The sequence below is a fragment of the Tachypleus tridentatus genome, chromosome 2, assembly GCF_004210375.1.
Source record: "Tachypleus tridentatus isolate NWPU-2018 chromosome 2, ASM421037v1, whole genome shotgun sequence".
Taxonomy (NCBI): domain Eukaryota; kingdom Metazoa; phylum Arthropoda; class Merostomata; order Xiphosura; family Limulidae; genus Tachypleus; species Tachypleus tridentatus.
In genome coordinates, this window is record NC_134826.1 from 42,080,929 (window position 1) to 42,225,107 (window position 144,179).

General features: G+C 34.9%; 3 long non-coding RNA genes across 5 annotated transcripts; 1 reads left to right on the plus strand and 2 right to left on the minus strand.

Annotated features, from left to right (window-relative positions):
* Positions 1–3,943: 3,943 nt before the first annotated feature.
* LOC143235474 (uncharacterized) lies at positions 3,944–25,352 on the minus strand. Its single transcript, XR_013019211.1, has 3 exons — positions 25,065–25,352; positions 9,503–9,680; positions 3,944–4,251 (listed from the first exon to the last, which is right to left on the minus strand). It is a non-coding gene; the product is annotated as an uncharacterized LOC143235474 (long non-coding RNA).
* Positions 25,353–49,035: 23,683 nt separating this feature from the next.
* Positions 49,036–90,041, minus strand: LOC143241902 (uncharacterized). Of its 2 annotated transcripts, XR_013022339.1 has the most exons (4): positions 89,862–90,041; positions 89,388–89,493; positions 58,321–58,579; positions 49,036–49,371 (listed from the first exon to the last, which is right to left on the minus strand). It is a non-coding gene; the product is annotated as an uncharacterized LOC143241902 (long non-coding RNA). The 2 variants fall into 2 exon arrangements; XR_013022337.1 differs by lacking the exons at positions 49,036–49,371; positions 58,321–58,579 and adding an exon at positions 84,826–85,328.
* Positions 90,042–96,433: 6,392 nt separating this feature from the next.
* Positions 96,434–99,013, plus strand: LOC143241912 (uncharacterized). Of its 2 annotated transcripts, none has more exons than XR_013022344.1 (2): positions 96,434–96,744; positions 98,449–99,013. It is a non-coding gene; the product is annotated as an uncharacterized LOC143241912 (long non-coding RNA). The 2 variants fall into 2 exon arrangements; XR_013022345.1 differs by having other exon boundaries at positions 98,452–99,013.
* The last annotated feature ends 45,166 nt before the right edge of the window (positions 99,014–144,179 follow it).

Below are 144,179 nucleotides of genomic sequence, written 5' to 3' on the forward strand. Positions count from 1 at the left end.
GAAACTACAGTATGAGAAACAACAACAATTTAAATACTTTTTTTAAAATTTATTATCTTCCTATAGTGGATCATTAAAAACTTCTACTAGAATATATTTTACTGTTGTGAGGTTCATTTATAAAAATACGCGTTAGGTGTTTTTTTATTATCTTACAAATACAATCTTTCATTCAAATACAAGTGTAATCTCTTAAATTATTATAAGACTGTTTTCACCGTTTAAAAATGTGTTTATTTAAGTATTTTTAGCATCAAGTGTTTTGGATTAAAATACAAAATTTAACTAGTAATAACAAAGCCTAACACTGATTAGATGTGTGATATATTTACACACACATGCAATTTATAGCAATTTAAACATCAGTTTATTAGTTGTTTTTTTTTAAGTTAAGCACGAAGCTGTACAATGAGCTGGCTATCAGTACTCTGCTCAGCACGAGCATCGAAACCCGAATTATAGCACTGTAATTCCGCAAATTTACCACTGTACCACTGAGATCCAGTATATTGATTATTGTCTGTTTTCTTTTATTAGATAATAAATTACTAGGTACGGTACAGTGTTTATAAAAATGCTTTGTTTTGGAACAAATTAAAAACAAACTCTTTATAAAATAAATGTCCATGTATTTTAATCGATAACACTACTTGCTATTGTTCTTGCTTATGCTTTTATTAATATTTTCTTGAATATATTTTAGAATCCTTATTAGGAGTAGTATTGTTATAGAATTTTTATATTCACTGATCTTGTTTCCAATATAGAAAAAGCGACATTTTGTATTCTGTGTGGTTCTTCCTTCTTCTATCTTCTTTCCAACAATTACAAATTTACACCCCTCCCTCTACCGTTGGGACATCGGTAAGTCTGCCGATTTACAACGCTAAAATCAGGGGTTCGATTTCCCTCGATGGACAAAGCAAATAGCTCAATGTATCTTTACTATAAGAAAGATACACAGACATACACTCCTCCATTATTTTTCGACCCCTCGTCTTCAAATTTGGAAGGGGTATATCTTGTTTTAATATGCAGTTCCCGCATGACAAGGTGGGTTAAGGCGTTCGACTCCTAATTTGAGGGTCGCGGGTTCAAATCCCCGTCGCACCAAACATACTCGCCCTTCCAGCCGTAGTACCCCAAGAGGTGGCGGAGGGTGGTGATGACTAACTGCCTTCCCTCTAGTCTTACACTGCTAAATTAGGGACGGCTAGCGCAGATAGCCCTCGTGTAGGTTTGCGCGAAATTATAAAAAAAAACAACACCAATATACAGATAAATGACTTTTAACTTTTTATATGTAAGTCCTGTTAGATTTTAAGGGTTAGAGGTAAAACATTACAAAAACACGTATTTTGAGCTGAAATTTCCTTATATTTTTGACAATTCAAGTTTTGGTGTAAAAACAACAACAACAAAACAAAAATACGAAACCTTGTGAAATTGTTTAATTGAACAAATTTTATGAAAAAAATCTTAACTACAAGTTCCTCGTTGGATTAGTCTTAAGTTTACGAACCTACAACGTTGTGAAAGTTTGGAAAAAAATATCAGAGTGGTAAAACCTATAAGGCTCTTTTGCATAAGTTATAAACTCAATTAAAAAAATAATGGTACAATATTATTCGAAGTCTGGACAATTCATACTTATTATTGTTTTCACAGGTGAAATTCATGCAGTGTGTGTCTTTCATGAATGACTAAAATGTTTAAAACATTACATTAATAATTAGAATGTGACAATAATTAGGATATTATATTAATAATTCGATATACTGATTTTGGTGTTTTTTGTTTTTAATGAAGAATGATTTCTTTCTTACCTGGAGTAAAATTATGTGTGTGTTTTTTTTCTTATAGCAAAGCCACATTGGGCGATCTGCAGAGTCCATCGGGGGAATCGAACCTCCGAGGGTAAACTTGAAGGAATATATTTACGATAAATTTGATGTGAATATGAACGTGAGTGTTCGTTTTAATAATTTGAAGTGAAAATTAGGTGGGGGTACTACAGGGGGTCATACGAAATAAAACTGGGGTTGTCTTTCCTCATCAGGTACTACTGTGGGTCATACGAAATAAAACTGGGGTTGTCTTTCCTCATCAGGTACTACTGTGAGTCATACGAAATAAAACTGGGGTTGTCTTTCCTCATCAGGTACTACTGTGAGTCATACGAAAAAAAACTGGGGTTGTCTTTCCTCATCAGGTACTACTGTGGGTCATACGAAATAAAACTGGGGTTGTCTTTCCTTGTCATTTGCTGCAAAAAATGGGATGCGATCATAGTGACATTTCTTTTTACTGTCTTATAAAATTGTATGTTATTTCTAAATATTAGTTAACACCTAATTCAAAATATATTTAATTAACCAGAAAACAAATGAATTGTAGCAAAGTTTAATGACTGTCAGCGTCGTGTGCACGTGCGACTAAAACTACGTGTGTGTTCAAGTCCTGTTATTAATGTCAGTAGTTCGCTATCGATTAAAACACCTTACGCACGACGTTGTAAACAAGGTTCCGGTTGCATTAGCCCCGCTCAGGTTAGAGACTAACACATGGACGTTACGCAAGTAAACTTCTAGAGGTTTGCATTGTGCTAACCTTAAGAAAAGTAATCACCGTGAGTTTTGATTATTAGCACACGAGCGTCACGTGAATTTTTCTCATAAAACAAGTGCAGAACATTAGGCACGTGTGAGTTCAGCAGTTATAAAAACGAACAATGTATTACATTAACGTTAATGAAACACAAACCGATAATTTCCGTAAATTAACACAAATATTTCGTCCGACTTCATTAGGAAGTGGTTTGCGCCATAGATGGATCGTTAAGTTACTGTTACCTAAAGACCAGTGTAATTACCTTTAAAAGCATTACATTACAATAAAGAAAGTTAGATAATCAGCTTTTGACATGCGATTATTGATGTTTTGGTCATAACACGCTGTTCCTTGTGGAATCTGCATCTTTGATCTTTACAGAGCACGCTTATTACCATACACCATTAAGTTATAGACGAAGTTTTCCGTTATTGCGGCATAGCCCCAGGTGGGACAAAATTCTGTCTTTATCCAGTTTATTTTTTGTCCATTGATCATTGGACGAACGTGTCGATTGTTAGTTGTGGCAGGAGCAAGATGTAATTATATCGAATTATCATAAAAACAACACAAGATTACTACAATTAAACTGCTGGTCCAGATAACTAATGTTGTCCTTCCAAGCCAGCTTGTCTATGACTCTGCTTTGTTCGGTTATTATGGTGAGTTTCTTAGAAATGGATTGTTTGTTCAATTGCGCGCAAAGCAACTGCAAGGTTACCTGCCGTAGGCGTTTCTAATTTAGAAGTGATAAGGGAAAGCAGCTAGTCAACACCACCCGCCCCAAACTGTTGGGATACTCATTAACAACGAATAGTAGATTTGTTTGTAAGAAGATTCGAACTCACGATCCACAGATTGTCTTAACCACATGGCTATGATAATCCTTACATTAATTTGGTGGGTAGGTGGGTGGGTGGGTGTGTAAACTATGCGTTTAGGATTGATATATGTGAATTGTGTTGGATTATGATAGATTTGCCAATTATATATTTGTCTTTGGGCTAAGTTCTGTGCCGATAAGCTTGTTTGAATACTTATCAAAATAGGCAGTTATAGGTGTTTAACGAGGATACTTGACCTGAAAGTTTCGCCCAGACAGCGAACAGGATTTTGAGTAAACGTAACGTAACGTATTAGAATTAACTTGTTGAACTTTTGTAACAATCGTATAAGATGGCTTCATAGATAGTCTCCTCAAATCATTATACTGAAGCTTTTAATTTTCATCTATTTGAGGTTAATGTACATGCATATGTGAACAGGACATAAGCGAGTCTTGGAAAGTGGTATGATCGATCCCTAGATGGCGCTTCTCACCAATCACGACGATGCTACTAAGTGGTTATCCATCTTGGATGTTTCTTAGTGGTAAATTAGTTGAAGCATGGTTTCCTATAGAATTGGTAATGTAATCTATTTGGTCACCGCTGATGCATCAGACCTTGGCTTGATAATGACATTCACGTGAGTGTCGTATTTGATTCGTTGGGTTTTGGTGGACGAGAAATCAGAAAAGCGTCATCAAGGAGTATCGGATAGTATTAGATTAAATCAATACCATCATGTCTACTGTTGTCCTGAGATATGGTCATCCAGTTTTTTCTTTTTTTCATTTCTGATATGGATAGTTTCGGGTCCCTGTATAACATGGTAAATATATTAACAAAAAAAATTTAAACAATTTTTCATCATTACCCTCTAAAAAGTATCGAATTAGCAGGTGACAGTTCTCGGTCTGAGATCATGTAGGCCTGGCATGGCCTAGCGAGTTAAGGCGTGCGCTTCGTAATCTGAGGGTCACGGGTTCGCGCCCGAGTCGCGCCAAACATTCTCGCCCTCTCAGCCGTGGGGACGTTATAATGTGACGGTCAAAAGAGTAGCCCAAGAGTTGGCGGTGGGTGGTGATGACTAGCTGCCTTCCCTTTAGTGTTACACTGCTAAATTAGGGACGGCTAGCACAGATAGCCCTCGAGTAGCTTTGTGCGAAATTCCAAAAAACAAAGAAAAAAAAAACAAACTGAGATCATGCTTATAACAAATAAATAAATTAAAGGATGAAAAAGCGACATCTACTGGACTCTAATTCAGGATGTATCAGAAAGTCAGACACAACAAAACAGATTCTATATGTTCTACTTCTAGGTTCACAAATATTCTAACTTAGCAATACTCCGTGAATGAAGTGGATGAAAATGTCCCAAGTTAGGCTCATCACGATACTGTAACTTTAAACACAGAATACACTGATGACCACAGACGGGTGCGAACTTACGAAGGTGACTACACTGTATAATATGGGATAGGTGAGTAGTCACGACCTCTAAACTTATTGGCCCTTGTGGTATGTGTTCTTTTGTGATTAGTATTTATGTCTATTTTATTTTAAAGTAGAATAAGAGGGACAAATGCCCTGAAGTGTTTGAACTATTTTACCGAGAACGTTTTAGAGTTGTTTAGTAAAACAAAAGACTTAGGAGACTATTTGAATATGATACTAAAAATACACTAGTTTCATACAAAATATCTACTGGATCCACTTTAGCTCAAAAGTGACCCAATTAAGCCAACGAACTGGTTTGAGACGGAACATGGCTCAAATTAGAAATAGGAATTTTTTTATTAATTCTAAAAGGAATTTTTAACTCATAGAGTAAAAACGAATGCCTGGAAATAGACTCAGGACAGTTTAGATTCTTCTTTCGAGAACTGATGGTTTTCAGAAACTTGGAAGCTGTTGAGAAGACAGCTGATATGATAATAACAGCAGAGTTTAGAAATTACCAGTGAGCGCTTCCTGAATGAAACTCGGGGTTATTAGGAAAGTGATCTAAGTAAAAGACCCTATAATACAAACTCCTGATGGCATCTTAAAGGACTTAATGTTGCAGGATTTAGTTATTTTTAGGGTAACACGGTCGAAAGCCATGAACTGATTGACTATTATTTTACTTACACATAAAGCTGATTAATAGTCTCACCTCAGACCTTAGAACAGTTTAATTTCCCTGAAATACAAGACTATTTTTCTGACATGGTAAATGTAATCACACGTTCACGTCATTCAGAATCAATCACTCTTGACTAAGTAGATCCAATATACGAACAACTGTAACTCAGCATTACGAATGAACGTGTATAACTAGTTGACTGACAGCATCACGTGTCACACGTGTTACATTGTCCAGTGGAACAATACGAGTTTTTTTTAGCACTTTTCACTTAATCTAGGAACGTTTCAAAGTAAGCATGGTATGGGCTGGCGCAACCCATTAGACTAAATCATTTGTGTTCGTTCACATACACCTCTATTGGAAAAAGATAAAAAAGATATTATGCAGAAATATGGTGGAGAATTTATCTTTGTCGTCATGGAAACACTTTCTACTTGTTTCGTTTGTATTCTAGAATCTCGAACCAAGCCCGTTCCTAAGCTACTGATGGTGTCGTTTTTTCTAACCTCCGTTTTAGGTATTTATCATCCTAAATTCCAAACTTTTCCCAGTTTGCTTCAAGTTTAACTTTTAGTTTCCAGACTCTAAATCATGAGAAATAAGAAAACTTGTGACTAATGCTTTGCAATACCAGGCACTATTGACGTTACTAACTCACAACATCTCACTAGAAATGTTTTCTAAATACTGGATCGACATTTGAAAACTGAGAAATGTCGTAACTAAGCCACTTTTTTTTTTTTAATAAATTCTGGTTTTGCAGTTAAGTGTTCTTTATCCATATATATTGCTTAGTATCCCCGAAAATAGAAATGATCCTATGAAGCAAGTCTTGGCCACCTTCTACGTAGGTGACATCATTTGTGAAGTTTTGGTTTCTGAACGCGATCTCTTTGTCTGATCGGTGCAAAGATCCTGCAACCAGAGTAAATTCATCATCTTTGAACGTATGTTGTTAAAGGATATTCACAGAGATGTACTAAACTTAAGCTACCTTCTGGTCTCTTATTTCTAATCCTGGTAGTTATATCTTGCGGGCTCTGCATGCCCAGGTGATTAGGACTCTCGATTCGCAATCTATGGGTCGTGGGTTAGAATTTCCATCTCACCAAACATGCTCACCCTTTTAGCCGTAGGGGCGTTCATTATATGAGGGTCGATTGCACTGTTTGTTGCAAAAGAGTATTTCAAGAGTTGGCGATGGGTGGTGATGACTAGGTTTTCGTTTTAGTCTTTTACTGCTAAATTAGGAACGGTTAGCACAGATAGCCTTGTACGTAATTCAAAACAAGCTAATAAACAATCATATTATTTTGCTCTTGTGAAAGCTTTCTTTGCTTTAAAGCTTGTCAAGATCAAGTGTGGTGACGTCATTGATATTAATTTCTAATAAAAAAAAAAGCTATCTCCAATGATTCAAAGGAATATGCAGTAATATGCAATCTTAATTAAGTATACTGTCAAACTACCATACTTGCATTTTGTTTTCATCATTCGGGTACCCATGCTTTTAAGTCTCAGTAGCTCATTATGGTCTCGGTTGATGAGGATCGTCAAAAACCCAACGCGGTAAATGTAAAGCAGTTTTTTCCAAAAGCAACCAGGATCTCACTGTTCCTATCTAGTGAAGGATTAAACGACAATCCAGCAATAACGAAAAGAAGGATTCTGAAAATCTTCAAGGTTGCTCTGACATAAATGATTAGTAAAATAAATAGCAAGCTCTAAACAAATAAGTTAATCTATGCTGACTTACCCAGTGTGGCAGATGCAATAGGTTGTTGTGTTTGAAATTTGCGCAAAGCTACTCGAGGGCTATCTACGCTAGCCGTCTCTAATTTTGCAGTGTAAGACTAGAGAGAAGGCAGCTAGTCATCACCACCCACCGCCAACTCTTGGGCTACTCTTTTACCAACGAATGGTGGAATTGACCGAACATTATAACGCCCCCACGGCTGAAAGGGTGAACATGTTTGGCGCGACGGGAATGCAAACCCGCGACTCTCAGATTAAGAGTGCCACGCCTTAACCCACCTGTCCATATCGGGTCATGATGCAATACATAGTACGTTGGAGAAACTACACGAAAGAAGATGGAGTGAAGATGAAATGAGTCGAAGCCTTTCTATATACAGTCGCCATAGTTGGTAATAACTTATATATTACATTATGACTGGCTCACTAAACATGTCTGAACATGTTTGGGGACCATAACATCTGATGAATCAGAATCATACAAAAGTGTGCATCATATTTGTTAAAGAAATAATCATGTATTAATTTCTCTGTCACCAATAGCATAAAAGATGGCTTTACTAGCGTAGGAAGCAATTTTCCAATGTGACTGCACCTAGGAAACCGCGCCATTTTGAGGTTATTTGAAACTAGCTCATTCTAACGCTCTACCATTTTTTTCGTGCAACAGTTAAATGCGATTAACTAAGAAATATTTAAGTGTGAAGCAATTAACTTTTAAACCACTCTGTGTAATTATTTAGAGATATTAATTGTATGATATGAAACAGTGGAGAGGTTTAAATGTTTGAGAGAAAAGATGGATTTTACAGATACCGACAAAATGTTAGACTTTCAGTCGCATCAGGACTATTGCACTTTTTATATTAATTCGCACCACTGCAAGGAAAACAAAACGGATAAATGGAACATTAGAAAACACATTACGATTAAAAACAGAAATCGCTAGTGAAAAAAATATTTGTCAAAAATTATAAACTTTGAGAAAAATATCTCAATATATATTAAAACTTAATAAAGAGAAATTCCCCTCTACGAAAATGAAACTGTCTAAGACGGTTTGACTGAGTAATGAACGAAACTTTATTCCAAATGTACAATGTTTTGACAAGATTTTGTCACCATCAGATACATAGATAATAAAGATTTTTCGTTACTCAGTCAAGCCGTATCAAATATTTTATATCCCAAAAGATGCGCTTTACATATAATGCTTTCCGCCCCTTTTTTCGAAATCAACGTTTGGCTAATGTGCGATCAAACACATTTTACACTAGTCTACTTTGAGTTACAAAAAGTAACTTTTTTTAAAGATTTCTGTCATTTCAAGTCTTTCATGAATACCTTCCCCAATCATTTGTGTCAAAAATAATGCCTGTTTGTTTTTGAATTTCGCACAAAGCTACACGAGGGCTATCTGCGCTAGCCATCCCTAATTTAGCAGCGTAAGACTAGAGAGAAGGCAGCTAGTCATCACCATCCACCGCCAACTCTTGGGCTACTCTTTTACCAACGAATAGTGTGATTTACCGTCACTTTTAACGCTCCCACGGCTGAAAGGGCGAGCATGTTTGATGTAATGTGACAAAGAATCGAACCAGTTAAGCTCAGACTGCAAATTGAGCACCTTAATCACCTAGCCATGCCGGGCCCAAAAATATTGAATTCTAATGTTTTAGTAAGATATCGAAATAATGTTGCATTATAAAACATTTCTAAGACATTTCAAGTCTTAGTTGGTTTATCATTAAATACAAAGCTACATAACGGACTTTCTTTGCTATGATTACTGTGAGTATCGACAACTGAATTTTAATCTTAAATGTATCTTACATTTACTTCTGAGAAACAGGATAGCACATTTTCAGGCATGCATTATGATAAAGCTCTAGAAGACGTCATGTTAACCCCTTAATTCATCACATATAATCACTTTACAATCCTACTTACTTAATTAATGAAAGACAATTAAAAATGTTAATCCTATTTCGTTTATTTCGGTGGAATAAGAAGCCAGCAAACCAATTGTAAAGTCGTAATTAGAATTTAAGCTTGTGATAAGTCGGGTATAAAAACTTTTTTACAAATGATTTTCACACACATAGGAAAGTTGTTGTCAAGTTTGAAATGCAAAAGGCATCGGATGTTTAGTATGCTATTTTAAAATGATTTTGGAACCTCACCACGTCACTAAAGTCCATGTCGCCACGTCTGGCCTGACCCTGCTGATGACTGTGCATATTGACAATGACACTGCAGAGTAATTTCCATTGCAAAAGTCTCCGTCGTAAGTGTGACATGTTAGCAGTCCTTCCATAATTTACATAGTGTACAAGGATGACAGTTTCTCAGCGTCATTTTCTGTAATAATATTGAAATAATAATAATGAACGTATGCTAAAGTAACTAACATGGTTAAAACTGCCTACAAATGGTTCATGTTTCGATCCTTCTGTGTCTTATAAAATGTGAACCTTAACCTCTACGTACTTCTGTAAGCTATTAAAGCATATTTTGTCTTCTACAAGTTACACTTTTATCATTTGCTTGCTGCTTCGTTACGTGTGTACAAAGTACAAATGTTATATTATTATACTACACACACTTAATACAGATATCAGCAAACATGGTGTTCTTGAATTCGATTATTTAGTCACACTCGAAAGTGTCAACATGAGTGAAACTCTTGTGCGGGTGCAAATATCTACTGTTTTATAAAAAAGAAAATTGCCTATCCCTACTTTATCGTATTACAAGGTTAGAGAAGAAAAGGCTGGGAGTGGCCTAGTGGGTTGCATGCCCAGACTGTGAACGAGAGGATTCATGGTTCTTGGTCCATAGACGCAGAAACATTCTTCACAGTTTGGGCTACGATCAAAGTACATTATTAGCAGTGGGTGTTGTTGACTAGCTGTTTATCTCTTCTCTGTCGTTTCAAAATTAGGTGCGGATAGGCGCTGATAACGTTTGTGTAGCGACGTTCTGACACAAACAAACTGAAACTTAGTAGAAATTTTTTTCATTGATTTTGCTCAATTTCCAATTAAGTTTTGCTAACATATTGTTTCTCCAATTACAATGATATTTTCAAAGTATTCGCAAGTATATATTTGTTAAAATAAAATTGTAGAGAAATTTATATGAAAATATGTCATAAAATCCAATATAAATGGTACGAGTAACAAAAACTGTCTTGTAAGAAACTAGCTGTAACTGAAACAGCTCAAAAGTATCAGAAAAACACAAACTAGCTCTGACTGAAACAGCTTAGAAGTATCAGAAAAACACAAACTAGCTGTAACTGAAACAGCTCAGAAGTGTCAGAAAAGCTCAAACTAGCTGTGACTGAAACATCTCAGAAGTGTCAGAAAAACACAAACTAGCTCTGACTAAAACAGCTTAGAAGTATCAGAAAAACACAAACTAGCTGTAACTGAAACAGCTCAGAAGTGTCAGAAAAGCTCAAACTAGCTGTGACTGAAACATCTCAGAAGTTTCAGAAAAACACAAACTAGCTGTAACTAAAACAGATCAGAAGTGTCAGAAAAAAAAACTAGCTGTAATATAAACAAAACATTTTTTCAAGCAACGTGCCCTTAGTGCGTTTGAGGGCCTACACCATTTATAGTTATGTTGTTACTATGTTACTGTAACATCTGTGATTGAATTACACCAGTTAATACGCTGTAGTGTTGCATTATTACTATACTTTTGCAACAGTTGTGATTACGTTAAACCAGCCATAACATTGTAATCACATTACTACTATATATTTTCTAACATTTATATACATATTAATCGTGTATTACATTTTCATTATGCTATCCGATTCACTTTCATTGCTAATTACTGCAAGTTGTCAAACTTGTACGGTATGTAACGGACACTTAAGTATTTAACCGTCGAGCGTAAGACAAACTCAGAGATTTAGGTGAACAGTACTTTATCTATATAACAATACTTTGATGTATTCAACAATATTTTATGTATTTAACAATACTTCGATGTATTTGACACATTTTCACGTATTTAACAATATATTCACATACTTAACATTATTTCATGTATTTAACAGTACTTTGATGTATTTTGGGTAAGATCAGAATATTGTGATTCATACATTCAACAAAACGTAAACAAAAATAAATCTTAAAGAACCTTATATTTTACTGTATACCGTTGCGTTCCAGATCCACCTTGTTCGTCAGTGATGTTAGCAGTGAGACTTGATAAAGGACGGATATTCTTACACCTTACACAATGAAATTAAAACCTTCTTGTTGGCCCGCAACAGTGACTTCTATTTCAAATATAATATAAACATCAGTAATTTTATTTTGTGGAACATGATAGTTTACCTTCAAGTTTTAAGCTTCTAGAAGATACAAAAAAAAGGTTTTTATTAGCCTTAGCATAAAGGTTTATAGAATAGCCCTGAGCTATTTTTTTTATTTGAAGCACAGTCTTTTAGCTTATAGCTCCATCATCTCTTGACCGATTTGAAGTCTAATTATAGCCACGGCTATCGAGGATTCCCTCTTGTTTTATTTTTCTGTCTTTTTTTTTTAATTCTTCTATCTCGTAAGGTGTTTTAAAACTTTAGTTAAAATGTGTGATCGTTTAACGTCAATGAGTTTCAGCAATGATCTCTCTTTGTGACGGAGCAGTCTTCACCAGAACTGTCAACCGATTTGAAGTCTAATTATAGCCACGGCTATCGAGGATTCCCTCTTGTTTTATTTTTCTGTCTTTTTTTTTTAATTCTTCTATCTCGTAAGGTGTTTTAAAACTTTAGTTAAAATGTGTGATCGTTTAACGTCAATGAGTTTCAGCAATGATCTCTCTTTGTGACGGAGCAGTCTTCACCAGAACTGTCAACAAACGAAACTATACAAGGCTTCCAAGGTTTGGTAGAAGTGCTGTTCCATGTACATAGATTTAATGTGCTATTCTTTACTACCAATATAAAGTGGGCTTTGCCACAACCACCTTTCCTTCTCATATCAATGTACAGTGCATACTTAACATTGTTCATGGCAACATATGCATTTCGGAAACTCTTCATTATATGTATTGGTACTAGGAACTGGATTTTCATGAGTCATGAAATGGTGTTTATTAACATTGAGCGATTTGCAGCACATTAAAATGTTACTTTTTACATGATTTTACTTCCTTAAGCATCTTTTACCGAGAACGTCAAATACAGTTGTAGATGACCAGTTTCCTTGAGAAAGTAATAGATAAATATTTAATTGTGATCTTATGGTGTAGCGCGGCTCCATGTATCCTCCTCCACTGCTCGTACCGGAATAATTGAATTCCATGTAATTGGTTGCATAAATGGTTCTGCACCCGCTGACAGACATTAAAGGACATACTAGAAATTTAAATGAACAACAATTCTGGCTGGAACGCTGTTTAATTATCAGTTATCACTTCACAAACCAAAGGAATGGGTTACTGAAAAGCAACAACATCGTATTTGATAAAATAAAACGTGCAAAGTTTCAAGAATTCTCTCATTTCATTTAAAAACTTTTGTTACGCAAAGAATCGGTTTTTATAAACTGTCATACAACGGTTTGGGAATTTAATGAAATCAGAATTCGTTTACTTTCGTTAAAGTTAAAAGACAGAGATAGGCTTAACACGTCAGTTATACGTGCCAACGAATTAAGTATTTTCAAACATTAAATAAAATTGTAATTGACTGTTAGAAATATTATTTTGTTTAATATATTACTTTTAAAATTGTATTAATTAATTTGTCTTGTTTTCTATTGATATATTACTGTTTAAAGCGTCGTAAAGGGTGTGGCACTCAGTATAACAAATATCGTTTCTCTTCCATGAGACAGAGCTGATTATAAAATATAGAACAAGTAAAATTAAATATATGTAGGCATTATCTATATGAATCAAAATAAATCCAGAACTGTTTAATATTTTAAAGAACAATCCAATAAATTCGTGTGTGTGTTTAACTCCGTTATCAACAAGATAAATGATTGTACGGTTTGTACGAGGATTATGTAAAACCGAAACGTTGAGCAAATAAAAACTTCGAAAGAGTGAGGAATAGTGATCACCTAATTTCTTCATAATTATATATTTTTTCTTTGCTCTTTGACCTTAAGGTTCTGATTATTTACATTCGTGCAAGTAATGCAAATGCAAAACAAGCCTTAAACAAAAAACACTGTATAACAATACAGAACCACCAGAGCACAGGGTATAACGTGGGCTATGTGTCCTGGCGACTTTGTTTTATTCTATAGCTTTTTAGTTAAGGCTTGTTTTCCATCATAAATATGTTTCATGGATTGGTGTTAATGTTTGTAGCACAGTCTTTCCCTTCTTCTCGCAGCCCGGCATGGCCAAGCGTGTTAAGGCGTACGACTCGTAATTTGAGGGTCGCGGGTTTGTATCCCCTTCGCGCCAAACATGCTCGCCATTTCAGCCGAGGGGGCGTTATAATGTGACGGTCAATTCCACTATTCGTTGGTAAAAGAGTAGCCCAAGAGTTGGCGGTGGGTGGTGATGACTAGCTGCCTTCCCTCTAGTCTTACACTGCTAAATTAGGGACGGCTAGCGCAGATAGCCCTCGAGTAGCTTTGTGCGAAATTAAAAAAACAAACAAACAAACCCTTCTTATCGCAAGTTCTCAGCGGGATAACGGTAAATTTATGGGTTCAGAACGATAAAATACAGGTTCAATACGCGTGGTAGTCGCAGCAGAGAGTCTAAAGTGTTCTAAAACAAAATACACAAACACATTTTAATGTAAATATTAACCTAACTTTCTAGATAACGTTTATGGTTACATCAGATATATATATGTGACCTCTAGTTGCTTTTACTAAATATTTTGACATTGACATTATAATTATTTGAAAATCCACGTAACAGCAAACAATCTGTGAAAATTGTTATACAGAACAGAGATCGTATGGGTTTATCAATATTCTCAGTACGTCATAATCACGAATTCCTAAATGAGGGAATACATAGCGTTCAACCAGAGCTACAAATACTCAGTTAGTCAGTGCTTTTACAGATCATAAAGGCACAGTTTTCTAATGTATTTTAATTACACTGCATTAAATAAGGATTTGTGCGTTATTAAGCTAGCTTTCACATAAGTATACTTAGTGACCCCCTCCATACAATATCTAACTAATGACTAATAAACATTACAGTTCAAGTATTGCTATATAGGTTGGATGTTTTCCGTCAACCAACTCTTTCAGTCCGGCTATGAGTAATATTATATGTTAACGACTGGGGAACAAAGTTAATGACTCGTTTGCTGGGGAAACGGAACAAACGGTTATAATAACTTTAGTTACAGTATTATAAATAACTTATCTTTGGGATTGGAAACAAAAAAAACAGTAACAATTAAAATGCTTTATAACGTCCTTAATGAAATACTGAAATAACTCGTGAAGCACATTCAAATACGCATTCACTTTATCACGCACGCTTTCTCTCGAAAAACTGTGTAATGAGAAACTAATTCTCAATAATAAGGAACGCCAACTCGACTGCTTGACTCCGAATAAACAATTTTAGTGCATTTGTTAAGCTTTGCTAAACTCATGAAGATATGCTGTCTTTCAGAATTTAAGAAATTATAAATCTTATTTGAATATCAATCATATTTGTTTCCTACATTTGTTTGATTCGTAATTTCACCCAAAGCCACAACAGGGTTGTGATACAGATAAGATAATTCGTGATTCTCTTCGTAGATGGTAAAGTGTTAATTAATGGCTTTAATTAACGTGTTTGAAGAGTACTAAATTAGAATATGGAGGTTGTGTACGTTATAAAAAACAAACAAACAATATTCGATCCTCAGTTGTCATCGTTACAATTCATGTCGTTACGTTTGATTGTACTTTATTTGACGACAATGTATATTATCAATAGTCCTGCAATTCAGTTTCCATGGTAAAAAAGCTCTATGTTAGGGTTGTAATGTCAAAAACATACCACTATTCGTTTCTTCTTGCTTTATTGCAAGCTGTCTATTCTAAGAGTACAACGGCTTCTCATTGTTTTTTCAGCAGTTTGCACAGAAATCTATTTTGTTAAGTCCGGTTACTTTGTATGGAATAACATCAGTAGTCATTTAATTCTATAGCTACTTGAGGTACGTGACGATTGAAAGAATATGTCGTGAATGCAAGTCACGTACACGTAACCAGACGAACGTCTTTCTTGATTATTTTGCGTACTTTTGCTTGTGGCACATGAGAAACTTTCGCCACTGATATTTTGTTTTAGTGTATTCTCAGTCGTTACAGAAGACTACACTTTGTTTGTTGTGGCTGGAGTACAACTTATTGCAGGTCTCCTTTTGGGTGGTCCTGATGCTTCAAGTTGATTCATATTCCTTTGTTCTCCAATACTATTAAGTACAAGAGATATTCCGTTTTATAAATTCTAAGTTTATGATCTGAATAGATCTTTATGATTTGAGTGTATGCATATTTTGTGTGGTAAAGACTGTTGCATGCTCTGCCCAAAATCGACCAGTTTCAAGCTACATGACACTATCTAAACAACGACAAGCAAGGTTAAAATATATTATTCTTAACCATTTAACGCAAACTGGAGTTTGGTACGAGACATTTCTATTAGGGTAACTAAAATAACGTTCTATAAATTCAAAATGTATATTTACTGGCTCAATATTTTCCTTTCACAGTTACGTAAAAAGTTATCGATAACCTAGAAGTTCGCTAATTCACTGGCCTAGCATGGTCAGGTAGTTAGGGTACTTGTCTGGTCAGGTAGTTAGGATACTTGTCTGGTCAGGTAGTTAGGGTAATTGTCTGGTCAGGTAGTTAGGGTACTTGTCTGGTCAAGTAGTTAGTGTACATGTCTGGTCAGGTAGTTAGGGTACGTGTCTGATCAGGTAGTTAGGATACTTGTCTGGTCAGGTAGTTAGGGTGCTTGTCTGGTCTGGTAGTTAGGGTACTTGTTTCGCAATCTGCGGTTCGTTGGTTTGAATCTCTGTCCCGCCAAACACACTCGCCCTTTCAATTGTATGGGGAATATAATGTTACGGTCAATCCCACTATTCGTTAGTGAAAGAGTAGCCCAAAACTTGGTGGTGGGTTGTGATGACTAGCTTCCTTCCTTCTTGTCTTACACTGCTAAATTGGGAACCGCTAATAGCATTTAAAGAATTTCCTCCCAAGCTTTACTATTAAGAAACAAAATTTTGATAAACGCACTCGAGGCTATTTAACTTAATTTATCTTATATATTTCGCGAAAGATGAAGAATGTTTAGTTGTTAGATAATTATTTTGCTTTTACACAGATTTAGAAATTTTAATTTATCTCGATTTTCTTCATTGCCACTAGATGACACTACAAGTAAGAAACCGTGTTAAATTTGTTTGTGATCATACTCTATAATTTTGAGCAATAATAATACATTTTATAATAGCATTTTATTTAATAGACAAAACACAGTCCAGTAGTTTAAATATTCTTGATTTACAAAATGGTTAATCTAAATATATTTATTTTTTGAGTTTGAAATTATACATAGTATCCTACACATTGTGGCGATTATAGAAGAATTCGTCATTTTGTAAATATTTATCTCGTTGTCTGTTAAGCGTACTACTTAAGATGATTTTTTATAGCAATGTTCTCACTATAAACCAGTGTAATCATTTAGAATTAACACCAAACCCTTTGTTTGTTGTTAAGCACAAAGCTACACAATGGGCTATCGGTGCTCTGCCCACCATGACTACCGAAGCCCGATTTTTAGTATTGTAAGTCCTCAGACATACCGCTGGGGCACCGGGGAGAGGGTCAGGGAATTTTTTTTCTCAATTTTAATGGAAAATCTGTGGAGAAAATCCTTGAAATTCTACCTTATGAATAGGGATATATAATACGTTTGTTTCTATGTTTGAAGTTCACACGAAAGCTGTATAACAAGACATTTGTGCTCTGCCCACCATAGATGTCGAAATCCGGTTTCTAGGCTTTTAAATCCGCAGACATAATGCTGTGTCACTCTAGGATTGTTTGTTTGTTTTGAATTTCGCACAAAACTACTCGAGGGCTATTTGTGCTAGCTGTCCCTAATTCAGCAGTGTAAGACTAGAGGGAAGTCAGCTAGTCATCACCACCCACCGCCAACTCTTGGGCAACTCTTTTACCAACGAATAGTGGTATTGCCCGTAACATTATAACACCCCCACGGCTGAAAGGGCGAGCATGTTTGGCGCGATGGGAATGAGAACTTGTGATCCTCAGATTACGAGTCGCATGCCTTAACACGCTTGGCCATGCCGAGCCCCACGAGAGGATTACAAGACGTTTATAAATGGAAATAATATGAATTATTTCGCTAGTTCTAAATATCTACTTTCTTTGCGCAACTTCAAATTTACACTAGATTCACAATCTGAGAATTACGAGATAGAAACCTATCGCCGAACATTATCAACCCTTTTGGAGCTTTTTCCTGTTAACATTTCTTTTTTGTTACGTCATGTCTCGTTCTTTCAATTTTCCCTCACTTAATTCTGCTTTTATTTCAGAATATTTATGCTAAATTGATTCTTTTAATTAGGAAAAAATCATTATTCTAAAACCTGAGGTCTTACATAACCGATAATCCCACTGTTGACATCATATCATAATGAAAACGATTCTTTAGAAATCCAAAATGATTTACAAATTTAAATAAGGATAAAATGCAATTTATGATTTACTGTCGATGTAAAAATGTGAAAATTGAAACCAAACTTACTTGTTTCGTTGTTTTTTTTGTATAAATCTTTGTTTGTTTCAGAGTTATCGTTCGAAGTTACACTAAAAGCTACCTGTGCATAACTAACCCTAATTTTTAATTGATAGGTTACATATGGAAGGCAGGTAGTCAATAGCATCCATTGTCAACTCTTTTGTATGAACGAACAGAATAATTTGAATGCCACTCACACAGTACACACATGACTCCAAAGTGCGGACACAACGGAATGTGAGCCATGAATCCTTGGATTATAGTCATAGCACTTTAACCAATAGATGACGTCCAGATCTCTAAAAAAATAAACAGGTTATTTGTTTCCAAATTTCTTACTTTCATCTACATCTATGATATTTGCACAGCTTCATGTTTACAAGTGACTACCAATGTGAGAGTTACAGGATTAAAACTTTTCGCTGAACATTCTCGCTCTTTAAGCCGCGAACGAATCCTTCTATTCACTAGTAAAATAGTAGCGAAAGAAAGCGATGGCCGTAAATGGTATTAACTAACTGCATTCCTTCTAGTCTCGGTGGACTCAGCAGATAGCCCAATGTGACTTTGTTTGAGAAAACACACACACACACCCTTCTAGCCTGTCTCTTTAAAGTACAACACAGAGAGCCCTCGAGAAGCATTGCGCGAACATTTTACGACCAAAACCAGTGCCTAAAAGTTAAAACGGTACTTACTGACTAATTTGTTTGAAGTTGTAGAAACATTTCTGTCTTTAAGTGCTTTAAAACGTTCTTGAATTGTAATTCACTTATATTTTTAGTCATTTACGATACCAACTAGTTTATATAACTTATTACAATAAATTATTTAAATATTTAAGCGTCTCTATTTTTGTTGAACTAGTGACATCAAATCCATACTTCAAATGTAAATTATTTCCGTGTTGCTTTCTTACACATGAAAATGTGGATCAATGTGGTTTTAATCTCGTCTCTAACATGAAACGCTTTATACGAAATGAACATTTGTATCATTAGCTGAAAACTCTCTGATCTCGCATCTTATTTATTTGAAATTATATTCCCTAAGCAATACTTTTCTAGGCTTTTAATTAATTAGTAAACACTGAAGCCATATTAAATAATCAGTTTGATAATTAGTTATTGGAGGAGTAGAGGAGAGTGTGGCGACTCCTTACTTCTAAATTTAGTACTACATTATTGTGTTCTAAGGACGTAATTAGAACCAGAGGGCACTCAGTGGTGCACGTAACTCCACCACGCGGCGTTTATCATATTCGGATCACAAAAAATACGAAATTGTGTTTGTAGGTCCTTCGTTACCAACAGACACGAACCATTTTTAGCAGAACAAATGAGGTATAATATACATACGGCCATCAAGTTTAATAAAAACACGATCATTTTTGATTGAGATATAAAACTTTACAGCGTGAAAAATCTATTACGTTTAACCTTTCATACAATGCATAAAAAATTGTCAATATTAAAAAATATGCTTTTTATGAAACCGATAAATACTTACATCACCAAATCAAATAAATTTGATCGTCAATGATGCTAAGTTAAGTTATAGATAAAGAGAAGGCAGTTAATCAATACCCAGCGCCAACTCTTTGGATACACGTTTTAAACAACAAGTGGGACTGACCATAACATGATAATAAGCTCACGGATGAAAGAACGAGAATATTCTCTGACGAGATTCGAGCCAAACATCCGCAGACTGTAAGTCGAACATCCTAACCACCAGGCCAGGCCAGGGGCCACGTTAAAAACACTTTCTAATATGTATTGTTGGCTTATTCATTATGGTCGTATTTCAGAAGTTTTAATACGTGTGTGACTGTTCATTGTAAGGCACTTATAAGAAGTAGTATTTAAGTATCTATAATGATGTTGTAGTTGTCAAATTCCAAATTCGATGCGGCCCGGCATGACCAGGTGATTAAGGCACTCGACTCGTAATCTGAGGGTGGCGGGTGCGAATCCCGGTCACATCAAACATGCTCGTCCTTTCAACCGTCCGGGCATTATAATGCGACGGTCAATCACACTATTCGCTGGTAAAAGAGTAGCCCAACAGTTGGTGGTGGGTGGTGATGACTAGCTGCTTTCCCTCTCGTCTTACGCTGCTAAATTAAGGATGGCTAGTGCAGATAGCCCTTGTGTAGCTTTGCGTGAAATTCGAACCAAATCCAATGCGATGCAATAGCGATGAACGTTAATCACTTAAATAAATTCATAGAGTGAAAGTGGTCCACATATATTTAATATTTTCTATAATATAGGCAGCATATTTGAATGATTAAAATAAGGCGCTGTTATAACAGTGTCGTTACATTGACTTCAGTGATGTCGAGAAACCCACTAGTTGAGAAATTTATATGCAAAAAACGGCTCGTTTGGGTTGAGAAAATATTTTACATAGAAGAGCGAACAACGTTTCGACCTTCTTCGGTCATAGTCAGGTTCACAAAGAAAGAGGTAACTGACCGGAAGCTGACCACATGTTTGAAAGGGGTTGTGTAACTGTGTGTTGAAATGTAGAGGGCGGTATTAGATGTTTGAATATATAATTTTATTTATTTTATTATATTAATATAGGTATAAAGGCGTTCCTTTATATTGGTTTATTTTGGGTTTAAGTTGTTGTATAAGTAAGGCTTCTTTAATTTTGCGTTTGTTTATGTTTGTTTCTTTATTTAGTATTTGAGTGTTTTCTATGGTTATGTTGTGTTTATTTGACTTGCAGTGTTCGAAAACATGTGAAGGTGACTTTTTATGTTCTTTGAATCTGGTTTCCATTTTTCTACTTGTTTCTCCAATATAGAAGTCGTGGCAGTTATCACATTGTATTTTATAAATAATGTTGGTGTGGTGTTTGTCAGTGTAGTTTTTACATAGTATAGACCTCAGTTTTGTGCCTGGTTTTTGAATAAATTTGGTATTAACTGGAATGTCATATTTTGTTACTAGTTTTTGCCAAATGTTGGTTATTTGTCTGCTGGTGTCCGGGAGTATATGGTATGCAGCAGTATATGGTTTCGTGATTTTTTTATTCGTGAGATATATTTACTTTTGTTGGTTGATTTTGCTTTCTGTCTAGGTGTGTGCGTATAATGTTTTCTACGGTCTGTGGAGGAAACTTATTGACGTTGATGAAGTATTGTTTTATTTTGTCTAATTCATCATTAGTTTTATCTGGTGAGCATAGTTTTATGGCTGTGTCTATTTGGTTTCTTAGTATGTTGAGTTTTTGTTTTGTTTCATGTGCTGAGTCCCAAGGAATGTATAGTCCAGTATGGGTGATTTTTCGGTGGATTTCTGTTTTGAATTGTGTGTCAGTTCTTGTAATTTTGAGGTTAAGAAATGATATTTGATTGCTTTCTTCCTGTTCACATGTGAAGTTAATGTTGGGATGTATAGAGTTAATGTGATTGAAAAAATTAAGTATGTGTTCTGTAGATTTGAATCCCGCAACCGTGTCATCTACACATCTGTACCAGTATAGTGGTGGATGTAATGCTGTGTTAATTGCTTGTGTTTCAACTTGTGTCATAAAAATATTGGCTAGAACTGGTGATACTGGGTTGCCCATGCTTAGGCCATTTGTTTTTATATAGTTTTGGTTGTTGAACATGAAGTTTGTCTTTATCGTGGTGAATTCTATGAGGGTTGCTAACTGGTTACTGGGAATTTCTATAGTTGGGTTAGGGTCTCGGATATTGAGTTCTAAGGCTACCTTGCAGGCTTCAGTGGTTGGAACTTCTGTAAAGAGGGATATAACATCGAAACTGGCCATTAAGGCTTTATGATTAAGTTGATTTAGATTAGACTTGAAATTAAAAGAGTCTTTGATGAATGAGCTGGCTGATGTTACATATTTGGAGAATGCCCATGCTATGTATTTACCAAGATTGTAATTAAACGATTCATATGTGGACATTATTGGTCGTAATGGACAATCTGGTTTATGAGGTTTGGGGATGCCGTATATTTGTGGTGTGCGTGAGTCGGTTTTACGTAGGTAGGAATAAAGTGTTTGTGAAATTGTGTTGGCTTTTTCCATTTGTTGTAGTAATTTGTTCAGTTGCGTCTCGTGTGTCTTTGTTGGATTTGTGTGTATTGGTTTAAATTTGTTCGTGTCTGATAGGATGTTATTCATTTTTTGGATGTATTCATTCGTGTTCATTATGACTATAGCGTTACCTTTATCTGCTTTTAGAATTTTTATGTTTTTGTCTTGTTTTAGGTTTTTAATGGAATTAATGTCTCTTTTTGTAAGGTTGTTTTTTAGTTTTCTGTTTTGTGAAATTATGTTGACGGTTTTGTGAAAAAATTCTTTGAAAAAATCGTTTAAGATGTTGTTTTTAGGTGTTTTTTGGAAAATATAAATTTGTAATTTTACCTGGGAAGTTTGGCTGTTGGATGTCAATAAAATTATCTAAGTTGTCTTCTTTCTGTTGGTTGTGTTTGGTTGTTTCCTTGTTTTTCTTCTCTGTAGAAAGTATCACAAGTCTCCTGGCTAGGTCTTCTAAACATGTTTTGATTGCTATGGTTGGAATGTACATAGGTGCTATTGCGAAGTTGAGTCCTTTGTTAAGTAGATGTTTCTCGTCTGTGTTTAATTGACGGTCGGATCTGTTAATTATGAGGTTAGTCAACGGTTTGTCGTTTTGGTGTCTTTGGTTTAAATTTGTTCGTGTCTGATAGGATGTTATTCATTTTTTGGATGTATTCATTCGTGTTCATTATGACTATATGCAAACAACAGAAAAGACACCAAAACGACAAACCGTTGACTAACCTCATAATTAACAGATCCGACCGTCAATTAAACACAGACGAGAAACATCTACTTAACAAAGGACTCAACTTCGCAATAGCACCTAGGTACATTCCAACCATAGAAATCAAAATCACCCATACTGGACTATACATTCCTTGGGACTCAGCACATGAAACAAAACAAAAACTCAACATACTAAGAAACCAAATAAACACAACCATAAAACTATGCTCACCAGATAAAATTAACGATGAATTAGACAAAATAAAACAATACTTCATCAACATCAATGAGTTTCCTCCACAAACCGTAGAAAACATTATACGCACACACCTAGACAAAAAGCAAAATCAACCAACTAAAGTAAATACAGCTCACGAATCAAAAACCACGAAACCATATACTGCTGTATACCATATATTCCTGACATCAGCAAACAAATAACCAACATTTGGCAAAAATTAGTAACAAAATATGACATTCCAGTTAATACCAAATTTATTCAAAAACCAGGGACAAAACTGAGGTCTATACTATGTAAAAACTACACTGACAAACACCACACCAACATTATTTATAAAATACAATGTGATAACTGCCACGACTTCTATATTGAGAAACAAGTAGAAAAATGGAAACCAGATTCAAAGAACATAAAAAGTCACCTTCACATGTTTTCGAACACTGCAAGTCAAATAAACACAACATAACCATAGAAAACACTCAAATACTAAATAAAGAAACAAACATAAACAAACGCAAAATTAAAGAAGCCTTACTTATACAACAACTTAAACCCAAAATAAACCAATATAAAGGAACGCCTTTATACCTATATTAATATAATAAAATAAATAAAATTATATATTCAAACATCTAATACCGCCCTCTACATTTCAACACACAGTTACACAACTCCTTTCAAACATGTGGTCAGCTTCCGGTCAGTTACCTCTTTCTTTGTGAACCTGACTATGACCGAAGAAGGTCGAAACGTTGTTCGCTCTTCTATGTAAAATATTTTCTCAACCCAAACGAGCCGTTTTTGCATATAAAAGTTACATTGACTTGTTCTTTTTTAATCTTTTAACTGCAAATGGTCACATGATTATTTCATGGATTGCAAGGATTTAAATGTTATCACGTATACCGCCACGTAACTTTCCATCTCCGAATACAAATTTATTTGAAATAAGGACCGATTAAATGATGTGAAGGCTTGATAACGAAACAAATACAGGGGGAAATACGTTAGGATTGATTCACATTAAAAATAACGTCAGGACGATTGTAACAATCATGTTTACAGCCGATGGTATTGGTGGTGTTGGTAGTTTCAACCTGAAAACAATACTTTATGCGTGGATATAGACGTCTCTAGGTTTCATGTACAGACAGAAGGAACACAGTTTGTTTGTTTTTGGAATTTCGCGCAGAGCTACACAAGGAATATCTGTGTTAGCTGTCCCTAAGATAGCAGTGAAAGACTAGAAGAAGAGCAGCTAGTCATCACTGCCCACAGACAATTCTTGAGATACTTTTTCACCAACGAATAGTGAAATTGATCGTAAAAGTATGACGCCTCTACGGTTTAAAGGGAGAGCATGTTTGATAGGAGGGGGAGTTGAACCCGCGACCCTCACACTGGCAGTCCAGCACCCTAATCACTTGACCATGCCGGGCCAGGGAAGATATTCAGTCGAACTTCGAGTCTTAGAACACACAAACTTGAATGCTAATCACTTGTTCATGTCCGACCCACGAAGCTTGTGACAACTTTGCATATTAAAATTAAAATACAATTTAAAAAATATGTTTTTCTTAATCTATACCTTTACATATTTGTTATTTTGTGTTTATTTTATTATTCATTATATAAAATACCTGCTGACGTCAATGGTGCACGAGACAACATTCGATGAATTAACGTTTTCTTTGGTTCATTGTATCTGAAATTTATTGTAATATACTAGGTATAGCAGCAACATTTGCGTTCAAAAGAAAGATCCGTAAAGTTTCGAGTTTCATGCTCTTCTCGGTTTAACTGTTCAACTGGCATTAGAGCCTTAGAATACAGAATAGTTTTATGGTTTCACTTTTGCTTTTTATTACTGATAAAAAAACAACTTCTATAATCCTCTTTTCACATGTAAGCTGCAATAATAGAGGCTTAATACTCACGTGGTTGGTGGACAACATGGAAAACGTCCAGAGCTGTAGTCATTCTGTCACCAAGCGACATAGAATGTCATTAGTCATGGGTGATGTACTCCAGAAGTAACTGCTTAAGGCCGGAAAGTTGAGGTGATTGATTGAATTAACAAGCCCGGAGGACACAGATACTGGAGGTGTGTTTGGGTCCTTTGTTTTTCGAAACGACAGTTCCAGAAGTGGTCATATAAATCCGTTAAAATCTTTACAACAGCGCTATGAGAGATGAAGCGCAGTTGGTGGAATATAGAAAGCATGTCAAAAGATAAGTAAGGGGATTCATTCCATGGTTAATAAAGGTTTGTGTGACTGTTTGTGTTAATAAAGGTTTGTGTGTTTAAATATCTCATTATCTAATCTTTTTTCAAGCATCTTATCTGTAATGTTATTTCAAAGATAAGTTTCTAATGCTGATAAATCCACTCAAGGCAGGAGAGGCCTAACACGTATTCATATGTCTTGAATATATGATAGATTAGGAAAAATGTATGTAAAACATGTACATTGACGTTTCTTAAAATTATATTTGAAAAGTTGGAAATGTGTAACTATTATTGAATATAAAATATAATATAATATAATATAATATAATATAATATAATATAATATAATATAATATAATATAATATAATATAATATAATATAATATAATATAATATAATATAATATAATATAATATAATATAATGGATTCAGGATTTGGCGTAAGCTTTTAGCACGAAGAGTTAAAGATATGATTAATTCGCTGCGTCTTCTTAAGTCTATATAAGGCTATTATTGAATTTTTGATGATTGGAACTCTGAAGCGACCAAAAGTTAACCACTTCTAAATTTGTTTAGACACAGTGCTATAAACATGAAGACTATTACCTCATAGATCATAGACTGTTGAAAATCTTTCCTTAACAAAGCTGGTTTTACACGTGTGCTTAATGCGTTCGGAGAAACAATACCTGAACAGAAATTGATTGAGTTGTGCACTCACCTAACTGTTTATGTAGTGCTAAAAAACAATATAGTTGTATGTTTTGGTTTACAACTTAGAATATTACTAACTGTGACCATTCATTTAAAAAATCTATAAATCACTGTTGAAGATGCAGGTTTTTTTTGTATTTATTCACGTTTAGCTGAGGAGTTGCCGGATTTCACAAGTTAAGACAGTTTAGATAAATTGTAAACATAGAAATTGGTATTATCCTTGAAAAGATAATAGTTAGAGATTTCAGTAAAGAGTTTATATCCAGTTCAAGGCTAAATAAGTAAGTTTGGGGGATAACGTTTGGTTTGTTTTAAATTTCGCGCAAAGCTAAACAAAGACTATCTGCGCTAGTCGTCCCTAATTTAGCAGCGTAAACCCAGAGGGAAGGCAGCTAGTCGTCACTGCCAACCGTCAATTCTTGAGCTACTCTTTTACCAACGAATAGTGGGATTGACCGTCACATTGTAACGCCCCCACGACTGAAAGGGCGAGCATGTTTGGTGCGACTGGGATTTGAACCTGTGACACTCGGGGGAATTACGGGGAGTAACGTAATTTGTTGAAAGAGATAAACAAGATCTAAAATCTGACCTTATTAGTAAAATTTTATTGAGATTCCTAAATGATCACGTGTATTGTAAGATGACAGTTCATCTGTTAACGTGGTAACATTATAGTCATCACAATTTTATTTGTGGAAGTTTGTACTGTGATGTAATGACATATTTTAGTTGCAAAGAAAGTATTATATCTTCTATTAATTTGCTTAGTTTCTTTGGCATCATGAGACTTACAGAGCATTTGTAGACACTTGGAGGATTAGTTTTTCATTGACTTGAGAGTTGACAAACTGTGAGCCAGTTTTTGTAGTTCAGCATCCTTCTAGAACTAGCAAGATTTGTTTTGCTAATGTGTGGGATAAACTTATCAGAAGCTGTGAATAAGCTTGTAAATATATATTTGTTTATTCGCTAAGGTGGAATTGTGAACTGATTCTGGTAAGAATGTTAAGGAATGGTATTTTCTTTCTCATCTGTAAGCATTTATGTTAGGATGTCGATAACTTAAAAGGCTGTTAACATGTTCTTCAAAAAGGAAAACCAAAAGTCCCGTCAATACACCTGTTGTACAAAACAAGTCTGAACTGGACTGGGTAGTCTCTTTGCCACGTGCTCGTATGAGAAAAAAGGAAATGGGTTGGGAACGCGCATTGCCTTTGACGTGATAAGTAATGTTTTAGGTGTGTATTTGTGACTGGTTTAAACCAGTTATTAAATCATTGTTTCGTGGAAAGAGATAACAAAATTTCGGCTGTTTAATTGAGTGAAATGTCATTGACCAAGAGAGATCGGCCCGGCCTGGCAAAGTGTGTTAAGGCGTTCAACTAGTAATCCGAGAGTCGCGGGTTCGAATCCCAGTCGCACCAAACATGCTCGCCCTTTCAGCCGTGGGGGCGTTATAATGTTACAGACAATCCCATTATTCTTTGGTAAAAGAGTAGCCCTAGAGTTGGCGGTGGGTGGTGATGACTAGCTATCTTCCCTCTAGTCTTACACTGTTAAATTAGGGACGACTAACGCAGATAGCCCTCGTGTAGCTTTGCGCGAAATTCCAAAACAAACAAACAATGCATGAAGTTCTGTAAAAAAATATATGTACGTGATGGAGAAAAATATATATCATTATCGGATTCAACGTCTAGTAATTACTGTAGAATGTAAAACTTTCAAGACAGTAAAACCATCGCAGACCTGATAATCGAGACAATAGAGCGCATAGGAATCATAATGTTATGCTTTTTTTAATGTTTATGTTTGATAGGTCGGTCATCACATAGTTGTCAGTATGCCAAACTTTGGATCTGAGTTTATACAATTCGCGTTCCATTGTCACAAAATCGTTCCCTGGATTCTGGAACCATAGGTATGTTATGAGGTTGAGAGTTAAAACTCATTATTTGATTAGAGTAGATTATAGGGTGGTAGTGGGTCGTCTTGACTAGCTGCTCGCCTTTTTGTTTATCGTCCCAAAATTATCGACGTAAATAACCCTTTTGCAGATTTGCACTAAATTTAACAAATAAACAAAGTAATTCGAGACCCTGGGGAACACAGGTGGTGTTGTGAGTATTTGAAATTTCCTGAGCAAACATTTATTTTAGTTTTTTACACAATATAGCGGATTTTAAAGGTTCCAATTAAATTTTGTGGACTTATTTTTGTCTTCAGGTAGAAAGTTGTGTCTCTTTATAAATGTAATAAGATATATTTTTAAAGAAAAGCACCACTTCTCTTATCAGAACATATAACGATGATTTTTTTTTAAAGTTTAGACGTACAGAGTATTAAGCTTGCGTGAACATAGAATGAAGTCTATGTGAGAAGTAGTTATAATAGGAGCGTACAGTTTTATTTCTTCGATTAGAATTTTTTGCAATGTCTAATGTTGTTGTGGTTGTTCATGTGTGTAAACGGAATAATTCTTAATGTTACGGAAGATTTGTTCTAGGCATACCTAGAACTAGCGTAGTTAGTACAAAACTAGTTTTAAACTTTCAAACTGATCCTGTTCTTCTATTCTTGTAAACAAAGAAAAACTGAAAATCAAATTAGAAAAGAAAAAAATACTAACTCGGGAAAATCAGATACTGAACTACAAGAAAAATCAGATACTAACCTACAAGAAAAATCAGATACTAACCTACAAGAAAAATCAGATACTGAACTACAAGAAAAATCAGGTACTAAACTACAAGAAAAATGAAATATTGAACTACAAGAAAAATCAGATATTGAACTACAAGAAAAATTGAATTAAACAATAAACTTAAATTTTGTTTGGTTTGTTTGGAATTAAGCACAAAGCTTCACAAGGTGCTATTTGTGGTCTCCCCACCACTGGTATCGAAACACATGCTTTTGTGGTGTGAGTACACAGACATATCTTTGTGCCACTGGTGGAACATAAACGCAAAAACGGACAGTAAACAAATACACTTATTTTTAATTACGTCAGTTTTAAACAAATAATTGTACCTTCAAATATCTTCCATTACTATAGTAATTGGTATGCCTGTTCTGTTTCGATGTTAACACCGACATGGTTTATCTCTCAACGACACTCATCTGTATGGTTTATCTCTCAAAGACACTCATCTGTGTGGTTTATCTTTCAAAGACACTCATCTATATGGTTTATCTCTCAGAAACACTCATCTGTATGGTTTATCTCTTAAAGACACTCATCTGTATGACTTATCTCTCAGGGACACTCATCTGTACTGTTTAGTGTATTTCATTTTATCTAAAAGTTCACAAACTTTTGTGAGAACTCTAACATTACAAACTAAAAAAGTTACAGTGTTATTATAAAGTTCATTTACAGATGTTCTGTAAACAGTGTAGAGGTCTCAGGTGGTATGATAGCAAAACAAGGCGAAAGAAACTACTCGACAGGAGTTTTAATCAAATAGCTTCCACAAGAAGCTTGTGAACGACAATCTATTTGGAATACAGAGCTGGTCATCGAACTCAGCAATAACTTCTTACAGAGACTTGGAAACATCTTCTCTCATATCGTACATCATTAATACAATAACCGTAACTCAGACATTTCATTAATGGGTAACAGAAGGGGAAGAGACACTCTGAATAGAGTATATTTGTTTAGAGACTGCGTGTGATTAAGACGTTGGAAAGGGGATACATCGGTTGGTAATCACTAGTTTTGGTTGGAATTTCTTTCCGACGTCTTGTTGAGTTATTTCGTTATATTCTACGCTTCTACTGTGAATAGTTATCCTAACAATTTGGCGCTAAAAGAGGTGAAACTAATACATTACGAGAACGAACATCAAAAAGCCCAGGGACATTTATATAGGACCTAATGTAAATAATCTCATAATAATAGATTTGTGGTTGGTTGGTTGTTAAGCGCAAAGCTACATAAAGGAATCTCTGTACTCTGTCCGTTACGGGTATCGAAATCCAGTTTCTTGCAGTATAAGTCCACAGACATACTGCTTTGGGGGAGGGCGAATATTTGTAGATTAACGTTACCTCTTGTATTTTCCACTTTTTAAGGGTATTAGAAGCAAATTAGAAGTGTGATTGTTTGTTTGATTGCTTGTTTTTAATTAAACACAAAGTTACACAATGGGCTAACTGTGCTCTGCTCACCACGGGTATTTGAACCAGAATTCTGGCGTTGTAAGTACGCAGACATACTGCTATACCACTGGGGGTTGAAGTGTGATGGGAACAAGTTTTATTTGACCAAGCGAATCGGGGTAATAGGTGCCACAGGTGCAACTACTACAGATGAGATTCAGGGCTCCCTTTAGGGCTCTGGAGACTCCTGGGCTCTGGATTAAATTTTATGTACTCCCTTGTTTTTCCTAAGAGTAATTCTTCTTATTGTTGGTGAATGTTTTCTGAGAGATATTGGAAAGTATGGGGCACGTCTCTCCTCTTTTGCCTCCTATATTATTGTTATTATATAACATTTATTACATCATTCTATTTGTCGGTTTCGATTGCAACCAAATTTATACAATCTGCTCTTCTGCAATTTGTTTTAGGCTTCTGTTAAGTATGACTATTTTTATATTTTCTCCACCCCTTCATGGCCAGGTGGTTATAGGGCCCTCGACTCGTAATCTGAGGGAGGCAGCTTCGAATCCCGGTTACACCAAACATGCTTGCTATTTCAGCCGTGGGGGCGTTATAATGATACGATCAATCCCACTATTCGTTGGTAAAAGAATTAGCCTAAGTTGTTGGTGGGTGGTGATGACTAACTACCTTTCCTCTAGTCTTACAGTACTAAATTAGGGGACGGCTAGCATTGCATAAAGGTCAAAAAACAAAGACGGAAAATAGATTTTCCATATATTTTTTTCAAGATAGTCATAAATTAAAACTAAGGCCATCAAATGGACACTTTAATTTTCTGTATGTAAGCGAAGACAAATTTCTCTGTTTGCTCAGTACTGGTTTTTCAATCTGAACTTTTTCTTCATGCGCATGTTGTCTAAACCGGAAGATAAGAGGGGTTTACGGTACAGTTAAAACCGTCCCCAGTTTTAACTACTGAATAAAGACATACTGCTTTACTTATGGTTTAGAGGCGTTTAATTTAGCTAATTAAACAATTGTCATATTCTGCTTCTTATGACACACCTACACACACATGGCAGTAACACCCACGGCCATGATATCTATTTCTGATTTTAAATCGAAGAAAGTATTTAACTGTAGCTGTTTATAACTGATAATAGAAAGCGTCTTCAGCAGTTAAGTGGCGCTAACCCCTCGAGCCACAGTTCGGTACGATAACTACTGGGCAACGCCCGGCCCGCTTACAGATGAATCTTAATAGTTAAACAGAAAAGCACGAATAGCCCAAGATGTCAACACAGCTGTTTTATTAAGCTTTTGCGTGTAGCACCAACTACAGCCGTTTGAACATGGAAGATATGTACAACGTTGTCTGCAGAAGACGAGAGTAAGTCAGCTTTTAAAATATCACTCATCTTCATCTAGTGGACAAGATCCAATGCATAGGTTGTGGCTAATGAAATCTAAAGGTCTTAATATTGTATAAAATCCACTCCACTCATTATTATTGATTAAATACAAATATATTAATACTGTACAAAATCTGCTGCACTCGTTTTGCCTGATGAAATACAAAGGTCTTAACATTATACAAGATTGGTTATGGTTGATGAAATCCAAAAATAATTCATGGAAGAATCCCAGTCATTCTCGCAAGTAATTAAACTGCCCTAGACAGTGAAGTTATGTTTTTAACAAATGCAGTGTTAATTTAATATCTTATACTGATATGAAGGAATCTGTTGTTTTTATAACTTCCGTCGATAATCGACATTAAATCGAAAAATAGAGAAAACTTGGTGTTTTAATTTTTCTTCTATTTTCCTTCTTTTCCCTTATTTACGTAATCAGAAATTATAATAAAAAGAAATATATTTTTACGAAACGAAATCTTAATAGAAAGTGAGGAAATTTATGTTTTGGGTAAGTAAATTTCTAAGAATAAATTCGTTTTTGCTTAAAGGTAATAAATGTGGCCTTTTTTTTTTTTGAACAGCAGTAACATCTGGAAAATATTTCAGAAAGAACGCGCTTGTTAATCGTATGTTTTTTTTTTCAGGTTCTCTTTAAATACGAGTGCTTTTCGAGTTGATGACACAAAATAAAACGGGATATTTGACGATATGAAAACGTGGCATGCTTAGCGGATTGTAGAAAAACAAGAAAGTAAGGTATTTGTTCGCAAAACATTCCCCCAATTCTTGCAACGGAACGGAAATGAAATTTTGATGAAATGGGATACTGGTATTTTGCTTGGATTTTATAGTAGAAGAAATGTAATGCGGAAACAAGCACGTGTTTATATTTTTGCTCACAATTCTCAGAAATGAAAAGCTAATTTAAGGGAGATTATTGAACATATGCACTGATTGATCTAATACAATCTGGGTATGATATATATTTTATTTGTTTTTTAAAGGTAAAGACAGAATAAACCGAAAAACACACAAACAAGAAGTAGCTCCTTAGGATTGGGCGGTCAACTGGTTAAATGAAATGTCAAACTGAGCACAAAATTCGAGTTTAAAAAACGGTTTAGCCTACAAAGGTTTTAAGTATTTATCGTATCATGTTGTGTAATCTAAACATGCTAACACATGCACTTCATGTAATCAATGAAATACGTTTATGTACTAAATAAAGTAAACATAAAAAGTCTCATTTTCAATTGTTATTTGTATTGTAGGCCCTAATATCATCTCGTAGGTAATAATGACGTCAGAATTAACCCGATATCAGTATTTCTCTCTGTTGTCAAGTATAATAAGGGAAATTTTCTTTTTTCTCCTTGTTTTTCTTTCACTTGTGTGCAAAGCTACACGAAGGCTATCTGCACTAGCCATCCCTAATTTAGCAGTGTAAGACTAGAGGGAAAGCAGTTAGTCATCACCACCCACCGACAACTCTTGGGCTACTCTTTTATCAACAAATTATGGGATTGACTATCACATTATAACGCCCTCAAGGCCGAAAGGGCGAGCATGTTTGGTGTCATGAAGATTCGTACTCGCGACCCTCAGACTGCAAGTAGAGCTCCCTAACCATCTGGCCATTGATTTTTTTTTCACTATTATCGTCTGGTAGCTATTGTGCTCGATTTGCAATCTGGATATCTCGAGTTTCCGTCGCTCATTTGTACGGTTGCCAGCCGAAATATTTTATTGAAACAAGCATTTCTCAAGCGGTGTAAATATTCGTAGAATACAATTTTATTGACCGTGGAGTAAAACGCGGCCTCATGCCTAACAGCTCCAAGAAAATGAATTAAACATGGCTCTATGTTTTGGGTAAGTCTAGCCTTATAAATTTTGCTTTGTTTTTTTTTATGCCACACCTACTTTCATCTAGCATCATTTCTCTTGATATGCTACTTCTTATGCCACACCTACTTTCATCTAGCATCATTTCTCTTGATATGTTACTTCTTATGCTACACCTACTTTCATCTAGCATCATTTCTCTTGATATGTTATCTAGCATCATTTCTCTTGATATGTTACTTCTTATGCTACACCTACTTTCATCTAGCATCATTTCTCTTGATATGTTACTTCTTATGTTACACCTACTTTCATCTAGCATCATTTCTCTTGATATGTTACTTCTTATGCTACACCTACTTTCATCTAGCATCATTTCTCTTGATATGTTACTTCTTATGCCACACCTACTTTCATCTAGCATCATTTCTCTTGATATGTTACTTCTTATGCTACACCTACTTTCATCTAGCATCATTTCTCTTGATATGTTACTTCTTATGCTACACCTACTTTCATCTAGCATCATTTCTCTTGATATGCTACTTCTTATGCCACACCTACTTTCATCTAGCATCGTTTCTCTTGAGATGCTACTTATTATGCCACACCTACATTCATCTAGCATCATTTATCTTAATATATTACTTCTCATGCCACATCTACTTTATCGTAGCATTATAGCTCCTTATATGTTACTAAATTTTCCATCTTTTAGCAGAATATTCAACGATTTTTTACACAGATGCTATTACAATTCTTATTAAGCAGTAATGTTGTCATAAATCATTTGTTGAATTACGCGCAAATCTGTTCAAGGGCTATCTGGACTACCCGTAGGTAGTTTTGAGGAAGGCGTCTGGTCAACAGCATCCGTTCTAAACTCCCGTGTTCTTTTATAAAACTTAATCGTCTCTTCTATAACGCACCAACAGCTTTAATGTATGGATCTTACAGAAGAAGAAAGCAAAGCATGAACCTAGGGATTTACAGCAGGGCACGCTGTCCACTAAGCCATGAAGAGACAAAACTAATAACATAGAAGAACACTTGTATGTACAAGAGTGCAAGTGTGAGTGCTGTAAACTTTATCAGTAGTATCACAGTAAGTATTCAATGTTACTAAAGAATAAAGTAGAAAAAGATAATTCATTAAAACGAGGAACTCCTTCTTCTTTGTGGGTATTTGGGTATGTTGAATTTTAGATACCTAGGAGGATCAGATGCATAAGATCTCTTCCTCCAATTAGAATCTGATGTTATTAAGCCTAAAATTAGCTTCCTTTGACGTCGACATCAAGTAGCTCTGAATCTAGTAAAAGCTTGTAATTCAGTTATGTCACTATAAATTGCTCTCATTTGCTGTCTTTGGTCTCTTGAAGTAATTAACCTGTTATTAACGTGAATAATTCTTATAACATCTAAAGAACAAGATGAAACATTATATGGAGAAAAAAAGAAAGTGTCCTAATAATGGTTCATTATTAAAACTTGAATAGAGCTTTAAATGCATCATATTTCACTACAGCTTAATGACAGTAGCTCTTGGGCTACTCTTTTACCAACGAATAGTGGAATTGACCGTCACTTATAACGTTCCCACGGATGAAAGAGCGAGCATGTTTGGTGTGATAGGGATTCGAACCTGTGCCATTCATATTAGGAGTTGAGTACCACCTGACCATGGCGGGCGAATGAATTACGTGCATTATAAGAAACTTCTAAGATTTAATTTCAGGTTCCATTTACCTTTAGGTGCGAATACCGTAGATGTAATTTATCACATTGTTGTAACTTGTGTTATTGCAGTGGTGCTCTGCAGAATGTAAAGCAAACTACGTAAAATAAGGCTTATAAGACTTATACGAGGCCAAGGATAAACACTAACACTTTCTGTTTGAGACACCTATTTCGTTATTTAAAAAAAAAACACAATAAAAATAAAATCTGATTCTCTGTTTACTTAAGTCGAGACTTGTCAAACTCTCTGTTGAAAATTACTCTTGAGAAGATATATAAAATACTGGACACGGACCAGGTTTTTACTTTAACATTTTAGCAGTCCGAAAACCTCTCTCTTGGGGGAATTTTATTGTGTTTTATTGCACCGATTATATTCTTAAGTTAAAGAGAAAAAGAAAATAAAAACAGCTGACACAAAAAGTGAAGGTTATACTCCCAACATAGGAAAGCAATCGCGATTTTAAGGTTGGAAACGATGAGGTAGTTCTGGAAGTCGTGAATGCTCTGTTTCAGCAAGTGAGTCAATCCACTGGAGTATAGACTGGTAAATCTTGTAAGACACAATTCTTAAATATATTGAGCGTTCGGGTGAAAAACTACAAAAAGAAATAAGATATAGAAGCTCCAAGATTGACTGGTTGAAATAGGACTTATTGAAAAGTGTTACAGTGTAATAATTAATAACTTCAGAGCAACAGGGAAAGAAATATTTAATACAAATCATAGTTTTAAGACTATGAACAAGTCATGCTTATTTTTTATGAGCTACTTATTCCCCATATGTGTTTTTTTTTAATTTTCGTGACAGTAACGCCTAAATTTTCAGAAGTTAATTATTAATGACTTAAGTGTACTCGCTATAAAATAAAAACTTATTTGTTCTTAAAAAATAAAGCATACGTATGTAATTTGATGGGAACAATATGAATCAGTTTTTTTTTTTCTAACACAAAATATTCACACATTCAGATAAAGGATTTAAATTGTTAAAGATGGTGATAGTCCATGAACACAAAGGTATTGAAAACAGAGGAATATGGATCAACTTGGGTTACATGGATCATTTAGAAAGAGACCGACAACAAGTCATACTGCAATTTAGGTAGCAAGTGTGTCATCTTGTGACACGTGAGCATCCACGAACACAAGGAGCAATACCAGGAGCTGTTCATATAGTTCTAAGCGACATTACGCTATATAATAAGTAAATATCTTTTTTGGCAACGAGGCAAACATAATACAGACTCACGAAAATAAAGCTTCAGTCATATCTCTAATTTAACAGCTGTTTATCGCAAGCAGGTGGAAAATGAAATATGTATTTATATTATCCCATGGATTTCTGGTTAATGGACTGTTGAAACTTGCAGTATGAAATTGTTGTCCTCGTATAATAGATGGCTCATAGGAAGCATGAAGGGCCAGTGGTGCGTTTTTGATAAAAAAACCTTACGACAGATATCTTTGAATTGGGACGTCAAGGGATACTGTCAAAATGTAGGGCTATCAGATGCGTCAACAGTGTAATGAAATGATGTGGTGAGGTTCCATAATCGTTTTATTACAACGCATCCTGCCTCTGTAAATGTTTGCATGCTCGTGTATATTGTCAGCTTGAAATGCATGTATTTACAAAATATTACGCACAAATAAGTTTAAAATACATGTTTCACATCAAAGAAGAATGTTCATCAATAACCAGTTTAGCCAATTGTGGCCTAATGGTTAGCATGCCAGTCTGTAGGTCCAAGAGTTCATGTCTCGCGTCTCGTTACCGCAAAATCACTTTATGCACCTTGGGGTAGTGAGTAGCCTAAGAGTTGGCGGAGGTTGCTGTTGAGTAGCTCCTATCTGTCGTTTCATAATTAAAAACATCTATGTGCAAATAGCCCTTTTGTAGCTTTGGACGAAAATTCTAATAATTTTGTAATTTCATTTGCAGGCGTGTCACAACAGTTAGAATAAAACCCGTGGCTATCTAGCTTAAAGTCGAAAATAACCCGTGTGGCGGCTGGTGCTGGTGATGTGATTGGCTTCTTTCTGGTCAGTAGTTGTAAACTAGAAGCAGTTACACCTGAGTCGCTGGCATTTCTGACTTCAGGGCTTAGCCCCTTTGTGTATGAGATGCCGTTGAGGTAAAAAAATACATATTATAACATTTAGAGACTTAGGTTGTTGCTAAAATAGGCAGAATTAGTGTTTGGCTAGAGAACAACACTTGTAAGTTTAATTAAACTACAATAACTACGAAATCTATACATAATTAACTCAAAAATAAACTATTAACTGTCTTGCTTGATACTAATAAATACTTTACATCGATCTAAATACATAAATACATGTAATGCTTTGATATCTCAAGTTTTATCACTGTGATATCAGTGCATAAATCAGATTTGAAAATTTAATAAAATAATTTTAGTAAAAGGCTTGGCTTGGCCAGATGGTTAAGTACACTCGACTCGTAATCCGTGGCTCGCGGGTTCGAATCTCGGTCGCACCAAACATATTCGCCTTTTCAGCCGTGGGGGCGTTATAAAGTTCGGTAAATCCCACTATTCGTTGGTAAAAGGGTAGCCCAAGAGTTGGCGGTGGGTGGTGATGACTAGCTGTCTTCCCTCTAATCTTACACTGCAAAATTACGGACGGCTAGCGCAAATAGCCCTCGAGTAGCTTTGCGTGAAATTCAAATCAAACCAAATTTCATTAAAAACTAAATTACACTAATACTTTCACGGATATAAAATTTCCCGAACACAAAATTTCACAGTTTTGCTTCCTGTGATGATATAACTTTCGGAACTATAGAGGCAAATCTTTATACCAATTTTTTTGCTTGTTTGTTTTTGAGTTTTGCGCAAAGCTACACGAGGTTTGGTTTGGTTTTTTGAATTTCGCGCAGAGCTACATGAGAGCTAACTGCGCTAGCCATCCCTAATTTTGCAGTGTAAGACTAAAAGGAAGGCAGCTAGTCATCACCTCCCACCGCCAACTCTTGGGCTACTATTTTACCAATTAATAGTGGACTGACCCTTACCTTATAACGCCCTCTCATCTAAAAGGACGAATACTTTGATGTGACGGGTATTCGAATCTGCGCCTCTCAGTTTACAAGTCGAGTGCCCAAACCACCTGGTCATGCCGGGCATGGGGGGGGAAGGAAATAAGAAAAAAAACTGTTAGTATTTCAGAAGAGGAGATGAACGTTTAATGCGAGATCGTAATTATGTTATTTTGTGCTCGATAAACCATTGGAAGGCATTTATTTTAGTAGGCAAAATAAATAAAAGTGGGGTAATAAGCCCTGTTTTTAATAAGTAGTTCACAGTACTCGCTGTCTCGTGAGTTATTTCGTTCATCTGCCACAAATAGCTTCCAGTATGGAGATAAATTAGGTTCATTAGAATGAACGAGTGTAGTTTCGATTCTAAGAATGTTACTGAGTCTAAAGAATCTTTACATGAAGGAAGTGATGTAAGAAATGAAACTTTTTGAAAATATTATAGTATGCCATTATAAAGTTAATTTATTCACATCGTTTCGTGAGAGGAAAGAGGCTTCATGAACTTAAAAGTGAAGATTGAAAATTCACCGCTTCAAAAACATTCTGCTCCTTAATAAGAAACGAATTATCTAAAAAAAAAACCACGTGTCTAATTTTTAAGTTCGTCTATAATTTAGATGCAAACTGCTGGTAGAATTATTACTCTTATTTATTTATTCACATGTATATATGCTCGTATTAATGAAATGAAAATATAATAAGGTATAATTTGCTTTATCAAATAAAAAAATCGATTCTCTCTTTTGTGAATTTGTTGTCATTGTTGTTATCTCTAATACCGTAAGATGTTCGAATTCTGGGTTGTTGTTTTCGTTGTTAAACAGTTTCCGTAGCATTTGGTATTTTAAATCCGATGCGACATGTGGAATACATCACGTGGACAAAGTTTTGGTGGTTCATACATAGCTGTCCCTACAAAAGAGCTGCTCATCAAACGGTATGTAATTGGTTAGTAATATCAGCTACCTACACAGCTATTACTAGACGAAAAGCAGAATTGACTCTCAAACCCATACAACATTTACAAGCTCAAAGCGCGGAACAGGTTCACAGACATATCGCGAGCTTGAACGTTGGAAGTTATGATAAGCTGCCCAACATGTTAATCATCAGCATACATTCGGCACTCATCTCATACTGGGTCATCTTGAGTGAGAACGACGTTTCTCTTGAGAGTGTGAGATTTTCTTGTCGTCTGTAAGTAAAATTTAGGTATGTCTTGTTGAATACATCAGAGACCCATTCTGTGCAAAACAAAACAAAACGCGATCACCTGGATGTGATTCATTTAATATTTTTGCTTTTAAGAAACGTGATAGCCTTCTTAAAATCTGTTACTACACTAATAGCCATCAGCATGTTTGTGTCGTACCTAATGACATTTTCTGAAGAGCCCGGCATGGCCAGGTGGGTTAAGGCGTGCGACTCTTAATCCGAGTGTTCGCATCCCCGTCGCACCAAACATGCTCGCTTTTTCAGCTGTAGGGGCGTTATAAAGTAACGGTCAATCCCACTATTCGTTGTTAAAAGGGTAACCCAAGAGTTGGCGGTGGGTGGTGATGTGATGACTAGCTGCCTTCCCTCTAGTCTTACACTGTTAAATTAGGGACGGCTAGCGTAGATAGCCCTCGAGTAGCTTTGCGCGAAATTAAAAACAAAACAAAACATTTTCTAAAATTTTATAATTGGCCAGTGGTTAATCTACGAACTTACATCAGTAAAATTCGTAGTTCTATTTTCCGCAATGGACAGAGCAGATAGCCCAATATTACTTTGATCTGAAAAACAACATCAAACTTAGCCCTTGCGTTTTGAGCTAATGTGGAGTTTTTATGATACATGTTATTCTCCAGATGAAACACAAAACATCATCAATAACAGCAAAACACAAAGCGTTAAATTAAGGCTAATGTTATACCTATATATATATATATACATCATGTGTGACAAATGTGAAGATATCCTCTAACCATGCAAAAAATTTGATTGTCTAAAGGCTACCCAGCTGTGCCATATTAATGTGTTGAAGCCATATCACGTCCGCGATGCAACCGAAAATAATTTACTAATTGAATGTTTTTCTGATACAGTCGCTTTGACTCAAAAACCCGTAAATTTGAAAACAATATAAGAGATTAATGCAATAACCAACTGAGCAATTTTGACATTCAAGCCAATGTTAATTGTGTTGTGAATTATCCAACTTCTACCAACAAGAAAAGTTTAAGGACAATTTTGGTAATGGCTGTTTATTACAGGGAGTACTATAAAATTTTTAATTACATAAACAAACCTATTGAAGAATAGGTCAGATCTTTATTGTGCACTTACCCAGTATTGATGGCACCTGATTTTGATAAATCTTTTACATTAATTCTTGATGTTAGGGATTGTTGTACTGGTGCTATTCTATTATAATCAGATGACAAAGGTATTTAACATCCTGGTTGTTATTTTTTTAAAAGGTTTAATCTTTACCAAAAGATATATTCAACTGTGCAAAAGAAACATTAGTTTCAGTGTAAGTCTCAGAATATTTCGTACCCCACTGGGACAGCGGTAAGCCTACAGATTTACAACGCTAAAATAAGGGGTTCGATTCCCTTCGGTTGACACTGCAGAGAGCTTGATATGGCTTTGCTATAAAAAGAAACACCCACTTCCACACCCTTAGAACATTTCTATGTGTATGTACCTGCATCACAACAACCTAATGTCATTTGCACTAATCATAACCTGTTGACGTGTTTGAACCCAACGAGGAGCACGAAACATAAAACAAGACTGTAACCTTGGAGTTTATTATTACAATAATACGATTTGAAGATAATCCATGTCAAAGGAGTTGATAACATTTGTACTAAAATGCTTTCGCGTGGTATGTAATTTTACGATCATTACGTTATTTGTGTCGATGGTTTCATTTACTGTCATAGTTATTGAATTTTTATAATTCTTCAACAATACACTTAGTGCTTTATTTGTGTGTATGTATATTTTAGTGAAATTAAATACATTTTAATGAAGTTAAATAGTAAAATAAGCAAAATCACAAGGAAGGACTGCACAAAAAACAGCAAATCCAAACCTCTGACCTTGTTTCGTTGATGCAGCGTTTCGTCTTTAATTTGTTTTTGTTTCGGCTTGCTTTTGAGTTATGACAAACTAACATATATATAATACCTAAGTTAGTAATTGGCATCTGGTCAGTTGTGTCTTCTGAAGCGCAAATTATTGATCATTCATCCTATACTATATAGTGATATTACACTCTCACGTTTCATTGCATTTTGAAGTAAACCACATAAATGACAGAGTAAAACTAGACCTCGAAGAAGACGTTTAAATGTGGAAAGACTTTGAATAATAATACATCACTCGACGATATTAGAAAGCTGCGAAATGCTTACAAGTGCTTCAACAGCAGAATATGACACCAAACTGATACTCAGACATTATTCAAAAGTTACGAGACCACTCACTATCTGTCAAAGTCGGCTTAATGCGGTCATAAGCCTTCACAAGTTAAGAGACCACTCACTATCTGTCAAATATGGCTCAATGCAGTTATAAGGTCTTTACAAATTAAGAGGCCACTCACTATCTGTCAAATATGGCTCAATGCAGTCATAAGGTCTTCAAAAGTTAAGAGGCCAATCACTGTCTGTCAAATATGGCTCAATGCTGTCATGAGGTCTTCACAAGCTAAAAGACCACTCACTATCTGTCAAACATTGCCCAACGCAGTCATAAGGTTTTCACAAGTTAAGAGATCACTCACGATCTGTCAAATACGGCTCAATGCAATCATAATGTCTTCACAGCTTAAGAGATCACGATCTGTCAAATCTGTTTAGTGCAGTCATAAGGTCTGAGACTGAACTGGATGTTTGTCATCACAAGTGGATGTGTAAAGATGGTTGCAAATACACTGGACAAGACTGGCTTATGGCCAGATGCCCAGTAAGGCGGTAACATATATAACAGGGCATAAATATCCCATTTGCAATGATGACAATAAATAATCCAGCAGTCCGACTCATATACAGCAGTCATTATTGTTTTTGACAGAAAAGAAGCGCTTCATCCTATAATCAATCAACAGGCGTGTACTAATACTGAAACAACATATAAGTGGAGTCAATACATGATCATGTACAAACATGAAGAAATAAAGTGTGGAAAAGAATAAGCACTGGTGAATATATCGACCTCTACATCCCATGGAATGATACCTTTTACCATACATGATCCATTATTGTTAAAGTCCACTCCCACCGGGTTAAAGTTATTAACTTTTATTTTGGTAAAGAGGGGACTATGTGCAGTATTTTATTTGTACTTCAAGTTATATTGACCACGTGTGGAATGCTTTGAGGAGACTCGTCACACACACACTTTCAAGTAACTCCAGACACTAAAGGTACTCTTGAATCATCTCTGAAAAGGCATTAACACTGTTTTATACAGCTAGTTTCTTCCTCGCCAACTTAAACAAGTTACATGTTCCAAATACTCTTGCAATGTTTTTTTTTAATAGCGTGGATTATATAAAACGTACAAAATATTTATTTGGAGTAAATATAGCAACACTAATAAAGCCCTCATATATTGTTATACCTATATATTCATTACGGCAGTAACAGCAGAGAAAACGTTCTTTGGTTGAAATATGAGAAAGTAAAATTTCTTTAAATCATGCATCAAGCCAAACAAAGGTTATATGCGCTAGCGATGTCATCTTTAGTAGTGAAAGACTAGAGAGGAGGCACCTTGTCATCACCACTGAACGCCAAATATTTGAGTTAATCTTTTACAAACAGATACTGGAAATAATCGTGACGTAACAATGCCTGCATTGCAGAAAGGGCTCATGTGTTTGGAAGGACGAGGATTCGAACCCCACGACTCGCAAATTGCTAGTCAAGCGCTCTCATCACATGACCATGCCAATCCAAGAGAAATTAAAAACACTAAATAAAGTTAAAGGGTTTAAAAAGTTCACTCATTCTTTCTTCCTATGGAAAATGATAGTCAAGAGATGCTATCAAGTAATAAATAATTATGCAGCATAAAGCATTATTTATCTTACAGAAAGAACTGAGACAGTAATCCAAGAGAAAACGAAATCATATATCTAAATATAGGGAAGTGTCAGATAATTACAGAGAATTTTTTTTGTTTTTTTAATCTCGCGCAAAGCTACACGAAGGCTATCTGTGCTAGCCGTCCCTAATTCAGTAGTGTAAGACAAAAGAGAAGGAAGCTAGTCATCACCACCCAGCGCCAACTCTTGGACTACTCTTTTACCAACGAATAGTGGGATTAACCGTCACATTATAACGCTCCCACGGTTGAAAGGGCGAACGTGTTTGGTGTGATAGGGATTCGAACCTGCGACCCTCGAAATGCGGGTCGAGTACCTTAAGCACTTGGTCATGCCGGGCCTAAAATTTGGTCAGAGAAAAAGTTTAAAAATGAAAAATGTAATATAATAGATATTATAAGCATATAAAAGTAATATAATAGATATTATTGTATCAGCAGGACGTGAAGAACTCTAATAAAAAAGAAAAAATATTAAGATATTACGAAAAAAGAGAGGAATTAATAATACAGAAGCGGTAAACATTCTGGTTAAAATCCCGGGTTCGAATCCCCCATCACCCCAAAAATGCTCGCCCCTTCAGCCGTGGGGGTCAATGTAACGGTCAATCCCACTATTCGTTGGTAAAAGAGTAGCCCAAGAGTTGACGGTGGGTGGTGATGACTAGCTGCCTTCCCTCTAGCCTTACACTACTAAATTAGGGACGGCTAGCGCAGATAGGCCTTGAGTAGCTTTGAGCGAAATTAAAAACAAACAAACTTATAAAAATCTAATTTAAAACATGACGCGAAGAAAGAAAGATCGCTTTTTGGAAAAGGAGAGAAGAAAAAATGGAGTGTGTGTTTTCTTATAGCAAAGCCACATTGAGCTCACCGAGGGGAATCGAACCCTTGATTTTAGCATTGTAAATCCGTAGGCTTACGGCTGTGTTAGCGGGATACTGAAAAATGGAGAAAGTATGGACCACGAAATTTAGGAAAAGAAAACTATGCAAATTATAGAAAATAAAGACAAGGCAGAGAATGTGGTGGGTAAAAAGAAGGGTTTTCTTAACTACAGGGGCCCGGCATGGCCTAGCGCGTTAAGGCGTGCGTTTCGTAATCTGAGGGTCGCGGGTTCGCGCCCGAGTCGCGCCAAACATGCTCGCCCTCCCAGCTGTGGGGGCGTTATAATGTGACGGTCAATCCCACTATTCGTTGGTAAAAGAGTAGCCCAAGAGTTGGCGGTGGGTGGTGATGACTAGCTGCCTTCTCTCTAGTCTTACACTGCTAAATTAGGGACGGCTAGCACAGATAGCCCTCGAGTAGCTTTGTGCGAAATTCCAAAACAAACAAACAAACAAACTTAACTACAGATATATTACTTCTTCTTCCCTGGGAAGTCAATAGAAATAATCACTAACAGGTTTTAGTACCCTTGAAAAAGAATCAATCTTGGAGCTAAATTCTGTTTGATGATGCGCAGAAAAGCTGTCTGTAAACTCCATTTGTCATAAGATGACAGTAAAAACATAGTAACGCTGGAAGCTCTGGCCGGGCTGCTTGTATCTCTCTGGGTTTTGTTTTCTGTTGATAACCTTCAATGGTGTTATTGTAACAAATGTTGCCCAGAGACAGTGATACGAGGTAAAGTGTAGCACTTTACAATCCCAATATGTCTTGTGCAAACACTGGTAGTCTCGTTAAATTTGTTCATAAGTCTATACCTTTTAATTTAAATATGGTCTTATTTTTCCTTTAAGCGGGAAGGAGAGAAAGAGAACGAGTTATCTCTTTATCGTTCTTACAACTTAAAGTAGGCCTGTTATAACAGGCACGAAAAGAAAACACAGCATGTAAGTTTCGTGTATGGAGCTTTATGCTGTGACGTGGAACGGAGGAGAAAAATTCGAAAGGCTTTTAACTCGAAACTTCAACTAATGAGTATATTTTAATGAATGGCCTTCGCTAACTTTCCTACCTTCTACAGATACGGACCATCTTAATCGACTTCATTATTGACGGCTTATAGAAGCACCGTAATGGACTCATCCATCAACGTAAAGGTCCCTTTTGACGGCGTATACGTGAACCTCCTACGGTCTTTCCTTTTTTCTCTCTTCCCAATGCAGGCATTGGCTTTAGCTATACTACGGACGAGAAAATTCAAATTTATCTCCACTTTTAGGAGGAGATTTTTCACAGCCCTGCGAACTTATAAGCATCAAGATTAAATCAGAGATAAAAGAATGGGATGCGAGTAGACCAGAAAAGAACACTTTTTTATCATCCACATTACCATGGACCAGTACACCAAGAAGAATGTTTTTTAGACTGAAATAAAACCGGCTATAAAAGGCTTAAACATAAAAAATGTTTAAAATAGTTGTTTACACAAAATAAATCTTAAAGAATATTACACCAGTAAAAAAAGAATAAAACAGAAAGATAGACGTCGTGAACCTTATGAAGTGATGGCTTATTTCGATGAAACGACGTTGGTATATGATCAACGACATATACACCTTTCTGTTTTGGAATTGCCAGATAAGGATTTATTCAAAACCATCAAATGTTACTTCATCAAATCCCTAGAGTACAATTTTCTATGGGAAAAAAAGGAGGGCTGAACGCTCGACTTCTGAGAGATTTTTATCTCTTAAAATTCAACACGGTCCATTAACTTTTCTTCTTTCTCCAAATTTTTTTTCAGACCATGAAAGTATACAAAGATGCGGTAGGTTTTTGAACTAACAACAACGCGAACTATTTTTGTTTAAGAGGAAAATAACTTTTTTAAGGGTATTGACGCAGTTAATTTTCGTAGGATCGCAACACGAGTAGGCAGACTAATGTATTGATAAGCGAGTATTAAGCTAGGTTTTCAGAATTTCTATTCGCGAGTTTCGATTTACTGAGAAAATCGTTTCATTAAGTAAGATGGTTTTAGTTGTGTCAGTTTATTGGCGAATCCAGGAATTACCTGAGTACGGCACCGTTAGCGAATTCTTGTAGTACATTAGCTTTAGTTGATGGGTAATCTTGGAAAGTTGGTACTCCGGATTAGTCATAGCGGAACGAGGTGTGTATAGTTGATTAAAAGGCAAGACATGTTTGGATGTATTAATCAGAGCCTGATAATACACTTAAGAATTAAAAAGTTAGGGATAAGTAATAAAGCTATGCGTATTTGGAGACCAATTTAGAAATATGTAAAAGATAAGTAACTTTCGCTTTAGCCTAAAGCTTTTAAGATAATTGTTGAAATATAAAAAATAATATCGCCAAATACTTTGATGAAAGAATGGTAATAATGGGAAAAAGTACTTTTTGGAAGTTTGAGACATCTCACGAGGCTCGGGATTTGTTCTTAACTTCATAATACAAATATTCTAATAGCTTGCAGTTTTCTACTTTATCGAAAGCCTATTCCTTTTACCCCAGTGGCACAGCGGTATGTCTGCGGACTCACACCGCTATAAACCGGGTTTAGCTACCTGTGGTGGACAGAGCACAGATAGCCCCTTATATAGCTTTGTGCTTAATTCCAAAACCAAACAAACCGAACCTATTCCAAAGTATTGCATCCAGTAAATATGATTCGAGATTGGATTATAATACAATTTTTTTTCTAGTATTCTAAGGACTGTATTTTATTGACAGTGTAATGGTAGCAATAGAAAATACTGTGCCCCTGTCCTTTTGTCTGATAACTATAGGCACTGAAGATTCAGAAAAGTTTTATTAGTTTTGATTAAGTTTGTTTAACAACTCAGGAGTTATGTGCACTAGCAGTCCCTAATTTTGAAGTAATAGACTATAGGATGAGAAAAGTGGGATTGACCGTCACATTATAGTGCCTCTACAACTGAAAATGTGAGCGTGTGTGGTGAAGAAATTCAACCCAGCAACCTGAAGATTGCGAATCAAGTGTCCTAATAAGCCATACTATAACAAGCTAATTTTTAACCTGTTGACTGCCAAGTATTTCAGCTGCTACAATACAACTCTAATGCTTCTTCATTTTGTAACTTTTTCGTGACGCCATTTTGGATCGAAAGTGAAACAATTTGTAAGTAGGTCAAATGCATGTATGGTGCTGACATCTAGTGTTGAAGTTAGATATTATTGAGAACGAATTAACTCGTCCGTGCCACTGTGTTACCGATCGGCTTGGACGAGTTATCTCGTCTACGGCACTGAACAGGTTAAAACAAATGTTAAACTTAGTCTATCCAGAAAATAAAGGCTTATAATAAGATTTGTAAAATGATTCGTGCAGTTTTTGACTTATTTCTATAGAGGAAGAAATGTAATAATTTTGAGCCTAAATTTGCAAAGGTTTTGAATTTTGATTTTAATATTAATTTAGAATACAATATTTATTTAAAATATGCAATCAATTTTGTTAACCAAATATATTTTATTATAAAAACACATTATTACACTTTATGGTTTTTGTATCAAACTATTTAAAGCTACCTCACTATAATCAATATGTAGCGGTAAGCTATGGTAATGTGCAATTCATTTACTGGTTGAATTAAAATCTATTAAGTTACTCCACAAATCTATGGTAGACTCTAAACGAAGCATGTAAAGTATTTTCTTCCTGGCCTGGAAAATTATCCTAATACCTATGTGCCAAACACTCTCTTTGTGTTTGACAATACAGAACTCACTATATATGTATATATGTAATGTAAACATTACCTAAACAGTTAAGTTTATATTTATATCAAAAAGGAAAGACTGTGTTATAAACAGCAAGATCAAACCTACGATGAAATAATACATATTTGTAATACAAAACAAGCTTTAATCAAAACGTTGTTCTACCAAAATAAAGGCTTCTACGACACAAACTATAAATTAAGGTACGAGATTCGTCGTTGAATTGGAAGGTGACAGCAGAACTAGAACATACAGTAGTGAGGATAAATTATTTGCCACTCTGAACCTCTTCTCGCAAAGCCTCACGTGTAAAGAAACAACAAAGAATAATAGAGTACAGAATTAATAAGAGAACTACAGGTTAAGAGAAGACGTGGGTGCTCGAGCCCACAACGTCAGCTATCTGTATCTATTTTCGTTTCCTTCAGACAGTTGTGGGAAAGTAGCTGCTCATGTAAGTAAAAAGCTATAAAAAGAGTGAAAATTAAGAAAGAAAAGGCTACACTTTAGGGGTAATGGAAGTAAAAGATGAAATTAATAAGGGGATTAAAGTTTATTTGTTTGTTCGTTTTGGGAATTTCGCGCAAAGCTACACAAGAGCTATCTGCGCTAGCCGTCCATAATTTAGCAGTGTAAGACTAGAGGGAAGGCAGCTAGTCATCACCACCCACCGCCAAATCTCGAGCTACTCTTTTACCAACGAATAGTAGAATTGTCCATCACATTATAACGCCTTCACGGCTGAAAGAACAAACATGTTTGGTGTAATGGGGTATCGAACCCGCGACCCTCAGATTACGAGTCGAGCGCCTTAACCACCTGGTAATATTAGTACAACAGTGAACAAATTCTACTACAATAAATGATTCCTGTATGACCAATAAATACTTAATTGATTCAGAGGTAAATATGACAAACATAATATTTTGGCTTTTATTCTTATATTATTAATGTTTCCTTAACATTTAGATAAATGATTGCATTATTTAGAAAATAACACCTTTCTTTATCCTTCACAGTGTTTTAGTTATTATAGAATAATTCTGAGGTTGTAAACACGTCCGTCAAGTTAAAGGAAGATTCTGGAAAAAAACACAGACTGTAATTTTTATGTGAAGCTGTTATCATCCTCAGCTCTTGTTACCACTCCATCATTGTCTCCTGTTTGATAAAGTGAACTTGACGACCACGCAGAAGGTCATCTGTCTCCAATGTCATTTCGCAGCCCTTAAACTAAGATAATTGATTCTTCACACGTATTTCTTTCCTCTTCTTTCTCAGTCTTTCAGTTTTTTCTCTAGCCTTCAACAGTGGGGAACTTCATTCAGTCTGGTTTATTTTGTGAGGGCGTTCTTTCGAAAGAAAAACAATTAACATGGGCACGACACAAGCAGAACGTGCTTAGCACGTTTTTTGTTTTTCAAAAAACAACAAATAAATTTTCTTTCGGCAAATATAAATAAGTGTGCAGGGTAGTTGTTTAATAACAACATTTATTGATCTAGGACAGTGCATTAAACTTTGATAATAGAGGCTAGAAGTCTTCTGTTAATATTTGGCTACATTACACTATTGCAGACACGTGATGATCTATATTTTACCAATAATGGAATACATAAAAGATTTGAATAACTTTTCTGAGTTTGTTTATGTAAGCACTCCAGTATATATATATATATATATTATATATACGATAATTTTTCCTGATTAACTAATCTTTAGTTACAATAATAAGTTTATCCTTTTATATATATCGTTATTCAGATAAAATTACGTCTCGATTTATAGAGACAAAATTTCTACCAACGTCCAGTTACTCATTAGCTTATTTATCACACTTATTCAAGCTTATTTTAAAGATCGTAGCTTTGGAACGAATGATATTCTTATAAACCTGTTTCGTTCATTTTGTAATATTAAGTGAAACTCATTTTGTGGCTTATTTCCGAATGATTTATTACTCGTGGAATAGTGTAGTTACGTTTCCGGCAGTAGGAGGCGGATAAGAGGGGGGGACAGAATAGTATGAATACGTTATATAAGTAACGAAACGATTCATGAACTTTGAAGGAAATAAACATGTCTAAGTCCCTAGGGACAAGCTCTACATCTCCATTTCTAGTCGTAGAATCCCTATCTCTAAATTTGAAGAAGCCCATTGCATCGTGTTTGAATACAGTTTGGCCACGCGAGATCGTGGAGCTATTACAAAGCTTTATTACCCCCCTCCCAAATCCTCCCCTTTTCTACATTCCGTGAAAACAGACGCAAACACGCTTGTCGTCTCGGGGGAAATTTCTAAGATTGGATTTTCAAAGCAGGCAAGTTTATCAAGGAGTTCCGAAATGAGAAATGAACGGTGCACTAGAACAGGGAAAGTGGCACACCATAGCAGTGAAATGACTATGAAAAGTAAGTGAAACAAAGGAGGATACCGTACTCAACCATTAGATCTTCATTCTTATAAACATATTAAATTTAATTAAAACTCTTCGTATAGTTAAACTATTTGAATAGGCATTAAATTATGTTAAATTTGTGATGACGAGAAACCCATCTGAAGTAAAAATGTATCTCAGGACGGTTGGTATGGGTATTAAGTCACCTTCAGGTCGAAACGTTGTTCTCTGCTTTATTAGTAAAAGTGTTAATACCCATACCAGCCGTCTTGAGATACACAAATTTTGTTTAGTGCCACGATAAACACTTCTTCGTTGAAGGTAAAATGAACTTGCTTTCCTTGACGTATTCTTCACTGCCAAGCAGAAGAACCAACTATAAACATAAGAATTATCACAAGTATTTTAAAGTACAGAAAGTATTACATATTTTTTATATTTAATACGTTCAGGTACTTTGTGATTTCAGGCCTTGAAGTAATAGAAATAACGATCAATTTTATTGATTAATTACGTAGGTGCACAGAGAACTTGAAAAAAACAAAACCAAAACAAGAGTAGGAAACAGAGGCATTTATCACGAGGCCAAAATAATGAACTTAAGTAAAATAGAAATAAAAATAATATTTAGAGCTTCTAGAATATAGTTTAAATTTTATAAGGATCAGATGTGGTTTAGTGGTTAGCGTGTTGTGTTGAGGATCTAAAGGACCAAGGTTCGAACTTCCAATACGCTACTAAACATACTCCACACTTTTATGTGTGACAATCAGTTTCACTATTCTATTATCAATGGTTAGATAGGAAATAAATGTTTCAGGATGAATTATCGCAAGCGGGTTATTTATTTATTCTGTTTGTTAGCTTCTGTTTGACATACAGTACACAACCCTTGGTTAATAGTTTGACTACAGTACTGCTTCTGATATATTACTTAACAACTTCTATACTTACTTACGTACAAACTAACCATTTGTTTTGTGTATGTTAACACTGACACCTACATACTTTTTTGAATGCTAATTCTGAGAATGAGACACACTTTATTTTATTTTTTGTTGCAAATTTTCGTTGTTTACGAGTTTCTCCAAAACTCTAAAATATAGCTTCTGTAAGGTGTCACCCCTCTGCGTCAACATACAGCAGATGATGTCAATCATGCGTTTTTGAATGTTTGCTCTCAAATATGTGAGAAATGTATTTAACTTGTAAGATTGCAATGTTTATAAATAGTGCGTAGGTTCCAAAATACACTTTAAAATCAGTAGCAGTTTCTGAACAAAACTCCTCAAGATTTATATAAATTAAATTTGTCATTGATAAATTTTGAAACAAATTATTTTTAATAAAATATAAACAAACTTTGTTTATGATATCAAAAAACAACAACTGACAATTCAGATTGTCTGAAGATAAACACAAAGCTATACTATGGGCCATCTACGCTCTTCGCATTACGGGTATCAAAACTCGGTTTCTAGAGTTGTAAGTCCGCATCCACACCGTTGTACTATATAAGGTTATTCAGTAACTTTACTGTTTGATTATTTTTAAGCACAAAGCTACGCAATAGACTACCTTTACATTGCGAACTACAGACATCGAATCTTGATTTTTAGCGCTATAAGCCTATAGATTTCTCGCTGAGTCTCTGTGTGACAAATGTTCAGTGTCTCTCATAAATATACACTTCCTATGTGAAAAAAAAGAAAGCTATTGTATTTACCTCCTTAACTTGTTTTTGAAGAAAGAAGGCTACTTGTCCCTCTTCCTCTGCTTCCAATGTTGAGTATTTCGGCTACTGGTGCGTTCTTTAAGTCGAAATATTATGAGACTTTATTAATAACTGCTTTCTTTTGAGACTGATTGAAAACAAAATTTCTGAATGAACAGGAGGTTCGGTGAATGTGTAGAATCATTACTTGTTAGAATAAGATTTAATCACCGTGTTAAGAAGACGTGAATTTACTGTGGTGCTTATATGTAAATATAGTTTCGTAAGTTTTCTTAACTTCGGTCTCAATCAACGTTCTTGTTATCACAGATCTTTCTTTATGTTATTTCAACTAAACCTGCTTTTATGAATTTTATTTTTGGGGATGGTGTTATCTGTTTTATTTACGCAATAAGAAATTTATTATCTTAATTTTATGTAGAGAATATGAGAATAAAGATCAATATTTTCGTTCGATTACGCAGGCCATATATATATATATATATATATATATGACGTAATGGACCGGATTAAAGGCCTACATACATTAGAGGCAATGTCAATTACAGAACGTGATTTACACAGATTAGTTTCTAGTAAGAGCTCAGATAAAGCGGCATAGTGGCACGGACCTCCCGAGTGTATTAAGACCCAAAAACAGTTAAGAGACTAAGTTGCTGAAATAATGGTTTTACCATGTATTAAGAAGGCTCAGAAGACAACATGAGATTTGTGACTCAACCTACGTATGAAAGGTTATGCAGAAACGGCTTATAATGAGAAATGTTTAGAGGTGGACAGAAAGTCCCCTTGATAAGACCTAGTGTTGGAAAATAAAGGTATAGAATATACTGTAAGAGTGAGCGAGGAGCTGGTATAGAGCTAAGAGTTATATCGATTAGGCCTGATATGTCTACGTAATGGATGAGGGCCACACATAAAGAAAACAAATACAATCCTCACCAGCAGCACTGATCGCAGCTAATAGCTACAGCTAACAGGTCAGCATATAGTGAGAAACACTGAAAATTTACTGGCGAGCCATAACGATCGGATCTTTTTTTTTGCAAAAAAAAAAATCAAAAAAAAAATCGTAAAATGTACTTTATATATAGAAAGTACTTTCCTGACAGGGTTTATGAAACAAACATTTCACCTTTGATACCAACGTTTTTGGACACACTCGTACAGAAAATCATTGGTTAGTTCTAATTAGCATTCTGAATTATATTTGAATAAAAACAATTTTGCCTTTGGAATATTTAGCAGACTTTATATTTAAAAAAATAAGTTTCACGTGTATGTATAGACAGAGAGAAAATGGCAATGTCTTGCTTTGCTATATAACAAATATATGTGGTGCCCTAAAATAACTACGAATAAATAACAATGATAAAGTTCTGATCACTTACTCCCATTAAAAAAGGTGGTACTATAAAGTAACTGTTGAAGTTTATTAGGACAATAAATAGTGGTGGAGGTCTGGCTAGCTATATTTGTAGGATATAATGCTATAAGTTACTGGTTCTAAAACTTTTTCTTCTGTTGAACACTTGGGCGGAGCAAAAGATTTTGCGAATTACCTAACGCCCCCCCCACTTTGGCATGCTACCGCAAAAAATCTCATCAGCGATATGCATTTGGACCGGTTCTTTGTGGATCACCTCGATGACCACACTTTGAGAACCACTGCTAACTTTCTATTAGAGCAATGAAAACAAGTGATGCTATGGCTGGTTATATCGATAGTACATGATGTGAGATTCTTTGTTAAATCCTGAATTAATTGAATTGGCTAGGTGGCCAGGGCGTTCAACTCGTAATCTGAGGGTCACGGGTTCAAATCCCCATCACACGAAACATGCTCGCTCTTTCAGCCGTGGGAGCATTATAATTAAACAGTCAATTCCACTATTCCTTGGTAAAAGCGTAGCCCAAGAGTTGGCTGTGAGTTGTGATGACTAACAGCCTTCCCTCTAGTCTTACACTGCTAAATTAGGGACGGCTAGTGCAAATAGCCTTTGAGTAGCTTTACGTGAAATTCAAAAACAAAACACAATCTTTATTAAAACAGTAAACACTGCTGAGAATCAGCAAGTCTAGTGGTTTCCAATGCTGAAAGTATAAAATGTGGTGTGACTTCTCAGTAGCATGTCTAATAACTCGTAATGTATGAAAAATAAGTTTTGATAACCGCCGTGAAGAAACTCAGATAACCGCTCATTACTCTTAACGACAAGCAAACGTACAAACCTGTTTTAAAGTTAAGATCTGAGTACGAAAATCAATTAATATGAAGCAACGTTAAATAGTTTTAAAGAATTACAACGTTTTGACAGCGCTTATAGCATCCATTGACAGATAAAAAATTAAAAGATCAAACAATCACGTGAGTAGGGTAATACCATATCGTTTTTTCATATTTTCCTTTTGATGTTTGTATACTTAAAGGTGCTCTCATGTAGTGGAAAAGTTCTACTTTTGTTAATATATATATTACAATTTATAGTTATTAGGACATGCTAGGATACATTATATCAAACTGTTAATACCATTGATTAGATCGACGAACTTCAGCCGTGGGGGCGTTATAATGTGACGGTCAATCCCACTATTCGTTGGTAAAAGAGTTGTCGGTGGGTGGTGATGACTAGCTGCCTTCCCTCTGGTCTTACATTGCTAAATTAGGGACGGCTAGCACAGATAACCCTCGAGTAGCTTTGTGCGAAATTCAAAAACAAACAAAAACAAGATCAATGAACATTGGTCAGTTTCTGGCTAACTATACTAATTTAGGATGATACTTTGAAGCAACTGTCAACATCTATGCAGAATAACAAAAATGATGGAATTTTGGCTAGCTAAATCTAAAGGACACGTATTTTAAACTGATAGTCAAAGTGTTTATTAGAAAAATAGTGGTGGAACACGTGCTTTAAAACAATACTCAGTGTTTTTATTAGCAAAACAAACAACGTTGAAATTCTGACTAGCTAAATCTACAGGAGATGTGCTTCAAGGTAATAACCAAAGCATTTATTAGAACACTGAATACCAGCGGAGGTCTACACGGCTATATGAATTGAACATGATTCTTGAACGCAATTGTTGATTTATTAGAATAATTATTAGCTGTAATGATCAAATATGAAAATCTCTCTCTCTCTCTACATAAATGTGTATAGGAAAAATAGTTTCAGCCTTTTTCTGGCATCACAAGTTTTAATGAAGTTTGGAGACGAACTCAGTTTGATTCCCTCCCCCTAGAAAGAAAAAAAATCGAGATAAAGGTTCGAATTTGAAAGTTATTTAAATTTTATCATCTTGACGCTACGACTGAATGAAAATGTTAGTGAAGCCGACTTCAAATGAAAGTGATGTTTAGTGCCCCGCGTCGCACGGGTACCATGACTGGATTAAATTTCTAACTAATTAAATCAACTGTTGTACACTTTGATCGAAAATATTCATTGGTGGTGCACTAGTTTGATCCATTTCGATTAGTTCCTCTGTTTAATAGATACATGAGATTTACGTAAAAATATATAATCTCTATGGATTAGACATTTGACTTTGTTTCCCAAGAATTGTCGTAGGAAGAATAATCATTTTGTAAACGTGACATTTTCTACTGATTAGATTTAGTACTTTAAGATTTGTGGAATAGATCAAGATAGAATAAAAGTGGTACTGTTTGCGAAACTATATAACAAAAATAAATTGTCTTTTTGAATTTAACATTGTATGATATACTCAGCTACAGGAATAACGGTTTGATATTGAGCAGATTTCCTGGTATCTAATATATAAGCTTAGACAAAAGAAATTTTGTTCATTATATTGAATCAGATATAATACCCTAGAACAGCTTTCTTCAGCAAGATTAGGCAGCAATACAGATTAGACCTTATTCTTTGAATGCCAGTTTAAGAGTTTTCAATAGAAATAGGTTAGTTATATCTTAAGAAGGTATGCTGGTTTATCCTTACGTTCTGATTAGCTTTCTGAATTATATTTGAATAAAAATAATTTTGTCTTTGGAATCTTGTCAGGTTATATAAAGAGAAAATGTTTCTTAAACTCAGAATTTAAGATTTTATTGTATATCACGTCACTAATTTTTTTTTCTATTTAATTGTGTGTAATATCCTTTCAAACAAGAGACAAGTAGAATAAACCTGTCGGAAGTGTGGGAAGTTCTGTATAATACACATAATATCTTTAATTTATAAGTCAGATGACGTTTAAAGAAAGGAACTGCTAGATTGACCCTTAACAAATGTATCGAATAGTCCTAGCTCTTCAGACTGCATTAATATAGGAGAAAGTCTTAAAAGACATGGAAACTATATATCGATTACACCCAGTAATAGACAAGGGTATATTTAGAAAACATAAGGCTGGTTTTGTGTCCGTTAGTTCTTTCACTAGATTAGCTTGTCTAACAAGTAAGTCTTCACTAAGACATACATATAGAATATTAAATTAAACTACCAGGATTTAGAGAGCGTAAGGTTGAAATACCAGGATGTAAAGTCATATATAGATAATATAAAATCAAAGTATTATATATTAGAATATACTTAGGTAACATGAAGTGAAACTATCAAGATATTAGAATATGCTTAGATAACATGGAATTAAAAATATCAGGATATTAGGACATACCAAAATAACACGAGATTAAAATATCAGGATACTAGGATACACTTAGGTAACGCGAGATTAAAATATCAGGATATTAGGATACACATAGGTAACGCGAGATTAAAATATCAGGATATTAGGATATACTTAGCCAATGAGACAGCAGTGGTGGATTCCAGGTTACCTATAGAAATTAGGTACTTAAAGCTGAAAAGGTACTTTGAAACTATGTAAATTAGTATATATATAACTATGTAAATATAGTACTGTGAAGTAGCTATCCAAAATGTGCTGTTATAGTCTTGTTTATCTAAGTATTATGTTATACTTTGTATGTCTTTAAATAAAACCAAGAAGTGTTATACTAAGTACTAAATCAAGTAAAATACTTGAGATTCTATAACGAAACGTTCTTTACATTGTTACTTGTATTGATTTTTATCAAATAGTCAAAAACACATCTCTTTCTTGGGTACAAAACATAACAAAAAGTAATTCTTGCACTCGAAATAATTTTCTGAATAACGAAATAAAAATCATCAACTTGAAACAAAGCTGTGAATGGTTCAGTACATCCTGTAATGGGAAAAAAAAAGGTAATGCTAATCTCTGTGATTATGCAAAATTGAAAAGAATTTAAATCTTAGGATTTTCAAAGGGTGCATATAATAGATGGACAGAGCTTCTCTGATATCCGGTGATAGGCTTTATTTCAAGGTTTTATCAATCGTAGCGTATGATTCGTACTTCAATATCACTATCGAATGATCATGAAATTTTGAACTTGTATCTAATAAAGGAAGGATGCTTATTCACCTTCATCGTATATTGATCATTTTTAGAAATATCAAAGAACTATTGGAACGATTTTTATTCCTATAAAATGAACCTCTATGCATAACACAAAACATTTGCTTAAACCATTAACAGCCTACATCATCTTCGAGTGTTTATTTGGAACAACAATCAAATAAACTGGAGAATAAAAGAATTTCTTAAAAGTATTCCAACCGGTTCTTTATTAGTTTTAAGTTTCACGTTTTCTCTGTCTTTAACAATTTTTTATCACTGTTAAGAAGTTTTACCCTGAACTCTAATATAAGTGGGAAAATTAAAGTCCGTGTCTCTAAGTTCTTGTTCAAATCAAATTTGCCTCGTATTCTATCTGGTACTGGTCGTCTTTCAAAGGATTCTGATGGGAAAATTATCAATCGTGATATTTGTATATGCTTCCCAGCCACACCCAATCCATCACTGAAAGAAATACAGGAGTATCAAGATTGAATTAAAAAGTAACTGGATATCTCAGTATGTCTCCCGCTAAAATCAGGAGTTCGATTCCCCTTGATGGACACACCAGATAGCCCAATGTGGTTTTACTATGAAACACCTCACACGTAGCTTAGAATACGTTATAATCTAAATTTTAAAAATATAAATTAAGTCTCACATTTCGAAATCTCACCCAGTGAGTCAGAATTACATTTGCGTTAAAATACAGTTCAATTTCTCCTTGTGAACAGAGGTATCTTATTGTTTACCTTTCTGATGGAAGAAGCAAACGATCTCATAATTTCAGAACTCTGAGATGAAAATCTTTTTATTATACAAGTGTACATCCTACATCCGTAAAATGTTTAGTTCTTTCTCAAACAAAGACATAAGCTTTGTTTCTTCGTTGAAGTTCTCATGTGTTTCTGGTCCAGAACTGAAAGCCGAACATACGGCTATTTGCTGTAACTATTGAATGAAATCGAACACTGGATTTTAGTGTTGTAGTCCGTAAACTGGCCGTTGTGCCTATGGAGGAAAGAAATATACATCAGTATACAAGTACACACATACAGTTTGTTATGACCCAAACTAAGCCAAAACAAGTATAACAAAATGCTGTACTAATTAAAAGGATCCCAGTGTACAAATAAAAAGGACTTCGTTGAAATCAACAACTTCGAACCTCTGACTGATGATAAGTTGTAATAAACAAAAAAACAATCAAACAAAAATAAAAAATGCAGCACTAATCGAAAGGATCCTCAAAGTACAGACTGTAATGTGGGATATGAAATGTATCCTAGGTTTTGGAGGTGACTGGGACGTAGGACCCACATTGTAGTGGAGATTCGCTATCTATCAGTCTTGACATCTATTCGTCAATCTCACATGAAGAAATTCATAAATAATAATAAATAATCAAATGAAATAGAAATTACAAGAGGGAAATGTGAATGCTTAAGCCCACAAAATTTGCACATCCATATCACACTCTATTGCCCTTCATATATATACAGGTGGCTAATGTTCTTCTGTTTATAGACTTTATATGTTTTTTTCATTTGTTTCTACTGAATATACACTATTACTAATACGTGAATTATTGTACCTGTTCAGAATTTACGTATTGGTAAGATCCATATATTTCAGAAGAACTACTGTTTTTTATGTAGTTTATAAGTAACGGTTTATTCAGCTTTTCTTTAAAGCTAGTTTCATTAAAGTTGTTTGATTGTCGTTAATGTTCGAAATATTTAAGTATTATTATTGATTTACTATTTTTAAACCTTCTGAATACTAGTTTCATTGTCAAATGAGTATATTGATATAGGATTAACCTATGTATCCTAATCTGGATGAATCTCGCGACATACAAGATTGAAAATGTTATATATTGAGTGCAACTCAGCCAGCTACGTGAAAACCCCAGCTGGTATAAAAATACGGTGGAATTTTATGTATCACAACTATATTTTGATAATGTTTGGTATTATTATGTCACGAATATTTATCGGTTTGTGCCCTTCCTGACACAGAATAATTGTACACTCGCATCATAAAGTGTTCATATCTAACTATTAAAATCTCCAAGACAGAATATCCGTTTTGTTTAATGTAACAGAAAAGCAAGGAATATTTAGTAGATTTAGCAGCTTGGAGCACCAGGACCATGTTGAAAAAGATCTTGACAAAGTTAGAACTCAGTCTTGGTGAGCAAAGTGTGGCGTCCTATAACAAATATCAACATCTACAAACAGAATGATTAGTAGAAAAGCTTTCCACGTGCCCCACACAACAACAACAATACACAACATCATAAATAAGTATATCCATCTGGAAGCTTGATACTTCTTTTACATACCTTAACCATATGGAGAATTAAGTTAGGTATTTTTGGCTGTCTGGCATGATCACAGATGGTTAGGACCCTTGACTTGCAACCTGAGGCTTCGAATTCTCATCCTACCAAGCATGCTTGCCCTTTTAGCCAAAAAAAGGTAGCCCAAGATTTGGCGGTGGATGGTAATCACTAGCTGCTTTCCCTCTAATCATTCACTGCTAAATTAGGGACAGTTAACTTTCTATTTCAACATAACGCTCTCAATTTTCTGTATTATTAAGATTACATAAAAAATAAATTTAATAGTGATGATATTTGAGTTCAATACATCCTAATGACTATTGATTTCACTTTTCTTGTGTATTGATATATATATATATAACAGCAAGTATTTTAAGTATAATAATAGATGAACGTTTCGCTACATTAAAATACTCTTATTTAACTTTCGAATTTCCCCAGCGACACAGCGGTATGTCTTGGGACTTACAACGCACGAAATCGGGTTTTGATACCCGTGGTGGCCAGAGCACAGATGGACCATTGTGTAGTTTTGTGCTTAACTACAAACAAAAAAGTTTCTTATCGGAGCTTTCATTGAGCAACAATGTACTGTGGCTAAGACAAAAATCCGTGTATAATTAATTCTACGTATTAATTTACCTATGTTATAGTCTTAAAAACATCAAGTATTTCAGGTCCGGCATTGCCAAGCGTGTTAAGGCGTGCGACTCGTAATCTGGGGTTCGCGGGTTCGCATCCCGGTCACGCCAAAGATGCTCGCCCTTTCAGCCGTGGGGGCGTTATAATGTGACAGTCAATCCCACTATTCGTTGGTAAAAAAGTAGCTCAAGAGTTGGCGGTGGGTGGTGATGACTAGCTTCCTTCCCTCTAGTCTTACACTGCTAAATTAGGGACGGCTAGCACAGATAGCCCTCGAGTAGCTTTGTGCGAAATTCCAAAACAAACAAACAAAAAACAAACAATCACGTATTTTACTTAATTTACCAAGCGCGAGTATCTTTATCGATTTATAAATTACTTTTTTAGTTGTGATATCTGTTGTTAGTTTACTTTGGAATAAAAGTTCTCAACTACTGCGTAAAATAAAACTTTGCATTCATTTTATTTTGTTTTATACTTAGCTTAAGATCTTGAATAAATAGAGAAATATGAGCAAAGACAACTCGGTTATCTTCATTTATTATTAATTTGATAGTTCCCAGAATTATCCGCATAATGTGAAATGTCACTGGAGTATTAAGTGTTATAATTAACTGATTTAACTTGCTGCAGCTTATGGTTCTGTTTGTTGGAAGGGTAACTCGTAATCTAACTGTATAGAAAGCAGACACATTAGTGATAATTTACGTTCATGTTAATGTACAATGAAAATCAAACTTTTATTCGGAGAGAAGCACACTGAAGCCGTTATTACTTTACTGATTGAGAATTATTATTCTGTGTATTAACCTTAAACCTTAGGGTATTCTACAGTACTTCTATTACTAGCCTACATAACATATATTCTTTTAGTTTACTTTTTAACTGACATATACATCTGTGTGTTACAATCCTAACTTGTTACGACAGTTTTCAAGAGGGGCTTTGTTCGCTGTATAGAATAACACTTTTTATTATTGCAGTAAGAATGATTTATCTGCAAAGAATATTCTCTTCCGTTCTAGTTCACGATCTACGAATACAAAAGAATGTTTTTCAACAATTACGTTTATTTTCTAAAGTATTTAATCTACACATATTAACTTTTGAAAATAAATCATAACTTATGTGTTTATAATGTACAAAAAAGGATTAATTTACATGAAAAAGAAACATAGTATGTATACATAAAATTAGAATATTTCACCATAACATCGAGTTTTCGTTTTCAAATGTTAAGAATTTATTTCACAAAAGAAAACAACTAAGCGTCTTGAGTCGGTGAATAGAATCCTAGGTAATAACTAACATATTTGCTGTGAACACGTGTGTTCTTTGAGATACTAAGCATGAATGTGTTTGCTTCAAAATTGCTTGTGTTATGTTTGGATATAAGGAAAAATTGTCTTTCGTTTCTCTAAAAGTCACCCACTATACATAAAGCTAATTTGTTTATTTGGTTAACTGACACTTCAGGATAGACATTTGAGATTCTCTTGTTAAATAATACATGCCGGAAATAATAGGTTTTTATTAAATACATGATCACGCCTTGGATACTCGTTGACGTTGTTTCTAAAGTACCACATCTAAGCAGTGGTAAGCCAACAGTTTGCTTTTGAGTGGATTTAGAATTGTATATTAAAATGCCAAAGTAAATGCATATAGAATATTAAAGAAACGTCACATTTATCTACCTATTTAAGAACATTTTAGGCTGTTACAGAACTTAATCTAACATTTAGCCAATAAATCACATTTTAAATTATTATTTAATAGTGCCAGAACGTTTCTAGTACTTCTCCATTAAAACACATTATTGAGTGTCAGAACGTTTCTAGTACTTGTTTATTAACGCACATTATTAAGCACAGAACGTGTCTGTGTTTCTTTATTAAACACATTATTAAGCACAGAACGTGTCTTGTGTTTCTTTATTAAACACATTATTAAGCACAGAACGTGTCTTGTGTTTCTTTATTAAACACATTATTAAGCACAGAACGTGTCTTGTGTTTCTTTATTAAACACATTATTAAGCACAGAACGTGTCTTGTGTTTCTTTATTAAACACATTATTAAGCACAGAACGTGTCTTGTGTTTCTTTATTAAAACACATTATTAAGTGCCAGAACGTATCTCAAAACGGCTGGTATGGGTATTAACACTTTTATTGATAAGGAGAGAAAAACGTTTCGACCTTCCTAGGCCATCTTCAGGTTGAGAAAGAAAAACCAACATAATCTCAGAAAACATTTATTCTTACCTACGAAAGACCGACTCAAGCACACCATTACTATACAGCACCCCCAAACAAACTTGATTGTCCGCTAGGATCCATAATGTTGACCTATGAATCATTTAGCTACAACCTCGGTAAATATACAGTGTGGGCAGTTTCTAAATATATAACATCAGCCGGCTCCTTTTTCAAAGATTCTTTTAACTTTAAATATATTCTTAATCAACTAAATCATAAAGCGTTAATGGCCAGTTTTGATGTAATCTCCCTCTTCACAAAGTCCCAACAACTGAAGCCTGCAAGATAGGCTTAGAACTTTACATCAACCCATTGATACACACTCGAAGCAACCAATTAGCAAACTTTATAGAATTCATTACCACCAAAACTAACTACAAATAAATGGCCTAAGTATGGGGAATCCTGTGTCACCAGCTTTAGCCAACATTAGACTATTGAAGTCTAATACAGAATACATGTCAGTCTTCCTTCTGTCCCTAAGGTTACATAAATAAAAATACTTAACATCAGTATTATTGATGTTCTGTCTCTTTCTTCCCCATTTTAAAATATACTTGTCTCGGTTTCTCGATCTAAGGTGTACTTGACAGTGTCTGGGGAGCATTTCAAGTCTGTAGCAATTTGTTGGACAGTCCAACCAGCATCACGTAAAGCTTTTAGGCTAACTCTCAACTGTACTAACAATTCTCTATGCTTTTTAGGCCGTGGTATCATGACAAAACTTATTACATAGTGTTAAACACTGTTTTTATCACGGTTTATTTGTGAAGTGCTATTAAATTGATTTCTTCTTGCATCTACCAGTACCTCGTGTTATCTTCTCTCTATATAGTTAAGAAACTACATGCGGTACCACGACAGTAATTTCAAATTTAATCAGTGTGTTCATTCAGGCAGAACACTTATGACATTCTCTTAGTGCAAACATAAAAAAATGATAATTATTTTCACCCTGACTCACTCAGTTGTCAACAGAGATCAGTGAAGCATTACCATAGTGTTAAAAATCTACATTATGTAATGACTCGGAAGAATTAGCCCTATAAAATTGAAAGAATGACAAAATACAATCTAGACCTAACGCTTTCGTACAGCACTGTAGGTACTAAATAGTCTATTACACATAGCTCTGGCACTTACACGAAAGTATTAATAATCAGCGCACTTCTTCCATAGAATGCAGTAACAGTATATGACTCATATATATGTATTAATTCGTTATAAACTTGAGTGAGGCTTCGAAATCTTTTGCTTCATCATCGTTATTTATCAATGAAATTCAATTTTGTTCTTCACTACCAACTTACGTTTACAAATACACACACACATATATATATATTGTTCATTCATGGAAAAACTCCCCAAAATAACCATTTTTTTTTTTTGTAAACTATCTACTGACTTAATATTCATTTTGAAAACCTTCCTGAGGTTACCAAAAGAAATATCACCATCTATTTGAAGGAACTGGTTTGTAGTGGAATGACATTTTCACTTCATAATTTAAGCATATAACGTACATGCTCAGTTATTTTAGCTATATGATAGGTGAAAGCCACTCTTTTAGCTTATGTAATATACGTTTTGCATTAGGCTTAACATTCGTTTTGCGAGTCAAGTTGTAGCCCAAACCACAATAATGGCAGTTCGGTCTCTTGATCTAAAAAGATCCACTTTATAGTCAAAAGTTTGTTTCCTTTGAATATTGCGCAAAGCTACACGAGTACTAGCTGTGCTAGCCGTCCCTAATTTATCAGTGTAAGACAAGAGAGAAGACAGCGAGTAATCACTACCAGATGCCAACTTTTGGGCTACTCTTTTACCAACGAATAGTGGGATTGACCGTCACAATGCTAAATTAGGGACAACTAGCGCAGATAGCCCTTGTGTCTTTGCGCGAAATTCAAAAACAAATATGTTTGATGTGGCATTCGAACACACGTTTCACAGATTACGTTTCGAGCGTCTTAACCACCTGGCTATGCCGGGTCTCCGCAGTTTGACTTGTTTGTCTTCTACATAAAAAAATAACAATGACATTTTATGTGTCAGTTCTGTTTTCATTTAGGTAGTTAATGAAACTGAAAGTGTATTACTAGTTTTGTTTTATTTCATCACATTTTATTTGTTATTTATAAACGTAACATTTTACTGACAACATTTTGCCTCAACTTTATTCATTCATTATTTACGGATATGGTACTTTCCACACGTTATTTATTCTCTGTGTAACCGATTGTTTGTCAACATCACGTTTCTTCATTAGAGTGAGAAACTAATTGTTTATAAATATGTTATTACGTTACACTGTTTATTATGGACGTGATATATTTATAGACAATGTTGGTACTTTAACATTTAGTTTAATATCACCACACTGAATAAAGACTTTATACAAAAGTTATCAGAACCATGTTTAAGTTGATTATAGGTGTTTATGTGTTATGGATATAGATGTCTTCTTGAGTTACAGAGTTGATTGCGAAGTTTAAAATTTTGAAATATTTCATAATTAAACACAGTCTTCCTTTTCTTTAATTCAACTTACAGTGTTTATTTTATTTAATTAAAGATAACCATAAAATATTGCGTGACAATGATGTCCTGTATTAAGTATCCACGCAAGACTAAAAAGAAATTTAAGTTGGTGGAGATTTTCCACCGTGCGCTAAATATTAAAACCGCTCGCATGAATGTGAAAGTGTGTGGTCTGTAGAGACCTTTTTCTTTAAGATAATGACTTTTATTAACGTCAGAAAATGGTTGAAGCGGTATTAAGAAAGACTTCTTCCAGTTTGTTTGATTTAACTGGATTATTCCAGCCCCTAAACACGAGTGAAATTAAAACCGAATGTGGTAGCAGTGGCGGTACTTTCTTCTTATATTACGCGCACAGTTAGCGAGCTCAGGAATAAGTGGATCCATATTTTGTGTGACTATTTTCCTTTGCTACATGGTGTCCAATTTGTTCAAGATGGTAATAACAAGGCTTGGATTATCCGACAGCAACTACGATCAGTGCCAGTACTTTGTTATACGAGAAATTTATGCTCTGCTATGACATTGTACAACGAATCTTTAGTCAAAGAAAGATAAAACCACACTGAAACCTCGTGGTTTTTGTTTGCTAATGGTCAATATATCTTCAACCAGGTAAATCGATACTATAAAGCACGTTTCTGCTGTACTACAACAAACACCTCAGGTGTTGCACTTTAGAAAATAGCAACGGAATCTTTCCTAGTTAAATGTTATTTGAAATCATAACGAAATAACGGTTGACCGACAAATATTTTAATGTACAAGTGGTTGTTGTAAAGGAAAAGCAGAATAGGAAAAAAAATCATTGCACTATATAAATAACACACTTTTGCTCCATCTGAGAGTATGCTTGAGGTTACTGGTTTGTTGTTGTTGGTTTTAAATAAGATTTTCTGGAAATCTAAGAAACAGAAATCACTCGTATTTGAATAAAATGTTGAAAAAAAAAAACTATTTTGTATATATGGCTGCCGGATTATAGTGCCTAAATTATTATCTCTTAAAGTAATCATTGAACATTGTGGCTATACTAACCTTATTCAAAATGTATTGGATTTTCAAGGCTGACTGTACAAAGACATTGACGCAGACCATATTTTATTGCACTCAGTTTAGCCTAAAAAGGTTCTTAAAAACAGTCATTTGTATCTTTTGAAGCAAGCCGTATCTTGTAATAGTCTTCTGAATAAGTTATTTCGAAATGTTAAATTATAGCTTTTATTTGGGTTATTTACCTATATAAATATTAAAGTACAACAAGAGGAAATTCGAACTCGTTTAAGAATTAACATTTTTATTAGAGCTTCATATTGCATGTTAAAGGAACATGATTGTGTTACGCATAATAAATTTTGATTACTTGAATTTCAGGAAAAATTAATTCAAGAAACTAATTTTGTAGGATAACGTTAGTTAGTAGCTTTGTTACATTACCACCAGATGCTAATGTATTCACTATCGTAAAGACGCATTTCCTGTTTTCCCTTTGTTTTAAGTTAGTGAGGGTCAGAAGTATGGAGAGAAGGCTCAAGTACTACCGCCTTGCATCAAGACACACGTTCAAGTACTCATTGGTATTCAAACACGGTTTAATGTGTCACATTAACCTGTAGTTAGAATAAAATAATCTTGAGTCACTTTGTATCTAAGTGGCGACCATTGTTAATGGTTTCGCAAGCTTTGTTTTATTGTATGTTTGTAAAAAATCATTAACCACAAAATAAGTGCCATCAGTGATGATCCACAAGACAACTCTGTGAAGCTAATGGGTATAAGTTGGTGTTTGATGGCGAGTGTTTTCTTGCAACATGACAAAAAATAAAATAACTGATTATGTGTGAAACTTCTGAGAACGTTAATACGCTGGAACAAAGATATGAAGACTGTTCACTTATTATATTATATATCTACGAAGAGGAAGGTAGTGACTCTGAAAGGTGTCAATAGGGCATTTAGATATTCTACAGTTATAACAATGGGATACTGTTTAAAAATTTCAAGTCTATAAAAAGGGTAGAGCAATCACACAGACGCTTTGATTACATAACCATCAACCGTCGACCGTTGGTATGTATGCTTATCGTATGAGATAAAACTGATGATAGCCAACACTATCAGATCAGGTCCCTTTACTAAATCTGGCAATTCAGTGCTTGGTGGGTAGTGTTGGCTAACATCATATAAAAACATAAATAATAAGGATGCAGTGTATTACCTTCCGACAACAAGTGGTGTCCAAACAGTTTCGACATGGTTGATGTAAAGCCTACTGCGCTCTGAAGATCGACAACCATTTAGACTTATCATATTTCTATCCAGGAAACACGCACACAGGCGTTATTGTTGTTGGCCGGTAGATGAACGTTCGCTCATTGCAAGTATAAGCAACACTGAATACAACTTGTAAAAGTTTATGAATAACGCAATTTATGAAGATTTTCAAAACTAAACGTGTAAAAACAGATTTACAAAACCAAGTCTTGATATTGCTCTGAAAATCTAATTGTAGTTTTAATTTATGATTACTGTTATATTTATGACTACTAATTAGCGCTCAGTCACTAGTTTGTTTTAAACTCTATATCTGCATCTAACAGCATCTTGTAAGCTTTAATTAGGAACAATAAATATGACATGTTACGTTTCATTGTCAGCATTGCCTTGTTTGATTCAAAGACGTGTCCATATTCTTGTTACATCTAGAACAAACATGTACGTAGATGCTTCGAGCGTCACAACAGCGTATAAGGAACACAAGATTATCTGACAACCAGAAACCAGCTGTTTTATTCATATATTAACTCGCATCTTGTTTGTAAGAGTGAAGATTGGACGTTTGTTTGGACATTACTAACATAGGAACATAAGTTTAGAAGGAAAGGAAGGAAAGTTTGACAAGCATTTCCGCAATATTACAGTGAAGTTTTTTTTGCGTTTATTGTTAATTTTATCCGATAATTGTATATGTTACATTCACGTAAGTAAACCCAAGGTCACCATTTTTGAGAAATGTACCACATTCACTATGTTAGTCGTTTAGTGGTCACTTCTTATTTCCATTTGTGTACCGGACAATGAAACTTTTGACACGTATTAAATTACAGCATATACATATATACAGTTAACAATATAATAATAAAAAATCTTGGATTTTTATATGGCTTTCAAGCAAGACGTTTACAAAAATTTTAATACACCTCGAAATTCGAAGGTATTTTCATGAAAAAGGTGTGAAAGAGACAAAAATCACTTGTTAAGTCACCCGATTCATCTCGAAAATACTTTTGTGTGTCTGGCCTACGTAACAGGATCTCAAGAGCAGATTCTGGAAGATGAGGAATATGTAAAAAGCGTTAGTTCCTCCAAAACCCTTGTTACAATGACACTAGTGCGTGACCATAGCAGTCAAACTCGACAAAATAAATAGTGGAAAAAGTTAGTTTGAAGAACATTACGTGCCTGGAACATTTTATTTTTTATGAAGAACGCTGAATCATCCGTATCTTTAAACAAATTATAACGTTTCTATCAATACTTACGAACAATATTTTAGTCATTCATAGTACTGAAAGTTATTTACAGTTGATTATTTGTTTGTTTTTGTTTTTGAATTTCGCACAAAGCTACTCGAGGGCTATCTGTGCTAGCCGTCCCTAATTTAGCAGCGTAAGACTAGAGGGAAGGCAGTTAGTCATCACCACCCATCGCCAACTCTTGGGCTTCTCTTTTACTAACGAATGATTGGATTGACCTTTACATTATAACGCGCTCATGGCTGAAAGGGCGAGCATGTTTGGTGCGACCGGAATTTGAAGCTGCCTCCCTCACATTGCGAGTAGAGGGCCTTAACCCACCTGGCCATGCCGGGCCTATTTACAATTGAAAACATTCAAGTATGAAATACGTGTTCTAATCTGATACAGTGGTAAGTCTTCGGATTTGCAACACTAAAATTAGGTGTTTGATTCCTTTTGGTGGTTCCCGGTATGGTCTGATGGTTAAGGCAGTTGACTCATAATCCGAAGGTCGCTGGTTCGAATCCCCGTCACACCAAAGATGCTTGCTTTTTCAGCTGTGGGTGTGTTATAATGTGACGGTCAATTCTACTATTCGTTGGTAAAAGAGTAGCCCAAGAGATGGTCATGGATGGCATTGACAAGCTGCCCTCATTCTAGTCTTACATTGCTAAATTAGGGACGGCTAGCGCGCATAGCCTTCTTGTAGTTTTGCGCGAAATTCAAACCAAACAAGCAAATCCCTCGGTGGATTCAGCAGATAGCCCGATATGCCTTTCCTTCAAGAAAACACACAGAAACATTAAATACGTAAATGATAAATATGCACAAGGCCTGAAATAACTCTCTTTCAAGATTCGTTCAACAACTTTTTAGAAATAAGACCTGACTTGATTTTTATGCCAGAAAAAACCTTATATATTTCCACGTATGTTGTAGATTCAACGTTTGGTTTCAGTTTCTTTTTCTTTGTGACAGAATATCGTATACTTTTCATCAAAAACATAATGAGATGAAATCATAATTGTCACCAATTTTTATACCTACTATAAAATTGTAACTAAATATCCCACAGTTTCGAAATTATTCACTCATCGTTTTCCAATAACGTTACTTGTTTGCGAAATGCTAGAATTTTATGTTATATTACTATTATATTATATTATACCTTATGTTATAAACCAGTCAGAAGATTTCAAAAACAATATGCAAAATACATTTTCACAATGCATCTTCATATGTGAACAAAGGGAAACCTTTCTAAATCTAAACAACTTGTGATTAAAAATAAGTTTTATGAACGCTTAACTAACTCATGTAGCAGGAGTCAAAACAACTCAGTAAAACAAAAATGTTTCACACTAATTTTACTTTAGACGATTATCATTTTCATATCCACATCCAACAAACTTCTGACACTGTTAATCTATAACAATAGATTATATTCCCAAGTGAAAGGAACCAGATAAGATGTAAACAATTCTCTTTTTGACACCTTTGTTAATTTCACTAGAAAACCAGTTTAATCGAAACTTGGATTAGCAATACATTGAATAATTATTTGAAACAACCCATCCTGACGTACTACAAGTTGACTGTGAACAAATGGACTTTGGTTTAAAGAGAACAGTCATTGGGGATTCCTCTAATTATTGGATGAAGGTAAACTCTGAAATTAGCTTTACAGTAGCATAGGTAGCACATAACCACGATATACTTCATTCTGTAATGCAGTTCGGGTTATTGTAAAGTGTGTTTCATCATAATAGGTTTTATTGTTAGTCTAGAATTAATGTGGAAATTAGGATTAGTTAGGATAAAATGGTGGGGTTTATAGGAAAGAGAAAAGAAAAGATTTGAATTTATTAGAGTATTTAAGTGATTATTAAGAAAATTTTATTGGCTCTATAATTCTTTAAGCGTATAAATAAAATTCATTATAAACATGACTTGCATTTAAACCGATAGATCGTCCACAAGTGTTTTAGTTCCAAGTAAACATCTTAGTACAAGTGGTAGTTAGGAAAACAAATTATCATTAAAATATTGCACATATGATAAGCCATGTTGCATTTGAATTTAACTTACCCGTATAAAATATATTTGTGCTATATATGTATATATATATATAGATGTATCATTGTATTTTTAGTATGAGTCCATCTTTTCTCACTCTTTGATTACAGTGTTAAAAATATAATAACCATACCTCAGCATTTTACATTGAATTGAAGTAAAACTTCATGGTAGAATAAATACACAACTGATTACATTTCGTAGTAAACATTTGTGTTTTTTTTTTCAGTTTACATATAGAGCATGCACACTTCTTGAAACAACTGTTTAATGTGATATATGTGTGTGCATAGTATTAAAAACTAATGAAATTTCAAAGCTTGGAGTACACTTCTGTACTAAAACATAAAATAATGTTTTACAGAGTTTTTGATTGGAATATACCACTGAATGATATGTGAGACAGTTTCTGATTGGATGTTACTACTAAATGATATGAAAGGCAGCCTCTTAATAGATACTGACGAATGAAACTGGTCGTACACGATAAAATAAAACCTGTCGTAAGTTCTGCAGCTTTTCAGAGAACTGAAAGATTCAAAGACCTTAGTGTGACGAATAATTTAAATTTGTGTTTACAGTATACTTTTAAATCCTTAAAGCGGTTATCTCTCACAGAAAATCAAATCAGATCTTATATAAGTATCATGTCTGTCATATCGCAGCCGTTCTCAAGAGACCTACCGTTGGGAGAAAAAGCCTCGTCAGCAGTGAATATTTTTTTACTTTCACATATAAGTTTTAAAAATATGTAAATGATATTCATAACTAATTAAGATCCTGGGTTTTAGTTTGGAGCTGCGATACTGAAGTGGTTTATCACTTTGACAAGAGGAAAATGACGTAATGTGGTTAGCATAAAAGTGATTTTCTATGTAACAGGACTGATATCAAAGTTTCCAAATCAAATTAATTAAGATATGAAAGGAGGTTTATAGAAGAAAGAAAAGTAAAAGTATCTAAATGATTATTAAGAAAATTTTTCATCGGTTCTACAATGCTTTACCATATAAATAAAATTCATAATAAAGATGACTTGCATGTGAAACTAACGGCTAGATCATTCACACGTGTTTTAATTTCAAACAATCTTCGCTGCAGAACACAGAGTCTGGAAAATGTCTACCACACTGAACATATTTAGGTTATATACTAATTCAATTGAAGCCTGTCACTTACCTGCCTGAGGTAATGTTCAGGTTACCACGTTTGACATTTTCGTTATCAAGATAGAATAAAAATTGAAAGACGTAAAATTTAATGAGAATCAGAAAAGAGGAAAAGAACCCCAAAACAGAAAGTACTAATTATGAGATCACGTGTTAGGGCAAATATAAAAGTTTATTTAGGGTAGGGACTAACTTCATCACGTGCCAAACAGGACAAAAATTGCTTTTAATGCCACTTATAAAAGTCTGCGGGAGTACTAATAGCGTGAGGAGTATTGCCTTCAAACTCGTAACATCCAACTTAACGTCGGTGGAAACACTGGCGTCCATTTATCTACTAATAATTTTTCGCATAAAAATAATTGCCTCTACCTGAGTCCACGAATCTCTTGATGAATAAGGCTGCTTTATGAATATTACTATAGGGTGGATAAAGGAAATGAGAGAAAGTTTACGCTTTGAGAAACATGATTCGATTATCGTATATCTTGTTATCATAAATGGGTGTACGTCCTACAATTAGTTCTATCTGTATTTAATTGAGACATATCAGTTATAATGCTGCTTCCAGTCACTATATAGATCGTAACCTGCAAATAAACTGGCTTTAAAATGTCTTGCAAATTTCGACGTTGCAACTGCTACCATATCATATGTATATATATCCACAAAAATAGATCTATTAAATCTGGTGCACAATCAGCTTCGTTTGTAAAGGAATTTCAATCTTCAAATAAGGGGGATCTTTGTAAAATAAGTTCTATGGATTTTATGTAAAACTATATTGCAGTCACGCAAACCTAACAAGGTAAAACGTGAAACTTATGTACAAAAACTGTTCGGTAAAGTGAGCAATTATTTAACCGCGTGAAGTTAAAGGTGTAACCTTATGTACTGATTATCTGTGTGTGCGCATATATATATATATTACTCTCTAGTTTTCGAAAATGCTAATATTTGCAATATTGATAAATATATACTGTCTGTACCTGGGAATTTTCCTGTTGCAATTATTGAATTATCTTTAATTATAGTGTTTAAACCTCGTAGTTGTAAAACAATATTCTTGGTTTCATCACTAAAAACACCCACGAGGTTTTAAGTAGTGTATAACAGTATAAGCGTTCCAACAGAAACCTGCGATTGCAATGATTACAAATTAATGAAGAAAAATAAGAAATAAATGTTACTGAAACTGTTTATTCTTGCAATAAGCCTCTGCTGCAACGGCAGCTACAGTTTCATTACTGTATCGGAAACGCATTGCAGCTCACACGGAACATCATGGCGTGCGTTATGCACGCAGCAGGAGCCACAACACGTACAAAAATTAAAACAAAATGCGAGGACGTAATTTTAATAAATAATTGTCAATATAAAATTAACAGTAATATTTCAGTAGATTTTTCATAACGCATTCTTCTATTTATATATATATAAGATTCAACCCCAAAAATCTTCGAACAAATGTGTTTAACTGCTGAAATTAAGAAGTGCCGATATCTAAGGAACTGTGCCAGCCAATAAGTTATTACTTTTACTTTCCTTTGGTACAGAAACAGACATTAACATATTAGTTTGCTTTTTACTCGCCTTCCTATTTTATACAGCCCTCTACCTAGAACAAATAGCTCTGTAGATAGAGTATTCCAGCTGATAGGAGTACACACCTTTTTCACCTGCATCATGATGAAGGAAATAAAAGAAAATTATGGGTCGTTGTTCACGATGCTTACAGCTCTTCTGTTGTAAGACAGGCGCACCTGCAGACGGACCCTTGAGGACCAGTGAGGGTTGAATCATGCTGGAAATGGTAATGGGTGGACGTCTAATAAATGTATCTCTGGTGTACGAGTTTTATTAAAATGGAAAGTACGATTCTGTTCATTTATGCTACAGCTATGCGGAGGTCCACCAAGCAGACCAGGAATGGGTAGAGAGCACTTCTGTTGATAAGATGTTCGGCTTGGTGTTGTAGCAAAAATAAAATGAAAAGGAACACAACCGTTCCAGTTAACCCTCAAGGAACAATGTTTAACTTATATTAGAATAATTTAAAAAAAAAGTCAAGTGGCATACCTTATACACGTGTTAAATATAATATGAAAACCTTTCTTGTTTTTTTGTTAGATAATTTCTAACTAAAAGTCTAAAATCCAGTATCAAGAATGGGTTTTTAATTTACAAAAATACAATTGGGTTAACGAAAAAGGCAAGTCACTGCTTGCATTAACAGTTGAAAAGAAAATTGAAACAAAGTGATTAACAACGCAGACTAAACTGAACAAAAACAGAACTTATGGTCCACAGTAGAGAAAATATCATAAATATATATATATATTTGATATATATAAATGATGAAAAAGGAATACTGGTTACCGACTAGCTTAGGCAAAAACAGTACATATTACGTCTTTAATTATTGGAGTTCAGGGCAAAAATAACTAAAACTACGTACAATACTGACCATGAATCTGTTTACCAATTGGAGTAGGCAAAAATACTACATATTACAGCTCTAATTATTGAAGTTCAAGGTAATAACATGCACAATGTTGGATAAAAAACTGAACATTAGCTCAGTTCAGGATATATAATCGTTACAATTACATTATATTAAAAAAAAGCAAAAAAACACATAATGTTGGCCAACAAAGCTGAACACTAGCTCAGTTTAGGATATCTAATCATAACAATATTACATTATATTAAAAATTAAATAAAACCCACGCATAATACTGGCCAAAAAACTGAAGAATAGCTCAGTTCAGGATATTTAATCGTAACAATATCATGTTATATTAAAAAATAAGTAAAAAACGCACACAATATTGGCCAAAAAAACTGATGAATAGCTCAGATCAGGATGTATAATAGTAGTAATATTACATTATATTAAAAATAAGTAAAAAACACGCACATTATTGGCCAAAAAACTGAAGAATAACTCAGTTAAGAATATGTAATCATAACATTTGTATTATATTTTTATCTGAGGTAACTGCATAAGAGGTGAACATCTAAAGATGAAAACGGTTTCATAGAAGTAACCCAGTGGGTATCGAGATAATGATTAATTGAATGATACCTGCTGTCAAACACATATCCTTAAGAAAAGCTTTTCACGTGTCTGTAACAAGTGAACATGTTCCCACACATGAACACTAGTTAAATTTTTTTAAAGCATGTATATATATATATGTATATATATACACACACACACACTTATATTAGTTTTAAAATAGCGATATTGTAAGAAAAACATATCACACACTGTAAGCCAATAATATCAAGTATTCTCACAAAAGTATTTGTACTTCTAAAACATAGTTATGAAAACTGAATGTACATATGTACAGTCACATATATGTAACAATATACAATACAACTATTGAATATCACATAACTACAGCGTTGTAACGACGTTGTTATCTCACTGATTACTGACACAGAACAAGAAAATTAGATTTTCATATTTACACAAGTATTCAAGCAAATACGTTTTAGCGTTTTTATAGTAAATACAGTGAAAGAGACTGACTTATGTAAGCAAAATAATTATGAATATATATACATATGTATTCCCCAGTTTCTGTTCATTCCACGTTTGTTTCTGTTTATTTAATCAAAAACACATACCTTTGGTGCTTTGCTCACAAAAGAAAGAGGGCCAGTCCTAACGAAATTCAATTATGAGAAATTAAACTTATCAACATACGCCTTTAATGAATGAAAGTAAATCCATGTTATTTTTTTTAGAAGTTTGAAAATTGATGTCCGGCAGGAAAACGACACGAAATGAAACTTGTGAGTTGTACTGACTTATTGATTTATTAAACGTGTACAGTCCCATTTATTTACAGCTACTGTAACTTTGGGCGTGTAGAAGATTTTATATTGCCTACTTAATTAATGAATGACTAAACAAATAAGATGAAATAATTAAACATGCACATAAATCAGTTATGTTTGCAAATCTATTGTTAGTCTGGTAACTAACTCTGTATATTTGTTTGTCTTTCAGAATGTATTTATACATGCACATATCTAACTGTGCTGTCAGTTTGTTCCTGCAGCTAGATTAAATAGTTTTCCTATTCTGTGACGATTCAATGTGTCTATATATTTGGGGAGGGGGCTTCTCCCGGGAGAAAAGGAATCTATTCCTTTCAGTTATTTAACGGAAGGCAATTCAAAGAAAAATAGTAAAGTCGACAAGATAACGAAATACATTCTTTATGCGAAGAGCGTAGCCTGATAGCTTTGCGGCTGGTGTAATGTGCAAGAAACCTTGGTAAGTTGCGAATGTTGTATACCAACAAGGAGAAATGCCGAATACAAGCGCCTTCTCTTTCACAGGATATCCATGTTGATTGCTGTGAGTTAATCTTATTATGACGAATCTTCAACCAACCCACGTTGCTTTCGGAGAAGTAATGCAACATGTGCAGGCTTATAGAAATTGATTGTTATGGGAAAGATTAATCATCTCCGCTTCGCTTGCTGTCTGCTATGACGTGATATGCCTATCGAAAGTTAGACGGGTTTCTTTCTTGTAATAAGAACAAAATCTCGAACTGCCGTTTTTCCTCGATTTTTTATAAAACAGACATGTAGATTCTCTATAGTAAACATCACTTTTAACTCCATTCTAACCTAAAAAAGTTTCACTACATTAATTAGCCATAGAAGACATAAAATAATCTAGTATAACTTCTATTTAGCCAGTTCCACACACTAAATGCCTACATGAAAGTCCATTAAACCATTGTAGTGAGGGTTCCTAAATGGTTGTCTTGAGCATGTTCGAATTTTTCATCAGAAAGGTAAAATTGCAAATTTGTAACGTTTCTCACGATATTTCTTACGTTTACATCTAGTAAGTTCATTTGGGTAGGCTCCAGTAAAGAAGTGCATGACATCTTTATCAGAAATAATTTTGCACTCTTTGCCACCCTCAGAGACTTGGATCAGTAAGGTATGGCTGCAGAATAAGACTCTGACATAAAAGATTCCCACTTTGATTTAATACAGGACACAATGAAAACAAAAACAAAAACTGTGACAGATATTTAGTTTTTTAAAGGAAGTATACTTTCCTAAACCTAGGCGTTCAGGGACATTGACATTCCTTTTTGTCCCGCTCATGAAAAAAATATGTCATGTCAAGTTCGTGAAATTGGTAAATTTTCGAAGACAGAGCACATATTCTAAACATGAAGAACTGAAATATGCCTGGAGAAACATGAGACTGAAAGAATATTCAGGCCGATGGCCACGTTGAAGATAAGATAAGAAGCAAGGCAATAAACCCCCGACAAAGCACATTATAACAAACACTTCATAGCCAAGGTCATCTGGTACCTGGATCATCAGGACACGATGCTGTATAAGTGTTGCTTTTATCTGTGGAAAACGGGGAGGAGGTCATTCTCTTTATATCCATCTTCATTAGTGAATGTTAATACAATCATTACAAAGTAACTGCTCTCATTTCTTGGAGATTTCATCAGGACAGCTCGTGACCTATGTCCAGGTTTCCCATGCCTTTTGTTGTCGTGTCCAAAATAAAAAGATGCCAGTACAAGTAAGAACTAAAAGTACGTGTCTCGGATATGTCTGGATAAAGAACTTGCGACAAATTACGTACAATTTTTTTCCAAACCAAATTTAAATCATAATTCGTTCAACGTGTTAATACATCTGACCAACGAAATTTCATGCACCACGATATGATTTTTCAAATCACCGATCATTGTTACCTACCGGTTTCAACATGCAGTTTCATTATTCACATGAACCAATACCCTCTCTTCTGTCATCCCACGTGATATACTATGATGATATGACGTTCTCGCTTGTATACATTTTATTCGGTTTGGAGAAGTAGTAATATAGCATTTTCTATATCAGGATTGGTTTGGTTTGTTTTGAATTAAGCACAAAGCTACACAATAAGTTATCTGTGCTCTGCCCACCACGTGTATTGAAATCCAGTTTCTAACATTCTAACTCCGCAAACATATCATCATGCCACTGAGGAGAGGCAGTAAATGTTTTAGAAAGTTTTATTGTTACTTAACTATAAATTTAATTATTTTTGCATTTATAAATATGTACAACATTTTAAAGGCGGAACACAAAATTCTCGTTGATGTATGACCATATATTCTCATATATATGCGCATTGCGCATGTGTGAAAATTATCGACTTAAATGCAACTGAACATGCACATGAGAGTTCCAGTAGAGCAATACTTTTGAATTCACACACGTACCTTTAAGTTACGCTAACCAAGAACGTAACACAATCATTTAGTAGTAGCATAACAGATAGCACATTGCGCAGTTTTGTGCTTAACTACAAACAAACAACTTAGTACTCCTACACTAAAGATGGTTATAATTGAGTCTTCGGGTCGATGACTTGGTCGTTTAGCCTTGTTGAAGATACCAAATATTGCTATTTTCGGGGCTATAAGTTAAGTAGTTTAGTTTGAATTACGCACAAAGCTACACTAGAGCTATCTGCTTCAAAGGCTGAAAGGGCGAGCATGTTTGGTGTGATGGGAATTAGAACCCGCGACCTTCAGATTACGAGCCGAGTGCCTTAACCACCTGGCCATGCCTGGCCTTAAGTAACAAGTACTTATAATTTTCAGCTTAAGTTATTTCAGTAAATTTTTACGTTGATGAGTTTATATTAATTTTTAACGTACACTGCTGGCCAAAATCTTAAGACCAATGAACATAAAGAAAAAATACGCATTTTGCGTTGTTAGAATCAACCACTTATTTGAGTAGAGCTTCGAAAGATGAAAATAAGAAAAGGAAAAATAAAATAAAAACTTTTTATCATTTAATAGGGAAAATGTGAACACTATGAAATTAGCCTAAATACCAGCTGGTCAAAAGTTTAAGACTATACCAAAAAGAAGTCCTAAACAGGGTAGGAAATACCCAACAAGAGGTCTCAGTATTGAGTTGCACGGCCGTTATTGCGAATAACTTCAAACATTCGCTTTGGCATGGTCGATATAAGCGTTTGCAGAACGCTGGCTGGAATGTTATTCCAAGTGGTGAAGATGGCTTCACGAAGATCATGCACTGTTTGGAATTGACGTCCATTTCTATGACTTCCCTTACCATCCACCCCCAAAAATTTTCAATGGGGTTCAGTTCGGGTGAACACGCTGGATGGTCCAAAAGAATCACGTTATTCGCCATGAAAAATTTCTTTATACAGCGAGCATTGTGGATTGCAGCATTGTCCTGCTGAAAGATCCAATCATTTCCACACAAATGAGGGCCTTCAGTCAATAAATATGCTCTCTTCAACATGCCAATGTAGCCAGATGCTGTTTGACGCCCCTGTATAACCTGAAGCTCCATTGTTTCATGAAAGGAGAAAGTACTCCAGATCATGATGGAACCTCCTCCACTGTGTCCTATAGAAAATGTCTCCAGTGGGATATTCTTATCGTGCCAGTAACGTTGAAAGCCATCTGGACCATCCAGGTTAAATTTTTTTCTTACCAGAGAACAAAACCTTCTTCCACTTTTCTACGTCCCATGTTTGGTGTTTCTCAGCAAAGTTTAACCGAGCTGTTTCGTGGTGTGGAAGGAGGCGTGGCATTTGAAGACGTTTACGGTTTTTAAAGCCTTTCTCTCGTAGATGGCGTCTTATTGTTCTAAAGCTGTGTTCTGCGTCCGTCAGGGCCTTAATCTGGTTCGACGATCGGCTGGTGTCTTGCCGGACAACCCATTAAATTATCCTGCTCGACGCCAGCGACATTTTCTTGGGTCGACCACTTGAAATTCTCGTTCTGTATCCCTCAGGGTCTTTTAAGAAATTTGCAACAGCAGTTTTGCTCTGCTCAATTTCACCAGCGTTAGCACGTTGAGAGAGACCTTTCTTTTGTAGTTCGAAAATTCTGCCATGTTCAAACTCTATCAAATTTCTAGCCTTTGCCATGTTTTTATCCAATGTAACACAGGAGATGTCAATATGTTTTTATCCAATGTAACACAGGAGATGTCTATATGTTTTTATCCAATGTAACACAGGAGATGTCAATGGGAGATGTTGACAATGCTAATGCTTGAACACAAATGACTAAATTAAACTAAATGATAAACTAAATCGTTAGATGTTTAACGATTAACGCTTTGTTTCAGTATGGTTTTAAACTTTTGACGAGCTAGTATTTAGGCTAATTTCATAGTGTTCTCATTTTCCATATTAAATGTTAAAAAAGTTTTTATTTTTATTTTTCATTTTCTTATTTTCATCTTTCGAAGCTCAACTCAAATAAGTGGTTGAGTCTAAAACGCAAAATGCTTATTTTTTCTTTATGTTCATTGAGCTTAAGATTTTGGCAAACAGTGTATATAAATTTGTGGTTTTCTGTAACTTAAACGATATTTCTTAATATCAATGTTGAAAGTTACAAAATAATAAAATAATCCAGCTCGAAGTAAAAAACAAAACAAATGTAATCCGTATTTTTTAAAGTTTTAAAGATGTTTTGCTAAGCCTTTTCTTCTGCGTGCTAGAACGCTAAAAATTTCTTCTCGAAGCATTCTTAGAATAATATTAAGTAATAATGGTTTTCCAACAGATTTATCAAACACTAGTCAAAGTTATTTATCGTTCGCAAATAAAAATATATAATTCTTTGTTTATGTTCTTCACTCGGATTAAAATACACAGTGGATATATGTTTCATCTAATGGAGAGACAAGAGAAAATACATTTGGTGCCTTAGGGAAGGCATAATCGGATTTGGGTAACGTTTTTTTTTCACAATATCTTCACAAAAGCTGCTTATTTATTCTATGATGTTAATCTATTTAATATAACTCCATATACATTGAGAATTTTTAACTCCTAAGAAGTATAAATTGGTGACAACGGTCTTTGTACAGGACTTGGTCGTTACGAGTGTAAGTCATATTCCGATTTTGTTTACTTAACATGTAAACCCGCGTCATATTGATTTTTATTCCTATGTATTAATTTGTTTATTTATAGTTAAGCAGAAAGCATTCTAAGTAAGCAGACATATCGCTGTATCACTGGAGGCCCCTGTGTATAAGAGTAAATAGTACAAGATAGGGGAATTAGTGCATAATAATGCCATTGTCATATAATAGGGTATTTACATACATAAAAAACAACAGTTAGAGCATAATAGATAAATAGTTTATAATATAGATATTAATAAATTTATTGCTGATAATAATGTCATAATCATTCAACTTACGTCACAAAATAATTATAAATATTTTAAAACTTAACACTTGTAATAATCTATACACATGTATAGAAATATGTGTAAATGAATTGTATGGTTTCTGAGCAAATATTATTACAGCTCACGGGCACATTCAGCTATTACATTTTGCTCTGGCAAGTGAGGATTGTAATCTATCTCACTGTGTAATATAGTTTACAATTATATATTTAAATACAAAAATAATATAGGTTTCTGCACTAAGTTACACGTTCCAGATAAATATAATGTACCAAACTTTGTTTCGTTAATTTTGCCTTAGGATGCGTTGTAGGCATTACTCAGGACTTATTTTTCACTGCTACGAATCTGTATTGATTTTGTGTGGGTCAGCCTGGTTGCATGTACTGAATTATTCCTATTGTTATAGAAGAAAAAGTGTCTGGAAACACCTATTTAGGTCTTACTCTGTAACAATTGTAATAGAAGATACTAGTGTTGGCTTCTCCATTTTGTCTGCTACATTACGATATTTCAAACTGAAGCTAGGGATGTGTTTTTATATGTATTGGTTTGAGAGAAATGTTAACTGGTGATGCTGTATTTTGATAATACGACAACATTTGGTTTGACAATGTTGGAGAAGCACATTGCTGCTACTGAAATGGATCGTCTTGTACGAAAGTATAACCAGTAAATGATCTGGTAGCAACTTTAATCCTTAACTAAGCGTTCCCTGCTTTCTGAGTATTTGGGAGGAAACTTCCAACGAATATTAGAGTCTGAAACTTGTGTGTGCGTGTGAGTATATATATATAATTTCTAGTTGTACATGGGAGGTATGTAGTCTTTAACAGCATAATAAATCGCATAAATTGTGTTAAAAACAGTGAGAAGGCTCTTCCATTGTATTCGATCTAAATATATTTCTTGCGATGCTAGTTTAGTGGATGTCTCGACTGATAAATGACAGTATTGTATTGCACAGCATGGGCACATATCGTTTAATGGTTTATATATTATTCGTGATGATACGTACGTTAGTTAATACCATAAACAGATCCACTGATTTGTTGTTCTTAAGGCTATATTGCACTGTTTAATTACACCGTGTTCGGTTTCCAGATTCACAGAGGCCCGGCATGGCTCGATGGATAAGGCACTCTACTCATAACCCGAGTTGCGGGTTCGAATTCCCGTCACATAAAATATGCCCGCTCTTTCAGCCGTGGGGCCGTTATAATGTGACAGTCAATCCCACTATTCATTGGTAAAAGAGTAGCCCAAGAGTTGGCGGCGAGTGGTGATGACTAGCTGTCTTCCCTCTAGTGTTACACTGCTAAATTAGGAACGGCTAGCGCAGATAGCCATCGTGTAGATATACGCAAAATTCAAAACAATCCAAACCAATCGAATGCTGGTTTTTTTGTTTGTTTGTTTTTGCTAAACTCAAACCTACACAATGGCTATATGTGCTTTGCTCTCTCCCCCACACGACCTGCGTATTTAAAACTCATTTATAACGGTATGGGGACCATCTTTCTAATACTGGAGCCCTTTCAACAGTGGGGACGTTATAACGTGACAGTCAATCCCACTATTCATTGGTAAAAGAGTTGGCGGTGGGTGGTGATGACTAGCTGCTTTACCGCTAGTCTTACACTACTAAATTATGGACGGCTAGCACAGATAGTTCTCGTGTAGCTTTGCGCGAAATTCAAAACCAAACCAAATCAAAACCGCTTCGCAGATAGCAGTGCAGTAACAGAAAGCAGAGTTGCAGGTTGATAGTATATATTTTTTCTGTGATTAATGCTAATAAATTGACTGTTCAAATTTCAGTTACTGACACAGAAATACGTTAATAGCATTTCCAATACCCTGTCACACCACACACATTAGTAAAAGGTCTGACATTCATGTGACAAGGTTGTGTCATGTGACTGTAGCTTGTGCAAGTTGCTGTCGTAAAGCGACAGTCCAGTAGAGTGTCTGATAAATTAATACAACCCATATCAAAGAGTACATGCATTTTTGCCTATGAAGAAGTGACACTTACATTTGGTTATTTTATTTTCTTACATCTTGTTACAGGATATTTTAAGAACGATTCAGTTAGAAAATCACGGTGGAAAAAAAATTAACCATATATTTCTAACTTAACTCTTGCACTGTGCAACAACTGAGTTTTTTCTTTAATCTTAATAGTTTTAGCTTCACCTCTTCCTTAAACGCTCAATACTAAGTTCGAATGATTTTTTTTTACTGTGTGTTTGAGTCATTTATCTCTGTCAGTTTTTCTAAGGCTCTTAAGTTCTTCCCGCGTGGGTCCCCTACTGGTGCAGCGGTAAGTCTATGGATTTACAACGCTAAAATCAGCGGTTCGATTCCGCTCGGTGGACTCAGCAGATAGCCCAATGTGGCTTTGCTATAAGAAAAAACGTACACACATACTCTTCCCACGTGGAAAAGAATAAACTCTATCGAAGAAACCAGCAATAGCATCAGTATCAACAGTCGTAAATAACCAGTTTTTGAACATCAGTGATAGTAATTATGTCCATTAAGTGAGCAAAGAAAACATATTAGACTCAAGATAACCAGGAAGTAGTGGATTGTGAAACAAAATGGAACCACGTTTACCAAAGAACTAACTTTAACTTTGTACCACATCTAAAGAACATTATACTTTGTTGTTTCTTGGACCTATTAGTCACAACATACCTTCTGTTTATCGAATTCGTTTCGATGTTTGTTGTGGAATTAGTAACAGATAAACTGATATAGAATGATAACGTTTTACGAGCCACATTTGTACCATGTAGAAACAAAATATCGCCTTTATTCTAAAAGAATCATTTGTGTCTAATATCATTAATGTTTAAGCGAAACTGATTTATTTCACACTGTTTGTACAATTGTTTATTTTGTTTGTTTTGAACTTCGCGCAAAGCTACACAAGGGCTATCTGCGTTAGCCATCCCTAATTTAGCAGTGTAAGACTAGAGGGAAGGTAGCTATTAATCACCACCCACCGCCAACTCTTGGGCTACTCTTTTAACCAATGAATAATGGGATTGACCGTAACATTATAACGCCCCCCGGTTGAAATGACGCACATGTATGGAGCGATGCTGTCTGTACAAATTTTCTGGATTATTTATTTGTAGTTAAACACAAAGCTACATAATGGGCTACCTGTGCCCTGCTTACTACGGATATCGAAACTCGGATTCTAGAGTCATAAGTCCGTAGACATTCCATTGTGCCACTGAGGGGGGCGGCGGTGGTTTTGGGTAGCTTATCTGTTGATTTCAGTTCTCTCATTGCACCCGTTTTGCACTGGCGTCACGGTTGATACCAAGTATTAACAGACAACCATGAATCTGGGAAAAATAGGCTGTATGAACAACAATCATCGGATTTATTTCTCAATATAAAACGTTGCTAACATTTCAAGAAAAATCTCGCATATCTCGCAGTTGGCCTTTCTGTCTTTGAAATAATTATAGCCAAATACTAGACTGTAATATTGAACTAAATCTAAGTTGGAAATTCATGCAATATATATTTATATGTAATAGTAAAAATTTAAAGTTTACGGATCACAAGTTTTCGTCACTCACCATCCACCAAAACAAACAAATAAACAAACTTAGCCCACTAATATTAGCTTTACAATTCTCATACAGACATGAACATTAAGAACAAAACCAATACAAGAAGGAAATTTATAGTTGTATCGATGAAAACTTTATTTATTCCAGTGATTTTAATATATACGTAAGTTTAGACAGATTTATAAGTTTATATAGATTTATCCAACAGATGACAACGTGCACAGATTGTTCCATGGTGTCTACATATCTTCTGTCACCGCTATTGACTAGTGAGCCTTGTCATTTGATGTCACGAACAAGACAGCAAACAAGCACACCGGCTCGTTCTAAATCGTCAGTTTCTAGAACAGCTGTCGACAAAATTGAGACGATTAACATTAGCACTGCAGCCTAAAACGTAATACTGACAGCTCTGATATAAAAGCGTAAGAAAGAAGCTAGTTGATTTTAACATGCAGTGACAGAGAAAGAAAGTTAAAGTGAAAAATGGAAGAATTTTAATAGTTTGTTCGATCCAAAATTTAATCGTTTAGGAACTAGCTTTTTTAAAGAAATTACATATATTTTAAATTCTGCATTAATTAACAGTATCAGTAAAAGTGACTTCTAAAAAAACACTTTTAAATATATTTTTCATTTCCGTATTTCGCAAGCAGTGACAGTTACTCTAGGGCTATCTGTGCTAGCTGTCTCTAATTTAGCAATGTAAGACTGGAGGGAAGGCAGCTAGTCATCACCATCCGCCGCCAACGCTTAGGCTACACTTTTACCAACGAATAGTGAGATTGAGCGTCAACTTATAATGCCCCCACAGCTGAGAAGGCGAGCATGTTTAATGTCATGGGGATTCGAACCCGCGACCCTCAGATTACAAGTCGAGTACCTTAACCACCTGGCCATGTTGGGCCCATCGGTAAGTGAGACTGTAGATTTACAACGCTAAAAACCGGGTTTCAGTACTCGTTATAAATAGAACACGGATAGCCTTTTGTGTAGCCTTGTGTTCAACAATTAGCAAGTGGACTCTCCTTTATGAATATGTTAAAATTTATGATGAGCACGTGCTATTCCACTATGACAATCTACATGTGCTACAATGTAGCTTCTATTGGACTTATGGAATTGTGGCAGTATATAATTTACTGGTTAGTGTGCCTGAGCTGTGAATTTTATAGTTCATGGTTCGTGTCCCATTGTCGTAAAAATTCGCTTCGTATTTTAAGATCTTTTGTATACTTTAAAAGTGACACACAAATCCCACAACTGGATCACTCAAAATTAGTCCAACGGGTGTCGTAGCTGGCTATTGACTAACTGCTTTCCTTCAATTGTATCATTTGAAAATTAAAATTTAAAAAAACTTAATGGATTGTAGTATTTATTATACCAGAATTTCAAGACTGTCTCCTTGATGTACATGTAAATAATTTTGTTAAGTTAATACTCGAACATACTGTGCATGTATTATAGTGTTTAGAATAATAAGATGTTTTTGAATGTATTTCTATTCCATTTAAAGCCGGCACTCGACTCGTAATTTGAGGTTCGTGGGTTCGAATCCCCGTCACACAAAACATGCTTGCCCTCTCAGCTGTGTGGGCCCTATTATGTGATGTTCAATCCCACTATTTGTTGGTAAAAAAGTAGCCCAAGATTTGGCGATGGGTGGTGACGACTAGCTGCCTTCCCTCTAGTCTTCCACTGTTAAATTAGAGACGGCTAGCGCAGATAGCCCTCGTGTAGCTTCAAAACAAAACAATACTGAAAACATTCCAGTGATACAACAATAAATGTGCAGGCTTAAGATTCTAAAACCTGGGTTTCGATATCCATGGTGAGCAGAGCGCAGGTGGCCCATTGAGTAGCTTTGTACTCAACAACTACCAAACCATTCACTGATTGGAATGGAAATAACTGAAACATTTGGTTTGCAGAATGTTCATGACTCTACTCCGAAGTTCTTAGCTTTGTAAACATTGAAACTAACTTCAATGTTACGCTAGATGTTGTTATCAAACGTAAGTAACAGGTCGTAACTATTATAGTAAAACTAAAATTACCAGCTAGTAGATTTATTTTTACGAAAGAAACGTGTCTGAGTGAAAATGTTGTAGTAATTGGTTACCATTTTGTCTTTAGATTATAGAAAGTTTAAGCACAAGACTATCTTCAGTATATTGCCTTATAATAGCATGGCTTTAATTAACTTAACAGCTGTTTAAGTCTATCCTTTCTGGTAATATAGAAAACTTATCTGCTTTGGCTCCTAGAAACATTAACATGCGTTTGTTATATCGTTTACTGCATGTAAGGGTACAAGATACGTTTCTCACACAGGGTACATTTATAGCTTACGTATGCAATACTAAATAACAAACTAAAAAGGTAAGTTAAATGAATGCTTTCTAAATGTTTACGAAAGTTATCATTTTTTTTATAGTGTGGAGGGATCGAATCCTGCATCTTAGCTATGTGTGCCCTAATATTATAAACTATTAATTTTTGCTATAAGTTTCATACAGAAATGGGCTATTGAGACTTTGTAATATGAAACCGTATAAATATATAACGCAGGTTTTCTTCAATAAATTTCATAATAGAATTTGACTCTGCATGTTGCTTCCGTGAAAACAGGATATCATTAAAAAATTTCAGCTGCGGCATAGTGGATCTTAGAATAGCTCCAAATACAAACTTTTACGTCATAGCTCCATCTCTTGACGGATTTGTAATCTAATTACAGCCGTGACTATTGAGGATTCTTCCTTGTTTTATTTTGTTTTACATTTTAAAGTTGACTCGCTTTTATTCTTCAAGGTTAAAATTCTTAATTTTACGTTTACTGCATCAAAAAAATTCTTATTATTGAAACAATTTTGGCAGGTGTAAAATAGTCATACAACCCCAAAATAGTCAATACGAATTACTAGTATTTGTTGTTTAGTCATTTAGTGTGCTGACAGGACAAAATATACAAGGCCAAAATAACTGTTTAATCAGTAGCCGCCAGCGTTTCAATTGAACATAACCAATTACACGCATGCTTATTTTGATGCTCTACGTATTAAATGACAGAATACAGGTGCTCATGTTTTGAACTACTGACATATCTGTGAGTATTAATGATTTGAAAATGATAGCAGCGTGATTTTAGGTATAATGTAATTAAAGCTTATATGCCCGCTGAAGAAAATATTTTAAAGAAACTGCTTTTAATGCCCTGATGTAGCCAAACCTGTCTTTTTGTTTTTGGCAAATCATGTGTAGTTGTTTTCCTTAAAAAAAGACCTTTGGGACAAAGTAAAAACTTGTTCGTAAAACCTTTGGTGTTTTATTCTGTTTACAGAAGCCCGTCGTCACTAGACCCTGGGAATTATACCAGAAGAAACACTCAATCAAACAGAGTCGTACCACTGTACACTTCACTGGCTTTGTCTCAAAATAATTATTCAGATTTTAAGAACAAAAAAAAGCTTTTGGAAAGAATGGGTGGCATATCACTTCAACCCTAAATGTAATAAGATAGGAATATAGATATGAAATTGGGAGATAAGGAAACAAACTATCTTTGTGTGGATCATACGCAAACTATGCTTTTGTCCTCGAAATCTATCTAAGAGATAGAGAAAAAAACCTCAGAATGTTACTACCTATTATAAAATAAACATAAAAACGTTTTAATTAGCAAACGAGTCATTTCATGTCTTAATACAAATATTTTCTTCCTTTCCCATACTTGAATTATGTATTCCAAACGAATATTACTCTCATGAAACAAAAGATAGTGGAGAGAACTGGCTTCGACTGTAAACTTCAAAAGCGGCTTATTAAGGTTTAGTAAAATTGTATTATTTTATTGGATATATAAGTACGTTACAAAGTAACTTAAAATCGATAAAACTCAGATTCACAGAACCATCATTCTGAAACTAAACATTTGTTTGTTTGCTTGTAATTAAGCATAGAGTTACACAGTGGGGTATCTGTACTCTTCTCACCACGGGCATCGAAACCCGGTTTTTAGCGTTGTAAATCAGCAGACATCCTGCTGTGCCACTTTGGAGGTGGGGCACTAAATAGTTTTCACTTTCGATTGAACATCTTAATCCAAAAACAATAACCCTAAACCTTAGACTGTCACGACTGTCACTCTGCATCTCTACACTAGCTGTAGAATTCACAAATGAAATTTTGATAGAACACTTTTGTTTACATGTAACAACGTATAAAGCCAATAAACATTACTGAAACTACTGACAGTAGGACTATTTTCTGCCAATCTAACCATAAAGAAACTTTTGATGGACCAAAGTTGTCTTCAGATAATAATTTACATCGTCAAACATCAGATTAACAAAACTATCACAAAGGGTTAAGATATACGGCTCTTAAGAAAAAGTAAATCAAACCTTTCAAGGCCTAGCAGATAAATTCATCGATACTTCAAGAGAGGCTGATGTGTTTTCCTCAGAAAGTGTTGAATTCAACTGAGTTGTTTCCACGTGCTGCGTGTAGCTAATTATCAGAAGAATTTTTATAAAGTTACATTCACTGTAAGATATAAAAAAATTACAAAATTATGTTATAAAGGTTTATTAGTACTTGAAGGTTTTTCGGGGCACCACATTATAATAACAACTTCGTATTATCGAGGCCCCACATTATAATAACAACTTCGTATTATCGAGGCTCCACATTATAATAACAACTTCATATTATCTTGGCCCCACATTACAGTAACAAACTTCGTACTGTTCCTATAGGAACTTTTGACAGATCAGAATTATTTAGTGACAAACGTACAAATTAATTTAATAATGATAAACTTCGGATTTACTGGCAGTTTTGACTGACTTTTGAGAGTTAAGCACGAAATTACTCACGGGGCTATCGGTGATCTGCCCACCGCGGGTGTAGATACACGGTTTCTAGCAGTGCGAGTCCACAGACATACCGCTATGCCACTGGGCATAACTGACACTATTTTTTAACTCCACAATGGCCTTTTTTTATTTATCGTCAGCCATCTTACCACAACTAACGGTAAACAGGGAAAAGTGGGACACATCTAAGACGTTCTGGGCTTGAGCACCCTTATCTTTTATTTATCTATAAAACATGAGAGGCATGAGAATAGGGATAAAATATGTTACACTGTGTAACTATAACGCTTTTCTGAAAAGTCAAGATATAGCTTGTGATCTTCCATTCTGATCAGTAGCTCGAATTATTTTTATATTTTTTTCATCAATGTTGCCTTCTTTGGCGTGATGTTTAAAAACGTTTCTAACACTGATTCTCAACATGCTATTGAAAATACTGTTCCCATGTTGTCATTTCTTATCATGTTAACTCTTGCTTAATTAGTTTAGTTTTCGTTAATACGTTTATGTACATATAATTATTTATATTTGTAAATATATAAATGTATCAGATGTATTTATTTGACACTTGGTGAAACAACGGTAAATTCCGGAGTAGCTTTGCGCTGAAACAAACAATTATATGTATATATGTGTGGGTGTGTATAGTCGTAACTGTTTGTTGTCAAATATAAAAGCTACACAACAGCGCTATTTGTGCTCTGCCCATCACGAGTATCGAAACCGATTTTTAGCAATGTGAGCCCACAGAATTAACGCTGAACCACTTGGAAGGAATACCCTGGAGAACTTATACGAAGTAGTTTGACATAGGTGTTAATATTCTAAGTTACTTATCAGGGTTTCTAATAGCTAGTAAAGATTTCGGTACATAAATATAATGTATGGGTTTATACTTAACGCGTAAATTAAATAAGCTGAAAACACTACAACGTTAAACGTTTATAATATAATTTATCAACATTGTAGCAGACTCACCGATGGGGTAGTTTTGGGATTTTGAATTTTGCGCGAAGCTAACCAAGGACTATTTGTGCTAGCCGTCCCTAAATTTTCAATGTAAGACTAGAAGGAAGGCAGCTAGTCATCACCACCCACCGCCAGCTCTTGGACTACTCTTTTACCAACTGTGGGATTGACTGTCACATTATAACGTCCCCACGGCCGAAAGGGCGAGCATATTTGGTGTTATGGGGATTAGAACTCGCGACCCTCAGATTATGAGTCGAGTGCCTTAACCACCTGGCCATGCCAGGCCTTCAGTAAGTAGTACCCGTTTGAACCCGTTACGAATATTACAGAAACGACAGAGTTCTCCTGCAAACTTAATAACGTTTCAATAAATTACTGTGCACTTTTAACGTTGCGATGTTTTTCGTCTATTTGCCAGTTCGTAAAGGTTATTCGTAGCTTTTCGTAATTTCAGATGGCGCTCTCAAAGCATAAGATCGTCGAGTTGACCATGCTTTGTTTGTTTGAAGTTGAGCACAAATCTATACAATGGGATATCTGTGCTCTGCACACCACAAGTATCGAAACCCAGTTTTTGGCATTGTAAGTCCGCAGGCATGCCGCTGTGCCACTAGTGTGCTCCTGCTGTGTGGCAGATAAAGCTAGTCCTTACGGAAAGTTGATGCTGAATGTAATGTGCGCCATCTAGAGAGAGAGAGTGAAAAAAGAAAACCACTTACAGCGCTGCTGGAAAGTTGCTAGCTTACTTTAAGGAGACTTGCAGTGTGGATGGACTATTGACAATGACACGAATATGCTTCGTAGTGTTCAAAGAGAATGGAAAATCAATCTCTAGACTTGTTTCCAATTACAAGAACAGCATGTGGAACACATCTGTGAAGGATCCTACGGACTCCCTGTAGCTTACCTATACACAAGGGTTTAATCTATGCATATACGTTGAACAGAGTAATGGAAGATTGAAGCTAATATACAATAGCGGCTTTAAAGTAACAGGAAATACTAACAACTTCTATCTTCTCCAATGCTGATTAAGTTATACACGACAATATAATAATAAACTTCTGTAAAGAAAAGAGACATTGGTTCAACTATGATTTATTTTTCAATTTAATCTTCTCCTAGGTTTATACACTTGCGCCATCTGTACTGTAAGGCCCTTATGTCCTTTTGAAGACATTATTTTTCCTAGTCCTCTATTCACGACTGGAAATCATCATGACCCTGAAATGTTCGAGCTTACAAAAAAGTGTCAAGGTTAGGGAAAAGAAAAAAAAAAGTCATTTGAAGCTGAATCCGGTGCGCGATTCAAAGCTAGCATTATGGATAGTGTTTAAAGCAACACGTGAGTTGTGAGCTGGAACACTGTCCTGAAGAAAGAGTACTTTTTTTTTAACGATTGTTGTCTTTTCTTTGATTTCTTGATGGAAGTTGGAGATGACTGATGTATAGTAGTCTTCTGTAACGGTGTAACCTCTTTGGGACTCTCTTACCTAATCTACAAGTAAAACGCTTAAACTTCTTCGGGGTGAGTGAACTTGGATGTTTCCATTTCAAACTTTTCATTTTTGTTTCTGAGTTGAAGTGGTTAACCCATGTTTCATCTGTACTTACAAATCTATGGAAATATATTAAGCAAGCGTTTGCTTTCAACAATTCGATTCCGGTTCTGCTCAGGTGTCAACACATAAGAACTCGTCTGACACTAAACTTTATCATATCCAAATTGTCACTCAACATTCTTCCTTAGGCCCGGCATGGCCAAGTGTGTTAAGGCGTGCGACTCGTAATCTGAGGGTCGCGGGTTCGCAACCCGGTCGCACCAAACATGCTCGCCCTTTCAGCCGTGGGGGCGTTATAATGTTACGGTCAATCCCACTATTCGTTGTTAAAAGAGTAGCCCAAGAGTTGGCGGTGGGTGGTGATGACTAGCTGTCTTCCCTCTAGTCTTACACTGCTAAATTAGGGACGGCGAGCACAGATAGCCCTCTGGTAGCTTTGTGCGAAATTCAAAAGCAAACAAACAAACATTCTTCCTTAACACAGTACTTTTATTCCTCTGCTATCATCCTAACGATAGTTCTTCAACCATGTGCAACCAAATCATGAACTTTATCTATCATTTTTACGGTGGTTTTTGTCGACCTAAGACCCGGCAAGACCAAGTGGTTAGGGTGCTTGACTGACAACCTGAGTGTCGCGGGTCTGAATTCCCGTCCCTCTATGTATATGCTTGCCCTTTCAGCCGTTAGAATGTGACGCTAAATCCCACTATTTGTTGGTAAACTAATAGTCCAAGACTTGGCGATGTGTGACAATGACTAGCTGTCTTTCCTCTTACTTTCTCTTTTAAATTATGATTGGCTAACGCAACTTGCGCGAAATTCAAAACAAACTAAGTCAACCTAATCGGACCTCGGATAAAGTTCACATGAAGTTCTACTGCGTTCAAACCCAGCATGTTACCTCACTGTTGAAAATGCCAAAACACCATCTCCTAACGTTACTTTCATATCCTCGTGAATTTCTTGCAGTGTCGTTTTATTTTTAACAAAATATTTGCTCATGGTACAAAGTTTGACCTTCTCCTTGGCATTTATCATTGGTCACTTCTTTCTTTCTGAAATCCACAACAAACGAGATAAATTCGTTAAGTTATACATTACGCGTTGTTTATTCACTGCTGAATTAGAAACGGTTAGCGCAGATATCCCTCGTGTAGCTATGCGCGAAATAAAAAAACAACAACTAACAAACTGAGACAAGGAACTGTATCATGAGTGTAAGAAGTAGTTCTACATAAATAAGTATCTGAGTGTTTCGTAAGATTTTTATTGTTAACAGAGAGACTGTTTTTTCTATTTTAGTTTAAAGGCCAACAAACATGGAGGTATTCCATTGATTTTCACGAATTGTGCAAGTAGCATTAGAGAATTATGTTCGAAAACTGTTATACAGCGAGATCACCCAGTTCGTGATTTAAATGAATATCAAACGTCTTAGCTTAGTAGCTATTCGGTATCATGATAATACATTTTCATTTCAATTATTTCAAATTGTAGTGCACTCACTAATCAAATTATGTTTATATTCGCGTTGTTAAATAGTGTTATCGGAAAACTATGGCTTTATTTGTGTTGTTGGACATTATTGTTTTATTATATTAAACACTATTATTGATATGATTTTTACTAAGGTATTTATTTTCAATTTATAACTATATTGTTTTGTATGCGTACGTTTAGATTTGTTTGTTTATTGAATTTTGCGCAAAGCTACACGAGGGCTATCTGCGCTAGCCGTCCCTAATTTAGCAGTGTATGATTAGAGAGAAAATACCTAATCATCACCACCCACCACCAACTCTTGGGCTACTCTTTTACCAACGAATAGTGGTATTGACCGTCACATAAAGCCCACACGGCTAGAAGGGCAAGCATTTTTGGTGCGACGGGGATTCGAACCCGCGACCCTCGAATTACGACTCGAACCCCTTAACCCACATGGCCATGCCGAGCCTTGTACGTTTAGATGTCACGCATGTTTAATTCTCCCAATCCTCTTTACTTACTGGATTGTATACTTTTTTCTTTTTCGTTAAGTTATGAATTCTTCAGCGTGACGGTTATAACTACATTTAGTTCTCTTAAAAGAACGTACAACGATTTTCTTAACCACTTGACATTATCCTAACATTCGCCATTAGAAGGGCTGGACACTCAGAAGAGGAATAAACGTTTAAAATATTGCTTTGTTATCTAAAGTACAAAAGTAACTGTAAGTGGAACGTCTACATATCACACAAGCATTTTTTATGACGCTCAGGGAAACTGGCATGCTTTTAAAATGGAAACAATCGAGCTTTAAATCTCCTAACAAAATTACTGTTTTTTTGTGTTACAAATGTCACTAATTCTTGTACGAATGCCAAGCTTCATTCATTCTTTATACCCACTGGGAATAGCCAGAAATGTCACCTTTCTTTTCTACTGATGTTGCACTGTTCTGATGGACATTTACCCGTGAATGTCAAAGAAACCTATGTCCGTGAATCTCGTATTTGTTGTGAAAGAGAGTGACGAATATCCATGTTGAAGACAAAGGAATAACTGTTGGAGAGTTGAAAATTAAAAAGTACAGTTTTGAGGCACCACACTATTATATGTTTTTTACTGTGTGTGTTATTAAATTTCGCCGTGTTGAGGGACATTTCTATGTAATGAATATCAAATATCAGTCCAGCTTGAGGACTTTACTAAAACAGAGTGTAATTGAAAATAAATTAAGATTAGTGTTTTCCACTGCACTAATTTACTAATGATGGAAGAAACTTCCAGTTCTCTACATGTTATTACTTCCGCTAACAAGTCGGATGGTGGTTATGTTTTCACCCATGTGTGTGTATGTGTGTATATATATACATATATGTTTGTCAGCAATATTTTTCCTGGATATCGGTTGATTTGATTTGGACAAAATTTGGTATACATTTGGACTTTGATACAATTTAGAACTGATTTGTTTTTGACGGGTCAAGGTCGAAGGTCATATTAATAACAAGGTCACAAAATAAAAACAATCCCTATTCATTAACACGGGAACCGATTTTTCACACTGTTTGTACTCTATAACTGAGTCAAAGAGATCGGTTTCTAATAAAACTTGATGGATATATCTAAAATAATATGCTTCATTTTTCTGACCAAAATGGTCCGACACATTTTCATATTTTTTGAAAGCCTAATATGATTAACGTAGCGTGTAGAAGGTGTGCACTCTGCTACAAAAGTAAAGAAAGTTTGTTTGTTTGTAGGCAAACACAAAGCTGTGCAATGGATTATCTATGCTCTGTACACCACGAATATTGGAAACCCGGTTTCTAGCATTGTAAGTCGGCAGACATACTGTTGTTCCATTAGCGGAAGTGGAGGGGAGCTGAAGACAAAGAAATAAGACAATGGAAAAAGTCAATCGTTAAAAGAAACAAAGAAATTTAGACAGACAGGTAACAAGTATATACGTACAAAGTAAACAAATTACAAGAAAGGATAAATAGAACAAATAGCAAGTATTGAACAATAAGAGGAAACCACTGATTGGAAAGCTGTCTTAATAACAGCTTAATTATTGACTCATTTGGTTTACATGGTTTCAATAATTGGCTTAGGCTTATTTGTTATTGATACTGTTTTCCAAAATACTTTTTGACTTTTAACCTGTTTGTGAAAGTTTCTTAACCATTTTTCTCCGATTGACCTTTGTCAAAGATTCGCGCTGTCAAGTTCATCTCTAGTTACCGATACTTCGCTGAATGTAACAAGAACGTTGCGTGTTTGTTATGTATCTAGGGGTAAGAAGATACGTTTATAATTCTATATCAATCCTCCATTGTAGACTTCTAATCAAGTATTCACGGTCGGTAAACGTACGTTATTTATTTTATAAATCCAATTGTCTTTATATAGAATGTTATTTCTGACATTGTTTCTTCTCGTGAAATACGATTGTTTTTATTACCACACGAAACGCACAAATTCGCATTAACGAGTGTCTTGTATAAATAATGTAGCTTCTTGCTACGTTAGCCGTCGTAAGTTTAAAAGAGTTAGTGTATAAACAAACATTACGCCACATGCGTGGTATCTAATTTATACATCCCAGGAGAGTCACACCGAACTTGCCATTACGTTTCTTCTAAATCTACCTCTCTGAACACCAGTTCAATGCGGTCGCAAAGTATTAATGACAGCGCCTCCATTACTGTTTGTTTCTATTTAGCACAAGAGATGATTTTGTTCATGTGCTCTCACCTAATATACTAAATCTCCAAGCACGTATTCTTCTCTCATTAGGATGATGAACTTGTGAAGAAAAACAGTTTTGGAGAACAAAGTAAAAAATCAACATTTAGGTAATTTTTGATTGTTTAAGAATTCTCGTGTACAGCTAAACAAAAAGCTATCTGCTGCTAACTAATCTTAAGTGTTTGTTTCGTTTGTGAAGTAGAAAGATAAACAAAAGGCTATCTGCTGCTAACTGATCTTAAGTGTTTGTTTCGTTTGTGAAGTAGAAAGATAAACAAAAGGCTATCTGCTGCTAACTGATCTTAAGTGTTTGTTTCGTTTGTGAAGTAGAAAGATAAACAAAAGGCTATCTGCTGCTAACTGATCTTAAGTTTTGTTTCGTTTGTGAAGTAGAAAGATAAACAAAAGGCTATCTGCTGCTAACTGATCTTAAGTTTTGTTTCGTTTGTGAAGTAGAAATCTAAACAAAAGGCTATCTGCTGCTAACTAATCTTAAGTGTTTGTTTCGTTTGTGAAGTAGAAAGATAAACAAAAGGCTATCTGCTGCTAACTGATCTTAAATGTTTGTTTCGTTTGTGAAGTAGAAATCTAAACAAAAGGCTATCTGCTGCTAACTGATCTTAAATGTTTGTTTCGTTTGTGAAGTAGAAATCTAAACAAAAGGCTATCTGCTGCTAACCGATCTTAAGTGTTTTTTTCGTTTGTGAAGTAGAAAGATAAACAAAGGGCTATCTGCTGCTAACTGATCTTAAGTGTTTTTTTTCGTTTGTGAAGTAGAAAGATAAACAAAGGGTTATCTGCTGCTAACTGATCTTAAGTGTTTTTTTCGTTTGTGAAGTAGAAAGACAAACAAAGGGCTATCTGCTGCTAACTGATCTTAAGTGTTTGTTTCGTTTGTGAAGTAGAAAGCTAAACAAAAGGCTATCTGCTGCTAACTGATCTTAAGTGTTTTGTTCGTTTGTGAAGTAGAAAGATAAACAAAGGGTTATCTGCTGCTAACTGATCTTAAGTGTTTTGTTCGTTTGTGAAGTAGAAAGATAAACAAAGGGTTATCTGCTGCTAACTGATCTTAAGTGTTTTTTTCGTTTGTGAAGTAGAAAGATAAACAAAGGGCTATCTGCTGCTAACTGATCTTAAGTGTTTGTTTCGTTTGTAAAGTAAAAAGCTAAACAAAGTAATGTGAAAAACTGACAAGGAGAAAGTAAAAAGTAGGTTAGGTGTGATAAATTAAACACCGCTACATTATAGGGAGTTTCTGCCAGGATAAAGAACTCTGTATTCTGTTGTATATGTAGCGACATTTTAGTATAAGTGACATTGAAGTTTTAGTGCATAGCTGTAGCAAATTAATGTCAGCTTCATTTATATACCATGGAACTTTGAGATCACGCATTGCAAAACCTAATTAGTAGTATATCAGACATTAAACATTATGTACGTATTGCTGGACGATTATATATCATATATTTAACAACAATATATTTTCTATTCGTTCATTTAGTGTTAAGTATTAAATTACACAATGGGTTATGTGTGCTGTGCTCACTACTGGTATCAAAACCCATTTTTAACATTATAAGATGAGGAGGGGTAATATAAACTATTCAGAGGGCGAGACTGATTGATGATCTTTAATTAACAAATAATACATAACTAACACATACATATTGTCTACAATAACATATTAACGCACGGTGAAGTAGTTGTACTCAATTTTTTTCTGATATTCATACATAATTAATAACTTTTAATTATACAGGAACTTACAAGGTAATTTGTTCAATTCTTTCCGGTTTTTTTTTTATGTCCAGTAGATAAAATCACGTTCCACAGGCACGTCTTAATGAAACGACCTGCTTCCTGGAGGGTCTTTTATGTGGCTGTAGAGTAGGATCACGTACATACAGTGTCATTTCGTAGCTCATGGCAGAAATACGACTACTATCTCATTTTTCCTAATTTGTCTGTTTCCGGGAGACTCCATCTCTCGTAAAGAAGATTTCTTTGCGAGACATGGGATTTACTTAAAATGTGTCTTGACTGTATCTTTAAAAGAAACAGCTCTAGAACACCACAAAGAAAAAAAATACTTCCTTGTGTTTTTATTCTTGTCAGAAGGAAGTCTACGTCAGCACGTTTAGATCCAGAGATGAAAGAGAACAACATAACTACGTCAGCAGGAAGTTGTGGGTTAAGTTTCTGTGAAGCTCAATTAACCTCTAAGTTACGTCAGAGCCTCTTTCTTCAAAACACACAAACAATCTTAGTATTGTACACGAAATTAACTGCCTATTAGTTATATATATATATATATGAATAAGATATATTTCACTGTAGTAAATTCAACTAGGGTAAATAAATTGGCGTTCTCTTGTGTACGAGTGACATTTTTGTACAAGTGTCATACAAGGTTTAGTAAACTACTATATAAAATTAATGTCAACATCGCTTACATACCCTCAAATTCTCCCAAGAGAAGGTGATCCTCTGATACGAAACGTCATTGTATATTAGCCACTATACGTTTCTTACAAGGCGATTATGTATTTGATGGTTAAAAACGCATATATATACACTATTCAGAGAGCGAAAATGACTTACCACCTTTAATTCATTGACTGTAAACACAATATACACATATCGTGTAACATAAGAAAACATCGATAACAGTGATGGTGCCTAACTGATGTAACAGTGAATTATGACAAAGAAGATGAAAACGGTTCACAAAACATACGACGTTTTATGTGCAAGTTTGAACGATTCGGGATAACGTATCCTATCATCAGCGAAATCTGAAAATTGTGTAATGTCGGTGATTATTTCTAGAATTATATCATAGTATAACACAACTATTAGTTATGTTACTTATTGATAAAAGCAGATGTGTATATAGGTGAAACAATCTTTACATTTAGATAACTATATATTTTTTGGGGGAAAATTAATTCTAATAGATTTAAGTAAACAAAATCAAGAGGAAGGATTGTGTTAGAACAGCAAATCAAAACCTCTGACAAATTATATTAGTTTGTTATAACGAAAACACCATCCGAAACAAAACTAAAGTAAAAATAAAAAACGTTGAACTAATTCAATACCTTGTACTCTCGGATCCTTCCAATTAGTGCAGAGTTTTCTTCTGTTTTTATTTTTTAAATATATTTTTGTTTTGACTTATTTTTAGTTAAACCAAACTAATATATATGTATATACATGTTATACATTCTAATATTTATAAGAAGAAACGTAATTTTTTTTTTTAAATTTTAACTAACTGTACTTTTGGCCAAATTAATCTTTATTTTCCCTCTAAGTACATAATCAACTCTGATTAGAAGTTAATATTATAAAACATGCTAAATTAAGAATAAAATATTCGATCCAGGGTTATTTCTGATATCCATACATACTTGAAAACATTTATTTTTTACAAGAATTTCAAAGTTATGTACTTCAATTCTTTCATTTTTTTTCAGATGTCTATCAAGTAAAATCACGTTCCACAAGCACGTCTAAATAAAATTTTCTGTTTCCTGAACTGTTGTATGTAGGTATAAGAAAGAATCACATAAATAGTGTCACTTTTTATCTCCAGGCAAAAATACTACAACCTCATTTTTCCTGATTTCTCTGTTTCCGTAAAAACGTAAAAGCTGTTGTAAAAAAACTTTCTTTGCATGATATAAAATTTATTTAAAACATGCCTTGACTATTCACCTTTTCGACATGACGTCACAGCCGCTTATCAACTTATCATAGGAACAAGGCTGGCCATGACAGTAACTGACAAACTGATTTAGAAAACTTACAGATTTAGTCTGTAACCGTTAGCAGCCAACATAATATCGACATGCTTGAGTTCCGTAGCAACATATATATATATTTCATGAAACACCTATTTTACGTTGGATGTGAACAAATACTCAAAGATTTCATTTTTTCATTTTCGTTTAAAGTTACACTGCATTTTCCAGTTGTTACGGCTGCTCGCTAAATGGCTCAGAATCTGCTATAAATATGATATTGGTTTGAACATGAAGTTTAATTTTTATGAACTTTGAAACATAACAATGATCATCTATACCAGTTGATAAAAGTAACAGGTTGAACGTTAAAAGAGGAATACACATTGACTTGCCGCAACCATTTTCCTTGTAATAACAGATTCGTTGTGAGTTAATTAGAAATTTTTGTAGTTTTCACAATATGATAGCTACGACCGCTATTACAAAACCTGCGTATTGCATTCTTCTTTATTCATCTAATTTCATTTAATAAATACATGAAAGTCGAATAACAAAAATCCCTTTTTTAATTTTCTAAAGAACACATACATAGACAATAAATGCCATGCTTACATGGGAAACACGTCAAACTTTCAAAAAGCTGCATGTTGCCGTGAGGCCATAATATGGCCTGGTGGTTAGGATGCTCAGCTTGCAAGGTGTAATTCACAATTTAAAATCTTCGTCACCGAACAAGTCCGCCCTTTCAGGTGTGGGGGCGTTATAAAGTTACGGTCAATCCCACAATTCATTCGTAAAAGAGTAGCTCAAAAGTGGCGGTGAGTGGTGATAACTAAATGCCTTCCCTCTAGTCTTACACTGCTAAGTTAGGGACGGCTAATGCAGATTTACCTCGAGTAGCTTTGCGCGAAATTCAAAGCAAACAAAACCAAAACGGAACAAGCTTGCATTTTCAGCGGTATGAGCGATGTTAGCTAGCTGCATTCTCTTTAGTCTATCACTGTCAATGGTTCGACATGGCCAGGTGGTTAGGGTGTTCGACTCGTAACCTGAGATCCGCAAGTTTGAATCACTGTCGCACCAAACATGCTCGACCTTTCAGCCTTGAGGGCGTTATAACATTTCGGTCAATCTTACTATCCCTTGGTAACAGAGTACCCCAAGAGTTGGCGGTGGATGATGATGTAAAACAAACCAAACCACTCTGTAAAAATGACGGCTCATTATTCAACTGTTCGGCGAGCGAGATCTGAATGTAAGGAAAGTGTCCGAATGATAAAAAGTGAATAACGTAAGAAAAAAACCTCACGCAAAAAATATAATAAAATCACAATATTTTTCGGTAACATCAGGTTAAAGATTACGACATCTTTTCTATAAGCACAGAGTAAAAGTAACATGGTACCGTTTGAAGTGTGTTTGCCCTCAAATCGGTTAACCATCACGTGACAACAAAATATCTTTCTGAATAAAAATGGAACTATTTTTGTATCGTATATCCAATTAACCGGTTGTAAGTGCTAGAAGTATGATATAAAGTGCAATAATGCCATTTGTATTCTGAGTGAACATAAATATTTGTTTCCTTCGTTATTAAGCACAAATTTGCACAAAAGACTCTGTGTGTTCTGCTCACCTCATGGTATAAGTCCGTAAATATACCACTGTGTCACTAGAGGATATTGAACGAAAGAAACACGTTTGCATGAGAGGAAAGTTAAACAAAATCTCATATAATCACAATTTAGTAATGTTTTTGGAGTTGTTCCAAAACTGTAATATATTCAAGGAGCTGAATAAACTGACGGAAACAGTACAATAATAGGAGATTCTGATATAATACTCTACTGCTTATTAGTACATTTGAATATATTTTTAATTCATTTTTTAAAAATATCAAATTACATCATTCAACAAACATTATCAAAAAAGGAAGTCATCTCTCGATAAAACTGTCTCTCTTTCTTTCAAAATCCCAGTTTTACAACTCTCGTGCTGGTATCTCAAATAGAATGTCTTATACGTCAAGGCAGAAAAGAAACTTTGATAGAAAATCAATTGTAATAAACAAGATTCGGTTCTAACTAAACTCGATGATCCGTTACGCGAGGGAATGGTATATCTTTTCGTCTTATTAAACGCAACACAAAAGTAATTTGAAGATAAAAGCGTATTTCTGTTTGTTTGTACAAACACGTAATAACTTTCAACTTGAAAGACGTAGTGTAATTTAAATCGCGTTGAACGCATCAGTGTTTGAGAGTACAAGGGTTATAGGTACAAAAAACACACACATACAAAAACACTCTCCTATATACATAATAGCAAAAGAAAAATACGTTTTAATTTTTTGTTAATTATCTAGAACAGGCCCCGGCATGGCCAGGTGGTTACGGCGCTTGACACGTAATCCGAGGAGAGCGGGTTCGAATTCCCGTCATACCAAACATGCTCGCCCTTTCAGCCGTGGAGGCGTTATAATGTAACGGTCAATCCCACTATTCTTTGGTAAAAGAGTAGCCCAAGAGTTGGCGGTGGGTGTTGATGACTAGCTGCCATCCCTCTAGTCTTACACTGCTAAATTACAGACGGCTAGCGCAGATAGCCTCGAGTACTTTTGCGTGAAATTCAAAACAAACTTATCTAAAACTATGAATTTTTGCGTGGATTACTCCTTCTTCATGGTGGTACAAAATTTCAAACGTTTATGGCAGTGTTGGATGTATATGTGCATCTGGCAGTGAATGAATTAATAATTATTTTAATTGCAAGTAGAAATATCATGAATATTTTCTAAATGATAAAATATTTCCACGTTATGAATCTCAAATTATATGTATTTAAGAAACTTATGGCAAATCGTTGTGCTCCAAGGATCCAAGAGAATAAGTTACTGCATCTATGTGGACTAAAGGATTGGACAAGGTTTAGGTTCCTGTACTGAGATAGTCACCTAATAATGTCATCCATTGCAAGCAGTTACTGTCAATAAAAACTTCAAATTGATAACAGCGTACTTTATTCAAAACGTCCACAAACTAAAACTAATAGGGTATAATCACCCGAAACAAGCAACACTTGTGGCAAGAAAGAACAAAAAATGTAAAAAAAAAGAAGAATCCTTTGTATGGATGTATTGTAATTAAGATAATAGTCTTATTATAAAAAAGTACATACAGTGTATTTAGGTAGAGCAAAGGTTTATTTGTTTGTTTATTTTGAAATTTCACGCAAAGCTACACGAGGGTTATCTGTGCTAGCCGTCCCTAATTTAGCAGTGTAAGACTAGAGGGATGGCAGCTAGTCATCATCGTCCACCGCCATCTCTTAGGCTTCTCTTTTACCAACGAATAGAGGAATTGACCGCCGCGTTATAAGACCAACATGGCTGAAAGGACGAGGATGTTTGGTGGGACGGGGAATCGAACCTGAAATCCACAGCTTATGACTCGACCGCCTAACCACCTGGCCCGAAACCGAAAGAGGTAAAGGTAAATAAAAAAGGAAGAATATTTTTAACTGTTTCATTTTAAAATAATAACACTAATAATACTAGTAAACAAACAAACAAACTATGTTATTACTATTAAACAAACAAACAATGTTAACACTAGTAAACAAACAAACTATGAAATATATAAACAGTGTCAACAACCTTGAAACCTTTGAGAAACAAAACAACAAATTGCTAAGCCTCTATCAGCAATATTACATTAAGAGTCATTTCATTTAAAAGCAGGAACCAATTCGCAAACAGATACTCTAAAAGAATAGAAGAACACGACAGTCATTACTTTCAGTGTATGAGACACTGTTGTAGTTGTAAATGAACAACGTAAACACACACTAACCTTTCTCTTAGATTTGGGCACATACCGGAAAAATGGTGCAGCCAGGACTGAACAAGAACTGAATAAACCATCAACTGCACCTCAGGAATGAGGAGACAAAATTAATTAGAAAAATGTTAATAAACCTTGAAATAATTCCAAACTTTGATAAATGTCACTTCTAGGAAACTGATTTGTTGCTAACGCCTTTTCAGTTTATTTTACAGCATATAGAAATATTAAGAAGTGTTAGGTTATTTATACTTCAAATTAATATCCCTACACCATCGTAAAATAAAATATCGTGTGTAGCAGTTAGCAAGAAACAGAACAAATTGTTAAAAGATAACGCAAGACCAAAAAGAACACAAGAATGTGTCGAAATTACTTTCTCCGTTATCATGGCTGTAGTTTGTAAACAGTTTACTTCATTTACTGCTTTTATTTACTTTTGTTGTTCTCCAAACTTCCTACAAATGCGTAAAATATCAAACTTCTATAGAATATGAGGACTGGGTAATTAATAAAAAACTGTTAAATATATTTGAGAATTAAGATTAATAAAAATGATTCAGATGTTAGAGTACCGAGTTACGTTTTATTGGGTCTAGCTAAAAACTACACCGTCTCCTTGGTGTCAATGGCTGAATGCAAAACATGTACATTTTCACTATGCTTTACTACTATTATTATTACTATCGTAAGTAATTTTTATTTTAAAAAGGTGAAAAGCAGCAAATTCTTAGATACTCCTTTTTTTTTGTTTACTTACGTTGCAAATGACTGATTAACAATATGTTGTATATTGCTTTAAATAATATCAGTTTTACCATGACTCATGAACAGCATTCTACCTGTATAGGCCCGACATGACTTGGTGATTAAGGCACTGGACTCGTAATCCGAGGGTCACGAGTTCGAATCCCGGTCGCACCAAACATGCTCGCCCTTTCAGTCGTGGGGCGTTATAATGTACGGTCAATCCCACTATTCGTTGTTAAAAGAGTAGCCCAAGAATTGGCGGTGGGTGGTGATGACTAGCTGCCTTCCCTCTAATCTTACACTGCTAATTTAGGGACGGCATGAGCAGATAGTCCCCGTGTAGCTTTGCGCGAAATTAAAAAACAAACAACCTACATGTATAGAATTCACCCTGTGATTTTATTCATATTTGGAAATAATAGCAACCATTAAAAAATTATAAATTACTCTTTCGGTAACCCCCCAGTGGCTCAGAGGTATGCCTGCGGACTTACAACGCTAAACACCGGGTTTCGATACTAGTGGTGGGCAGAGCACCGATAGCCCATTGTGTAGCTTTGTGTTTAATTCAAAACAACAACAAATCTTTCGGTAAGTAACGATTTTTTAGACATTTCATCAAAATGAATTTATATCAGTGCTTCTCACAAATTATTTATAAGGTTATATATACAATTAATCACTTGAAAACTAGCAGTTATAGTACTTATGTTTTTAGTAGTCTACAAAAGCAACTGAAAACAAAACATATATCCATTTTGTAATACATTTTAAATGCATTTCATGATTAGTTCAGTCTGCGTTTCAACAATGAAATAATGGGGCAGATCATTATTTGATTAGGACGTATAAATTATAAAGATTGGTGTAACTTTACCATGGTTACCTTCAGTCTCATTGTTCTTCTGTAGTTTTGACTTTCACTTCATATGCATTGCAGGCACAGCATGCCCAGGTGATTAAGGCACTCAAGTCGTAATCTAAGAGTCGCGGGTTCGAAATCCCGTCACACCAAATGTGCTCGCCCTTTCAGCCGTGGGAGCGTTATAATGTGACGGTCAATCTCATTATTCGTTGGTAAAATAGTAGCCCAAGAATTGGCGGTGGGTGGTGATGACTAGCTAGCTGCCTTCCCTCTGGTCTTACACTACTAATTTAGGGACGGCTATCGCAGATAGACTTTATGTAGCTTTGCGTGAAATTCAAAACAAAGCAAACCAAATCATATGCATCGAAGATTATATTTGCTTTAACCCTACTTTGCTGCGACTCAATTAAATTAATAATTAAATATTAGTTTATGTTTTTTTCTTTAGCAACCATACGTTATGCTCGTAAGAAACATAAGTGATATTGTAATATTAAATATTAATTTTCTAAAAATATTGCGGTGTGTTGACGGCACTTTCACAGTTTACATTTTGAAACGCAACGTGATGGTAATTAGCATTTAAGATTTAGTTTCAATCATCTAATCAAGTCTAAAGTACTTTTCAATATAATGTTAATTGCTTTTGTAACTTTTTAAGATTTTGCTTTTTCCCAGCCAATCAAGTTTAATAGTACATTTCTACTTATTTTCACAGAAAGCAGCTTCATGTGCAAGTGGTAAATGGGTCACTAGAAAATGAATCAATTAATTTAATACTGATGTAATTGATGTAATACTGATGAATATCAAGATGTATGTATTTACTTCATGCTTGAATTGAGAAATGGTGACTGAACCTCTGGCACGAGAAGTTAATTTATTTTTAACGGTAATTAACATTTAAAAAAAAAACTCGTTTGCAAAGGGACCACACTTACACTTACACTCAATTAAATTCGGGAGTTAATTTAAACATCTTGCACTATGTGCTCTTAAACATGTACTGCTAGAAGACGAACTGTTTATTAGGAGAATCTCCCTTTTTCTACCGTACAGTACGGTGCAATTAATTCTGTCTCTTCATCCTCCAACAAAATTAGGTATTACGAGTACCAATGAGCGCATGTTTATGATTTTGTATATAATTATGCGACCTTTATTTATGTTATCTGATTACCACTCAAACGCTAAAAAAATATTTTTTTAAAATATTGACCAAAATGATTAATTAACCGATCTTAATAAACTTACTATATATAATAATAACAATGTTAAATACCTCTCTCTTGTATAATATATTACAATTTAAGGTCACTTAAAATAATCAAAGTATCTGATGTAATAATTTCACGATGAAGACGGCTAATCTTGGTAGTTTTCAAGTAGAAATTAAAAAAGACAAAATAGAACTAATGTTAATATTTTAAAATGAAATTTGTATCCTTTAAAAATAACTTTAAAAACTATTTATTTTTACAATTCCCTTAACCGAATTTACTTAGTTTGGAATTTCTAGCAAAGCTACACGAGGGATATCTGCCCTAGCCGTCCCTAACTTATAGAGAAAGGCTAGAGGTAATAAGAGTCTTAGGCTACTCTTTTCTCAAAGAACAATGAAATTGACCGTCCTGCAGCTAAAATATAGAGGATGCTTGGTGAGACAGGTATTCGAACCCACGACTCTCAGATTATAAGTCGAATACCCTAACCACCCGAGTATGCCTTGCCTTGTGAATTTTGAAAATGATTTCCCTTTGAAATGGTAATACTCACTTCATAAAGTTCCATTCAAGATATCTGTAAATAAGTTACCTATCTTCTCGTGTGCCTGTATTGCTGTTTCAGTTTACCTTTTAATAAAGTCATTATTATCTTCAAATCTTCTTTATCACCACTCAGTAAGTCTCAAAAATTTCTTTTTAATTAATGCGCCTTCGTTAACGTTCTTACTTGTAAGTAGCGAAAGGAATTTAACAACGTAAACATAGATTTACCGCCGAATTGCAATCCTCCAATGAACTACACTTTGGGCTAAACTTTTCTATACTATTGTTATTATCTGCATGTATGGAGTCGAAATTGAGTAATTACTTGACCAGTAACAGAGAAGACAGCGCATGATCGGAAAAACATATACGAGTTGTTATTCTGATCTGTATTAGTTGTTTTCAGCATTTGTTTGTCAACACACACACACATTTTGTTTTGTATAAAAGATTGTGCTTTTGCTTTGCCATAACCATTTTCGAAACATATCAACACTTTTTTTTTCAGACAGTTTCTCTGTATTTGTTGTGGAGTCATGTGGAGCCTTCTTATGTACCAGACGTTATAGGACGTCAAACTCTTTGACTCTCCAGAAATGATATGAAGCAAACAGAAATTGCCAAAACAATACAATACTTTCAGTGTATTGTATCCAAAATCCGGGAAGGTCATCATACTAAATGAAACGTTATTTAAGGAAAGTTTACTGGTAGGCGCTGAAAACCTTCTGCCCGAGATGGTCTTATTATGATCGGGTTAACAGGTCAAGGTCAAAAGAAGTTTTGTAACTCATTACAACAGGAATGACATTACTATATTTATTGCAGGGTATCTAGAAGAACAAGATATGGAAGAGTAACCAACTAAGGCTACTTACATTTTTTAAAATATTAGTCACTGCATTGTTATATACGTTGTTTGTATTTTTATACAGATTAGGTTTTGTGTTGCTTAGTTTGTTTTTCACTTAGCGCAAAGCTACACGAGAGCTATCCATGCTAGCTGTCCCTAATATAGCAGTATAAGACTGGAGGGAAAGCAACTAGTCATCACTACGTACCGCCAACATTTGGGCTACTCTTTTACCAACGAATAGTGGAATTGACCATCACGTTATAACGCCTCTATGGCTGAAAGGGCGAGTATGTTTGATGCAATTGGGATTCGAACCCGCGACCATCAGATTACGAGTCGAACGCCTTAACCCACCTGGCCATGTCGGGCCTAATGATCAGGATCTTGTGATTTTTAATTAAGATGGTTAGAATCTCTTAGATTACAATGCCAGTGAATTTTGGACAAAGAAGTACACGACATTGATTTCTGTGGTGCAAATAATATTCTACTTAGCACTTAAATAGATAATTTTTGTTCTTGATTTTTAATTGGAGTTGTAGAAAATAATGATTTATAGGGCGCATTAAGGATGATGCCACAGAGACATGAGAGATTAATATAACTAATAATAATTATAATTAATATAACTAATTAAAAGGAAGCTTGAAACATAAAAGTACCAGCTAGTTTAGTTTATTATTTAATAATCTATTGATTTCTAAATTGTCAATTATTATAAACATATCACTCACAATGATAACAAACAGAGCCGCCTGGTATGCTAAGGAAACACTACTGTTAATTTAGCTGCAGTTAGATATTCTACAACGTGCATAACAGAAGTACTTTATGAAAAACACAGGCTTCGCGAGAATATGAATTAGTTCGGAAAACATTAATTTTGTTCAGCACAAAAAATTTCAATGAATAATATACGGTTTCTTAGTTTGCAGAAGATGAACACCTGTAGTAGCATCTGCAATGGTATCAAAATGGTTTCCAGTCATGACAACATTTTTATGGGTCATATTGAAAAGCAGCTTTTACAACTCAGCCCTCTAAAACCTTGTATATAAAAACGTTACATAGACGACATATTTTTACTATGACAGCCGGCCTTAAAGAATCACAAAACAATCTAGTTTACCCGAAATCACTCACTAACGCAGAAAAACTTTCTTGACGTCACGGTTTTTCTAAAAAATGGAATTTTACACACTGATTTCTACAAAAAACCTAGACACAGGCACCCAGTTTGTTCCTGAAGAAGAAAGACCCACCTTTCAAAAGCGCTCGGGTCATAGAGATTCTCTTTCATTTCTATCAAGATTTCTTGAACTTACCTGTTCTTCCAACATCAGCAATATATTACCATCCCTATATTTAAGAGCACATTACCTCTGTGAAAACGTAGTCCTTCTTCGACAGGCCCTTCCAGTCGCACAGCGGCATGGACTTACAACGCTGGAATTATGGTTTTGATACACGTGTTTGACAGAGCATAAATAGCCCATTGTGTAGCTTAATTACAAAACAGACTGACAAACTCTTAGAGAAGATTTTAGTTCTATTTCAGAATTTGTAAATAAGAAAAATAAAAAAAAGAGAAAGTGGACAGGCTAACATTCTGGTTCGTGGGTTCTTTAAGGTGCAAAGCAGCCAGGCTATTTGAGACAACAATCTGGTCACATGCAATTGTAGTTAAACTTGGACACAGAACATTTACGAGCTTCTGAAATGTTCACCCTAAATGAAAGCCAAGGGGATACATAAGGTTCAGACATAGCCCCTACTTTAAAACTATTGATCAAAGAAACGATAGTCAGTCAAGAGGCACCGGCTGCCTATATGTCTACCACTATTATTTTAACAGGGCTAACTACCACTTTTATTAAGTGATCATAGCCAAAAGGCGCTTCCCCCTACTGGTACAACGGTATGTTTGCGGAATCGCACCGCTAAAACCTGGGTTTCGATACCGGTGGTGGGCAAAGCACAGATAGCAAATTGTGTAGTTTTGTGCTTTATTTTAAACAAACAAACACAGCCGAAAGTGGGGAGTGAGCCTAACTGTGTATTGCGGGATCGAATCGTGGACTTCTCTTTCTCCAGATCGGTAAATTACCCACTAGGACTCGCCTGGTATTTATTTAATACATTACATCAGAGATTCGCTTAAATGGACACCGAATCGAAGACAACAGGTAGTACGCTAAATAAAAATCAGACATTTGTACAGATTTTAATTGTAATAGAAATTTCGAAATAGTAAAAATGTGACTCGTGTGTTTTTAGGGTCTGGTCGTCAGAGCAATCGTTTTGCAATCAGGGGTAGCGAGATAGAGACTGGCGACCAAACACGCTCACCTTTTCGACTTTGGGGGCATTATAATGTTCGGTCATCCCATTATTGGATAGGAAAGAATAGCCCAGGACTTGGTGAAGGGTGTCTATCACTTCAACAATAGAGGTGACGTAGTTAAAATCCGAGTAGCTTTGTATTCCATTTTATAAAGATTCTGACCAAGTTTTGTCAAAATCCGATCATTATTGACTGAGCTATGGAGTAAAAATAAATAGTGTGAAAATTGGTCCTTCTGATTTTCGTTACCTTCACCACCTTGCACCGAAAATTCATTTAGCCATTTTTGAGAAATCTTTCTCACAAACATACACACAAGAGTAAAAACACCTTCTGTGTCTGAGGTAATAACAATAATGTTTAATTCTATTATAATCAAAAAATAAAAGTTATTTGTTCCATATTTCGTATTTATGGAGGACTGTTAAGAAGGCCCGGCATAGCCAGATGGGTTAAGGGGTTCGACTCGTAATACAAGGGTCATAGGTTCGAATCCTGGTCGCACCAAACATGATCACCCTTTAAACCGTGCGGGCGTTATAAAGTGGCGGTCATTCCAACTATTCGTTCATAAAAGAGTTGCCCAAGAGCTGTCGGTGTGTGGTGATGACTAGCTGCCTTCCCTCTAGTATTACACTGCTAAATTAGGAATGGCTAGCGTAGATAGCCCTTGAGTAGATTTGCGCGAAATTAAAAAAAAAACAAAGTATTAAGAATCGCTAGAACAGTATCTAATACTCAAGAACTGAGCTCAATTAAAATAGTCAGTTAGCAGCATGTACCACTGATTGTCATTCATATAACACATCGAGTATTTTGTGATATTGTAAGATTCAAAGCTGGTTCGCCAGCTCTGAAAAACAAAACTTTATCATACGGCCACCCCGACTCCAAAATCAGAAGGATTGGTGGTATTTGAGACAAAGTTTACGAAGTGAATAGGAAATCAAATTATTATACCTAATTCCAAATAATCTACAGCTAAATGTGTTTAAGTATTGTTACGTATTATAATTTATCCCGGACGAGTTTTCGATTTATTATATTACGTATTACAACTTCAAATAGCCGGAAATGTCGATTTAGAAGTTAACTGAATGTCGATAAGCATCGAATTTATGATGTTTTACCAATTCGATTGATACACACAATATTTTTAACACTAATATATTTTAATATACAAATAACAATGCAATTTATATTAACGGTTATTACAAATAATGGTTTTACGGGAAGGTTTTAGAAATTTACATACAACACTGAGTCTTCTTTATGATCTTGTAGTTCACGACGAGCGAATGAATTCTATGTTGATAATAGAGGTACACTTCATTTGATAAGAAAACAGGGTCGCTCGTTTTTGGCTGGCCTCACGCCGTTTAAATGCTGACTTTTCACCGAGGAAGACATCTAATGTCCTCGTATAAATACTAACGTCCGAAGTTAATTCTCTAAAGCTAAATGGTTTGTAATGTTCGAAATCTATAAACTTTCCTGGTCAAATATATGTTGTTTTCGGATTAATAAGCGTTTAACATAATTTGTGGGGTTTATAGTATATTAACTGCAGAAAACCAATAATATTAGACTTTCGCTTAGCACGTCGATTAATAAACTTTTAGGGTGATGTTCTCGAAAGTTCAGTTGGCAAAAATATTCGAATATACGCTAGTACTTTCGCATACCATATATTATTAATTCTTACTCTCGAGAATCTTCTACAAATTTAGAGAATTGGCGAAACTTTCGCAATAAACATTTAACTATATAAGTTACGTACATTTTTGATTATATATTAAACTAAAACAAACGTAGATACTAAAATAAATATCTAATAATAAATCATTTGCACTGTTTATATAAAAGAAATCATTAAATAAATCAGTTACCTGTACATCATTGTATCTTTAGCTTATTTCTAGACGTAGTTTTACTATTTTCTTCACTAACAATTTTTTTTTAAAATAAATTCGCACGGCTCATTAACTTATTTTACCATAGTCTATAAACCCAGAATTTTATCAGTGTTTAAGAGCAGAAAATGAAATAAATTTAGCTGGATGTTTATTAAAAGCTTCACATTATAGGGAGTTTATGACAAAAAGCGTTTTAAATGTGTTTTGGATTTACAATGCTAAAGCACAAACCACTTCAGAAAAGACAAAATGATTCGGTATTGTCCAGTTATATCATGTTGTTTTCATGTTCTTGACGCGTGTTTAAGTGACACGTGTCAATATATATTACAATTAGCAAACATCTTGAAACTTTTATCTGAAGAGTACAATAACAACAGTGCATACCGTCCATCAGTACTTGGTGTTGACAAAATATTACACTACAAATCATATTTGCTGCATATTAAGCCTTAATGGAAAATAGTCTGTTCATATCGAGCGCAAACCAGACGGCTTTTAAGCTATTTAGCGGAGACTACCGTGTTGTCAAAGATGTTATGTAAACAACAGAGCAACATTTCCAATTCTGTATGTTTACAACAGTTTGTATAGAGTGTATAATCCATACAAGTGTTTACATTAGTTCCCGTGTATGCATATACACACCAATGTTTTAAAAAAAAATTCTATTTTAAGTAGTTAAAGGCAAAATAGCTCACAACTGGACAGAACAAGTTACCAACAGCTTACGATGCCAGAATATTGAGTGCATCAATGTTGAGACACAATGTGGCCCGAAAAATAGACTTATTCAAAGTCGATATGACATATTATGACATGTATAAATGACACAAGTAAAACATCACATTTATAACGCTTATTTAAAAGACATATGACACAATGTGTGACGTACAAATTTAAGAGAAAGATACATATTAAATACATCCATCATAAAAAAAATAAAGTGGAAGCTAAACCCTCTCATACCGTTCCATATTGGTATTTTACACAGAACCGTTTTAACTTGGATTCTGTATTTTAAAAGACTTGAGTTCTGTGGGTTATAAGTATCAGGTGTGATCCTTCGAGAAGTCATGTGATATTCTACAAGTACTAGAGTTGGAAGATGGTTTAGACAAAGCTGTTTTATCTAGGCCTAGTAGAGGATGTACGAGAAGGAAACTAGATGCGCACAGTACTCATATAGACATACATGTTCTGCAGTGTTTGTTTAGATATTATAAAGAAACAGTATATTGAAAAGCAAACTGTCTAGACGCTGCCCTATCGTTTTCAGTGGAGCACTTAGGTAGGGGCTAGAGGGGTTCAGCCCCAGAGTCCATGTTCTTGATGGGGCCTATTAATAATTTTATTCTATGTAGAATTACATGGGAGGTAGGGCCTACATAAATTATTAGCCCCTGGGCCCACACAACCTTAAATCCGCCACTAATTGCTTTTCATAGACACTCTAAGCTCGACACTTGACAAAGTGAACTACCAGGTGTCAAGTCCTTATGTTTATCCCTCTTTCTGATTTTTTCATTATATTTATATTATTTTGCTATTACGGTCACATCTATATCTTTCCATGGGTCATATTTGTCTTGGCCTTAAAAAGTGTATTATTAACGACATTTCCTAAAACAAATTGGGATGTAATTAAATCATTAAACATACTGTGAATCATAAAGAACACTACGTTGATATTTTAAACGACTCCAGTAAACCTTTCACTGTTTTGTGTAAATACATACATGTCCCTTCTGGAGCACCGCAAAGATATATCAAACAATTCTAAGAACTATTTAATTGTCATGAGTACATACATTTATGTCCCCTCTAGAGTACCGTTTAGATACCCCAAACAGTTCTAGAGGTCATTTCAATGTCATAGGTTCATTCGTATACGTTCTCTCTAGACCACTTCCATGGGCACATGAATGGAAGCCCGCGTCGTGCTAAACATGCTCGCCCTCCCAGCCGTGGGGGTGTATAATGTGACGGTCAATCCCACTATTCGTTGGTAAAAGAGTAGCCCAAGAGTTGGCGGTGGGTGGTGATGACTAGCTGCCTTCCCTCTAGTCTTACACTGCTAAATTAGGGACGGCTAGCACAGATAGCCCTCGAGTAGCTTTGTGCGAAATTCCCAAACAAACATGAATGGAAAACTTGTTTTAAACTTGAAAAATTTAATATTAACCACACGTTGGTGCGGAATATCATACCACCATCAAGAACGTGTATCTTTCTTCAAACTTCCCACAGTTTATCATTTTAAAGTTTCAAATGAGTAACAAACTATTATTATCTTTCTATTGCATACCTAAAAATAAATCGTCAAGGTTTTCATGTAAACTTATAAGTGAAAGAACTGTAAATTGATAAACGTACTTGCAATACTTTGTAACGTGTGATACAGATACATGACGTTTAAGTTAAAATGGGAAATACATATATATATATATATTAATAAATAAGTTAAAACTGTATAGGATATATAAGCTTGAAATATGTACATAATAGTATTAAAGAGACCTTTTTTAATACGTAATTTAATAAAACCTCTTTCAAACCCCATAGCAATCGTTTACGCTTTCACACGAATAAAATAAGAGTGAATTTTTCATGATAGTAACTGTCTTCATTACATATCAGTTTGTATTTTTAAGGTTAACTTAGTCATTCATTAGCATCACTTACGAGTTTTTTATTGTGAGAAGTAGAAGAATTAATTGTAAACAATATTTAAAATAATTTAAAGTTTTAATAAAGCTAGAGGACAAACGGCATGAAGATTGATTTTGTAATAAATTAAAACGATAGATAAAGACTCAAAAGTTTTAAGTAACACAACACGGTATCATTTGGTACCAACATCATTACATCCATTAAGTTTGTTTTTATTCCTCATTATACTACACAGTTAATATTCTTAATTAACAGGCCTGGCATGGCCAGGTGGTTAAGGCACTCAACTCGTAATCTGAGGATCGTGGGTTCGAATCCTTATCACACCAAACATGGAGCGTTATAATGTAACGGTCACTCCCACTGTTTGTTGGTGAAAGAGTAACCCAAGAGCTGGCGGTGGGTGGTGATGACTAGCTGCCTTCCCTATAGCCTTACACTGCTAAATTATGGACGACTAGCGCAGATAGCCCTCGCGTAGCTTTGCGGAAAATCCAAACCATTAATGAAACCATTAACCAATTTTAAGTAACAAAAGGATCTTATTTCTTCAAATGCTATTTAAGATCATTCGAAAACCAAATTAAATGTTTGGACCTAGAATGGACATTTATTTGGTTTTTAAGGTGCTTAATAATATACAATTATTTGAATTCGATACCCGTATGTTATAAGATGTTTATCTGAAAATAAAATGGTCATCACTACAATTAAGATGTTAATATTCTGTTACAAAACTGGTGTGTTTAGTTTCATCTTCACCATGCACGTTAGAGTCATTTTTGTAAGTTTAGTCAACAAATTTGTCTCTTATTTAGAATACCAACTCTGTTATTCTTAAGGCTTGGAGATAAATATTTTGGATGTTTATGGCGCTTGACACACAATATGAGTGTCACGAATTCAAATCCCATCACTATTAAACATGCTCACCCTTTCCGCTGTCTATTCATTGATGAAAGAGTATTTCAAGAGTTGGCGGTTAAGACTAGCTGCCTTCCATCTAGTCTTTTACTGCTATATAAGGGACAATTATCGCAGATAGCTCTCGCGCAGCTTTGCAAGAAATTTAAAACAATCAAGCAAAAATGACTACTCTAAAGTGCCTTACAAAGGAATGAAAAGAACTAGTTTCTGACTTTTGTTAGATTTTAAATAAAACGGGTGAATCGAAACTATAGATAATAGCAATTCAGCCATTTTCAGTATGCGGCCTGTTATGGCTAGGTGGTTAAGGCGCACGACTCTTTGGTAAAAGAGTAGCCCAAGTGTTGGCGATGGGTGGTGATGACTAGCTGCCTTCCATTTAGTTTTACACTGCTAAATTAGTGATGGGTAGCGAAGATAGCCCTCGAGTATCTTTGCGTGAAACTCAAAAACAAAAACAAACCAAACATTCAGTGTGTAAGCCACTTATATAGGACGTGAGTTCAGTATTACAAAATTCAACTGTTTCTAGAACATCACACAAATAAATGTACCGTATACATATACTCTTGCATCATAGCTGATGCAAGGCTTAAGTATGCGAGTATGTATCATCAATGAGTAAGTATCATAAGATGTTATTGAACAAGCGTTATTTTAAACGAGCTACTTTAACTCAAATACATAGTAGAAGCCAAAGCGTATGAGAAAGATAATTATTATTCTCAAAACGACGTCATTAGCATCAATAAGCGTATCCTAGATTGAAAACAGCAGTATGAATATAGTCTCTAATACGAGAATCAGGATATTATATGGGAAGTAATGCTCCACGAATACTTGAATTAAATCAATATGGTATTCTTTACCGCAAACATTTAAGTGTATTTGAATATTGATTAACACCGTTATCACGCATTTCTCTGAATAGACATTTTTGTCTTGCAAAAACTAGTAGCTTTGAACTCATTTTTATGAATAATTATTACAAGAGTATTCAATAAGCCTCATAATTTACAAATTTACATATTGAATAACCAGTGAGCTCTATACATGCAAGAAGCGCACAAAAGTTACAGACCAGGACTTAAGTATTATGAACATATATGAAACTGAATGTAATTATAAGAACAGAGGCGCCCTCACGCTAGCACAGCGGCACGTCTGCGAACTTACTCGCTAAAAATAGGGTTTTGATACACGTGGAATCAGAGCACATATAGCCCTCTGTGCAGCTTTGTGCTTGACTACAAACTACAAACGAATGGAGAGGTGGGGTAAGGGAGAAATAACCGCAAGAACAAATCATGAAGTGATCATTATGCAATGTGCTTTGGGTTTTGAAATATCAGCGAAAGTAAGACCCAAATTGCATTTGGTTCACCTCTGTCCAGTTTAACTTCAATTTTGCCGGCCTCGCATAATCGGAAAAAAAAGAAAGGAGCAGTTGTAGGTGTTTTAGCCCACATCTTAACCGCCTTTCACTGTTTGTAGCCAGATGTGGGAGGGTGGCTGCCCACAAAAAAAAAATAAAATTAAATTAAAACATTCATAAGAAATAAGTGATCAGAATACAAAACACCAGTAGGTGTCGCAACGAAACTGTCCTTGTATTTAACACCTCAACGCCATAAATGTGAGTTATTGTTGTGTCATTTTACATGTCGTAATATGTCATATCGACTTTGAATAAGTTTATTTTTCGGGCCACATTGTGTCTCATCATTGATGCACTCAATATTTGGCATCAGAAACTGTTGATAACTTGTTCTGTTTAGTTGTGAGCTACTTTGCCTTTAACTACTTACAATGGAAAAAAGGTTTTAAAACATTGGTGTGTATATGCATACACGGGAACTAATGTGAACACTTGTATGGATTATACACTCCATACAAACTGTTATACAGAATTGGAAATGTTGCTCTGATGTTTACATGACATTTTTGACAACACGGTAGTCTCAGCTAGATAGCTAAAAAGCCATCTGGTTTGCGCTCGATATGAACAGACTATTTTCCATTAAGGCCTAATACGCAGCAAATATGAGTTGTAGTCTACTAGTTTGTCAACACCGAATACCGATGGACGGTATGCACTGTTGTTATTGTACACTTCAGATAAAAGTTTCAAGTTAACTGTAATATATATTGGTACGTGTAGCTTAAACACGCATTAAGAAAATAAAAACAACATGATATAACTGGACAACATTGGAAGCATTTTGTGATATTTCAAGTGGTTTGTGCTTTAGCGTGTGTATGTGTGTGTGTGCTTTTCTTTTTGCAAAGCCACATTAGGCTATCTGCTAAGTCCACTGTTGTGCTTTAGCATTGTAAATCTAAAACACATTTAAAACATTTTTTTTCATTAGCTCCCTATAATGCGAAACTTTGATAAACATCCAGCTAAGCCTATTTCGTTTTCTACTCTTAAATACTATTAAAATTTTGTGTTTATAAACTATGGGAAGATAAAATTATGAGCTGTGCAAACTTATCTTGTGGAGAATTGTGAGTGACGAAAATAGTAAAACTATGTCTGAAAATAAGCCAAAACTTTAATGCTGTATAGCCCAACGGATTTCCCTATCGATTGTTTTTATAAACACCCCCCAGTAGCACAGCGGAATGTCCGGGGACTCGCACACTAAAAACCGGATTGCGATACCAATAGTGGTTAGAGTACAGGTAGCCTATTATTCCTTCTCTTCTATATTGCCTGGAAAATGTAAATGGCTTTTATCACTGATCTCTAGATTTTTACCTTTGACAAGACGCCACACCTTGCTTACTACGGGTGAGGTATGACCTGGTGCAGATCTATTTCTGGATGGCCCTGGTGTCTTAAGTTGATCCATCTTCCTTTGTTTTATAATAACTTATTAATGGAGGTATCTACATTTTGAAAAATTCTAAATCCCTGAGATGAACACGTCTTTAAGATCTAAATATATAAATTAAAAGATTTGCTACATACCTTTCCATAAAACAATGGATCAATTTCTAATTGTATCATGTTATATACATAACGCTAAGCAATGTCAAAATGTTGCTACGATACACGCTGTCTCACTGCAACTATGTATCGGCATATTAAAACCATTTTAATGTAACGAACTCCATTCATTCTATAATATTTAGGTTCTACCTTTTCTCTATTTAGGTATTCCAGAAAACGAATTTAATTAACACAGTGTTCTGTAATATGCATGTCCTACTCTTATTATATAAAGTATTGCTTGCGATATGCAAGTTTTGTAGCTAATTAAGTGGATCTTTAACAAAAATATTTCGTTTATACAATTAAAATGAAAACATTGTTAAAATAATTACCCAATGAATAACTTGTTAAAAACAATTCCCAGCCCTAAAAGGGCTCTACAGCTTTCGGTGTCCTTATACAGCCATCTTTAGGCATAATAGTTGAGTTTTAATACAGATTTAAAAAACAAACAAACAAATTTTGTTTTTATTACGTTCTTGGAAATTTGTCTGTTTAATATCATTGATTGTGATACCACACTAATCACAACACCAACTCTTAATATGTTATTACAATTATTGTATGATAATATTACATTGAAACGTTACATGAATTAACCAATGAGAAGTTAAACAAGAAGGATTCAGAAATGACCCTTTAGAAAATAGTAATGAGAACATGGATTCTAGTGAATGCGTTAATATTCCATAACTATTATATTTAATTTTTTTTTCTTTGGGTATATGTTCCAATGTGGTTTGTTTTGAATTTCGCGCAAAGCTACTCGAGGACTATCTGCGCTAGCCGTCCCTAAGTTAGCAGTGTAAGACTAGAGGGAAGGTAGCTAGTCATCACCACCCCACAGCCAACTCTTGGGCCACTCTTTTAACCACGAATACTGGGATTGACCGTGACGTTATAACGTCCACACGCTGAAAGGGTGAGCATGTTTGGTGTGACGGGAATTCGAACCCGTGACCCTCGGATTACGAGCCGAGTGCCTTAACCACTTGGCTATGCCGTACCTAGCCCAAGGGTTGGAAAGGCTAACCAGTTGCCTCTTACCTATTTTATCGCTAGACGGCTATTATTGCCCTAAATTTAAAAAAACCAAAAACGAACAGTTTATTCTTGTGACATCCTTGTATTTTTTTGTTGTTGTTGCAAAAACCATTAAATGCTCTGTCTGCGCACGGGGTCAACAGCAGCCAGCGCCATGTATGACCGAACAGTAAGATTTTTTACCTTATCTCTAATTTTATAATGCGTTTGCAAGCCAATCCATTGAATCATGGTTCTTGTCCCAATTTTTGCGGAAATGGGACAAGAACCATGAATCAATGGATTGGCTGTTATTTAAAATACGTTTCTATTTTTACATACTCATTCTTTATTGGAAGGGATTACCACTGTACCATTTTATAGTTAGAGTGTTTACAATTTTATTTACCGCTCGTACAGTTTCTCTGAGGGTACTGAGAAACATACCACTACACGTTGGTTTTTTTTATAACCCTAAAACAAGACTCTGAACTTAGAAAGGAAAAGTACGAACGTGTGTCATGATTTGGAATAAAGCATTTTTCGAAACACATTGTGAACTTATTACAAAACCCTACACACTAATTACACTTTTTGTATGCTCAAGGGGCGGCATGGCCAGGTGGTTAAGGCACTCGACTCGTAATATGAGAGTCGCGGGTTCGATCCCCGTCACACCTAACATGCTCGCCCTTTCAGCCGTGAGGGCGTTATAATGGTACGGTCAATCCCACTATTCGTTGGTAAAAAAGTACCCCGAGAGTTGGCGGTGGGTGGTGATGACTAGCTGCCTTTCCTTTAGTCTTACACTGCTAAATTAGGGTTGGCAAGCACAAATAGCCTTTGAGTAGCTGTGCACAAAATTAAAAACAACAACAACAACTGTATACTTCAACCGTATAATCAATACAATATGCTCTCAAAAATAAAACACCATAACACTAGTTACACTTCTTGTATGCACGTCAAAGTGAAAAGTTGGTGTTTATCATATATATTACAATCACACGGAGATCAACTTTTATTTATTATCATAACTAAACCCAACCAAGTGAAAAGTTCTCCAGTGCGAACTCATACTGCTAGCAACCGAGTTTAGGTATCCGTTGTAGTCAGAGCACAGATGGCTCTTGGTATAGTTTTGTACTTAATAATAAACAACAAGAACAATTAAGTGAAAAGTTGACATTTCTCATAAGTTTAAACGATGCGTTTTCACAATTATTTAACCAATTTAAGAGGTAAAAAATAACATAAGATAAATTATTTTCAACAAAACAAGTTCACGCTTTATATCAACCGTCATTAAGTGTTTGTAGTTGCAACTTAAGATCGCTACCTTAATATGTACTCTTCACCAAATGTTTCTTATGACCTTCAACCAACCAGTAACTCTGCGTCACATAAAACATTATTTTTCATTGTAAGAGTGGAGATAGTTTAATAAAAGCAAGGCCTGCTTTGTCTCTCTTTTTCAGGCTTCAGAAACACTGCTCTCAGCTCTGTCAATTCTTCTCAGAAGAATATCATAAACCTGAGATCAGCATAAATAAATCACCAATTTTCAACATCTATATGGTTTGCATACAGTGACGTTCGCTTAGCGTTCTACTTTATGCAAGTAATAAATTTGCATTACTGTCTTTGTCGTGCTTGCCATAAAATGGAATTTTTAAGGGTTTGCTTTGGATGGTGCAATAAATTTGGGAACATCATGTCTCATGACCACTTCTAAAACTAGTCGAAAATACTTGATAAAAGAAGAAAAATGGTACGAATTTATGAGCACATAAACACACACGTGCTATATTGACAGGAAGTGCGTAGTTCTTCATCTGGCACGATAATATATATATATATATATGTCCAGATTAACAGGAAAACCATCTTTTACGAACACAGTCGCTTTTTACCCACTATCAACATATGAGTATAGACAGACTCGCTCTTACTTTTCAAATTATTCTAACGTTAGCTTGTGGAGACAAGGCATAGCTGTATGAAGGTACAGAAATAATGAGGTTATTTTCTAGATGTCCATGGAATTACGTGTAGGCTTAGACGGCGCGGAAAGAAAATCCCTGTCAAATTACCACTCGTCGAGTCGAGGAGTCAAAGTTATATGTCACATTGTCATTTTATCTTACATAGTTGCACGGCCTCGCAGGTTTCTCCAGCCTAAGGGAGCTTAAATCGAGTAACATATGGAAAATAAAAGAGTCGTAAAATGGTCATTTTATGGTCCAAAGAAGATGAAATTTGTTTTTGACAGACATACCACAAAGAATACTTATCTGTTTCAGCTCTTTTTAAAATGTATTTTACGCATGTGTGTAACAGCGAAATGGCTAACATTTTTGTAATTGTTTCATTTTTGCTCCCAGTGTTTTTTTTAATGAAAAATTAGTTCGGACAATCATCACCGCAACATTTTTCTTTGATTCATTAAGGATTTTAATCAACAGTTAAAATGAATTAATGTAAGAGGGTGTTAAGCGAAAGCATAACGTGAAATGTAATAAAGTTTCCATATCGGCCTCGGCATGGCCAGGTGGGTTGAGGCACTCGACTCGTAATCTGAGGGTTGCGGGTTTGCATCCCAGTCGCACCAAACTTTCTCGCCTTTTCAGCCGTGCGGGCGTTATAATGTAACGGTCAATCCCACTATTCGTTAGTAAAAGAATAGCCTAAGAGTTGGCGGTGAGTGGTGATGACTAGCTGCCTTTCCTCTAGTCTTACACTGCTAAATTAGGGACGGCTAGAGCAGATAGCCCTAGAGTACTTTGCGCGAAATTAAAAGAAAACAAAAACAAATCTTCCATATTGCAATTTAATAATAAAACCACCTGGTTTAGAAAAGAAAAAAGACGTTTAAATAATGATGAAACTCTTTCCACAAAAGTATATATTCGTATAACATACTATATTTAAAAGAAATTAATTTAGCAATGATAATACATAAAATATTTTCTGTCTTTTTAAATTTTTTCTTGTGATAAAACCAGTTTCGAAATTTTAGAAATACAGTTGCAACAAACATTAGAAGTAAACGCTGTATGCTTTCAATATAACCAATAGTGTATTTGAAATGATAGTTTGTGTGCCTAATTTCACGCCAAACATACTCGTCTCCTCACCCGCTGGGGCGTTATAAAGAGACGGTGAATCCTAGTAGTGGTTGTTAAAACCAAAGCCAAAAGCCTAATTTCAAAGTATGTTTTTTTTCTCGATATTTCAGGTATATTTTGTGTTTAACAAAAATAATAAGCAAAATATATTCGATTTTATAACATTTGTAATTCATTTTATTACTACTGTCAGGCCTAGGAAGCCAATACCAGTATATCGAATTGAGCATACTGTCGAAAAGAATTGATGATTTCCTCAATAAAATTTTATTGTGAAATAATTATCAAAATTACGGATATGACTATAAAGAAACCGGCAGAATGCTTTTTTTATCCATCGTTAGAAATCATGGACGTTTTGTGTTTCAGTGGAACGTTAGAAGTTTCTTTTGGTATGTTAGTTCATTACAAACTACTCGCACGTAGTTCGTTAGAGAATCTAAATTGAAATGTTGACGTTGATTGATAATTATAATGGTAATTTACTACAGTGTTTGCTTGCATGAATGCACCATTTCTAAGCTAATTTGCTCCATGGAGTTGAAATGGCATTTATAGAAGCAGACGAAATTTACTTATATTACCACAAGTCATGCTTACCAAAATATGTTTAGTGTCGTTTAGATCGGGTTTGGCATGTAGGCCTACTCTTTTACCATTTAGAGAGAGAAAGCTTTTGTTTTCGTCTGCTAAAAGCAAATTTCGTAATATTTTCATGTTCCTATATCCTGTTTCTGGTTTCTTTATGGAGACAAAAGATAATTTTTGTGACAATATGTTTTGAAGAAAGTTGTTTTTGCTTTTCCAAGAACTGCAACAGAAACGTTCTTGTTTGGCTTACGGTAGCGGCATATTTGCAGCAGCGATTACTGGTTTCCATGGACACCAGCTACGACACGTGATGAGTTTTTATACGTAACGCATGATATGTATAAGAGATAAGTTGTTATAGATAGTCTCAGCGTAATAGAAAAAAGATGATATAAACATATAGAAATTTTATCGTGTTATACAGTACATAAACCTTTCAATTTGATATGCTACGTATTACCAGAAGGTAAAAATGGGCGCTTCATATTTTTTTTCTCTAAGGTATTCAATGTGACAAACGTGAATACTATTTGTAACTCAGTGTTTCTGAATACTTTGTGTTACAAAACTGATTATAGTGTGACAGTTTTCCAAAAGAAGAAATCGATAATAATAGTGCAATGCTATCTCATTGGGTACATGAAAATTAGGTAGTGAGTGCATGCTGTATAATTAAAGTCACTACCTAAATAAGAAGTCTATAACCTGAAAACTCAACCCTACAGCGGTATAAGAAGTCTATAACTTCAAAACTCAACCCTACAGCGGTATAAGAAGTCTATAACTTCAAAACTCAACCCTATAACGGTATAAGAAGTCTATAACCTGAAAACTCAACCCTATAACGGTATAAGAAGTCTATAACCTGAAAATTCGGTTCTGTAGTAGTTTAAATAGTTTATAATTTCAAAACTCAACCATATAACATAAGAAGCCCATAACCTCAAACTTTAACCTTATAATGGTATAATAAATCTATAACCTCCAAACCTAACCCTATAACGGTAAACGAAGTCTTATAATCTCAAAACTCAATCCAATATTCTAAATACTGAGAACTCGAAATATCACTAAAACTTTCTCCTTTTTCATTCAGAAGAAACATTTTCATCACCTATCACTCCAAATAACAGTTAACATGTAGCAAAGTTTTGCCAAACTGGTCGTATTGGTATGACAGCGAAATGTTGACTTAAATAAATTAGTCTGTATTAAAAGAAAGCTTTGTTTAAATATTCCTGATTGCCAGTGTTGTTTGATAAATAATCTATATGGCATTACAACATTTTTCACCCAAGAAATAAATGTTTAACCAGGGCGAAGCCAGATTTGCAGTCTAATATTTCACAATGGTTTGAAATGCAGTGGACCGAAAAAAAGCTGCGTTCTAAGCCAGAAATGTTCATCTATATTGTAATTTATTTTTATTGATTCAGTTTTTATTTACGCGAGGTATCTTAGATGAAATTTAAAGTGAATGAATATCATGACTATAAGTAGTTTTAGGCCCAACAGGTTAGAAGTTTTTGTTTTGTTTTTATACTTTACATCTGCGTCAAAATCCTTCCTATCTTATATGTTTGAAGATGAATAAGTAATAATTCTTGTTGCTAGGAAACACGATGCACCACAAAGCTTCTTTGTGCTGTTTTGAAAATCGACATGGTCACGTGACTGGTACATCTGCTACTGTTTCTGTGCGTATAAGGGTGTACAGCCACATTCTTGAATATTCAATAATCGCTTATTTTGAGCTGCTTCAACCATGCATAAAGTATGTGAGGAATGCTGTTTTAATATACAAGTAAAATCATAACTGATTGCACAGTTTTGTTGTATGTAGAAATCCACTGGTGTATGTCTTGTATTTTTAGAGCTACCTTAGTAAATATACTGCCGAATACCTAAAATATAGACGAATGCGCGCGCTGGAACACTAACAAAAGCTGGTAGTTATATTGAACACTAAGTAAAGCTGGTAGTTATATTGAACACTAAGGAAAGCTGGTAGTTGTATAGAACACAAAGGAAAGCTGGTAGTTGTATAGAACACTAAGAAAGCTGGTAGTTGTATGAAACACTAAGGAAAGCTGGTAGTTGTATGGAACACTAAGGAAAGCTGGTAGTTGTATAGAACACTAACGAAAGCTAGTAGTTATGTTGAACACTAACGAAAGCTAGTAGTTATGTTGAACACAAACGAAAGCTAGTAGTTATGTTGAACACTAACAAAAAGTTGTAATTATATTTAACACTAATGAAAGACACTATGTTAATTGTTAAAACAAGCAGTCATTTTGATGTGGAATAAGTATCCACACACATGGGATGCACTATATGGGTAACGGTGTAATCCCATCTTTCAGGCAGACAAGAGCAAGCCAAGAGTGGGCAAATGGCGCTGTTAATGAGTTACTTTTTCTATCTTTTTGTGTTGCTTTCTCCAAAGGTTCTGAAACAGACAAAATATGTATGAATACTCGAAAATGAAATAAGTTGTTTTCATTTTTTTTTATGTCAAATGGGCTTGTTTGTTTTGTTTGAATTTCGCGCAAGGCTACTCGAGGGATATCTGTGCTAGCCGTCCTTAATTAAGCAGTTTAAGACTAGAGGGAAGGCAGCTAGTCATCACCACCCACCGCCAACTCTTGGGCTACTCTTTTACCAACGAATTGTGGGATTGACCGTCACATTATAACGTCCCCACGGCTGGGAGGGCGAGCATGTTTGGCGCGAAGGGGATACAAACCCGCGACCCTCAGATTACGAAGCGCACGCCTTAACGCGCTAGGCCATGCCAGGCCCCGTGTACTACGAGAAAATATATGAGTATTTCAAACATAACTCTACTGCAATGAAATACCCACAGACAGGGGTACGAATATCGAATTAAAATGAATTAAATCAAGTTAAAAAAAGTAAATTAACAATTAAATTATAAATTAAAAAAAAAGAGAAATTTATTTAACATGTTGATCAGAGGGCGCGTAAAACAGAACGTAATGGTCGACACAAGACGAATTATCCAAATAAAAATCAAAACTATTCAAACCAATAAAAATCAAGCATGCAAAGATATATAATTATATACGTTCAAGACATCTGAAGAAGAGAAAAAGAAATCTCTAGACCTAATGTGATAACTGTAGGTGCAACATCATATGAGAATAATAAACATTTTTTACTGTTGGGATATTCAGCTGGGACTGTTATGACCGTTAAAATCGTTACCCATCATGAAGGTCATAATCATAAGTTTTCACGCAAAGTACAAAACGTAAAATAATATTTTAAAACATTTTTATATGGTTCAATTTAATCAAATATAATTTGGTAGAACTAAGGTAAAAAATCTCATCTCCCGAAATTGAATAATTACTTATTACTGATAGTTTATTTTTTTGTTCCAACGCTTAGAGTTACATAATGGGCTATCAGTGTTCTGCCTGCAGAAGGGATCGATATCCGATTTTTAGCTTATAAGCCCTCAGATTTACTGTTGATTCACCGAAAAGCATAGTTTATTATAGTTTCTGTACTGTTAACCAGAGTTTATGTTTACTTATACAAAAGTTACATCGGGTTGTCTGATAGGTCCACCAAAGAGAATCGAACCCCTGATTTTAGCGTTATAAATCCGAATAATTACCGCTGTCCCAGCGCAGGATTGTTAACTAGCGTAGCGGTGTCATAAAAGAAATATAATTTTCTATTTTTATTTATTTATTTCAAAATTCATTATTCTTATTTGTATCTTGCGTACACAATAAAAAGTTTCAGAGACTCAGGGGCAAGTTAGCAGACTTATAAAGCTAAAATTCGGATTTCGATACCCGTGATATGCAGAATACACATAGTCAATTGTATAGCTTTGTGCTTTACTACAAGCAAACATTACAAATATGTTTCGAAGTGTAAGATCTATTTTTTAAAATAATCTATTATCTTGGCCCCGGCATGGCCAAGCGTGTTAAGGCGTTCGACACGTAATCCGAGGGTTGCAGGTTCGAATCCCGGTCACACCAAAATGCTCGCCCTTTCAGCCATGGGGGCGTTATAATGTGACGGTCAATCCCACAATTTGTTGGTAAAAGAGTAGCCCAAGAGTTGGCGGTGGGTGGTGATGACTAGCTGCCTTCCCTCTAGTCTTACACTGCTAAATTAGGGACAGATAGTAACCAATAAAGTCATGGATCCACCAGCCATTTGGTGAATAACCAGATTAAGAAAATATGTTAAAGCCAATCTGATCCACACTGCTCATCTCAGGGATAAAAATTCTGTGGAACAATTTCTCTGAGTGATGAATCTGCGTTTCTCTGAGTGATGAATCGCTTGGGCCTAGCGCCTGTACCGTGGAACTCCAGAGGACTGAATTTGTATATCATAGTTTTCCCTGACATCACTTGCTTACATTGAACGCTGTATGTACTATGAGAATGTTGTGACTGTTTCTTTTGCTTCTATTTTATTTCAAAATGTGACTCAGTAAACGGTAGTAACGATTCCACATGGTGTGTTGTCATTGTTGGTTTTCTTTACAGTTTCGATGATGTAAGATAGAGTCTATGCTGACACCATTCTATTAACTGTTGATTTCTCTTGACAGGTGAACAATCTGTGTGCTCATTATTACAAATACATTAGTTAACCGGCACTCTAAACCTTCTTCTTCTACAAGATATAATACTTAAAATATAAAATAGAAACTTATATTTAAATTACATCAATTTGAACTACAGCACCCTTTTAGATCAGACTATTTTCTTTCTATCTTTTGTTTGAAACATGTTTTTATGTTAGAATACGCCTAACTCAAAAACATTAAATGATTTCTTGTCATCAAAATTGTGAAGATTAACAGTCAACACACAGTCTCAAGAGCGCTAAAAATATCGAATGTGACACGTAAATAACCTAACGCATTTTAGCATTATTAAACAAGCAAATAACCAGATACCTGCAACAAAAAAAAATGGTTTATTTAATAAATAATATAGTGGTGGCAGTGAAATCGTTAGATAAAAAGAAAACATTTCTATTTAACAAGACGAGAAAAAAAAAGGTTTAACATGATAAATAATCTACCAAATAATTTTCAACTAAGTGTATTTGCGAATACAAAGCAACACAGCAAGATACGTTGCAGAATTTTATCTCATCTGAAAAATAATGCGCTCCCTTGTGTAACCGTATTACCATTTGTAATTTCCATAAATATTAAAATATTCCCAGAACAAAAGCATAAACAACGTTAACTTAAGTCTAAGCCTCGCTATAAAAAAAAGAAAATTAATATTACATATGATAATTCCCACTAAGTATATCAGTTTTCTTACTAACATTTAATACCAGAAAAAAAAAGCAGGATATGTTTATTCGCTCTAAGATATTTTCATTTTATAATGTTTAAAAATATGCACACACACACACACACACACACACACACACACACACACACACACATATATATATTTTACATTTCATTTATTTTTTATTCTTTCTCTATTTCCTAATCTTGTTAGTTTATCAGGAGAATATAAGTTTTATTCCAATTAAGGCTTAAACAGAGACTTATTTATAAAATAGAAGTTTGTTAAAGTATATATGTTATTTTCTGTCCGATTTTTTAGTTTTATTTCATGAAACTTTTATGAAAAATAAATAGATGGTTGATGGCAGTTTTTTGCATCTTTTCGAAATTTCCTTGAAGAATATCTAAATCTCTATTGATTCTTCATACATAATTTGTATTAAAGACTTACCTAAGCCTATTTTATATTATAGACTTACTTAAGCCTATTTTATGGATGTCAAAGAATAGAAATACCGTGTTTCTCCGATAATAAGACCTAGTGTGATTTTTGGGGATAGTTTTAATATAAGCCCTACCCTTAAAATAAGCCCTAGTTAAGAGTGGCAGGAAGAGGAAAGAAATAAAAAAATAAATTTATTAATTAGTTTAATAGTTAGTTAATTAGTTTGTTTAAGTATTAATCAGTTAGTTTAATAGTTTAATAATAGTTTATTTTAAATGGTTAGTTTAATAGTTTTACTTTGTAACTTCATTTTTTTATCAAAATAAGACATCCCCCGAAAATAAGCCCTAGTGTCATATTTTGGAGTGAAAATTAATATAAGCCCTGTCTTATTTTCGGAGAAACACGGTATGTAGATATAGATATCAATTAAAAAGATACAGAAACTTCTGAGCGAACTTAATATCAGAAGATAAATAATAATCTGTTTAGAATATATCAACACGATTCTAATAAATTACCAATAGCTTTCGAGTAAATTAAAATCAAATTACTGAATCGTTTTCCCAAAAGATCCTTGTAGTGTTATGTTCACAATTATTAGCTAGTATTGTGGTGTTCTTACCTACGTCGATAACGTTACTCGTAAGAAGAGTAATTAAAATAGCTGAATAACACGTTCTGCAAAACATCTTTCCTACGTTAACGATTTGAAGAAGGAAATTAGAATAGAAATTGGCAATGAACAAACTAATAATACATTAACGTTGCAATAGGAAAACAGCCTCAAAACCGTAAGTATGTGTGCACGTAATGATGGACATCACGTAATTTTACAATGGATAAACCGGCTTAATACAAGATGCACGTACTCACATAACGAAAAACAGCAGTTCTTTCTGGTGACTGGACTGTTTTAAACTTCATAATAAAAAAATCCGAGATGTATTGAGAGAAACAACCATTATATAGATATAACAACACGGTATTCTTTTACATTTTAAACTGGTCATCCACTAATGTTGGATATTCCATAAATGACAATAGGGAACACATGCCTCCAGGTGCTTTCAAACTACTAAGCAGCTGATATCACTTCAAATAAAACACATATGGTACTAAACCACATAGTTCTCCAACGATACCTTCTTTGTTTGTTTTTGAAATTCACGCAAAGCTACATAAGGGCTATATGCGTTACCTGTTCCTAATTGAGCAGTCTAAGACTAGAGGGAAGGCAGCTAGTCATCACTACCCAGAGCCAACTCTTGGCTCATTCTTTTACCAACGAATAGTGGGATTGACTGTCACATTATAACGCTTCCACGGCTGAAAGGGCGAGCGTGTTTGGTGTGACGGGGAGTCGAACCCGCGACTCTCGGATTACGAGAAGAGTGCTTTAACCGTCGAGCCATGCCGGGCACTATCTTCTTTGGAAAAGTTCAGTAATAATAAAGGGAAATGACTTAAGACAGTGTGAAACTAGAACAACAGTGCTTCAGCTGCGTGACAGAACAGTTTATCACAGAGTAAAGGATATATGTCTGTCCACACGCGTAGGCCCGGCATTGCCAAGCGTGTTAAGGCGTGCGACTCGTAATCTGAGGGTCGCAGGGTCGAATCCCTGTCACACCAAACATGCTCGCTTTATCAGCCGTGAGAGCGTTATAATATGACGGTTAATCTCACTATTCGTTGGTAAAAGAGTAGCCCAAGAGTTGGCTGATGCCTGCTAAATTAGGGACGGCAGGCACAGATAGCCCTCGAGTAGCTTTGTGCGAAATTCAAAAAACAAACAAACCAAACGCGTATAAGTGTGAAACATTTGGAGAAATTTTCGTGAACATATATAACTTAAAAAAATCGTTGTTTATAATTCACACAAGACAACATCTTAACATTTTATTCACCTGGTTTTATTTGAATATAGTAAAAATCATGTAGCAACCAATTTTTTCGGATATATTTTAAGTCGTATCATATTTACATCTTTTAATGACACGGTTGTACACAGATAACTTTCCCATGTTTAGATACACAGTGAAAAACAAAAATACAACTGTTTGAATTCCCCGCTATTTGTGTGAAACTTGAAACTACGAAGATTGATCCAGAATATCTTTTCTCGTGTTGACAAAAAATTTCAAACCATTAGACAGTGTTTTCATTTGTTTTAAGTTTTTTGCGAAGAGCTACTACATAAAGTAACTATCTGCGCATAATAGTATTTAGTTTTGAACTGAGACCCGAAGTGACTAGGTGGGTTAAGGTGTTCAACTCGTAATCTGATGATCGCGGGTTCGAATCCCTGTCGTACCAAACATACCCGCCCTTTCAGCCGTGGGGCGTTATAAAGTGACGGTCAATTCCACTATTCGTTGGTACAAGAGTAGCTCAAGAGTTGGCGGTGGGTGGTGATGACTAGCTGCCTTCCCTCTAGTCTTACGCTGCTAAATTAGGGACGGCCAGCGCAGATAGCCCTCGAGTAGCTTTGTGCGAAATTTAAAAAAAACAAAAAGTTTTGAATTGATAGATTAGAGAGAAAGGTGCTTGTCAACAACAAACAACGCCAACTTCTCGGATACTCTGATCGTATACAGTAACAGTTAATCATTATTTTTATAACTTCCCGATGGCTCTGAAGAGCAGAGAGTGTTTGTATGCTTACGGGACTCGAAACATGTACCCAGGGATTTTAATCACTTGGCCACGCTTGACTTGATGAAAGGTAGATATATTTTTAGGGTCAGTTTCCCTGTATTGCGAAATGTGGTAACAAATGTGAATTTATATTTTAAGAGGGACTGTTTGAAATAGATAAGATTCAACTGTCTTCAAAAAATGTTGTCAAATCCATTTTATTTGTAAGATTGAGATTTAATATATTTCCTCTGTATTGCAAACTTCAAAACGTATATAAATATACAATTCTTTTTGTTTATTCTTACGTAAAAGTAGACAAAGAGGGATATATAATAGTCATTTTAACTTCGAAGGAACAAACTAGAGAAAAGGTAGCTAACTAATAGCTCTTAGTATAGCGATTCTCTAGTTTGATCGAATAATGGATGTAAGAACCATTAGTAGAGCGCACACACTGCTCCAAAGTGTAGAGAGTATTCGTGATGTAACCGGACGCGAACTGTGATCCATTGGACTCACAGTCCTGGCACTGTAAACAGCGTGCAACATCAGGAGTTGAAGTGCTCTGGTGTTGGATTCGTGTCCAAGCAGCGAAAAACCTGAAATAAACAGGACATACGTCCACAACGAATTTTCTTTCAATCGTTTTCTGTCATTTCTCGAAGTTCTTCACATTGGCTACAAAAGATTAGGAGAGGTACGAATATCTCCCAGCGGCATTTTATTAAAACTGATGCTTTATAGAAAAACGCTCTTTCGGTATTTTGTTACAGTACAAACCAATAGGTTAGCAAAAGAATCTCATTGGGGCGTACCTAACCGCCTAGCTAATACGCAAGTCACCGAAGCAGCAAGGAAAAGAATTCCACAGAAATGCGGTGTTAAGGATCCACGCAGAAAACTGACTCAATGCGGTGTTAAGAATCCGCGCAGAAAACTGACTCAATGCGGTGTTAAGGATCCACGCAGAAAACTGACTCAATGCGGTGTTAAGGATCCGCGCAGAAAACTGACTCAATACAGTGTTAAGGATCCGCGCAGAAAACTGACTCAATGCGGTGTTAAGGATCCATGCGGTGTTAAGGATCCGCGCAGAAAACTGACTCAATGCGGTGTTAAGGATCCACGCAGAAAACTGACTCAATGCGGTGTTAAGGATCCGCGCAGAAAACTGACTCAATGCGGTGTTAAGGATACGCGCAGAAAACTGACTCAATGCGGTGTTAAGGATCCGCGCAGAAAACTGACTCAATGCGGTGTTAAGGATCCACGCAGAAAACTGACTCAATGCGGTGTTAAGGATCCACGCAGAAAACTGACTCAATGCGGTGTTAAGGATCCGCGCAGAAAACTGACTCAATGCGGTGTTAAAAATCCACGCAGAAAACTGACTCAATGCGGTGTTAAGGATCCGCGCAGGGTGAAGGGTTAGCCATGCGAAGCTGAAACTCCCGGATCGATTGCGTCAAGATTTCCGAAGTTGTTTCCTTTGTGTAAGCAATCCCATTGAGCGGTAAGCCTGTGTTGATACTAATTCAATCCCCCGTCTCCTTAATTAACGAAAAAGAGCGTGAATCTCTACTCACGTGACCAGCAACAGATGTAGCTTTAATCTCACGTTTTCTTTGTGCTTCCACTGAGGGCAAAAACGAAAAGGTAAGTTGGTTGAAGAGCTGGCTAAAATATTATAAGTTTCAAACTGATTAGTAATTGTAATACAAATAAACAAAATGCACTAAATAAATTACATGGAGAATTTCCTATTCAAAACAACAAAAGAAAAGCCCAACAAATAGAAACATAAACATTTATTTTGATAGGTATGATATATGCTAATTATTTGTCTATTTCTACTTCTGAACATATAAGTAGACAAAAATATATTGCGTGCTTTAGAGTAATCATATATTTAATTTATAATGCTTTCAACTTTTTAACGCCTTCTAGTGGTCCAATGGTAGATCTTTAAGCTTACGATGCTAAAAATTGGGTTTTCATTTCCTTAGGACCCGGCATGGCCAAGTGGTTAAGCACATGACTCGCAATCCGAGGGTCGCGGGTTCGAATCTCCGTCACACCAAATATGTGGGGACGTTTTAATATGACGGTTCGTTGGTAAAAGAGTAGCCCGAGAGTTGGCGGTGGTTGGTGATGACTAGCTGCCTTCCCTCTAGTCTTACACTGCTAAATTAGGGACGGCTAGTGAAGATAGCCCTCGTTTGGCTTTGCGCGAAATTCAAAGCAAGAAACAAACAAACCATTGCCTGTTGAATAACCGAAACATTAACCAAACCAACTAAACCTATAAATAGTGTGTTGTATTCTGTTCTTCAAAACAGTTCAAATAATTCGATGTCGTCTTTTGAACACGAATTATTTTAAAATTAATATATAATAAAGAGTTTTAATTTTGTGAGTGACTAAACCTTACTTCTTATAATAAAGGACAATTTGTATAAAATCTTGGAAACACGGAGGTGACTGCACACAACATCAGACATGTATTTGCTTATTCCTGCCTCAAATAAGGCCTGAGAACTCTTGAAGCTAAAAATCGGGTATAGATCCTAATAGAGGGAACAGCAGAGGTTGTCCCATAATACAGGTCTGCGCTTAACAACAAACGCACGAACAAAACTGACTGAAATATGTCTCAGCAAGGATTTTTTTTAAAATATAGATAATAGTGAACAAATATTAAAAAAGGAAATATATTTCAGAGTTCTTAATTAAAACCGACTAGTGAAAAAAACAACAACAACTCAATTTAGAAGATCTAAACCAGCAGGCATAATTCTGATATTGGACGTTGTACAACAAAACCTTATTTGTAAGGCCACAAGATATCCTGCAAGCTACTGAGGACTTTTTGTTATTATATGAAGCAGCAAACAATGCAAACAAACATCTTTATTAGCAGCTTCATGTTCTTGACTACAGGTATTACTTTTAAGTCTATATATTTATATTTGTTTGTTTTTAAATTTCGCGCAAAGCTACACGAAGGCTATCTCTGCTAGCCCTCCCTAATGGGCAGGTGGTTAAGACGTTCGACTCGTAATCTGAGGGCCGCGGGTTCGAATCCCCGTCGCAACAAACATGCTCGCTCTTTCAGCCTTTGGAGCGTTATAATGTGACAGTTAATCCCACTATTTGTTGGTAAAAAAGTAGCCGAAGAGTTGGCGGTGTGTGGTGATGACTAGCTGTCTTTCATCTAATTTTACATTGCTAAATTACGGACGGCTAGCGCAGATAGCCCTCGTGTAGCTTTGCGCGGAATTCAAAAACAAACAAACATATATATATGCAGTCGCTGGAAAGTATATCATGAAACTGTGTGTCATAATTAGGAAACTAAATATTTAAACATATGTAGTTTCGTACCTAATTATCAAAACATGATTTTATTTTAAGGAAGTAGTTGTCTAATTAAAGGAAACTGTTAGCTCGATCATTTGAATAATAACACTGACATTATTCTTAAGCTACTTAACAAACAAATATAAAAAAAATCTTGTAAATTGTTTTGGCACTGATAATGTAAATACGCTTTAACTCGGATTCATAACTTAACCGTCTAGTTTTCGTTTGTGTTGGCACTTCCACATCAGAGAGAAGAATTATCTGACTTATACTTCGTATTTCTGAGCTTCTGTGGTTTGGAGTTAATCTTGGAAGCATAACTATTTTTTTTATCAAACGTCTTCTGTGGATTATATTGCCAACTATCAATGTTACTCACAAACCACTAAAGTAAACACAAAGAAGCGTGTTGAACAGTTTGAAATGGACATAAATGTTAAAGGTGGCCCTGTTTAAAAAGGAATGGTGTTCTGATCATAAAGAAGAAGCGAAATCGTAGTCAAACGTGATAGTCTTACGTCTAGCAAACACACAATGGGGATAAACTTGATAGTCGAACTTGTATACTTTGATTAGTTCTGGGAATAATCAAGTTGCCTTTTGTAGGAACAAAGAACTTTTTCCATTGGGGTATGAGAAAGCAGTGAAGCGAATTTCTCCCCGGAGCTCCTGATATTGTGGGGTCTCCAGATAACTGCATCAAAAATACGTGCTGGGAAAGCATAGGAACTCAGAAAAGCACAATACGCCGACTTATTCTTCAAGGTTACACATTTTTCGTAGCAAGTTTTTCATATAAAGCGGAGAAAAGGACATTATTTATTTATAAATGAATTTGTCGGTTATTCCTTATTTAAGGCTAAGGAAGTCAACTATGTTCGAAATTGAATGAAAAATTTTCTTTCTGAAGTACATTAACAGAGAAAGACATGTAAGAAAAATTGAAAATAAACGTTTTTAACTTAATTTGAACTTATGGTATTTGTCCATAAAGAAGTTAAGATAGGTTTCGTTTCTGAATTGACAAGGAATGTTTATGGCAATGCACTTTTAAGCACATAAATTACAATTAGCAACTAACCACTCACATTTTTACTCTATAGGTGTATAAAATAATTATATTTTTGTACAAAATTTCCTTTATTCACAAACTGATAGTTAGGCTTAAGCATTCTGCTTAATAGTCTGTTATCATATAACATGGTAGAAAGTAAGCTGAAATTAGGAGACAAAACTCATACCATAACCGTTTGCTCAGAACTTTCGAGCAGTTTCCAGCCCCGCTACATCGATGATTCATTTAATCTCCAGTGCAGTCTCAAATAAAAGGGGGTGTAGAAAATGGTTTGGTGTAGTTTTTAATAGGAACTCGCATTGCCCGAAACTCCATCTTTCCATTGATCATTGTAGCGATCTTATCACTTAATACGAACTTATTTTTATACTGAAAATCGAGAGTGGAAAACCCGGATGCTAATTGTTCTTGGAAAACTATATATTTTACCATTAATTCGTAAAAAAAAAGAATATAGCTGTATATGTGTGTGTGTCATCGTTTGCCTTGTGTTCTGAAAACATTTAAATGGGAGAATAATGTCAGTTGATGGTGCTAAAAACAGGGTTTCGATACCCGTGGGGGGCAGAGCACAGATAGCCCATTGTGTAGCTTTGTGCTTAATTCAAAACAATAACGACAACAATCAGTTGATGGTACACCTAGTGACATGATGAGAAAACTTAACATAAAATAGATGGGAATTTTTCATAAATACAGGATTCTTGTTCGTCACTTCTTAGTGTATAAACCTCCTAATGTCGTGCCAATATGTTCATTTAATTAATGTAAAAAGTTTAAATACATATAACTCGATAAAAACGTCAATCAGTCAAGGGATTAATATCGAATTTAATTTTATCAATTTTTGAGTAATTATATTACATCTAATTGTAGCCAACTCTTATTTTCTTCAGATTATATCGTGTGTGGTGTGATATTGTCAAATAACCAGAATGCTCCATCTGTATTTCAAAGAACAGGAAAATTCTAGGATTAATTTAATTGTAATATCTTTAACATTTACTGACTTTCTGAGAAAAATATATTTGAATTTACGCCGTTAGGTTTAAACGGTATTGACGTAGAAGATAAGCCTAAAATGATGATGTTTATTTATTTCCTTTTGTTTCATATTTTTGAATAATTCATACTTTTAAGACTGTGAATTGGTTACATCGTTTCACTAAGCTTATCCCTTGATCACATGTACAGATTAAAAGCTTCAACTCCCAACATGTGGGCTAAACATTTAATTTAGATATAGTGTAGTTCATAGTTTTCAACAGAGAAAGAAGAGGGAAGACCGACTGACAGCAAAACGTCACCACCAGTTTAATTCTTTCAACCAAAGAGTAGGCATCATGGTTTGAGCCTTGGTTTGGTTTGAATTTTACGCAAAGCTACACGAGGGCTATTTGAGATAGCCATCCCTAATTTAGCAATGTAAGACTAGAGGGAAGGCAACTAGACATCACCATCCACCCCAACTCTTGGGCTACTCTTTTACCAACGAGTGGGATTTACCATCACGTTATAACGCCTCCGCGGAAGAAAGGGCATTCACGAATTCGAACACGTGACTCTTTGATTACGAGTCGAGCGCCTTAACCACCTGGCCATGCCAGACCTTGAGTCTTAACCCGTTCGATTTATAGCCCAACACAGCATGTAAAACAACAACTTACTCCAGACCATATTATGTTTAATTAGAATTAACTAACACGTCGTCATGACGCTTTTTATCTGACACTTTATTTTTGATATCATTTAAGACCAGAATGTTGCCTATAAAATATTTTCAGATTTAAGAATTATCGTATCCAATAACATAAAAATTGGCTTATAAGTTTAAATGTCTTATACGCACTCTAAGTACATCGAGTATTCCACCAGACGACATGCAAGTGTGTTTCGTGACAACGAATCTATTACTAGAGATGCGTTAAAGTTGTATAATGTCAGAGTTTTATTATTATGTTTTGAAAGAGTTGGGTTACATAGTTATTCTTTAACGATGTTTGGTGTTTTATTTTATATTCTTTGCCTTCATTTGTTGCACTGAGAGTGAGAAAAATTGTAATATCAAAGAGTCAAGAGATATGGCATTTTTTCCGCATATCTTCTTAGAGCCTTAAAAACTGAAGGCGTCACTAAAATAATATTCCACACAAAACTATATAATACCACGACAGTGTAATATTATCTTTCTATAAGTTACGATAACTGAGACCTTCAAAAGCTCTACAAACAAAATTAACTGGCACAGATTGTGTTAAAATAGTTATAATTTCTTTATGTTAGGATTTTGTCTTCTAAAAATAACCAACTCGTAGAAAATAAAGCAAATAGATGACTGACAAAACAAAATATGTTGGCCATTTTGTGATAAATTACCATTGATTCAAAAAACGCAAAGTTCACCAAAGCTTTAAGACCAGCATCTTGAGGTATTACACCATTATAGTATATCTAACAGGATTAAAAGATCTCTGGTTGTTATGATGACTAAATTAGCTTACCGAAATTTACATATTAATTTCGTAAACCAGTTGACGTGGTATGATGCATCTTTTATCTTGACGTAATTGCATCCAGGATTTTTTTTAGATCAGTTTACGTTGTTCCACTGTGGAATTCGCGATGGGATTATCTCTCATATAATGTCTAGCACTTGGTTATTGTCGGTGAAATCAATGCCCTTTTTAGTAAGCGTAATGATGCCTTATCACAGATAACGCATTGCTTATCGTTACATTTCGTGTTACATTTAGTTTTTTTTTGGTTCAAGCCATTAGCGACTGACATTACTCATTTTACCCCAAACAAAATGTGTCCACTTACAAAAAAAAAAAGGATAACTTTGGAAGTTTTAATTTTCAACGTTTACATCAGAATCGCTATTCACAGAAGTAAAGCTTTTAGAATCTGAGCTCAATAAAAGCAGTCCAATAAAAATCGTATTACATCACCCTTCACAAAGAAGGAAAAAAAAACACAGAAAAAAATGGTTAAGTCGTAGCATGAAAAGAGAAGGAATTTAATTAAGTTAAACGACAATAATTAGAGGAATTGTGATATTTATCAGTGGAAAGTTCCATCATGCAGCTCGGTCTGGTATTAAATAAAAACATTAAATATTTTGATGGGTTTCTTAAGCTGAGATAAAATGAACCTGAGATTCAAACTTTAATTAGATTGTTAAAAGGATGAACTTGAGATTCAAACTTTAATTAGATTGTTAAAAGGATCAACTTAAGATTCAAACTTTAATTAGATTGTTAAAAGGATGAACTTAAGATTCAAACTTTAATTAAATTGTTAAAAGGATGAACTTGAGATTCAAACTTTAATTAGACTGTTAAAAGGATGAACTTGAGATTCAAACTTTAATTAGACTGTTAAAAGGATGAACTTGAGATTCAAACTTTAATTAGACTTTTAAAAGGATGAACTTGAGATTCAAACTTTAATTAGATTGTTAAAAGGATCAACTTGAGATTCGAACCTTATTTAGATTGTTTAAAATACGACTTGTGATTCAAAACTTACTTTGATTGCTATAAAATTAAATGAGAGATATATATTTACATTTATTTAAACAAATAATTACACTGTAAACATTATTTGTGCATTAATTTTGTAACTTAATTTAACTTATAAAACGGAAGGAAAATGCGATTGTTAAATGAAAAACGAAACCAAAACTAAACAACTTTTCATGTCAGTTTTACTGATATCATGGATTTTGGATAAAAAAAATATCAATATATAAATTAAATCAAAAATTTAAAACAACAGTGATTTTTTTTATTTATTTTTCATACTACAAATTAAAGTACCATTGAAATAAGGCCCGGCATGGCTAGGTGGTTAAGGCATTCGACTCGTAATCTGAAGGTGGGTAATTCCAGTCATACCAAACATGCTCGTCCTTTCAGTAGTGGGGGTGTTATAAAGTTACGGTCAATCCCACTATTCGTTAATGAAAGAGTAGCCCAAGAGTTGGTGGGGGATAGCGATGACTAGCTCCCTTCCCTCTAGTCTTACACTGCTAACTTAGGGACGGCTAGCACATATAGCCCTCGGGTAGCTTTGCACAAAAATAAAAACAACAACAAATAAACCACTAGAATAAGAACAACAATTAGAACTTCATAAGTTGAATAACGCGCGTTCATTAGCTTCAGTATAGCATGTTATATATATACATATTTATTTGTTTTTAAATTTCGCGCAAAGCTACACGAGGGTTATCTGCGCTAGCCGTCCCTAATTTAGCAGTGTAAGACTAGAGGAAAGATAGCTAGTCATCACCACCCACCGCCAACTCTTAGACTATTTTACCAACGAATAATGGGAATGATCGTCACATTATAATGTCCCCATTGCTTAACGGGAGAGCATGTTTGGGGCGAAGGGGATTCGAACCCGCAATCCTCAGATGACGAGTAGAGCGCCTTAACAACCTGGCCATTCCGGGCCTTATATATATATAAGCTACGTTTAGGAACGGAGTTTTATGATCGAAAGCGTGTAAAATGTATAAGGTAAATCATTTAGTTACACAAGTTGTGGTAACCTCTGTGATATTTTGTTTCTAGATGATAAAGGTCTAGCATGGCTTAATGGTTAAGGTACAGTACTTGCCCTTTTAATGTAGGAGTTATGATATCACAGTGAATCCTGTGACATTGATAAAGAAAGCACAAGAGTTGGCGGTAGGTAGTGTTAAAAAGTGCCTCTCCTCTGGTTTATTACTTCAAAATTAGGAATGTCTAGCGCATCTAGAACTCGGGCAGCTTTGCTTGAATACTGAACAAAACAAATATACAGACTAAACAATAACATGAAAGTTAACATACAATTTTCTTCAGATTTTAAAAGTTTCTTGACATACTTGAGAAACGCTGGCTTAAACAAAACGTGATAGCGACTTTTAGTGTTTGATATTACGACTTTGTTAATTTTTTATGATGTGGTACGTATCGAGAGAAAAAACTTTTAACGAAAATCATTAAATTAGCAGCTGAAGTATCCTTTCCGTTGACGAAAGTTGTGTAAAATCATGATTAATGAAAAGCTAGTTCAGGACATAAAGAGTTAAATCCCTTTTATGTAGCTGTTAAAAACGCAAAAAAAAAATGCTCATAAGAAACAGCAAAACGTAAAGTGAGTAACCAGAACTTTGTATTTATTTTTCCATGGACAGAACGAACCGTCATGTTAAATGTGATAAAGATCCATCAAGAGGGCTGAAGTATTGGTAAAAACTGCAAAACTGAAAATTTGTATGTACCCCCCTCAACCCCCATGGACAAAACGAATTGCCACACGAATTTTGATCAAGATTCATCCTCACATTAAATTACCGTCTGAATTTGTACGTTTTGGTAAAAACTCACGATCACATTATATTAACGGTAAGCTGGAACAGAAGCAGTTTATTTTTTTAAAAAAATTATTTGTTTTTGCAAGTATTACAGCTGTGAAAGACTAGCCAGAGAACCTTTGGTCTCCATCATGATATTATAAAAATCTTCGTTTATTGTTTAGCTGTCCCTGACAGAAAGAAAATCTCAACTGTAATTCGAATATAAGGCTCGGCATTACCATGTGGTTAGGGCGCTCGACTCGTAATCCGAGGATCATGGGTTCGAATGCCCGTCACACCAAACATGTTCGCCCGTTCAGCCATGGGGGCAATATAACGTTTCAGTGAATCCCACTGTTAGTTTGTAAAAGAGTATCTCAAGAGTTGTTGGTGAGTGGTGATGACTAGCTGACTTTTCTCTAGTCTTACACTGCTAAATATGGACGCCAAATGCAAACAGTTCACGTAGTTAAACGTTAATTGTGCAAAAGTCAAACCAAATTCAGAAATATCAGAGCTTCTGGAAGGAGGAAGAAGGTTGCCTGTATCTCGAAAAAAATACATTTTTGTAGTCATATTATTATGCTTCGTTTATTGGTTTGTATCAAAACATATTTTACATTTAAAAATAAGATATTAGACAATTCTTGAAATCTTCCTTCAAGATAACAACCAACTGAAAGCAAAATTTATTGCCTTAGGCTTTGTGTATGCTCGTATTTACATAAGCGAAGAAAATTACAGTCTGTTGATGGAGCCTAAACTAATCTCATGCGGATGATTTTTATAGCTCCATAACTATTAAAAAAATCCATCTGTTGTCATAGACATACATTAAACAACATTCTTAATATATTACCTAGTAAAAAATATTAAACAGCAAAATATGTGTCATTTTCTTACAGCTACGCCACATCGGGCTATCTGCTGTGCCCACCGAGGGAAACCGAGCCCCTGATTTTAGCTTTATAAATTCATAGAGCTATCTCTGCCCCAGAGGAGGGAACAGTATCAATTTAGTACTTTTATTTCACTGAAACGACTTTCTCTTAGGCTTGTAGTGGAAGCAGCACAGAAAAATATGTTGTGCAGCTTTGCGTCTAGACGAACAAACTCTCTAGATAAATGTAGGGGAGATTTATTATACTCCCCAAAATTAAAAAAATAAATAAAATTACTACAGTGACAATGGGAAATTCACGAGGACGCACGAAGGTGGTGAGACTAGTTACTCTAATTTCAAAGCCTTCTTACAATTTATTTGTTCATTTGACTGTGTGTTCTTTGTTTTTTCATTAAGTTTCTTAACTGTTACACATGATATTGTCTTATTCCATTAATATGATTTTATTTACACTGTTTGCTAGCAGTAGTACTACTTTACACTTTAAGATGATATACGATATTCATTCGGTTTTGTTCTTTTCAGGATAGAAAGCTTCTTTCCCCGAATATTTGATAATCGAACATCAAGGTATTTCTGACACAGCACAATCAAGAAAACAGAAACTGGAGTACTATCTAACAAACATAGAGAAACACGTTTTATATAAAGAGGTTTCTAGAAAAACATATAATAATGGATAAACACTTTCTTTGTGATGTGCTTTCAATTCGTAACCTGATAATTCTGAGCTTTTCATTTATAATATTTAAATGTATTTGTTTTTATTTAAAGTATTTCAAAGGGCGTTCACAAAAATATTTTCGGAGGGGGCAAAGAATGTATTTAGACAATCAGCTTTTACAGTGTAAGTCAAACAGACTAAGGTAATATGTGTTATGTGTGTTTAAACACCAACTTACAGCCTTAAAAAAAATTACTTAAAGTATATGATCTAACTACGAAGTTAAGTTTATATTGTAATACGTGAAATGTATTTGTGAAATGTAAGAGGGGCAAATGTCCATT